General features: G+C 41.4%; 1 protein-coding gene and 1 long non-coding RNA gene across 3 annotated transcripts; one reads left to right on the top strand and one right to left on the bottom strand.

The window, feature by feature from the left end:
* The first annotated feature begins 39,627 nt into the window (after positions 1-39,627).
* On the top strand, positions 39,628-125,482 carry Glra1 (glycine receptor alpha 1). Of its 2 annotated transcripts, none has more exons than XM_047555275.1 (9): positions 39,628-40,528; positions 75,463-75,590; positions 80,880-80,947; positions 110,908-111,131; positions 113,618-113,700; positions 114,965-115,102; positions 116,712-116,926; positions 118,477-118,623; positions 125,195-125,482. In XM_047555275.1, the coding sequence occupies exons 1-9, from the start codon at positions 40,473-40,475 to the stop codon at positions 125,480-125,482; spliced, it is 1,347 nt and encodes a 448-aa protein (XP_047411231.1). In that variant the 5' UTR covers positions 39,628-40,472. The 2 variants fall into 2 exon arrangements, with proteins under 2 accessions (XP_047411231.1, XP_047411230.1); XM_047555274.1 differs by having other exon boundaries at positions 125,171-125,482.
* Positions 59,898-131,615, bottom strand: LOC124986689 (uncharacterized). Its single transcript, XR_007109061.1, has 6 exons — positions 131,545-131,615; positions 94,165-94,292; positions 66,858-67,010; positions 63,606-63,692; positions 63,094-63,236; positions 59,898-61,837 (listed from the first exon to the last, which is right to left on the bottom strand). It is a non-coding gene; the product is annotated as an uncharacterized LOC124986689 (long non-coding RNA).
* Positions 131,616-144,179: the final 12,564 nt, after the last annotated feature.

The raw sequence follows: 144,179 nt of genomic DNA, 5'->3' as shown, positions 1-144,179 counted from the left end.
ATACATTGCATACAGACTGCCTACATATGAATCTTGGGTCTCAATGACACTGTCTTTTTCTAAAAGGCCACACACAGGTCATACCGGCAAGTGTCGATGCCCTTCATTGCCCGCAACAGGAGCATAACTCAAGACGAACTTGGGTGATACAAACACTCAGTGAAGACCAGCCCTGAGGATCAGCACTCACTCTAGAGCCAGGATGGGGATAAAACTGGTTGAAAAAACACTTCATGAATCAGGATGACACTCTGTGAAAGTTTACCCACTAGTTTAGATCCGGATCACTGTTCTGTCCAACTTGAAACACAATTTCCTCAGCCTAAAAATAAGGTCAGTTCTACACGCCTTACCTGCTTAAGCATTGTATGTAATTTGAATTTAGAAAATATGGGAAATACACGGTGAGACTATTAAGTCCCCAGTGATGACAATGATGAGGATGATAGCTGACTGCATGCTGGCCACTGCTCTGAGGTCTTTAGATATATTAGTTTAATCCTTGTGGCAATCCAATGAAGTAAAAACTACTATAAACTAAGGCACAGAAAGGTTAGGTAATTGCCCAATGTTGCACAGCTAAAAAGCGCAGCACGGGGAGTCAATTGATTGCAACCTTCTTTCCTGAGACTGAATCTCTTTTAATGGATCCATTCAAGAAGCTCCACCAAGTGATTAACCTATCATGTAGGTTAAAATCCAGTTTCCCAGCCATAGCCCAATACAAGGACTGGTACAAAAGAGGTCCTGCTGCCCTTATTAAATATTAGCTCCCACCAGCGTGGTGGAGCACACCTGTGATCCCAGCAGCTGGGGAGGCTGAGGCAGGAGGATGGGGAGTTCAAAGCCAGCCTCAGCAATTTAAGGAGGCACTAAGCAACTCAGTGAGACCCTCTCTATATATAAAATATAAAAAAGAACTGGGGACGAGGCTCAGTGGTTGAGGGCCCCTGGAACAATCCCCAGTACCCGCCCCCCAAAATTAGGGCCATTCCTCCTACTTTGTTCTTCATTGTAAAGATCAAGCCACAGGATAGGCTAGGTCAGTGTCTCACCCTCACTTTGGGTCAGATGGTTCTTCGTAGTGGGGACTGTCCTGTGCTTCTCAAGTGTTTATCAGCACCCCTGGTCTCTACCCACTAGACGCCAGCAGCAAGACTCATCCACCCCTCCTCCCCAAGCTGTGACAACAAAAAACATGCCTTCAGACATTGTCAAGTGTCCCCTGGGGTACAACACTGTTCCCGACTGAGAACCCCTGGCGCACGGTGGGCTTAGTCAGATTCCTCCTCCTGTACTCAGTGACTCACCCGCCATCCTTGCAGCTGCCAAGCTCCGCCTTACAGGGCGAGGCGTCTCCACCCCCGACTGAGGCCTTAGACACATCTCCCCAGGAACTAACTCTCTGCTGCTCTGAAACACAGTCCCGGGAATTTTCCATTTTAAGGGTTTCGGTGTTCATTCCTGGAGAGAATGGACGACGTTTGGGAAGCAACAGATAAGACAGGAATGGGGAAATAAAGTTACATATTATACTACTTAGGTATAGTTGGTAATAGGGCTCAGCCCAGGCCTGGCATGGGGAAGCTCAGGAAGTTCAGTAACTGTTAGGGGCTGGGGGCGTGGCTCAGGGATGGAGCGCTTGCACCTGTTGGCCCTGCATTCCGTTGCCAGTATGACAAACAACAACAACAATAATGATAGTGATAGCAGCTATCGATAGTTAGGTAGTCTCACATTATTATCTCCTCATTCAAGGAGTAACAACCAGGGGACAACAATTTTGTAATGGCTTTATAGACATTAGTCTCCCCTAACACTTTTTTTTTTTCCCCCCTGCAGTGCTGGGGATTGAACTCAGGGCTTTGTGCTTATGAGGCAAGCACTCTACCAGCTGAGCTATCTCCCCAGCCCCCGCTAACACTTTCAAGGAGGGAACTATTCTTACCACAGGGGCAACATCCAGACCACAAAACTGAACTTCATTGAAGTTAAAAAGAAAACAATTTGCCAAACTCAGGCTAGACAGAGGCAGACCAGGAGCAAGCTGCTGCGACCGCAGTTTACAAAAGGTAGCTTGGTACAGCAGGAAGAGATTCACATCCTGGCAGCTCTGCCATTTACTTCTTAATGGCCTGGAGCCCATAACTCAACCTCCCCCGGACCCAAGTTCCTCATCTGTAGAACCAGACACCACAGAAGAGTCTGGCTCTAAAATCCCCATACCCTCCTCTATTAGCCCTTCTCTTCTCAAACCTTCTCCAACACAAGTGATGGTGATTTGTCATTAAATTAGGAATTTAAAAAAAAAATGTTTAACAAGAAAAAAAAAAAAAAGATTAACTCTCAAACTGAGTGCTTCCCATTATGAAACTCCATTCTCTCACTAAATACCGGATTAATGTTGTTTAAATTGTGTTGCTGGAATGGCTGGGGGAGGGGAGAATTAATGAACTTCCACGAAGCAAAAATGTTCATCAGCTGGGGAGGAAGAGCTAAATTAATGAAGAAGAAACACTAAAAAAACAATCACACCGAGCCAGCTTTCTTTAGAATTATATTAGCAAAATGCAGTGAGACAGCAATTGGTTCAAAGCGGAGAACAAAGGAGAACAATGAAGGAGAAAAGCAGTGGCCTATTTATTCTCAGCATCCCTGAGATACAGTGGGAAGAAGACGCTGGTGAACACATCCTGGAATATGGAGCGGGCAAGGGTGGGGAGTCCAAAGTGACCAAATGATGGCAACCTCAGCTTGGAAGGGTTTCACATGCATTACCCTCCTCAGTGCTCACTAGCAGGTAGTGTCTCCTTCTCCATTTTATTGCTAAGCAAACCGCCTCTAGGGAGACCCACTTCCTGACCACAGGCCTGGTGGACAGCAGGGTCGGGATCTGAACCCGAACCTAACACCAAATCTTGTCCTCATCGCCTCCACCCTCTACCACGACACCGTGGCTGGTCTCTGAATGCCTGTGATCTGGGGTACTCACTACATCATGAGGCGGTCCAATCCCCTGGTAGAGAGCGCTTTGCTAAGAGGCATGATCTTAAGTTGAGCTGAGGATGTGTCCTTGTGACCTTATCCAAAGACCCAGGCTCTCACTCTGCCTCCCCCCCACCACGCGAGGGTCCTGGACCAAACATCTCCCTTTTCCCCATGGAGTCCATCAGAGAGTTAACGCCACTGATCTCGCTGGCATCCTCCTATCATTCCTCACCTTGCATTCTCTTCCTTGGTCCCCATTTGACAAGGACTCCAGAAACTTTGAATATGGATCGCTTTCTTCAGGACGCACCTAGGATTGACAACGAGACTCTTGGAGAACTGAACCCAGACTTCTCAGGTATCACAGCCAGAAGAAAACAAAGATGGACTCCCCACCCTTGCCCCCGCCATATTCCAGGCTTGCTGCCTCTGTTACTGTGCTCACATCCTGTTGACGCCCAGTGTCTACCCAGTGTTGGCAGACTGGTCACATACTGGTTCAAGATGGGCTTGCTCCCAAACAGACCTTTTACACACATGGCCTTCTCAGCCAGTGTGACTCAACTCTACTTCTCATTAATTAGTTGACTCTCAGCAGAATGCAGTTAACCCATCTCACCAGACAAAACCACCAGGAAAAGCATTCTGCTCCACTCTGTGCCCTTCCTATTTGTGAACCAATTAAATGATGTCAGTTGGTCCAACAGGAAAATATCACCCAGTTAACCAATAAAATCATCACTGCCCCTTGTAAGCCTTTAGCCTTCGTTTTACAAAACATGTTCACATCAATAACAAAGGTTACCTTGCTGATCCCCGGCTAGAAGATAGACACACAGGCAAGTTGATTATCCTGATACTTAGGATAATACTGCAAGTTTGACAGTGACATAATTATTTGCCCTTTTCCAGATGAGGAAAATAAGGCACCGAAGAGTTTAGTGACCTGTCCAAGGTTGCACAACTACCTTAAAGCTTTTTCTCCTGTAAGTACCAGGACTGAGCTCTGCAAGATCCAAAGCTCACATTTTTTTCCCCACCACAACACAATGTCTGCCAAGTTTAAAGTATTCTTCCATGACCCATCAGGCACCTGAGTTTCTCTCTACTTACCCAACTTCTCATTTGATGGTCACAAACATCCTAAGATGCTGGGACAGGAGAGACCACGTCCCAAAGACTGGTCCCTGTTTGAGTTCGTATCAATTATTCTCTCCTCCAGACAGAGCCCCCTGCATCCTGCATTATTAATCCATGTTCTTGTTTCTGACGGAGACTCTCAGAGCTCAAAGGGCCTCTACAGGTCAGAGGGTTGGGGAGGGCCAAGTCACATCCCCTGCAGAGAAAACCGATCAATCTCATGTCAACATACCTGCTCTCAAAAAAAGAGCAGCTGATCAGCCACAGCTGATAAGAGGGAGGTAATTTAAAGGTCAGATGCGGGCTGGCTGCCTATCTGCCCTTCTTTCATGGACAGATGTGTCTGGGATGCGAGTGCAGGAGATGGTGATATTTTAAGATGGTGACTTTCTGGGCACACTGAATCCTCCCAGCCTGTGGCAACCCCTTTTGATAAAGTGCCTGTCCAGGAGTTACAAAAAGCAGGACCACAGAGAGGAGGGAGTACTGAGGTGGGAGGCAGGGAAGCAGGAACGCATGCTGAACATCAGCACCAACTCCAGCTTCTGGTCTTTGGACCCATTGCTTGAGCCCTTGTTCATCTTCCAAAAAAGGATGGGATAAGCCACCAGCACCACTATACTCTGACACAGAATTGCCCCGTAGGGTCCTGATCCCATCTACCACAGTGCCAGAGTTGTAAGAACTCTAAGAAGGCAACCTGCCAGGCAAGTTACAGTCCGTGTGAGTCTATTCATACCCCCAGTTCCCAGCAATCACCAGCACTTTCTGAAACCCGAGTGCACTAGGGAACCGTCTCAAGACCAGCCATCTATGGGACCGTTTTTCAAATTGGGAAACTGAGGCCCAGACTCATAAAGCAACTTAAGAGGCTCAAAGTGAGTTAGGGCAGAGTCCATTCTTAAATGCAGGACTCAGGGGTCCCAGCTGAGTGCCCTTTCTACCATGACATGCTGAGAGACTCTTTATTTTCCCTTTTAAACAAAACACAATGTTCTACAAACTGACTTTCAAATTATGTTCCTTAGAACCATCACACCTGGACAAAGTGGCAGAATTGGGACTCGTCTCTGCTTCACTCAAGGACACTCTGTGTTTATCTTGAATACCTGGTAATAGCATTAACTGATATTTATTGAGCACTTACTGTCAGGTACTGTGGAAGAGTTTTTGTGTGCATTATCTTGTTTAATTCTCCCATGCAGCCTGTGAGGGAACTGTTGATTTTACTACCATTTTAGGGATGAGGGAACTGAGGTGAGGATTAGAAAGATTAAATAACATGTTCAAAGTCACACAGCCAGCAAGAAACAGAGCAGGGGTCAGATCCAGGCCATCTGATTCCAGGGACCTCCAATGGACCCCATGGTGTACTACCAAAGAACAATTTCCTTGGAAAAAAAGAGATCCACCAACCTGAAACTATATGATTATTACAAGAAAACAAGAGAAAACACTTCAAGTCATTGGTGTAGGTCAAGAGACTTTTTGGACAGGACTCCAGAAACAAAGGCAACCAAAGTAAAAGTAGACAAACAGGTTTATATCAAACTGAGAAGCTTCTGCACAGCAAAGGAAACAACTAGCAGAGTTAAAAGATAGCCTACAAAATGGGAGAAAATATTTGCAAACTAGTCACCTGACAAAAAATTGAAGTCCAGAATGTATAAGAAGCAAACAAACAAAAAAAGACACAAAACACCTGTAATCCCAGCTCCTCGGGAGGCTGAGGTAGGAGGATCACAGATTTGAAGCAGCCTTCACAATTTAGTGAGGCTGTAGGCAACCTAGTGAGACCCTATCTCAAAATAAAAACTAAAAAAAATGCTGGGGATGTGGTTCAGTGATTAAGCACCCTTGGGTTCAATCCCTGAACAAAAAAAAAAATTAATTAAAATTAATATAAGAAATAATCCAACTATAAAACAGGCTATAAATCTGAACAGATATTTCTCAGAAAAAGACATATAAATAGCCAACAAGTATTTGAAAAATGCTCCATCTCACTGATCATTAGGAATATGCAAATCAAAATCATGATGAGTTATCATCTCACATCAGTTAGAAAAGCTATAGCCAAAAAGACAAAAAATAACAAATGTGTGCAAGGCTGCAGAGAAAGGGCAATTCTCCTACAGTCTTGGTGGAAATGTAAATTAGTATCACCACTATGGTAAACAACATGGAGAGTCCTTAAAAATAGAGCTACCATATAATCTAACAATCCCACTACTAGATATAGAAAATGAAATTGTATTAAAGATATACCTGCCCCTGTTTATAGCATCACTTTTCACAATAACCAAAATAGAGAATTAACCAAGGTGTCCATCAAGGGATAAATGGATAAGAAAAATGTAGCATTGTGTACAAAGGAATATTCAGTCATAAAGAAGAACGAAATCCTATCATTAGCAACATCGTGGACAGAGCTGGAGGTCATTACGTTAAGTGAAATAAGCCAGACCCAAAAAGACAGATACATGACCTCACTAATTTGTAAAAACTTAAAGTTGATTTCATTGAAGAATGGAATGGAATGGAATCGGGGTCATTAGAGGATAAGGAGGACAAGGAAAATTGGGGAATAGAAAGAAGTTGGATAAGAGAGATCGTAACACAAAGAGGAGGAAATATTTCCAATTTCTAATGTGTGGTGGGGTAACCATTGGTTAAAATAATCTACATTTCAAAATAACTAGATGAATAAGAAAGTTCCCAACCAATAGAAATGATTAACGTCTGAGGAGACGGCTATTAGCCTAATTTGATCATTACACATTGTAGATAGCACTGAACTCCATGCAGATATACAATTATGTCTCAACTAGCATTTTTTCTTCCTCTGTTTATTTTTTCCTGTTTGACAGGGACCGCTCAGAGCTGGAGGAGAGCACCCGGCTTCTTTCCTAAGTCCGTCACTTTGTGTCCTAGGTGGGGCAGTTAGCTCACCAGCCAGTCTTCTTCAGGAAGTGCAGTGGGCGCAGAGAGAGCACTGGAACTGTGGCCTCCCATGGCCTGCACAGTGCCTGAGAGGTCTTGAGCTAGAGCCACAGCACCATGAGCGAGGACACTGCGGAGTCCAGTCAGGCTCTTCAGAACCCAAAGCAAAGGCTACTCTGTTCCTTCCCCTGGTCTGTTGCATCTGCAGTTGTTTCAACCATGACACTTTTGTAAGGTAACGAGACAACTGCAACCTTAGCATGCAGGCAACTGCTCTGGAGTCACAATAAGCTTTTGACAAGCCCAAATCCAAACCTCAGTTTCAGAACAACCTACTTTCCACCAACCAATTCCTGCAACTTTACTTGTCCCTGATCTTTCCTGCTTTGAGCCAAAAATTGCCAGCTATGCACAAGGCTGCTGAGGCAAAGGCCTCAAATGCCTGGGCCTTGACGTATCTATTTCAGGAGGTTTCGATTCACTCCTTAAAGGTCCCACTCAACTTCCCCAGCTTGTCTGGAACCTGAGTGGCTGCAGGCCTTTGGATAGAGCCCAAAAAGTAGATGCTAGACAGACATCCTCTGACCTAAGAAAGAAGTAAATGAGACCTCGGGGACAGTAGTTCCCAATGCCTGCCCTGACAGTATTGCACAGTTGTCCTAAATAAGTTCAGACATCAGCTGAATCATTCCACAACCCTACAACACAACACAATTCTGGGAAGGGGTGGTAAAGGATGATATTTAATGACAGGAAATGAGGTTCATGACTAATCAAGAGAAAATACAATAGTGCATTTCACTTTTATATTTTCGTTGTACTTATATTAATGCATATGCAAATAGAGTATGTGTTTTATAAATTTTAAATAGGATCTTATTTATGAACTGTGTTATGTCTCCTTTTTTCACATAAAGTATCATGAACTTTCTGCCCTTACACACAGGTGTGTGGGTGTACCTCCTTAGTACCAGATGACCAGTGATTTTGTTCTTTACTTCTCCCATATTTTGGGTGGAAAGCTGTTGATTTTGCAAGCCTGCAAACTGCTTCTCCTCTGAGGACTAACCCATCCACCCACCAGTTGTGCAGGGCCATCATATTGTTCTCATTCCTTAAAATACTGCACCATGACTCAGGCTAGCAGAGTCGAGTCCTCCCTCCCTTGTGCACAGTGAGTAGCTTGAAGGAGAGTTCATGGTCCAGTCTGACCTGAGTCTCCTCTCAGACCGAGTATCTGAGCATTGCACAAGAGAGGGCTTCACCCTTCCTCAGAGATTTCAAGCTGAAAAGATCATACTAGCTAAGAATTATTGAGAGACATTATGCTGCTTCCACTATGTATATAGAAACCATGCCTTAGGATAAAGGCAAGACAGCAGAAAGTAGATCGAGGAAGTGGAAAGAGAGCCTATTGACATTCTGGATCTGGCTATGCCTGATCTCTAAAATTTCCAGGATGTGACCTAGTAGATACCTCTATGAAACTGGATTCCTATAATGAGCCCAAAACATGTTACATGTTTTCTTAAAAAAAAAAAAAAAATACCCTGTGTGTATATATGTTCCCTTTATAAATAATAATAAGTAAACCAAATCCATTCTTCACATTTTGTCAGCGGAGTCCTCAAAACTCTCTTCTCTGCTTATAGCACCAATTTTGTACGCCATCCTGCCAGATACACTTATCCCTCGGTATTCGGAGAGGATTTGTTGCCAGGACTCCTCGGGGATGCCAAAAATTCATGGATGCTCAAGTCCTTTATATAAAATAACATGGTACTTTCATATAACCTAGGCAAATCCTTCTATATACATTAGATCACTTCTAGATTTCTTCTAATACCTAACATAATACAAATACTATATAGATAGTATACTATAGTATTTAGGGAATAAGGACAAGGGAAAAGTCTGTATACATGGAATTTTTTCCTAATTTTGCCCCTTTGGAATTCAGAATGCCCCGCCCAACATTACCCACTCACCCCTAGCAGGCAGGCATTGAGGTGGTATTCCTCCCAGAGGTGGGGTAGTAAGTTGCCCTCCAGCATTCTCTCACTGAGTTCATTAGAAGAACTGCCTAAAATTTGAGTCTGTATTCATGTACAGAAGGATCAAGCCCAGAATCACTGCATGTTAGAGTGGGAAGACATGTCAGTCCAACTGGTTCTACAAGAGTCTGGGGCTGCATGTTGAAGCTAGGGCAGGAGTCCCAAAGTCTGTTGAGAATCCAGCGGGTATGCTGAAGGGACTAACTCTATGCCTGGTTCCACCAGAGCAGTCCCCATTTAATTCCTTTAAATACAGAGATTGCAAAAGCAACCCAATGCTCTAAAAAAATTAAATTCCAGTTCCCTGGTTTTACATAAGGAGATACTTTTGATACTTTTGGAAGGGCCATTACAGTAATCTCTAAAGATGGTCATGTACTTTAGACATCAAAATCAAGAAGCTTGTTTAAAATGCTAACTTCTGGGTTCTACCCCAGTTGCACTGAAATCTGTCATCAGCTATTGGGAGCCTCGGATTTGCTTTTCAACAAGCTGGAGCCTAAGTTTAGGCAGTTCAACTAGAGAGTCCTCAAGATCTAAAGAAACCAAGCCCCTTGCCATCCTTATCTAGAATTGCCATCCATCCTACCAACTTCCTGCCTGGCTAACCCCTGCCCTCCTGGGGAGCAGTAATTGAATGTTGCATGTTGAGCATAATCCTAGAAAATCCTCCTTCATCATGCTCAAGCCCCAACAGCTCACAGTAATTAGATCCTGACTGGGGAGAGGCACAAAGGAATCATACAGTCACAGGATTTGAAGCTTCTTGGTTGTGTGCAACGAAGGAGACCAGGATCAGCAAAGAACACTGCAGCCACAAATTCCAAGTGAAGGGCAGCATGGGGAGCCACAATACCCATGGAGCATTCCCAGTTCATTTCAGTTTCTCTTACCCCTTTCGTCCCCAATCTGACATCCCATTCAGAAAGGACACACACGTGCAACCCTGGTGAGGTAAGTGGTGATGGATCAAAGGCCTCTTTTTGTTTGACGACTGCATGATTAAAGCAACTTAATTTAAAAACAAAGAGCCTTTCCTGATCTATCTCCAGATCTCAAGTCAGAATCCATAGGAGTGGAACCTGAGACCTATATTTTTCTAAAGAGCCCCATTGATTTTTATGTAGCCAGTTCAGCTCCAATCTATAAACAAAATTTGGGAAACCCCAGATCTATACATATTTGAAGGTTCCTGAATGCCATTGAAGAAAAAGAGGAGAAAGAGGATTAGAAGAGGAATTCAAAAAAAGAGTCTAAAAAATATAAAGAAGACGTAGAAGGAATAAAATAATTAGAAAATTGCAACTTTGCAACATCTAATGAAAAGATGGATCTAGACTAGATGATTAGTAAATGCCAAACTCACTAGGTGAACTGTTGATGGCGAACTTGGTCATGGTGGGACAAGACTATGTCATGGAAATGAGGAAACCTGACATTATATGTCCAGTATGTGATAGAAATAGCAATACAATACTCACCAAACCTACAGTTACCCAGCTAAACACATTGAAGCAGAATATAATATACTCTAGACTTCCTACCACTTTACAGGAATAGTGGGAATAAAAGAACAACTTAGTACTGGAAGAAGTAATCAACTAAATCAATACCCATAATAATGAGTAATTAATTAATTTAGACCCAATTTATCTAACAATCAATGCAATTAAAAGGTGGGTGGAAGGGGATACTATTAGAAAATGATGGAGACTTAAGAGATAATTATGAAATGCTATGTGTAACCTGATTTCAATCAGTCACCTATTAAAAGTTTTTGAGTCAATGTGGGAAATTCAAATAGTTGTAGATAATATTAAGGATTATTGTAAATATTACTAGACACCATAATTTTTAAGTCCCTATCAACTACAGATAGATATGAAGTGTTTACAAAAACAGTGATATGATTTGGGCATTTACTTATAAGATTTCTCTTTAAAAAAAAAAAAAAAAGAGGGACAATAAAAACAAATTAGAACAATGTTGGTACTTGCCAAGACTGGATGATGAGGTCTCTATTTTCTGGTACTTCTAAACATCTCCATTATAATTGTTTAAATTTCTATTTTATTGCATCTCTCTAGGAGGAAATGAATCCATTATTGGTGAGTGGGTCCTAAGAGTGAAAGATGAACAAATTAAAAACATATATGATTAAAAAATGGGAGGCTAATGGTTAACTGAGCTCCAGTTCAGCACTTTCATAAGTAAACTTCAAAACATTTCCTTAGACCTTTGATTTCATTGTACTTCAGGCCTTATATTAAGTTCTATGAGGTGAAAAAAATACCTTGGGGAGACTAAAGTCTAGGAAGAGGGTCAAAATAAAAGCAAAATATAATGTACACCATAAATATTAAGAAAACATAAAAATTCAATGGTTATATATAAAAGCTTTTGCACAGCAAAGGAAATAAGAGAGTGTGAAGAGAGAGCCTAAAAGAATGGGAGAAAATCTTTGCCAGCTGCTCCTCCAACAGGGGATTAATATCCAGAATATATATAGAACTCAAAAAACTTAGCACCAAAAAAATGAATAATCCATTCAGTATATGGGCAAATGAACTAAACAGACATTTCTCAAAAACATAAATACAAATAGCCAACAAATATATGAAAAAATGTTCAAAATCCCTAACAATCAGAGAAATGCAAATCAAAACTATACTGAGATTTTGTCTCACTCCAGTTAGAATGGCAATCATCAAGAATACAGATAATAAATGCTGGTGAGGATGTGTGGAGAAAGTATACTCACACATTGTTGTGAGACTGCAGATTAGTACAAAGATTTTGAAGAGCAGAATGGAGATTCCTAAAAGGACTGGGAATGGAACCACCATGATCCAGCTATCCCACTCCTGGCTACTCATCCTAAAGAACTAAAATCAGCATACTTTAGTGATAAGGCACAATAGGGTTTATAGCAGTGCAGTTCACAATAACCAAGTTATAGAAGCAGCCTAGTTATATCTCTCAACAGATGAAAGCATACACACACACACACACACACACACACACACACACACACACACACTGGAGAAACTCATGCTAAGTGAAATACGCCAGAGTCGGGAAGTCAAGGATCGAGTGTTTTCCCTCATATGCAAAATCTAGACAGAAATAAGGAATTCCTATAAAAGAAGATGGCATGAAATTTGGAAGAACAGTGGAGCAGAGGAAAGGGATCAAGGGAGAGGCAGAAGGAATGGGAAGGGGAGGGACCGTGGACCGAAATTGACCCAACTGTGCTATGTGCATACACGGATATATCCAAATGAATTCCACTTTTATGCACAACTGTAATGCACCTGTTAAAAAATAAAAAGAAACAAGAAGTTGAGGGAAGGGATCTTTAGGAGGTAGGAGGGGGAAAAAAAGAGGTAATACTGAGTATTGAAATGAAGCAAATTGTTATATGCATTTATGAATGTCAAAATACATATAACTATAATGTTCTAATAAAGTAAATAAACATGGTTATATGATATATTCAAATAAAATGTGCATTGAACATACAAAGAAGAACTGGTTTATCCAATACTTAACTCCATTCTAGGAACCAAGCACTTAGTATATTATCTTATGTGATCCTCACTGCACCCTCCCAGGTAGCTGCTGTTAGCATCTCCATGTACAAAGAAATCAAGTCTCAACAGAGTAAAGGAACTTACCTAAAGTGAGACAGTTTCTACCTGGGGGAGCCAGGCAGCCTAAGTCATAACATGACAGATGGAGAATAAGCACTAGGGAGGATGGAATCATTTCTTGCTGATTCCTCTGCAGGAATAAGTTTAATGACAGAGAAAGTGGCTTTCTTGCTTTGAACAACTGGAAAATCTGGAAGGCCCAGCAAGGGTAGCTCAACATTCACAAATCAGTAAGTGTAATCCACCACATAAACTGAATCAAGGATAAAAAAAAAATCACATAATCATTCAACAGATGCAGAAAAAGCCTTCAGCAAAATTCAACACCATAAAAGCTCTGAAGAAATGAGGGCTAGCAAGAACTTACCTCAGCATCATAAAGCCAACGTCATACTGAGTGGGGAAAAACTGAAATCATTTCCTCTAAAATCAGAAGACAAGGAGTTCCCCTCTCACCATTCCTTGAAATTTTAATCAGAGCAATCAGGCAAGAGAAAGAAATAAAAGGGATACATACAAGAGAGGAAGAAGTAATCCCTATTTGCAGATGATATGATCCTATATTCAGGAGAACATAAAAGTCCCACAAGAATAATTCTGGAGCTGATAAACAAATTTGGCCATGTAGAAGGATGCAAAATTGATTTTTTATATAAAAATTGATACTTTTTATATACACCAATAATGAATGCACTGAGAAAGAAATTATGAAAACAATCTCACTCATGATAGCATCAAAAAATAAAATACCTAGGAATAAACCTAATTAAGGAAATGAAAGTCTACAATGAAAATTAAAGAACACTGAAAAAACAAATTGAAGAAGATACTAGAAGATAGAAAGAGCCACCTCAATGTCCATGGATAGTCAGAATAACTAAATAGAACAAACAATTAAAAAATACTGTTTAAATGACAGAGTACCAAGAGCAACACAGAGTTCATGTGATCTCTATCAAAATGCCAACAATATTATTCACAGAACTAAAACACATCCTAAAACTCATATGGAAGAACAAAAAATCTAGAATAGACAAGCAATTCTGAGCAAAAAGAGCAATGTTGGAGGCATCAAATACCAATTTCAAATTATACTACAGAGCCATAATAACAAAAACGGCATGATACAGTCACAAAAATGGGCACATAGAACAATGGGATAGCACAGAAAACAGACACAAACCTCACAGATATCATCTGATTCTTGACAAAGGTGCCAAACACATACACTGAAGGAAAGAGTCTCTTTAATGAGTGATGCTGGGGAAACTGGATATTCACATGCAGAAGAATGAAACTAGATCCCTAGGTCTCACTCTGTACAAAGTCAACTCAAAGTGGATGGACAACCTAAATATAAGACCAGAAACCTTGCAGTTGTTAGAAAAAGAAAAAAAAAAAAAAAAAAGCAGGGTAAACACTTCAACATATGTGTACAGGTCAAGAGATTTAGGGCACATTTATGATACGTCGGTACCAGTTTTCATTTATCTTTAAAATAGGAGGGAATCTTAAAACATGTAGGAAAGGCCAAGCATCTGATGTTCAACCACACGACTCCTCCCTTATTGGCATTGCCTGTTCTTCAAATTCCAGCTCAACTTCACCAGAATAGCCAAACCTTTCACGGTTGAGACCTTGGAGTCAAACAGGCATGAGGTTCCATCTCAGCCCTGCCACTTACCAGTTAGTGGCTTTGGGGGAGTCCTGGGAGTCTCTGTGCCTCAGGCCCATCTGCAAAGTAGGATGAGGACATTCCCTCCTTCACAGAGGAATCCTGGTTTCTATCTAATATAGGTGATGAATAAATATTAGTTACTCTTAGGATAAGATTTCCTCCTTCCTCCAGATCTCTTGAGTTCAATGACCAGTGAATGCAACCATTATAAAGCAATGCCTGGCATGCAGAAGGCAATCAATAAACATTCAATGTATGAATTAATATAGTTTCTAGTGATGTCCATCCATAGGCTTACGAATCCTCAGCTAGAACACCAGCATGGAAGACAGGAATTTGTCTTTCAATTCTGCATCCCACATAGCATGCTGCATGAGATTGGCAACTCATTCAAAGAATGCTTGCTGAAGTATCTAAATGAATAGCCAAGTGTTGGCTGTGTCTATAGGACAGAATGACTACAGCCCCAGGCACGTCTGTACCACAGCATAGACTGAGCGCAGAGAAACTGCAAAACCTCATGGGTCCAGTGGATGTAATTCAAGCCCCGGGTGACCAAAAGCAATTTTCCCTGGCTTTCTGCAACACCCACCTCTGCTCTCCACGCCGCCAGGCCAGGGAGTGGACACGTCCTCAGCATGATTTGTGATGTCCCTGTTGGGACAGAGGAAATGCAGCAGTAGTGACAGTGTCTATGCAGGGACGCATGCAGCAGGCTGGACTGCCTGCCGGAGAGATGCAGACTGGCCAAGGAACCCAGAGCCTGGCTCCCCTGGGCACGGCACGCTGCCGCGGCTGACCACAATAATTCATCATGTTTAAAACTCACCCGCGGGAGGATCCCTAAAAGAGGCAAGGAGTCAGTTCCATGGGTTCTCAGGAAAATTCAGGGTTGGAATTTTTGAGGGTTTTGTTTTGTTTTGTTTTGTTTTTTGGTTTTTTCATCTTTTACATCAATCTTAAAAGGATAGTGAGAAACATCCCATCGGCAGGATGTTGTAAACATGAACATGATCCAACAAGGAGCTCCCATTCTGGAGTAAACAGTAAAAACAATCTAAGAAAAATCGACCTCTCCTATTAAAAAGAAAATAAAAATCTGTTTTTCCTATGCAGCATCATCTCCTCACATCCAAAAATCTACCCTACTATTTTACACACTACTCTCTGTGGGAGAACGAGACCCAGGTAGCCTAATCTAGCCACTAATCCAGTAACCTTGGATAAGTTACTTCTGCTCCCTTGACCTCAGCTTCCTCATTTCTAAGAAGGCTGAGCAAGATCAGGGTGCACACATTGAAATGATATGGGGGTGAGAGGAGGAAGCAGTTTACCTAGTACACATAATGGGTGGGCAGAGGGCCATGGAGCTAAGCTGTCATGTCACCTGACTTAAAACAAGCTCTCATAAATCTACCTGCCAGTGACCCATACCAAAGCACTATGCAGGACTTTTCCAGTTCTGTGAAATTCATGTTTCAATGACACCAAGAATTTTCTCCCATGGTGCCATCTCTTTGGCTCTCTGCCAGAGTTGGCAACCTGATCAATTCACAGGCGGCAGAGCTGCCTAAGAGATTTCCTTCTCTCAGAGAGAAGTGAGAATAACAAAGGAGATGGGGAAGAAGCATAAAGAAATCTCTTCATTTCAATGATTTTTTTTAACATCCCTGCGAGTGAGGAAACTGCAATTCAAGAAGGCTAAGTAATTAGCTCAAAGTCCTTCGCCAGTGAGGAGGAAAGCCAGGATTCAAATCCCAGTTTGTCTGAACACAAAGCTCTGGATCTCTTCCTCCTCCACATTTCCCCCCCAAATGTGATCAAGGAAAGCCCTGCCTCAACTGAGAAAAACAAAAAGGAACCTGTCCGTCATTTTGAACTGCTATAACTAAATTACACAAACTAGGTCATTTACAAATAACAAAAATATATTGCTTATAGTTCTGGAGGCTGGGAAGTTTAAGTTCAAGGCAACAGCACATTCCACATGGGGTGAGGGCCCCTTCTCTCTTCAAAAATGGCACCCTTGCACTGTGCCCTTGCATGGGGAACAGGCTCACGGACTCTCTTCAACCTTTTTTGTAAAGACACTAATTCCATATCCCAAAGCATTCCCACCAAAAGGGTACATTGGGGCTTAAGTTTCAACATAAGAATTTTGGGAGGGCACATTCAGACCACAGCAGTACCCCCTTCATGTGTGTGGGCTCCAAAAAAAGTGATGCACTTGATAGCTCAGCATTTCAGAGTTAGATTTTTCTCTAGGGCATCCTACTCACTGTCCAACATCAGTCTTTCCATGTGGCGCATCTGTTTGCATGCTTCTCTTTGCCTAGGATTTCCCTCTAGGCAGGCTCCGAAAAAAGTAAAGCCCCCTTCCTTCAGGAAGTCTTGCCCTCTCTCCCCACGTGACATTCCTCCCTGCATTGTCTGCAGCCCACACCAACAGTAATGGCAATATGAGGACAGCGACAGAATTGTTCTAGCTCCGTGTCAGGCCCTGTTCCCAATGCTTAATTTGCATACAATCTAGTCCTCACAAGGACTGTAAGGTGAATACCATCACCCTCCCACTCTGACAGTAAGGTTAGATAGCCTGTCCCCAGTCGCAAGCTCAGAGCCAACAGGGACATGATCCAGACACAGGAAGTCTGTCCCAGTAACATTCTTCTTCCCTAACCACCCCATTGGTCCTTCACAAATAGTTTCAATTTTCATCTCAGGTGCAGACTCCTAACAACTCTCAAATGCAAAAAGAAAGATAATCTTCTAAGAGAGCAGTGAACTTGTGAGTCAGGAAACTTACCAAAGCAATGCACACAGGAAATAATCACTCCAGGATTCCGGCTAGTCAACCACCACCAGAATGTTTCTCAGAGATGGTACAGTCACTACCAAAGAACTGTGATTATGGTTCCCTCCCAGGGATTAAGGATTGTCCAAGAGTAGCTAGGAAATAGACACCAATAATGGTGATCCAGGAAACAGGTGTTGGCAAATCCCAGCGGAGCAAACGCCAACAACTCCTTCACTCCCTGGTAGGCAGGCTTAGCCCAGGGCTGTACCTGTACATGTCCAATAAAGGGTAGAGATTCAGTGTGTGCTTCTCTTTTCAGGGACTGGAAGATCTAAAGGGTTACTGCCATCATCCCTTTTTGGGGAATGATGAAATGAAGACCCACAGAAAATAAGTCTTGGCCAAGATAAGTCAATGAGCACAAAGGACCAAACCCAGGTATTCTCTTCCAGCTCTCTTCACCAGAAATGTCTTCTACAGCACCTGGCAACCACCAACAGGGAAGATTGCTCCCTGGACAGGCAGCCTGGGAAACCCAGTCATCTGGCTCTGCCCCAACTTGTCCCCAGCTTGTCCCTAGCCCCTGCAGACAAATATACCACATGCAGGAAGCGTGGGTGCCACCATTTGCAGAGTCTTAATGAGAGGACTGTAATTTCTGGGTGTCATGGCCAAGCTGTTTGTCTATCCCAGAGAGTGAGCATCTTTGGCCTGCCCTAACATAGGCCTTTGGCCCTGTATGGCCTAAATAAATCACCTTAGAATCCTCTCATCTGCTCTTTAATGAATAGCTTCCTTGGTCAGGGAAATACTTTTTAAATCACAGAGTCAAGAAGAGAATGGAGTAAATCCTATAGGGTTTGTAGATATGAAAGAAAAGCAATCATGTCTTGCTCTGTCTTTATACAAAATAAGACAAATGCCTCATCCCTTGGGGTCCCTTCCTATGAAAGCTAAAAATGATAATGTCACTCCAAGGGTCTTGGGTGAGATGTCCATGGAGGGTAAAGAGGTCCCCAGGGAAAGGAGAGAAAGGGGTGATTTCTGCTTCAGTGAAAGCCCATTAATAATTAATGTCCTTCCTCAGTGGACTTGTTTTTTCTCCACAAGACAATGAATCAAATGGAAGTTCAATCTGTTGGGGACCCTGTAGCAGATTATATGTGGATAGAACATTAAATAACAGCCTAAGAGTTCCTTCCAAATCTCCAGTTCTATTCCCATAATTCTTGGAATGCAGCAACATAAATAGCATAGGTTTTAGAATCAGTATAGGTCAGTTCAGTCCTGGCTTGGCTACTTTAAGACTCTATGACCTTGGAGGAGGTGTTTCTGGTCTGCAAACAGGGCTGACCTCCCTCACAACCTCCTTAGGTTATTTTGGGGATCAGATACCAATGAGGGGAGGGATGCCCTATACCCTGTAAGTGCTTGCTGAATATTATTAGTTCCCTCCCTTCCAATAAGGGAACATCCAGAACGCAAAGTTCAGTCCCCGAGACTCAAAACTGAAAAGACGTTTTTGATTACAACAGAAACAGGGCAAAGATGACGCTGATGTGCAAACCCAGACTGCCTCTCAAAAATACTGAGGCCATCCTCTCCCCAGCCTTTGCCATTACACCCAAGTTTTTATTTCTAAACTTGCAAATTAGCAACCCACTGTAGGCTCCCCCGCCCCCGTCTTTTTCTTCAAGCGACTTAAGCTGAGCTGTTGCTTGAGCCAAAAAAAAAAAAAAAAAAAAACTATCTGGAGTCTGCACCCTTCCCTCCAAAAGATAAATTATGTTGGTTTTTGCAGTGAGTGAATTGGGGCAGGAGAGAGTTTTCACTAGAATAAAATGTTCTGGGCTGAAGAGGTGACTTCAAGCAGATTTGCTTTGTTTGCAGAGAGAGGTTCCCAGGCCCCTTAATATACCTGCTCCATCTTGGGACTGCCGCTCACCTCCAGGATCTCCAGTTGGCCTGCAGGAGCCTCCTAAGACTTGGAGAGAGGTGTCCCCAGACAGAAGGGCAGTGACCATTGGCAACTTGACTCTGATCTCTTCCCTCCCTTGGAAACAGGGCTGTTAGCAGAGACAGGAAGAAATAAACCATCCTATTTCTTTTCAGGAGTAAGACAACTTTTAGCAGAATTGTCTTAAGATACCATGCTCAAGAGAGGCAGCTATGTCCACAGATTTGGAATTTTCCCATTCAGGTAACACTGACTTTATGTGGGACAGGAGATGATTTCAGGCAAGTCTCAGACACAATATTAAAGCACATGGAGTCATTTAGTGAGGAAGTTATTTCTTCAAATTCTTCTCATTATGAAAAAGAAAGAAGTCTGAACTTGGTACTACTGTGTATTTAGCACTGTTCCACCACTTCCTAATCATGCTTCTTAGCTTAAAAAAAAAAAAACAACAAAAACTGGCTCAGACTCGGGTCCTTCAGCAGGCAACAGTACCTGCTAGAATGTAATTACTTTTTCCATTATTGTTATACCTGTTTTCACATCATCTGCTACTTTTTAAAGCAAGCAATAACGGCTTCACATTTATCATAGTGTTGTGAAGATTTCTTTTACAATAAATATATGCATGTTTTGAAATGTGGACTGATATTAAGAAAAATATTAAGTAAATCATGCTATAGTTGGTTCACAGATATGGCAACAATGATAAAGATAAAATAGGAGAGACCAAAATTGGAGAAACACTGGATTAATTGGAAAGAAATACATGGCATGTACATTTTTCCTCCGTCTTTCTCAAACTAAATAATATATCTTGTTGCCTTGTTTTTCCAATTAAAATGAATGCTCTGTCTCTCCCACTTCCCTCTTCCTTCCTCTTCCAAGGCTTCCTTAGCAGCAGAGGAATTTGTGTCTGGTGAGAATTAGCTCATGTTCTTTCCCCTGAGATCCTAGGGAAATGCCTTGAGCTCTACCTAGGCTCATTATACTCATTAATTCATTTAATTGATATTTATTAAATGAATATTTAATGAATATTAAATCTATCTATATCATAGCACCTGTTCTGGGTGCTATGATAGAGCAGTGAACAGGTAAGATAAGTTCTCTGCCTTCCTCAGGCTGGAGCTTGTTGGGGAGAAAGAGGACTAGACAGGCAATGGCACTGTAGTATCACAAGTACTGTACCAGGGGGACCACGTGACACGGGAAATAATCATGAGGTCCCCAACCAAGAGTAGCGATATAATGCACCAGCCCTAGTACAGCCACACACAGGGACCAATCTCAACACCGTTGCTCTCTTGCTGGGAGATCTTGGCCAAGTGACTACAACCCTTGCCTCAGTTTCCCAATTAAATGGAGATAACTTGATCTCTCTCTTACTATTACTGAAAGGAGTAAATGAGACAATGAGCATAAAGTATGTTAGCTGGCAAAACACCCAGTACATAGTAAGTACCCAATAAATGCCAAATAACTTCCTCCATCACCCTTCATCCCAAGACTATTTCTTATATTCTTGAAATTTCATGCAAACATCCCTGCCTGACCCGAGCCAATTCTACTTGAAAAAGGCAAAGAGAACCTAAGCATGTTCCTATAACATGCAGCAGATCTACAACAAAACAGAATGGAAATATTTCATGACTTCTGACCTTATCGCATTTCCTGAAGTACAATTTGGTCTTGAAGAAGAAACCTCGTGTTGGGTTAATTGATTACAGTGGTGAAGATGAGGCAGTTCAAAAGAAAAAGGGGACAAGGAAAAAGGAGGAATTATTCTTTTTCACCAGTGAAGAAAAAGTAAAAAAGAAATTAGTGGGGAAATAGTGGGGTAGTATCAGAAGCAGAGAAAATGGAGATATTAATCACTCCTTAGTTTAAATATAAAGAGACCTCCAAATTCCAGGAAAAAAACATGAAGAGCTAGACTCTGTATGTACATGTACATGTTTTTCACCAAAACAAGTCGGTACTATTAAGAGAAACAAAAATCTTATTTTGATAATGCTTTGACATTTATGAAATAGATTTCATGTGTATCGAATTCTTTCTATGGCCCTGTGAGATAAATACTATTAGTTCCATTTTATAGATAAAGGCTTGAAAGAGAGGACTGATTTGCCCAAGGATTTCATTAGATATCGAATTCAGGAAGGACATTCCAGACTATCTGAATAAAGGGGAGAATGGGAAATAATACTAAAAAAGAGATGTGTCCTCCAAATTGTGAATGATCTGGAATACCATGCCATGGGTTCTGGATTCAACCCTTCTTGTTTTCTCAAGTGTTTTCCAGGCTCATGGATGTTTGAGGTTATATTTTTAGTCTCTCCTACCTGAGGGAACTAGGAGATGTGATGCAGGGTCTCTAGAAAATGTCCATAGGAATAGAGAAAATAATTAGGATCAGCAATTCTTGACTTTGCCATTGAGGACCCTCCTGAATTCTGGCTTTAAAATATTTCAGTCCACTAAACTTCATGATTTAAATCTTGACGATTGGCCTCTTTTACTATACACATTCTTCCCAATCATCAGGAAAGACTGGGGTTGACCACACTGAGTTGCTCTAATTCCAGTCAAAAGTCAACAGACAGCTCAAGAAGCTGAGGCAGGAGGATTGCAAGTTTAAAGTCAGCCTCAGCAATTTGGCAAGACCTTGAGCAACTCAGTGAGGATCTGTCTCAAAATTTAAAATTCGAAGAAAAATGGGCTGGGGATGGGGCTCAGTGGTTAAGTGCCCTTGGGTTCTATCCCCATTACCAAAAAAAAAAAAAAAAAGTCAAGAGAGGCCTTGGAGAGGGGAACTGTTGTGGGGGCTCTCATGTGGGCAACTATATCATCAGGAACCCAGTCTGATTTCAATACTGTCAGTGCTGGGAACCACTGCCCTGCTCTGACACCTCATGCCAAATATAAATTCACAGTCAGTTTCCCAACACCACAGGCTAATGCATCATGAAAAACTGATATGGGAATGGGAACAGAACAGCCTTGGTGATCATTCCCACAAAGAAACAAAGAAGAGTATCACATGCTCACCTGTAAGGTTTCACCTTTGTTTGGAAGCCCATACATGAATATGGGTACTGTTCTCTCATCGACTACAACGTGATCACAAAGAGGCAAATGCAGTTTGCAGGAGCTGCCTCCCCCCCAGGAGTGCTCCCAGAGCATTTGATAACTTGATAACCTCACTATCGGCTGGTGGAATAACAGTGAAACAGAGCAGCTGCGGAAAATACCAGGCAGAGCCTCTTCTAGGAGTTCCTGTGGACACAACAGGACTGGCCCTTGGCAGAATCAGAGACGCAAGGTCCATTCTTGTACCTCTGTAGTGATGGTCATCTCCTAATACACATAGGACTTAGAGCTTGCAAAGGACTCACCTTACCTATTCCAGTCTCCCACTCTCCTGCAAGAGAAGAGGGACGAGACCTGTGAGTTCCAGTATACTATGTGAGGCAACTCTAAAACTCCTGCATCTTCAAATGACCTCTTCCGACTCAGACCCTGCCTACCACTCCCCTGAAGTTTATAGATTCTTGCTCCAGTCTGGAAAATTCTTTCTGTCTTTCTCCCTGTCTCGCTCTTGTGTGTGTGTGTGTGTGTGTGTGTGTGTGTGTGTGTGTGTGTTTTCTCTCTCTCTCTCTCTCTCCCTCTCTCTCTCTCTCATACACACACATACACCTAAAAACTCAGCATGTCCTTCTGGTGTTATAGCAAATTCTTTCTGAGTCTGGGACTCCCACATAACCAAGCCTGTGTCACCTGTGTCAACTACATTTTAAACATTATTCATATATATATATATATATATATATATATATATATATATATTTTAGTTGCTGATGGACCTTTATTTTATTCATTTATTCATTAGCAGTGCTGAGAATCAAACCCAGTGCCTCACACATGCTAGGCAAGTGTTCTACCACTGAGCCACAACCCCAGCCAGCCTTCAACTATTTTTTAATTGGTGCTTTATAATTCGACGTAATAGTGGGATTCGTTATGACACATTTGTACATGCACATCAACGTTGGTCAACCCCATTATCCAGTTTCCTTCCCCTCTGTGTAGGTTTCTAGCTCTGCTTTGCCTACCTTGCCTGTTCAGTCTGCTCTTCAGCACTTTCTGAAGTTCGGTGCTCACTTCTCTGACTCACCCCTGCTGCTCTCTTCCACACCCTCTGCTGGGATTCAAAAGCTTTCTGTCTCTCAAGGAGCTCCACCCCTACTCCTCTGCCCCCACCAAGCTTGATCTCTGGGATGCCCTCCTGTCCATGAGCCACATCCAGCCCATCTCCAATCCCCGAGTCTGAATTCCAGAGTGTGTCCAGATCATGGTGACTATCCTCCTCTCTCCAGCCCTCCTTAGAAACACAGAGAAGGCACGAGTCTCTTTGGAGTGTGCCTTTTCCCCTGCCTATGACTCCTTTTAATGTGCTCACCCCTTCCTCTCCTCCATTATAGGAGTTCATTTCCTTGATAATGAATCCTTATGAGCAGGCACTATGCCATCTCTCCCACTGCATATCCAGAACTTGACACAATACCTCTTCCCCCAGTGGAGATACTCAAAGAATGTTGCCTGGATGAATAAAACACTAACTGAATGAGTGGACGCGGACCTGGAAATCAGATATAACTGTTTTCAAACCCTGACTCTACTACTCCATAGCCTGTGGCCTTGCTAAATCACTAAACTCTTCAAGCTTCAGCTTCACATCTGCAACATCTGCAAGAAAGCCAGATTACCCTCCTCAGTGGCTGTTGGTAGGATTAAATGACACAATGCATACCAAACTCTTAGCACTTACCTGAAGCAAGAAAAACATTCCATCAATGGTATCCTTAGTTGTAGATCTAGAACCTCAACTGTATGCCAGTCACTGAGCTAGGCACAGGGGATCCTGCACTTATTAAAGTGTAGGATCTGCTTCATATTTTAATTTTGTTTATATAAATCTTATCTTTCCAGTTAATAGTAAAAGAGTACATACAGTTTGCTGAACAGTTGGTATTAATTATCTCCTGTGATATTCACAATAACCCTATTTAACTGATAAAGAAACCAAGGTCAAAATGAGTTAATTAACCTGCCTAAGGTCAGATGACTAACAAGAGACCAGACAGACACTCGAACACACACAATCTGACTCAAAAGAACTCTTAATGCTGAGCTCTCTTCTGGTCTCTAACAACCTTCCATTGACCTTGTCCCACCGTGGGTAACACTTTAGGTTGCCATCAACATGCATAAGACAAACTTTGCTATAAGGGATGAGGTCACTGAGGAATAAGATAGGCATCTATGTGGTGGGAGTACAGACATAGAGGGGACACAGGATGCCTGGTTTTCAGATACATTTTTCCCTCTGCAACTACTACAGTGCCTGGCATACAATGCATTGACTGAATAAGTGACCTGGAAGGGGACACACAAGAAAACCCTGGACTGGAGGACCTGAGCAGTCACATACAACTTTAGACCTCTAGGAACTGGACAGGTAAGACAAAACAAAAAGTGAAATGGAGAACCAAAGCCAAGTTTCACATGAGAAAAGCTGCTTCTATCTGACTTACATGTCTCACCTTTGACATTAGGTAAATCTCCTAGCCTTAGGTCTCTTGTTTCTAAACAGGGTACCAAAAGCCTGACCTTCCAAACTTGTGGGATCACTGACAGACCCCCAATAAATCTTCATCTGAAAAAGTTAAAGAAGGTACATTTTGAGGCTGACTTTTTAAAATAATTCTATTATTTTTGTTTTATAGGTGCATTAAAAGTATACATAATAGTGGGATTCATTATGCCCTAATTCATGCATGCACTTGACATACTTTGAGCAATCTTTTCCCCAGTACCTTCCCCTTCCCTCCCAATCTTCCTTTTTCTGCTGCTCTTCCATTATTATTATTTTAATTAATACATTATAATTATATAAAAGAAGGATTCATTGTGTATATTTGTTTTAGTCAACTTTTTTGCCACTGTGACTAAAGGACCCAACCAGCACAATTGTAAAATAGGAAAAGTTTTTGAGGGCTCATGGTTTCAGAGGTCTTAGTCCATAGAAGAATGACTCCATTCCTCGGGGCTCCAGGTGAGGCAGAACATCATGGCAGGAGAGTGTGGCAGAGACAGGCAGCTCACATCATGACCAGGAAGCAGAAAGTGGAACTCCACTCTCCAGATACAAATAAATACCCCAAAGCCACGCCCCAATTCCCACCTCCTCCAGCCACACCCTACCACTTCAGTTACCACTCAGTTTATCCCATCAGGGATTAATTCACTTATTGGGTTAAGACTCTTACAACCCAATCACTGCTCCTCTGAACCTTCTCGCATTGTCTCACACGTGAGCTTTTGGGGGACACCTCACATCCAAATGATAACAATATTCATACATGGTCATAATTTGGATTGTATTTCCTGTAGAATTTCTCCTGCCATGTGGTACAAAGTGCCTCCCTTGAATTGTTCAAGAAACAGGGTTTGCATCCTAGCTTGGGTACCTTGGGCAAACTCAACCTCCTGGAGTCTGTTTCCCTATCGCTACATCAGGAACATGAATATCAATTTCTCACAGTTGGCCTGAATGCTGCATGGATACATCAGTTCATTATAAGTGCTATGTCTGAGACCATCTACCACTGTGTTTTATTAATTTGTTAAACTACATAAACAATAAATACCTTTCCCTAGCATAGCCCACCTAACAGAAGACATCATAACTTCCCATCAATGGTCCACGCATTAGGGTCAGACAGATCTGCCTTGGAATCTTAAATCCCTTACTAGTAGGGTGAGCAAGGTATTCCACCTGTTTATTTCTGATGCAGAAATAACATCATTTCTCTTCATTAAAATGGTGTTCATATTAAGTAGACAAAACATAATTATTAAATGCCTATGTATAATATCATATCACGGTGCTCATATAAAAGAACAATTCACATAAGAGAAGTTTTGAGTCACTTTTGTTCTATCCTCATTCAATCTCAAAACTTGTAGGACAGAGAACTGTTCTGGGAGCGACTTTACTCTCAACCCAGGGGTGGGCTGAGAACTGGAGATCTTTCCTTGCTGTTCTCAAAATGACCAAAGGAAAAGAACGGATTTTTCTATTCCTGGGGTACATGTTTTGTTGATGCACTAATGACCCAGCCACTAGAAATTCAGGTCAGGGATTTGGGGGGAAACTGAAGAAACTGCTGTCAGCCTTTTGGGAATGCCATGTTAGACTCTGAGCTTTTAAAACAGTTCCTGAAATCCAGGAGAGACTGCCTTTAATGAGTGCCAGCAGTCAGGATCCCAGAAGAGATTGGAGAAATGATATTATGTTTTTATCTTTTATGTTGACTCTGGAAAGTGGCCGTAGGCCTCAGAGGTTCAGATCTCCAGTCTCACAGTCAGCTGTCAGCTCTCTGTACAGAGGGACAAGCACTGGGGTCTCTGAGGGACCTGCCCTGACCTCTTCTGCCTGAAGTCTGAGATACTACCAGGAGAGGACTGAGACAGCCCCCAGGAAGTGCAGGACAAGCAGGTGCCTGACCACAGTGGAACAGGGGACAGACAGTGATGGCATTAACAAAAGTAACTGGGCATTCCTCTGTGTCATGCTGTGTTCTTTGTGCATGACTTCATGCTCTGATGATGCAGGTATCATGATCACCACCATTTAACAGATGAAGAAACTGAATCTCAAAGATATGAAATAACTTTGCCAAGGTCACCCATTCCTGAAGAGGGGAAGCAGAATTGGAACTCAAAAGCCCACGTACTTAGTCACTGCCTATGTTTATATTAAATGAATGAGGATTCACCCAGTAAGCACAAGATTTGCTTCCAAGAGCATTCAAAAACCAATTCCACTGAAGATCTTTTAAATACTACTGTGAGAGCAGAAGGGGTCCTGGAAGCCCAAAGCCTCCTAACAGGCTGGAATCTCCTGGGCAGTCTCTGTGCCAAGTGATTACCAAGAACCTCCTCTCATGCCTTCAGTGACACGCACCTCTGTTATCTTAGAAGACACCCCCACCCTCGCCTACCAACAGCTTTGGCTGCAGGAAATCCTATATTGAGCTGAATTATGTCTCCCTGAAATGGCTACCCACTGATCTTATTTCTGCCCTTTGGGATAACACAGAACAAATTCAACTCTTCTTCCACATAACATTCCGCTAGGTATCCCAGAAACAGTAATTCTGGCCCCTTTAAAATTTATCACCCCATAACCCTACACCCCCTCCAAAAAAAGAAAAAATATGAAAACATTTATTTACTTGTTCATACTCTCAATAAACATTGCCAGAATACCTACCACAGATCAAACGCTCTATGTGCCAAGGGGACTGTGGAGTGTAAGTTTTAGGAGAGAAGATAAAAATACACCCAGATGATCACATAACAAGGTAGGAAATTAAAAAACTGTAAGGATACCTGATGGAGTGCTGTGCAAGTTCAGAGGAGAATTCTTCTCCAGCTGGGTGATATGTGGAGATGACACAGTGGAGCTACTAGTCAGGCCTCATCTTGAAGAACGAGAAGTATTACTGACCATCTGGGGCTGGAAAAAGACTGGGTGGCTGGAGGGTTGTGAGGTGTGTCAGAGAACCCCAGCCTCTGCAGTCCTACTGCACCTCTCTGCTCTTCCTTTTCCTCATCTGTAAAATGGAACTTAATACACCTGCCCCGGTGATCCCTGAGTTGCCATAAGGATCAGGTGCAAGGGTTCTGAAGTCAGAAGACAATGAGAGGGAAGTACTCCCAGGTGTGCAAGAGAATGTTCAAGACTATTTTCCTGTATTTGAAGATTATCCTAACATAATTTCCATATTTCTGGGGAATGAGGAGAAATTTGGCAAGAGCCTCACTGAGAGGCTTCCACCCAGCACAAGCAGAGGAAAGAGGGGAACAAACGTCAGAGCCAAGCAACGTGGCTGAAGTGTGAGCCCAGACAACCAAATGACAGCCCCGACTCCCCAGCACCATCTCATTACAGAATAATCCTATAAGACGTGATCAAAGAAAGGATCAACAGCTCAAACATATTATCAGCCACCTAAGCCTTTAGAGGAGAGGCCCACTGAGAGATTAAGACACTGAGGACATGTCTGAGAGGTTTCCCTGCAGTTAGAACTTTGCTAATTGATATCCAAGCATCAGCAACCACTCCATCTGGCTCATGATTACCACCACCTGAGAAACAAGAGACCGCCCAAGTGCAGAATCAAGGGCCCAAAGCAGAGAACTGAAGGAGATGCATGGTGAGGTTTCCTTACAGGTCATAGAAGACCCCCTTCTGCCTCTTGTCAGGCTGCCCTCTTGGGTTAGGTACCAGTTGTGTATCCACATGATCAACCATCAGTAGGCTTTGATGAAGCATGTGAGTCAGGGCTATTTTTTTTTTTTTTTTTGATGTAAGGAAGAAAGAAATCCAATCAAAACTGGCTTAAGCACAATATAAATTCATCAGTCCATTTAAATAAAAAGGCTAGAGGACATCATGGACTGAGACTGACTGGAATAAATGCTCAAACAATATCCTCAGAAATCTGACTCTCTCCAACTCTTCTTAATTTTTATTTCCTCTGTATTGACTTCATTCTTTTTTCTTCTTTTTTGCTTTGGTTTTGGGAAGGGAATATTAGGATCTCTTGTTTATATCTTTAAAGATTTAAGAGTTAAGGAAAAGAAAAAACAAAGCGAGCCTCTTTCTAATAAAGACCCAACTATGCTTGGATAGTCTTGGGTTATGTGCTTATTCCTGAATAAATACCTACTCAGAGACTTGAATTATAGTGGTTAGGTGGTCCTGTGTCAGGCCCTACCACCCCTGTACCTTGGGATAATTTCAAACAAACCACCTGGAGTAACACTGGGATAGAGAAGGATATTCCTAAGGAAAGTCCAGGTGCTATTAAAAGAACAATAGAATTTTAGGGGAGCAAAAACAATAGATATCAATTCTCAAAACTCTTCTGGCAAAAACCTATAAAGGAACCTGGTGTAGTGGTGTATGCCTGTAATCCTGGCAACTTGGGAAACTGAGGCAAGATGACTGCAAGTTCAAAGACAGCCTCAGCATCTTAGCGAGGCCTACACAACTAAGCAAGAATCTGTCTCTAAATAAAATACTGAAGGACAGGGGCGGCTGGGGTTGTAGCTCAGTGATTAAGTACCCTTGGATTCAATACCCAGTACCAAAAAAAAAAAGAAAGAAAGAAAGAAAGAAAAACAACCAATGAAGGAAATTCACAATAAACCTCTCCTTTTGTTATCAAAGAAACCATTCTTTAAAAAAATAAAAGAAACCATTCTTAAATTGAAAGAAGTTGTCCTATGGGAAAAAACCTAATTGATTATAGCAAATAACAGAACATGCACAATACAGACCATAAGTCTAAAAAAATTACATTCAGGGTTGAAAGTATAGGTTTGGGGTTAAATCCCAGTTCCACCTGATACCTGCTATAACTGAACAAGATGCTTGATCTTTCTGCACCTTAATACTACTCCTCTGTAAATAAGACTCTGCTCCACAGGGTTGTTGTGATAATTTAATGAGAGTGTATCAGAAGCATGAAACACAGTGCGTGTCACATAGCAAATCTAGTAGGATTTCATTGATTCATTTCATGCTTAGTATGTGCAAGAACTACTACAGACACCAGCAATACATTGGGAGGAAGCCCTATTTGTATTCTAAAATAAAAAGTAGATATATAAATTAACAAAAACTTAGGTAAGTATAATTTCTATGAAGAAAAATAAGACTGAAAGAATGGTAGTGTTAGGGAAAAGAACTTCTGGAAGAATGGTCAGGGAAGGTTTCTGAGTAGTAAAATTTTAACTGAGACCCATATGATCAAAAGAATCAAAATTGCAAATGTCTGAACTCAAAAAGAGTGAATCAACATCTGTAGCATGGTGAGAGAAGGGGAGAAGGGCAACCGTGCAGTCAGAGAGGACAGTGAGGACTGACAGTGAGTGGTGAGTAGTTGTATTTCATTCCAAATGCAAAAAGAATTCAGCACACATGCTAAAATTTGCTTTTTTAAAGTTTACTCTGGGTGCTGTGTAAAGAACAGAATATGGCTGGGTTAAAAAGTAGAAGTGACAGCTAAAGAAGGAAAAACATGCTTGATGGAAGAAAAGTGGAAAACTAACAACTGATCTATGAGGAAAGCATTGATGAGATAGAAAGATGGGTCCAAAGTAAACCAGTTAAACGGAGTCACGGACAGTGTGCAGCTCACTGGTTTAAAAAAAAAAAAAAAAAAAAGCCATAGATGTAGTGCAGAGTAGAGGTGGGAATATTCAGGGGCTTCCCATTGCCTCCTGGAGAGGGAAGAGTAGTCTGTAACTGACCAACCCAGGGGGAGTTTGAGAACAGTGATAAAAACGAGATCGAAAATAAAATGGGGTGTTTGAAAGCAATGGGGAGCAGCCACAATATCCATGACTTGAAGGACATTGAGGTAAACACAAAATTGGTGCTTTGTCCACTCGGGACATCTTCTGATTTCATTGCAGAGCCAAAAAAAAAAAAGGTAAGGCAGAAAGCAGTAACCAAGAGCTTTACAAAAGTTTCACTGGACTAGAAAGACCAAAAATTTAGTTAAGAACAACCAGAAATTAAGGAGCCTAGATTCCAGAGAGAAAAGAACCACAGAGAAGTGAGCCCGACATTGTGCATGCATTTTCTCACCAACATATTTGCCAAATTCTCAGATGCGCATATACACAGTCAGAGGCTGACAAGTCCCGCAAGAGTAGCTGAGAACTTCGTCCAGGGGGTGGAGCTAATTTCCCTCTCCAAGAATATGAGCTGGACTTAATGACTCACTTCCAAAGATTAGAGTATGGGGATGCAAAAATAATAACTCGACCACAGAGAAGGTAGATACTACCTAACCAAATAATCAATGTTAACATCAACAGTTTTAAGTTGCGTTGATAACATGCATCCCCTGACATCATGGGACAAAGGCACTTCACTTCTGTGATATTCTTCCAAATACTCCTAACTTTGATCTAATAATAAGGAAAACATCAAACAAACACAAATGGAGTTACAATATGCAAAATGCTTGACCAACACTCTTCCAAATTGCTAACTTCATGAAAAACAAGGAAAGACTGAGAATCTGTCCCAGTTAATAGGAAACTGAAAAGGATGACTAAACATAACTCTGTACCTGAGACTGGAACTTGGAGCAGTAAAGGACAATTTTTTTTAAGACTAGAAAAATTCCAAATTGATCAAAAGCTTAGTCCATAGTAATGTGCCATATTAATTTCTTAGTTTTGACAAATATACTATGTTATGTAAAATGTTGATATTAGGAGAAACTAGGTAAAGGGTATCTGGAAATTTTTCTATAAATCTAAAAATAAAGCAAAATAAATGATAGTGCTTCAAAGAGGAAAGCTTAATTACAAACTAAAACAAAACTACTAGTTTCAAAAGCTAGCTGCCAGGGTTGAAAAACTAAACAATAATTTTGGCAGTTTCCCTCAGGGAAACAAAAATTGGAGTCCAGGGCCCAGCAAAGAAAGGGTGATAGCTTTCAACAGAGACCCTGATGAATGAGCCATGCTCATCCGTGAAACACAACTCCAAAACATTCCATGACTGGATCCAGGTAATCTGTCCATACTCTATCTGCCAACCAAAGGCAATTTAATCCTCTCCAGAAAAAAATGGAATCCAGAGCCACTGTAATTTTTCATATTCAATTTATGTACTCACTCCCAAAGTACCAAGCATGCTAGTAAACAGATACAAACGAAAAAAGTCAAATAATAGAAACATACCAAAAGATGACCCAGATTTTACTTTTAAGTAATCATGATTAATATGTTCCAGAAAATAGATAAAATGATGATGACTCTGAACAGAGAACTGGAATCTATTTTAGGGAAAAAATTAAAAGGCAAGTGCTAATGCACTTTCAGCTAGAACTGAAATTTAAAGCAATTAAAATTAATTCAATAGATAAATGTAAAACCAGATTAAACACACCAGAAGAGATTAGTAAAAGAGTAGAAATGATCTAGATTGATAGAGAAGGACAATGAGAACAAAATATAGACAAATCCATTAGCAAAAGACAGATCATTATGAAAAGATCTAACTTATGTATAATTGAAGACTTAGATGGAAAAGAGTGAGAAAAAAGCAATAAAGAAGACAGATGGGAGTGAAGGGAGGGGAAGGGGTCTGGGGGCAGGAAGGACAGTAGAATGAAACAGACATCATCGCCTCATGTACATATATGACGGCATGACCAATGTGATCCTATGATATGTACAGAAAAGTGAGAAATTACAGTCCATTTATGTATGATCTATCAAAATGTATAATGTTCTACTGTCATGTACGACTGATTCAAACAAACCAAAAAATTTTTAAAAAGAAGTTCCTGGGGGAATGATATTAACCAAATGATACTGTTATGTCATGTCATATATGAATATGTCACAACAAATCCCACTATTAATAAAGTATAATTATAATACAATTATAATATGAAAAATATGGAAAAAAGAAGTACTATTGATGAAATACTTCAGGACACAAATTCAAAAAAGCTCCATGAGCCCCAAGTAGGATGTTTATTAAAAAAAAATAATAATAAAGCTCTAGATACATCATGTAAAACTAATAAAGAGCAAAGAATCTTAAAAACCATCAGGAAAAGATAAAAAGGATAGTTACCCTTAAAGGACCAAAAATCAGTTACTACTGACTTTTCACATATATTACATAAGGCAGAAAACAATGAAATGACATCATTAAACAGTACATTTCTAAATGCCAAAGAATAAAACAGAGTGGAAGCCAGAAAATATTCTGAACTAAATAGTATTGATAAATAGAATAAATGTTGATAAACAGCTCGTGGAATGTGAGCAAAACTCGGGGAAAATACAAAATATTTAGCACAATTAGAAAATAAGAAAGATTGAAAATCAATTCCCTAAGTATTCATCTTAAGTCAGAAAAAAGACATTTTAAACTCCTGAAAAATACACAAATTGAGAGCCAAATAATATAATAGAAAAGAAATTTACAATACAGAAAAATCTAAAGTTAGTTATTTGAAATGACAAATAAAATGTCTACTCTCCTAGAAAGAATAATCAAGAAAAGAAAGAAAAAGTAAACATTACAATATGACAAAGAAAAAGAACACATTACTACAGGGTCTATAGACTAGCATGATAAGAGGATTACAACATCTTATGCAAATAAATGTGAAAATTTAAGTAAAATGGGCAAACACCTAGAAAAACAGCACTTACTAAATCTGCTTTAAGAGGAAATACAATCCAAAGAGTTCTTTATCTAGTAAATAAATTGAATCTGTAAATAAAACCTCTCACTAAGAAACCTGCAGTCCCATGTAGCTTCACCAATAAACACTTCTAAATATTTAAAGATGAAATTGAAAAAAAAAAGATGAAATTGCACCAATTTTGCTAGATGTTTCTAAAGAATAGAAGATTTTAAAAAATTACAACTTAATGACATCTCCACAATCTTTTATAACAAAACATGAAAAAAGATATTCATAAAATGCAAGTTACAAGTCAATCCCTCTCCTCATGAACAAAGATATTTTCTTTCAGTCAAAAGCAAGCAAAATAAAAGTAGTAGAAATCAGAATAGTAGAGATCTCGGGTAGATAGTAAAGAGGGGGAGATTTGAGGCAGGCTACCTGAGTGATGCTCTAGATGGATTTGAGTAGTTGACCATTTTATGAATAATTCATCAAAATGCATGTACTTGTACATGTGTATTTCAATTGCAAGTGGTTTTTAAATATGCAGTACAAGAATTTCTTTTCATCACCTCCTCCTTTCAAGTGACACCGATATTATGCTCTCACTGGGTTACCATTTTCTGTAGTTCCAAGCACATACAAAGCACTTAATAAATATTTGTTACAAACTGAATGGACAAATCTTTTGTTAGACATGTAAAACCTCAGTGCAGTGTCAGACACACAGTGGATGCTCAATACATATGTATTTTTTAAATAAATAAATAATGAACCCCTGGATGAAGGAACAAACTCAGGAAAATGGTACCCTTTGCCAAGACTTCTTAATAACAAAAGTCCTTGTGGAGGCACTTAGAGACCCAATAAGAGGAAATGACTGAATAAACATGAAATACTAGTTAAGGCCACCTAGAAAAAAGTAGGAAAAAAGGAAAAGAGGTTTGAGGGAAAGATGGAAATGAAGTATAAGACAATGAAAATTCTCACATGAATGTCAAGCTGCTAGGGCCCAGAATACAAGTATACACTTGACTGCAAAAGAAAATTGGGGAATCTCTGGGAAGAAAGCCAGGGTCTGATCCGCACTGATATGAGGCCTTTCTTTCTCACTGATCCTACCTTCTCTTCTATTTTAGGCCTTGGAGTTAAGGGATTAGAAGCCATCACCTGAGAATCCTGAGACCTAGATCCAGCCAACCATCCCACTCCCTTGGTGGCTGGGTGACTAACAAGTAAATTGGAGGAAAGGTCTCTTCATATACTCATCTATCCCGGATGGCTAAACATTCTTCTGGTGCACTGAGATTTCCCAAGTAGTTCTAAGCTGCCTTCTTTAAAATCAAAGAACAGATTCTTGCTTTGCAGTTGAAAAGGTAGCAAGGGCATTCTCTAACTTGTGTTAGGAAACCCTGGCAGAAAGCCCTCAGCTCCTTGGAAGAAAGGCTCTTCCGTGGTCCCATTTTCAGTCTCAAATTCATCATAATACTTCAGCACAATTAGGCAAGCTACTCAGTTGCTCCAAATATCCATCTCTCTTTACAAACTATCATTGAAGCCTGTCAAAGCAATGTTGAAGCACCCAGCATTCTCCTCTGTGAATGTCATTATGGACAGAGGCTTGCGTGATGTTAATTACATAAGCTGGACAATGCAATCTCACCTGATTATCACTATTCCTTTTTGTTGTCCTTCTCCTCTCTGCAGGCCCTCAGCCTCAAACTTTTGCTTTTCTTTCATTAATCCATTCATTCATCCCTGCAAGAAACATTTCCTGAATACCCACTATGTGTCAGATACTTTATATACACAAGTGGTCCCCAACTTACTACAGTCTGACTTTCATTATATTTTATTTATTTATTTATTTATTTATTTATTTATTTTACTTTATGATGGTTGGAAAGTGATACACGTTTGGTAGAAACTAAACCAGACTTTGAATTTTGAATGTTGGTCTTTTCCTGGGCTTACAATATGTAATACCATACTCTTTCATGATGTTGGGTAGCAGCAGCAAGCCACAGCTCCTAGTCATTCCTGCAGTCACAAGAGTAAACAGCCAATACTCCACAGTGTACTGTATTCAATGAATCACACAAGATAGTCAGCTTTTTACTATAAATAGGCTTTATGTTAGATGGTTTTGCCCAACTGTAGGTTAATGTAAGTATCCTGAGCATATTTAAGATATACTAAGCTAAGCTATGAGGTTTTTGTTAAGTGTACCAAATGCATTTTCTACTCGTTATATTGTAACGTACTATGAGTTCATCAGGATGTTACCCCATCATAAGCGTGTGTATTCATGTATATAATTTATATGTGTATGTATGTACTATGAATATATGTCTAATAAGCCAGGTAAGTTTCCTTCCCTTGTAGATTTCCTCGATCTTCTTTCACATGCCCTTCATTTTCGTTGGAGCAGAAATATAGTAGGGAGACAATTTAATTATAATTAGGGTACCTGTGTTCTTCTACCAGTCATTCTACTAGTCTTTAACAGGTAAGTACATTCACCTCTCTGGATATAATTTTTCCCTTTTTTGAATAAAATTGTTGAACAAGACCACTGAGGATTTCTCACATGGGATTTTTCAGTGGTTCCTAACTAGGCCCTGCTTTCCTTTTGTCCCTCCCCAGCGCCCCCGACACCTACCTCCTTCCCACACCCACATTTTATTCTGGACATAGTAACCAGAAGAATTTTCTTTAAATGTTACGTCACATCTTGTTTTTCCTCTACTTAAAACCTTCCAATGGCTTCTTGCCTCACTCAAAATAAAAGACCCTAGTCCATCCTGTATCTTGAAGGTAGTACCAGCCCTCAGTGACTAGAAGTGGTCTAGCTGTCTATGAGGTCTCTAACCTCGCTCCCTACCACTATTGCTTTCAGTCACTCAGTCCAGGCACACTGGCCTCCATGCTAGTTCTTGTACACTCCAAGCACGGTCCCTTCTGAGAACTTTTACATTGCTTTTTCACCTTTCAGGAAAACTCTCCTCCCCTCTCCCAGGTTCACATGGCTCAGTTCCTTCCTTGAATTATTTGCTCAGTTACCTCCTTTTCAGAAGGCATTCCCTGATCTTATCACCCCACATAAAGTAGCATCTCCACGTCACTCTTTGCCCTTACCCTGATGTTTTCTTTTTACTTCTCCTGATTGCTTAACACACCACTTATTTCCTTGTTTAGCTTCTGTCTCCCTCCACTGGAACATATACTCAATTAGAACAGAGATCTTTGCCTATTATATCCCTGGCACCTAAAGTGGTGCCTGACACATAATATATGTTCAATAAATACTTGTTGAATGAATAGAACAATGATTTTTTTCTACTAATAAGTTTCACTGTGTTAAAATTTATTCATACTTAGTAGGGTTCAAATCTGGCTACTGGAATCTAAAGGAACATTTCAAGTATTGAAATTAAACGCTGTATAGTGGGCTATACAGAATACTTACCAATAAAAACAAACCACTAGATGAAGTCAATCTATTCCATTCCATGAAAATTTATGCTTACTAGCATGGTGCATTACAATAAGCTAAGACCTCAATGCCATTTTTTCTATGCAGTTCCTTTTGATGAGAAGAGCGGGCCTTACTACCCTCATTTGACTTAAGCCTAAAATTCAGTCATTTATCCAATGCATACAGCCTTTCTGAGGCAGAGGTAAAATAAGAGCATAAATACCCTACCAACCCCGTAGTTGTTTTCAACAATGATCCACACAAGAACAGGAAGATCTGGGTATAGTGTTTAAGGGCATAAGAAATACATGATACAGAGTAAAAAGTGTAGATTAACAGCCATGAGATACTTTTCTCACTGAAGAAACTGCATATTCCGGGGGTTCAAAGTACAGTTCATCTTGGGCTGGGGTTGTGACTCAGTAGTAGGGGACTCGCCTAGCATGTGTGAGACACTGGGTTTGATTCTCAGCACCATATAAAAAATAAATAAATAAAGGTATTGTGTCCATCTAAAACTAAAGAAAAATATTTTTAAAAAGTGATGCTTGTCTTATGTATTTTTATTCCTCCAATGCTTGGCACATGTTCAATTCAGATGTGCTGATTAAATGAACATATCAGCCTCATAGTTAACAGAGCCTATTAGAGAAAAGGAACCCCTCCCTCCAGGTGATACCCTCATCTCCTGCAGACCACAGCCTTGGAGTCATGCTCATTCACAAGCACTGACAGAGAGAGAGAGAGAGAGAGAGAGAGAGAGAGAGAGAGAGAGAGAGAGCAAGCGCTTCTCTTGAAGGAGAAGAGAATGAAACATCCACACAGTATATCCACATCTCATTGCACTGGTACTTCCTAGCCAGTTGAGGGCAAGGACAAACTTGCCAGTTCACAGCTTGTTTTGGTGCCTCAGAGGTACCACAACAACACACATAGAGGGGCTGGGGGGTCTTACATGTATGTAAGGCATATAGAGATGGGGAGACCCATTTACAAATACAAATGTACAAATATGTATATGCATTTCAAATCCTCTTCAGAACTGGGCAGAATACAAATCACAAATAAATTTATATACAAAATAATATATGCTGATTTTGTCTATTTATACTTAGAAATGTACCCACATTCGTGTACACAAACATATGCACAGACAGTAATATTTATTGCAAAGTATGACTGTGAAATGTAAATGAGGTTATGTCAAGTGCACAAGAGTGCTAGTCACATAAAAGATTCGCTTTTGACTATATATGACATATTTTTAATAGTACATGCTACCTATTGACTTACAAATTTGAATGAGATTCATGTGAACACTCATCATCAAAGTAAAAATGTCCTTTTCAGTCACTATGCAGAACATCATGGAAATTCTGGTATGCGGTAGCCAATAAAGGAAGCAGTAGTACAGAGTAAGTTGTTACAGTACAAAGGGAGGGGAAGGGAAATCCTGCTGGTAGAAAGCTGGTAAACAAAGCTTTCCAGACGCCCATGCTTGAAAGAAGACCTGGGTGTAGAGAGATGAGTAGCTGAGAACTACTCTAGGAAAAGCCAGTCTCCAACCCAAAGAAGGCATCCCCAAAGTTACTGGGTAAGGGAGAGGGGTTGCTCTCCCTCAGTAGCCCAGAGTCCCAGGGAGTTTAAATCGGCCAGAAAATCCTGCAGAGGCTATTAATCCACCAAAGTCACATAGCTTGGAGAAAATCTGATTAACTCCACCTCTCCAGATGGGCTCCAAAGTGAAATATATATCTGGTTTCTGAGACTCAAATAAGGTGGAGAAACAGAGAGGTGGGATGAAGAAAAAATAGGAGGAGGAAACAAGTGTTGGATACTCGCGTGTATAAATTGACTCTCACATTGATTTGGAGCAAGTTACAAGCTCTAGAGACTCAGCTTAGAAATTGTGAATTAAACTGTCTCCTGTCCACTTGGAAGAAGGTTATCTTTCTTCTCTCCCAAAGGGTGCCAGGGAGGGCAGCTCCCTCTTGACCCTGGAAAATTTAAGAATTCTTTCCTGTGTTTTCCTGCTGCAGTGACACTGGAGGGGGACTTCCTTTATCCACCAGACTCCTTTTAGAAAAATCTCTCCTTTCCTTCCAGGACCATATATTCTAACCTCGAAGTTCTGAAGAAATTCAGTGATCTGGTTCAACTCTTTCCTTTTAAAATGATAAACTGAGACCAGAAACACATCCGAACTGGGATCCGTGGTGTTTTACACACTTAGAACTATGTTCTTTTAAAAAGTTGGATTTAAAAAAAAAAAAGTTGGATTTTGAGAGACTTCGAGAAATTAACTCCATAACCTCCCTCACCCCCACTGAACGCACGCACAGACGCTGGGGACCCAGGAGATTTAGGGAAGCGGAACTCGCCCAGCACTGGAAGCGTTAAACTCAACCCAGGGTCTAACACGCGATTGGCCCAATACCGGGAGAAGATCTGGTTTTCGCAGCCGCGGGCCAATGAGCACCTCGAGTGGGAGGGTTTGAAGATACTAAGGAGTTTTTTCCCCCCTTTTCTTTCCCCTCTCCACCCCCTCCTATCGGCCATCGCCCCCCGCCCGCCCCTCCATCCCCTACGCCGTCAGTTTATTAAATTAATGCAGTAAGAAAGTCTGAAGATCTGGAGTTGTCCTAGCCAAAGGAAGATGGGCGAGTCCAGAAAACCGAGATGCATCTGAAACCCTGGGCTCCTGAGCCCCTCGGGGTAGCCATGGACCCTAGCAGCCCCTGAAACTTGCCCTGGGCTCTCTCACGCCTGCAGCGCCAAGCAATGGGACACCTTTCCTGCAGCGACCATAACTTACTCGGCGGGGACCAGAGAACAGGGATTGCACGGCGACAACAGACCGGAACGGAGGCAGGGGAGCAAAATTCCGGGACTCGGTCGCGATGCGCCAGCCTGGCACACTCTCCGAGATTTAACTGAAGGCTGCGCGGTCAACCGCTTTCCCCTCGCCCCTGACCCCCTCAGGCCAGCCCAGAGCCATAAAGCTTTGCTCTGTCTACCCAAGATGCTCGCCCAATCTAAAGGTCCGAGGCCAGCGCTCTGATCTCCACAGAAGAATTTTTCCCTTGCACGGAGCTGGCCGTTTAAACAGAAAAACAGGGGTAAAAAAAAAAAAAAAAAAAAGGAAAATATACCCACCCCCAAACGTGCCTCCCCAGCGCCGCAGGGAGCCAACAGACACGCTGGAGTTTAACAAACAGCAATACTCTTCGCGCTCCTGAAAAGCGGGACTGGACGCTCTCCGTGGTGCTGAAACGCTACGCGGCCGCCGCTCTCCGTGGTACCTACAGCCTCCTCGCTCCAATTTCCCCTGAGGCTCTCTCTCCGCACCCCTATTCCTCACCTTCCCTTAACATCTGGATTATTTTTCCAATAGCTTTCGCTGGTTTTGTAAGTGCCAATTTGAAACATTTTTGCCCCCATAACTCGTGGACTACAAAGCACAAGGACCTGAAAAATGTACAGCTTCAATACTCTTCGACTCTACCTTTGGGAGACCATTGTATTCTTCAGGTATGAAATTTTCTACTGACCATATCGCTCTGACGGAAATGGGGGGAAGGAGTACCGAGGCTTGACTCTGTCCGTGGTCCCATCATTTGGGGGAGGGGGTTGTCGTATACCGCTGCAATCGGGTCCTTCCATCCCCCGCCCCCTTCTCCCCTCCCACCCCCCGCCCGCAGGGTGTCTGGCTTGTGCGTGGAGGTCTGAGACAGTCGCTGCTCTGGCAGCTGTTTGCCTGTTTCTTGCGGTTTGTTTGTCCTTCTGCCTGCTACACCCCCAAAACATTGGTTCCCGGCCCCCTGTGCATATTAGCTCTCACTCGGTTGAGGACTTTAAGGGGAAGCTTTAGGAGTTACTCAGTTTAATTAGGACTGCATTCTCTGTAACCGCAGTGCCGAAAATCTCAGCTCTCCCGTCTGGGAGCCAAGTGACAACTAGCGGTGATGAGGAAGGTTGCACTCCAACTCGCTGGACACAAAACATACCATTTTCTATCCTTTTTTTGTTGTTGTTTTCTTTTTCTGCGGGGGAGAGGGAGGGGTTTGCTGAGGCTTAGGGCTAGGAAACAAGAGTGTTATGACCTCAGTTTGTAAGGCCCTGAACTTGGGTTCAGAATGAATTTAAAAACAGATACTGTGAAACGTTCCCCCTGTAAAACTTTGACACCCTCCTTTCCCCTACCCACCTTTACAAACTACTCTGTTAGCAGCAGATCTTGAACTACAGATAGTTCCTCTTTGTTTTGTTTCTTAATTTATCCCTATCCTTGACTCTATAACTGAGTTCCCCTATCCATTGTCCCCTACATTAAAATTTTTCTGCCTACAGACTTGGCATTCTTGTCTTAGTACAAGTGAAAAGTGAAAAATCATCTCTTTAGGAAGTATTGAAATAGATAGGCCTTTTGTAAGTGGGTGAATCATGCCATCTTCAGAGATGGTTATGATAAATTCCATTTATATGAATTGAAAAAAATTATTCTTCTTCCTTGACTTGCAGGGATCATTAATCTTCCTCATTTTAGATGCCTGCCTCTCATGTTTTACCATGGCATTGGATTAAAAGACATTTGAAATAACCCACTCCAGTTTTTTAAATAACTAAGTGACCACCAAATATTATCCTCTTCCATCATAAAACAGTAAATAATTCCTGTTTAATACATTGCATATAAATTGTTTGTTTGATTACTCCATTGATTTGTTTATTAAATGAATGACACCTCTCCCCAAAATTATAAATTTCTATGTGTAAATCTCTCTTCATGTCTTTCTGTCCAGATGAAGAAAAAATCCCTATTCCATGAGATACCCAAGGCTCCAATGCTACAGTTTCTAATCTCCAGTTTGAATAATTAGTTGATAGGCCACTATTCCGACCACAGCTCAGAATGTAAACAGTCGAGTTGTCAGGTAGAGTGAAAAAAGTGCAGTAGTTCAAGGCCTACTGTAAATTTTACCTACTTTAAAGCAGGAAATGTCCTATTCATACTATTAGATGTGTCCACCCTTTATACCTGGTAGAACTGTGAAATGCTGTAAGATGGGGTACTTGGTAACATTTGTATGCAAATTGATTCTCTGTTTGTCTTACCCTAGACAGAACTGAACCAGAGAGATTAAAGAGCAATTAATAGAACCAAGCACATCATTCTACCCGCTTCGCACTCCTTTTTTCCTTGATGAATAGTATGTGATACTTAATTTTCCATTCCCAGACATTGTCTTTCACAAAAAAGAGACTCAGTCTAAAAGGTCTGCATTATAATCATTTTGATAAGGTTAGGAATCTACTGCTGCATTAATTCTTCAAGTAAACTGGTAGTGGCCTATCAGGAAGCATCAATTTACATCTCTATCCCCTACGTGTGTGAAGGCACACATGAGCTACAATAGACGTGAGACACGATTCCATGTGTTTATAAGGAAAAAAGAGTCATAACGGTAGCAAGCTGGAAAGGCAGTGGTGCCATTGCACTTGCAAAATATAGGAATAGATACTTCATTTAAGGAGTAACTCTTCATTTCTGAACCATAAATAAGAAGGATTAACTAGGGAAGTACCCTTAGCAATTTTTTCAGACAGATGAAAGGATATAAAAGGTCACAAGGAGACAAAATGGGTAGGTTGTCTTTCTTCAGCTGGTATTTTCATTTCTCATTCTTTCATTCTTCAGATTTCAGGTGAAAATACAGATGTTTTAAAATCTGGGGACTTATTAGAATGGGTATGGGGATAAATGAATGCTGGCAGCTCCCTAGCAGGTTCCATGTGAATACCCCCTTTCTCCCCTAAGGGAGAGGCACTGTGTTGGGATGAACCAATCCAATCATCCCAGGCACCAGGTACTCCTCAGATTAAGATATGCCAGCTGCTCACCTTGCCGAGAAAACACGGGGACTCCGAGAGTGCTCAATAACAGAGGGGCTGCTGCGGCAATTCGTAAGCAATGAAATGGCAAAAACAACAGCAAAACAAACGGGACAACAACTGAAATGAGTAAGGATAGAATCTCATGTGATGCCAACATAGAGAACAAATCAAAGCCTTAGAAAGGGTGACTTGGGGTCCTGGGAGACCAACGGCACTGCAGTGCTCATCAACTGTGTCCCCCTAAAAAAAAAGGAGGTGATTTGGCAGAAGTTCCTGCTCTGATTTTTGTAAAACCTGAGGTTCTAAAATACTGCAGGTGGCATTCTAGAATTTAATAACCTAAATTTTTGTCTCATTTGGGGGATGGAGTCATATCCAGACAAACAAAAAAATGACAGATTTTTTTTTAATGATGGAAATGCATTCCTTTCAAACCACCTTTCAAGCCAAAGGGTACTTGGCTTTAATCCCCAGAGCCCTTACAGAGGCTTTTGACCAGGATAGGTCTGGTAGGATCCCAAAATTCTTTTGCCTCATCAACAAGTCAAACAGACCCACAATATATAACTATATTCTCCACCTCTGCACTATTGGTATTTTGAGCTGGATAATTCTTTGCTCTAAAAGCTGTCCTGTGCATTGTAGGATGTTTAGTAGCCTCCCTGGTGCCAATAGCACCCTTCCCCTCCTACTTCCAGTCATGACAATTAAGAAATGTCTCCAGACATTGCTAAATAACCATGGTGGGGGGGGTGCAGGAAAAGAAGACGAAATTGCCCAACTTTTGAACTGCCATTTGAAATGATCAAATTTTTAATGCTTTGCTCTAACATCCTAGTTACAATAAGGAATAAAGTCTAACTTCCTTTAGAAAATGTCCCTCAGGAAATATACCAACAATCCCAGTGAAACAAAAAAGGCACCTAGTTTGTGCTTCAAAAGAAAATAAAGATAGGAAGATAGATGTAGTCTAACCCATGGGTAGCTTTCCCAAATAAGGATCAGGTTTTCTTTATGTGTCTCTTCCATCTCCCATTCCAGAAAGATGGTTTTTCGCACAGGTTTTGTATTAAATATGGCACTCGCTTACAAAGAAAAGTCATCAAAGCTTGAAGGGGAGATGTTTCAACCACACTAAGGTCAAAAGAACCTGATAAATACATTGCATAGTATTTCAGTCCTTAAAAAAAAAAAAAAAAAAAAAAAACTATCCAACTGAAAAGTAAATGAACCTCCCCTCGAGGTGGTCTTTCTGGCGGCTGGGTCTCCAAGCTTGTCAAAAGGGGTAGATGACCACCATTACATTTCATCTTAGTAGCATAGTTATACCTGCCTCAAGTCTTACCTGCTGCATTTTGGTTACTGCAGAAAGTGTCTAAGAGCTTCTGAAATAGGCCAAGGACTTTTCGTAAGGAAAGGGGAGGTTGCTGGGCAAGTTTGCAGCAGGACCAATAAAAATGTCAATCAGTCCACCCCCTTATTTGGGCTTAGGAACCTTAACAGAGAGAAAAAAGGAGTCATGTTTTTCTTCCCAAGTGTCAGCCTAGACTGGGATCCAAGTCCAGTAAATGGAGTTATGAATCAGCATAGAACATCTGCATATTTGCCAAACTGGTAATGACCTATCAGGGGACATTTAGGGAATTTGTGTTTGAGACCATCTTATGAAAGTGGTTGTAACTATGTGGAGCAGTGCAGCTATGATCTGAGAGCCCCTGCTTCTAGAGTCAGCTGTTTCCATCCCACAGCATGGCTGTAACAAGCTTCTTCCATGGTGAGGACTCAGTTTGCAATTCAAATGACTGACTCCAACCCTTGTAAGTTCCCTTCAGCCTCTAACATGCTCTTTATCAAAGACAGGGCCCCAGACCCACAAAGGCTCAGGATGACCCACCTTCATTTCTTCACCAGACACTTCCTTAGCTTGTGTGTATATGTCCAGTTCAAAGCTAGGCACTCTGCAGAGCAGATGTCACAGTCCCTATCCTTGCAGAAAGGGAGACACTTCTTCCCTCTTCAGAAGGCCCACAGAGCTCCCCTCCAGGCAGCCTGTGTGCGTCCTGCAACAGCGTCACATTTATGTGGGCGTTGTTAACTTTATTTCCTTAATCAGCTGGCAGAAGCCAGAATGATTTTTAAGATGGATGGCACTGTCTCCCCGCATGGCGATCTTGATTCTATTCGCAGGTTTTAAAATATGCTTTAGGCAAAGTCACGTTGGCCCAAAGGGCAGCAGACCCAGGATCCAGAATTTATCTAGTACATGACCTTGAGAGGGTTCTATGACCTTTCCAGCACTCACTTTCTCCACCTGTAAAATGAAAGATTTGACCAATCACTCTCTCAAATTATTTTTAGCTGTGCCGTTCAGGATTATCTTCTCCCAATCTCTTCCAGAATACACAGTTTGGGTCACAGCTATTGCAGAAAATTTGAATTACTACCAAAAAATATAGCCATACCGAGGTATATCCCAGCTCAAGACCTGAAAGAACTGAAAACCTCACAAAGCAACTTTACTCTTTGGAGGAATATCCTAACCTGCCATGATTATTGACAGACACTATAACTGTGTCAATTTCCCCCAAAAAGGCTTAGAACAGTGAGAAAACATGATGCCTGATCACTGTCTTCAGTCTGAAAAAATGATGCGAGAAAGACGGTTTCATATTTCCTATCAATGATTCTCCTTAGCATGACTACTCCATAAAGCATCTGTTTTAAAAAATTTGTGTACTAAACCCCATTCATCGTAAACTTATTTCCTCCATCTTTATTAATCAAAGGTATATATATAACTGCCAGAAGTACCAAACATCACAGCACAATGCCACCACCTAAGAAGAAACAAAACTAAAAATATGTGATGCTTTTGAATTAGTCCATAAAGCTTTGTCAGATGTAAACATGCAATTTGTTAGTTTTTTAATTGTTTAAGATGGATTCAGAGTCCTCATTTACTATTTCATGAACCTCCTGGGTGCCCAGGGACCCCATATTGGGACATTTTAGGTTAGATTTGTTCTATATAACTCCAAGAGAATAATTGGTGGATTTTTTTTCTTAATGCGTACACAAACTCTGGTTCAATGTAATTCAGAACTTTCTGGTAGCTCTGTCAAATGATGCAATGGGCTTCCTCAGTGGTAGTGATGGTTCCTGTCAGTGGAGGTGTGCAAGCAGAAACTAGAAATCTACCTCCCAGGAGAGGGGTAGAAGAAATTCTTCTTTTTAATTTGAGGTTTATCATTTGCTGCAGAAGAGTAAATGAAATGCAGGTCAGTGACAAACCTTCACAGTGCTAATGTTCCCCATTCCTGATTCTCAAATTACCATCCAATCTCTGTAAGCTCACTAAAGCATACCATGAACACGTCCTCACTGGTATTTTTTAATTTTTTTTAAATAAATAAACTGGGCAATGAACATATACAATGTGACAAAGAATTATTAAAAGGAAATCACCATGGTTATGGAAAAGCCTGGTTTTAAGAAATGAGAAGCACCTCAGAATAAGCCAGAAGGATCCACAGGAAAATGCAGAGGTCCAGGGAGAGCCCTCACAACCGGTCAGTCCACAGGACTCTTTATACTGAACTCCAGCTGTCTCCCCTGAACCAACCCCTGGTTAAGCCTAACACACAACCGAAAACATAGGGCCAGCCAGCAAATCCATTCAGAAAGCACATTAGAAGGAAACAATGCCCAGGCTTTGTCATGCAGGCCCTTATGAGGGGCGCTCAGACCCCAAAGCTTTTCAAAGTCTGTATAAAGGAGCCCTTTGTGGTTTTCTAAAGTTAGATTGTCCGAGTCTCCCGAGGCTAATTCAGTGCAATTAGATTACCACTCTCTGCCTTTGAATTCCGCTGTTTTTCAGTGTCCGTTGCTAAATGAGTTTACCATCTTAACAGGGAACTGCCGACAATCATTAATCCCAGCCGTGAAATGGGCAGTAGCTCCTGGGCAGCATTCTGTCTTGCCTCATAGACCAGGAAACCCACAGGCTTGGAGAGAATAAGCTTCAACTCTTGTCTGGGCACATCCTCTGTCACCCACCTGTCCAGCCCCAGAGAATCACACTGTCCTTTGGAGTCTTGGGGCAGCAAAAGCTCTGAGAAGTTCTAGAATTCAGCAGTCCTTAACTGTGAGGGGTTTGTGAAAAAGACAGATTTCCCCAAGTTTTTTTAGGAGGGTAAATTTTAAATAGTCTTATTACAAAAAAGAAACAATAATAATAATGATAAATGAGAGGACAGGAGCAAACTGTTGGAGTGATGGATAGGTTTATGGCATAGATTGTGAAGATGATTTCACAGATGTATATTTAACTCCACACTCAATCAAGTTCTATACATTAAATATGTACAGCTTTTTATATGTCAAGCACATCTCAATAAGTGATTTTAAAAATTAACTGAAGTTAGAACTGGGGGTGTAGCTCAGTGGTAGAGCATTTACCTAACATGGGCAAGGTACTGGATATGATCTCCAAAACCATGAAAATATTTTAAAATTAATATTAAATAAAGTAAAATACAGCTTTGTAAATCACTGAAACAGAATTTCCCAGGATGGGGATAGAGAAAGCTGCAATGTTAAGAAGTCAGTGCTTTTCAAACTTCTGGGGGCATGGGACTCATAGAGGGTGTCACAAAGACGCAGTTGCCATCTGAAGAGACCTGGGGAGCCTGAGAATCTGCATTTCTGACGGCTCCCAAGTGATGCTGATGTTTCCATGGACAGAAGGCTTGAGCAGAAAGACTAAATCATCCTGACCAAAAACCCCTGACCTAAATCGACCCTTTAATTTTTTAGAGAAAGAGAGGATAAATGAATCCCTCGAGCTGATGGAATAACAGGACGCCCAAAGTCACACACAGCCTTGCACATTCCCCAGACATTCCACATATCATCTACATCCTGGTCCCTAGGCCCTGGCTCCACCACTGCACTTCCCTTCCTTCAGTCCTCTCAGTCACTGTCCCCCCTCATAAATATCGACACTTGCATGTCAAGAGGGCTACCCAGGAAGCTAGCCCCATCCCTGAACTGGTTCTGGTCCCTGAAGTCCTAGTGCACCAAAAGCTCTCATTTACATAGTTAGGAACTCTGTGTAAAAGAGGGACTACACGAGGAATGAACTTCCAAGCTAGGCCCCCTCGGGCCTCAGGTCATAGGAATGAGAGTCTGTCTGGATCAATGGAGGAGGTGAACCAAGATGCTGAGGAGGACGTCTGGTTTTTCTCCAAGGAGCTCACTTAGCAGCCTTCCTGTGCCATCAACCTTGTGTAACAGGAGGATTGCTTAGGACTCCCAGATGTCCAGAGGCCACTGCCCCATTCTACCCTTTATCTAATCTCAGGCTCATGTCCTTCCTTCTTTACCCCTTTTTCTGCCTTTCCACAAAGCATGCTAGTATCTTATTCACCAAATAAATTAGCTGCTATGGTCTTCAGCTTTTTGATAGCTGCGTATTTATTGCTATGTACTGCAAAATGCAACACTCCCCAACTCCAGAGAACTGCTGCAAGGCCATTGAAATGCTGACTGCCAGGCAGATTTGCTGTACACTTACCAAAGCTCTTTATGGGTTACCGTATCCCATAGCTCCAAGTCCATGTGAGCTTCCCATCACCTTGAAAAATAGGTAGCAGATAGTGGTTACTATGCCCATTTTAGAACTGAGACAACTGAGGCTTGGAAAGGAAAAATGATTTGCCCTTTTGTAGTCACAAGTAAGCAGGCTGTTAATCTGTAAAGCCAGAATTCAGAATCAGATTTCCTTGCTCCTATCCACCACACTGAAATATGCATGTGTGTATCTATACAATATATCTATATAGATAGATATACACTGATAGACCTAGCAATATAGAAAGAGATTATATAAATAGATATACACTGATACACACACACACACACACACACACACACACATACATGTGCTACAGCTCCTGTGAGCTCGAACAGACATAAAGAAAATAGTCCTCCCTGCCCATGGGGCACAGAGGCAGAAGGAAGACTAGGAGAAGAGATTGGGGATTTCCCATGAGGACTTTGGTTTGAGAGAGCCATGGTCTTCCTGTTCTTAACTAGACAGGCATTTCTTCCTGTGTTCTTGATCATTCTCAATGATAAAATATATGCATACTTTTTTAAAGAAATTCTAATACTGTACTTAAGCCTGACATTCCCTTTGATAATGACTTCCAGGACCCTTCACCTGTCATCCCTTTCGATTATTTTCATTCATATGTATCATATACATACATACAAATTCACATATGTGTATAGCTACACACACACACACACACACACACACACACAATCATTTCTTGGACTCATATAGCTAACATAATTCCACAATTTGTTCTACTCGTGTTTCTGTGGGTCCTGGCAAGCCTTACCTGTTGAGGTATCTCATTCCTTCAACCACTGCAGAGAATTTTATGTTATGGAGTTCTAATTGTATTCTCTCATCTCCCTATTGGTGGGCTTTATACATTTTTTTTCTAATTTTTCCTCTGCAATCAGTACTATAATAGTCACAGTGCACATACATCTTTGTGAGCCCATGTGGCATTTCTCCAGGCAGATAACAGAAACAAGAAATGGAGTTGCTGAGGCTCAGAGCGTGTGCATCTTTTATGTTAATAGATAGCATAGGCAGGCAGAGATTCCTTTCTTCCTGAGCTTCTCTTCTGTCCTCCGCATGTTGACCCGTCTCAGCCCAGACTGCAACAACTCACCAGTAATAATCCTTAACATTTATTGAATATTTATAGAATGCTAGGCACTGTACTAACAATATCATGTGCCTTATCTCATAATTCTCACAAAAAATCTAGGCTGTAAATACCATTATATCCCCATTTTATAGGCAATGAAGTTGAGACACCAAGAGGTCATGTAACTTGCTCAAGGTAAGACAATGAATAAGAATCAGAGCCAGGTCCGACTCTAGAAAGCACTCTTTTAATTGCTCCACTGTCACCACAACTCCACAAACGAAGCACAGTGGAGGTGGGAGGAGACTGAGGTGGATGAGGAAGGTGGTAGAGATGAGTTTGCTTCTCCAGATAATCAAGAGCTCATCTCTTGCAGGTTGTTCCAGGTAATAACAAACTTAAGAGGCATCTATTATAGACGTGTGTTTCTGATCTCCATCCTTCACATAGGAGGGAAATTGCGCTAACTTCCATGCCTATCAAGAAGGCATATATGCAGAGCTCTGTCAAAGGGTGGAGATGGTTTACTACGCAGCATCTTTTCTTCTGTGTCCCACTTGTCTTGCAGCCAAAATCATTCTGTTGAAAGAGCTCTTTAGGATTCTGGGAGAAAATTTCTGAGTTGGGAAGTCAGGAAGAAGGGCACAATTACCTCTGGCCCAGGAAGACAATGTTTCACATTTTTTATTGGTGCATTAGAGTTGTATATAATGGTGGGGTTTGTTGTTACATATTCATTCATGCACACAACGTGACAATATAATTTGGCTAATATTACTCTCCAGTACAGCCCCCTTTCTCTGCTCCTCCTTCCCCTGGTTCCTCTCCTCTATTTTACTGATCACTCTTTGATTTTCATGACCAGGAACAGAATTTTTTTAACTATTGGTCCCTTGTACTCAGATCAAGGACCTATCAGTCTCACCATCTAACCCTCCAACACCCAGGACTGAGTAACCCGCCTCCCTTTGTCTTCTGTATGAGAGATCAGAGAGGCAGTCCCAGCGCCAGCACTGGGCCAAGATGGCCACTCCCAGAGCAGACCCAATGGGCACCTCAGAACTTCTCTAGACCAGGAAGCCACACCCAGTCCAGCTGTGTCAGGGTAAGGACAAAGGGGAAAGGATCAAGGACTGAGCCAGTCTTCCTTTATAACCACGAGCATAACTCCAGATGTGGGAACCTGGACGATGCTGTCTCAGACACCTGTTTTCGGTCGCTTCCCAATTGATACCAGAGACATCTCCCAACATGTCTCTAGCAGACCTGTTGCTAATAGAAGAAAATATACAGTAGAAATAAAGTCTTCTAAAATCAACTTTTGAAATAGACATGCTGGCTTTTTATTTTGTTTTCCTGTCCTTTGTTACATTATAAATATTACACTTGTTTCCTGTAAAATATTAAACAACATAGGGAGAAATGTTTTAAAACAAAAATACACTGAAATTTTATTCCCTAGGATAAATCACTTAACAGTTGGATATTTCATGCTCCCAGATGATTTCAATAACATAATAACAACCCAAATATACGTGCTTATGTGCCTGATGCCATTCTAGAAGTTGAATGTCTATTAACCCACATTAATCCTCAGAACAATCCCATAAAGCACATAGTGTTTTCATCCCATTGTAAGGAGGAAGTTAAAGAACTTTCCAAGGATCACCCAGCCTGGAAGTGGCAGGGGGGCCAGGTTGGAATTCAGGCAGTCTGGCTCCAGAAAGCCTTTATACTTGTGTGCTGCAGTAATAAGCTATTCATGCTATATAAAAAAATGGAATTAGGCCGGGTGTGGTGGGGTACACCTATAATCCCAGTGGCAGGAGGCAGGAGGATCGTGAGTTCAAAGCCAGCCTCAGCAATTTAATGAGGCCCTAAGCAACTCAGCGAGACCCTGTCTCTAAATAAGATATAAAAAGGACTGGGGATGTGACTCAGTGGTTAAGCACCCCTGGGTTTAATCCTCAGTACCAAAAAAAAAAAAAAAAAAAAAAAAGGAAGCATTCTAAATACCATGTTCTGCAACTTCCTCTTATCACTCAGCAATACCTTTCCACAGTTCCTACAGATGCATCTCATGTCTCTTGCAAGCCATGCTGCCTTTCTCTTGAGAATACCGGGTTCAAGAATAAACTCAACTTGCCACCCGTGCAGCTCCACCTCTATTTCCAGCTACTTTACTTCATACAAACCAAATCCCAACCAAGAGCGGATTTCTCATTGTTTATAAGTCTCACTTCTGCACATGCAATGTTTCCTGTCCCCCTCCATAAATCTGGAAACTCCCCTCCCCTCAATTCTGCCCAGAAAAGGCATCTGAGCCAGCTCTGGTTTCAAGTTAATCTAATTTGAATCCACTTGCTTGCCATAGGATCTTGGCCGTGGACTCAGTCTTTCTGAGCCTCAATTTCCTCATCTTAAAGACTAGGGATAAGAACTTCACTGATAGATAATGAAGTTCCATTCCAGATGTGTTTTCTTAGCAGCATTCAAGTCTTTAACAAATAGTAATTCCCTCTCCATGTTTCTGATATCCTGTGGATGCCTTGAGACCCGTCTCTAACAACACTTCCTCCTTGGTATCCCCCGGATGGCCATTGTTCCTATCCCCAACTGTGCATGGACTCTCCTTTCTAAATCTCCTTGGAAATACAGGTATTACTGTTGCTACTCAGTTTGCTCAAAGTGACTTTCCATACATTTTGGTGGGGGAGGCTTCCAACTCTCCTGATGGATTGTAAGCCCCTCAAAGGTCAAGAACTTAATGAATTCTTTGGTGCATGTGAAAAGTACACAAGATAAGGGACACATCCCTGGTGCTTCCTACAGTTTTCAACTGGCTCCATTTCCTCTCACAAACCGTCATCCCAGTGGTTCTTGTATATTAAACGCAGTGTTTCTGAACAGAATAGCTTTGTCACCATATGCCTGTTCCCCTCCTCCTCTTATTGGCTCTGCAGAAACCCAGGACCTGAAGGAATCCAACCATCCAACCCCGAAACGCTGCTGTGTCTCACTATGACCCTTTTGTGCTCCAAGCAATGAGTCACAGTGAGTGTGAGCTAGCAATGACAGCTGAGTCCTGGCTCTCTAGCTGTTACAGTGGGCTGTTCAATCTCATCCTTGCTGCCTGGCAGGCCAGGTCTGAACTTTAGGCCTTTCAAAGTATCTGAGCCACTGCAGATAAGGTTGCTTCCCACCATAACCCAGACCTGCAGAGAGGTCTCTTCCATAGAACAAGACCAACTTTCTAAAATGGCTTTATTTGTGCAGAAAGCATGAATTTCATTGGAGGTAGTTTTCTCACTGTGACCTAAAACATCTGGTAGAAAAGAAGAAATTCTCCACAGGAACCAAGAAAAAGATTGCATCATGCTCAGAGAGAGTGGGCTTGAAGGAACTCATAGAATGTGTCTTGGAATGTAAAAATCTACACCTCCTGAAAAATAGGCTGCAGAGACCCAGGGGAAGATGTGATGCTCCATGCAGGCTCTGCTCTGACTTTGTGAGTCTTATTGTTCCCATGCCTAAAATGAGATTGTACTAGGTAAAGCCTGTGGGTCCTTCCAGCTGTCATTGCATAATCCTTAAGTTGAGAAGGGTCACAGAAGACCCAGCAGTTGAAAGCTTATCTTGGGAATCAGATATAACCTGAAATTCTGGTTAGACCACTTGCTGGGTGTATACCTTGGACTAAGAATGTTTTTAAGATTGATTTTGAAGCCTCAGTTTTCCTCATCTGTGGAATGGGAGCAACAATTATCTTAAGTGTTAAATGAAAGAAGGCACATGGTGTGTTGGTGTATAACTGTACAAAGCAGAAAAGTCATTATTACTATAATTAAAATGGTCTCAGTGCAAAGTGCGGTTGGAGGTTTAAAAAGAATCTGACTATTCTGTCTGGAGGTGGGAATACAGTATGAAATTGAAGACAATTTCATAGGATCAGCACAATAGAGAATGATTAATTCACCAGGTGGCAAAGAGTACTGACAGAACAATATCTGCAAAGGAACAAGTCTTGCAAAAGAGGCCAGCAGGATGATACTGAGCTCCAGGACATAGGTGGGCTGCTGTCTACCTGTTACCCAGGCCCAGCCCATTCTTGCTCTGCCCTGTTCTCTCCCAGTGGACCATCTATCAACTAGAAGCCCAACTGGGAGTCGATAATTTGCTCATTATTGGAAAAAATATATATTTCTTCTTTCCTACTCTAAGGCAGGGAACTCTAAGTTCTGAGGCATCGATGACAGAAGGAACGTGGTCCCTGCTCTCATGCAGCTTAAATTCTAGAAGGAGGTTCAAACAACTAAACAAATTGGGAAGCTAAAATTTCAGGGCCTGGAACGTGCTCTACAACCAATACCACAGGAGAATGGGACAGAAAATTGCCCACCAGGGTCTACCCCTCCTTCAGGTACCTACACCTTCTTTCTCTTTCTTCAGGCTTCTATCACAGGGAGTTAGAGGCGGCTGCTCCCTTTACAGGTGAGGAAACTGAACCCCTGAGCAAAGTGACACACGCATCCAATATCACATGGTCAGTCAGAGCCATGCCAGGTGACCTCATTCCTTGCAGAAAAGTCAAAAATATCCTGGATGAATGATTAAATTGGGTGAGTGTGGGGAGAAGCAAGGAGCAAAACAGTATTATGGTAGGATCCCATTTTTACTTTTTTTTATATGGATTAATGTTCTCATACGAAGACAAAGGCCTAGAGAAATGGACCCAGGACTGTTTATAGTTGTTATTATCTCTTAAGAATGAGACTATGGGGGACTTTTATTTCCTGCATTAAATATTTCTGTAATGCTTGAATGTCTTATAACAACATATATTACTTTTAAAAGATGAAAAATATTTTTTGTAAAAACAAAAAAAGAGGATGTCAGAGAGTACAAGTTGGAGACATACAAATTTGGAGCCCTCCTTAATAAAATACAACTTGCAGGTAGGGGAAAATGACAAATCCAAAAACGTCAACTTGCCAAGTTGTGGTTTCTTCAACACAGATGAGCCTAGAGGCTAAGACCATTTGGTGTTTGCTGGAGTTTTCTGAGCAACTAGAAGTTGTTTTTCCCACTGACATCATCCTGCTGGAAGTCAAATGTCCCTACAAAACAAAAGGCCAGAGTTAGGTGTTTTTAGAACAAAGTGACGGATGGGACACGGTCTCACCAAAGTGACGAGTCTGATCAATTCCATATGCAATTTCATTAAATCCTCCTAGGTCACAAAAAAAAGAGAGAGTTAGAGATGGAAAGAATTATCTGGCCCAATTCCTTAAATTCACAGTGGATTAACACCCAGCCCAGAAAAGAACCGAGGACTCCAAATCTCTTACACCCATGACAACTTTCCCTAAAATCTAGTAAGTGTTCTGATGGTAGGGTGCAAGGTAAAGAACAATGAATGCTATTTTAGTAGGTAGCAGATTTATCAGTTCGACTATAATATTGATAATGCTTAAGATGTTTAAGATAAAAATCAAATTAAAAAACAAATAATAGGTCAAGTCACAAACATTGACCAACCAGAATAGCAAATGAGAACAGTTCAGATTAATGAATGAAACAAAGAACAGGAATTTGGAAGTCTGTGTCTGGCCTTGTCATAGGTTACAAGGACATCATCTGGGGGTTTTATCTAAGTCACAAGGAAGAATGGTTCTTTGCATTAAGCCATTTCCCAGAACACAAAAAGATGTGTGTTGTACTGTAAGAAAGTGATAATTCTCCAAGCATGAATGGGCTGGACTAAGGCACCGAAAACACATCAGATAAGATGGCCTTTAAAACAAAAATAGTGCTGAGAAAACTGAATATCCGTATATAGAAGAATGAAAACAGATTCCTCTTATCTAACCCTGCATAAAAGTTAACTCAGAATGGATCAAAAACCAAGGAATTAGACCAAACACTTTGCCAACATAGGGTCAACACTGCAACATATTGGTGTAGGTGCCAACTTCCTTAACAAGATCCCTACACCTCGAGAAATAAAACCAAGAATCAGTAAATGGGAAGGCAGCAAGTTGAAAAGCACAGCAAAAAAAAAATGAGAGAATAAAGAGACAATCTACAGAATGGGAGAAAATATTTTCCAGCTACTCTTCCAACAGAGGATTAATATCCAGACTATATAAAGAATTCAAGGGGTTGTGGCTCAGTGGTGGAGCACTTGCCTCGCATGTGTGAGGCACTGGGTTTGATTCTTAGCACTGTATATAAATAAATAAAAATAAAGGTCCATCAACAACTAAAATTTTTTTTAAAAAACTCAAAAAACTTACCATAAAAAAACAACAAAACAACCCAGTCAATAAATAAGCAAATGAACTAAACAGATACTTCTCAAAAGAAAAAATGCAAATGACCAACAAATATATGAAAAAATGTGCAACCCCTTTAGCTATCAGGGAACTGCTCAGCAAAACTACACTGAGATCTCATCTCATTCCAGTTGGAATGGCAATCATAATGAATATAAATAATAATAAATACTGGAGAGGACGTGGAGAAAAAGGAACACTTTACACTGTTGGTGGGATTGCAAATTAGTACAGTGACTATGGAAATGAGTATGAAGGTTCCTCAAAAGACAAGGACTATAACCACCATATGACCCAGCTATACCCTCATTGATACTTACCCCAGAGAATTAAAGTCAGCATATTGTAAGCAATACATGCATACCCATATTTATAGCAGCACAATTTAAAATAGCCAAGCTATAGAACCAGCCTAGTTGTCTGTAATAGATGAATAAATGAAGAAAATTTGATATATATAAAAAATAAATAAATAACAGTACATGAATGAAGCAAAACTTGGGGCATCCTATGCAAGTGGTTCAGGTTTAGAAAAGACTGCCCTCTACCATTCTGACACTATCATTGGAGAAAATGGAAAATATTATAAGGATTGTGAAACTGGGTGAGTTCTGAGCAAGGCCTAAATTTAACTTTAGACCCAAATTGCTTATCTGGGTGGGACATGGACATGGGCTGCAATTTGAATTCAAATCGTTGGAGAAAAGATGGCACATTTGGGTAAGATGAGTGCAGCCCATTCAGCAGTCAGAGCACACTGGTATCCCTTTTTCTAATTTACCAGCAAGTACCTATTTGAGCTATATTCACAGTCTTCTATTCCCTCCTTATGTTAGAATGACATCTGTGACTCCCAACATATTCCCTTATGGACAATAATTCCTCTAAATAATAATATTTATAATTAGTAATATTAGCAAATAACATGTAGTTGGAGCTTATGCCAAGAACTTGTATAAAATCTCTGTAGGTATTTACTATTTAATCTTTAAATCAACCCTCAGAAGTAAGTACTATTATCATCCCCATTTGGGGATATACTAAGGCAGTGATTTTATCTAGGACCCCTTTAAGGCTACCTTGCCAATCCAAGTTCAAATCACAGCCTTTTCCAGTGGGGAAACAAGTGGAGAGAACCTTTCAACACACTTCCCCCTCAGTTCTGCTGCCCAGAATCCTGATTTCCTTTCCATCAATCACCATGGGATTTATGAGGAAATGTAATAGATTAATAAAGATATTGCAGTTGGGTGCAGTTTGATGCACATCTGTAGACCCAGCTATTCATGTGGCTGAGGCAGAAGAATTGAGAGTTCAAGACCAGCCAGGGCAACATAGGCAACATGGTGAACACTGTCTCAAAAAAAAAAAAAAAAAAAAAATTGGGCAAGAAATAAAATGAAAAATTTAAAAAAGGAACAGGAAAGACAAGAAAGGATAGGGAAAGTGAGAAATAAACAAAGCAATAAAGAGGGAAGAGGAGACAAAGGAAAAGATAAGCCTAGTAATAATTAGTAAAGGACACTAAATGCAGGTCAGCCAAGAACTCACTTTGTGAATCTCCTATGGACCCCAGTCTTCTCATCTGTAAAGTACATGAGTAGATGGCACTAGATGACTTTGAAGATATCTCTCTCTCAGGTCCTTCATTCTATGATTCAGAAACAAATGAAGGCAGTGGAAAGTCAAAAAAAAAAAAAAAAAAACAGAAAAGAAGAAGTAAATGCTAAGGAGGAATGATGGAAAGAGAAGGAAACCAGGAAAGAGAAAAGAAGGCGTCTTTCAAAGCAACTAGAATCTGCTTATCTTGCTGCAAAAAGGAGGAGGAACAAAGCAAGGAGAACCTCAACAATTAAAGCTTTCCGCCTCCAGCAGCCAACTCCACGTCTCCCTCTGGTGGGGCCCATCACTGAGAGCGATAAAAGCCTGAAGTGAGGTCTGCAGAACAGGGGCCTGAACGGAACCCTGAGAGGAGAGAGGATGCATGTCCTGTTCCCTCTGAGAATGGAAGATCGCCTGGAGGGTCTTCCTCCTCCAACCCCAACAATGGATAACGATGACTAGCATATTCCCAGTGAAATGACTGGAAATGTGTCCCATGAGCCCAAAACATTGTCACATTGTGCCTGCTAAAACAAACTCTGGGGATTACCAAAAGGAGTAAGTCCCAGGAAAGAGACCTTCCAAGGTCATCTTCTCCAACCCCCTGCCTCTCAGCATCCCTTCCCTAACTGTCAATGGGGCTATAATCCAAACCAAAAGATTTAGCATAGACCATTACTCAGTCCTATTAGTTAATCTTTTTGTAATTGTTTGAGCCATCCCAGGACTTGAGACTTTTGAAGACAAAGACTGCCTTCACTGACTGAACATTCCTTGATCCACACAGCATAGTGAAATCCATCTGATATTTGATCAATGGGTGAAGTAATTCCAATCTCTGTTCCAATAATATTTCTTCTGTTGCCTAAGAGTTCAGTCTAACATCCTTTTATTTATTCTTCTGCCCATATGTTCAAGTCCAACCTGTCACTGCCAGAGGAGACAGAAACTAGTAGGCACCTGCCTCAGAAAACTCATGCTGGAGATGTCTTCAGCTCGGATATTAACCCTCATGATGAAATGTGTAGATAGTGTCAACATACGACTGAGAGATGCAGATGAAAATAGGCAGATCATAGATAATGATTCATTTAATATATAATGTATACCAGGTTCTTAGCTAAGCATTTGGTCTTTGTTTTTTAATTCTCTTCAATAATTCTAAAATTAGCTTGGATTCCCAGTTTACAGATGAAGAAACTGAGGCTCAGAGAGGTTAGGAAACTTTCAAGAATGCACAAGCAATCAGTAGATTCACAGTCCTATCACACTCCTCAGCTGTCATCCTAACAGCTTCTACTTGAACATTTCTGATGGCCAGAAATCCAGCATCTACCTAGGCAGCCTCCCCGACTACCGGAGGACTGTAAGGGGTCAAAATATTCTTTCCTTACAAGTATCAGACAGCTGTATCCTTTGAAAGTCACTCTTGCTTTCTCTGATCATTTGGAACAGTCAATGGGCTGTAGAAGGTACCCAAACCATGGAATTTAGGAAAACCTGGTTCCATTCCTGCCCTGCCACCTATTAGCCAGGTAACTTTCAACCAAGTCACTTTCACCCTCCATGCTTCAGTGGCTTCATTTGTACAACAGGAATACAAACATGTGTGTCCTCTATGTACAGTGTCTTGGAGAAGAAAAAAATCATATTTGCAGAGGGTTTTTAGCTCAGTGCCTGGAAAATAGAAAAATACTTGAGATCATTGTTTTATTAAGTTGGGTCCCTCTTCCCCACAACAGCCCAACAGACTGATCCCTTCTGCCTGAGTCTTTTCTGAGCCAAACACCCACAGAGTCTTTAATTATTCCTTATAGGTCAATTTCAAGTTTGTTTACCAGCCCAGTTGTTCCTTTCTGGACCTGTTCCAGCTGTTAATGTCCCTCTTAAAATGCAGGACCTACAACTGAATACTATAAATTAGCCAAGATTTAAAGTACAGCCCACATCCAGTATTTTCTGCTACCCCTGTTTTCTTCAGAATTATTAGGTTTAACTTAGACTGAACTAAAATTTTAGTGGAGAATGTCTACACCTCTGAATAGATACTTTAATTTTTTTATTTGTAAAACAGCTATCATACTCCATGGTTTGTATGTGCCTGGCACTGTGGTTAGCACTTATGACATATTTTCACATGTAGCTCCAACAGTGCTCGGAAGTGGGTCTCTTATTCCCCTTCTTTTTCTGATAAGGAAACAGTTGAAGGAGTTAAGTGACTTGCCCAAGGTCACACAGCTAGTAAGTGGCAGAATCAACATTGGGTCTACCATGCTATCCCGCCTCCCCTTTCATAGAAGATAAAAGGGCTTTCAGGGATGACGTGTGACACAAGCAGAAGACAACGGCAAAGCCATTTAATACCCAGAGAAGTACAGGGCAAGCAACACTGGGTTTCTGAACAACCTGTCACAAAAACAGCCCCATCTGCCCCTAGCATGTCCCAAGGTCTATGGCTCCAAGGGCAATATGAGTCAGTGGGGGGAAATGGGAAATGTAGAAGCAGTCACCTTCCTTCTTTTAACTTTCACTACTCACCACTACCTTTGGCCCTTGCCTATAACAATCTCGGCACTATGAAGAATTTATTTTCAATTTTCAGCCAAGTTGCTGGTCCTGGGGGATGGGAGGGGCTCTTTTACACTGGTAGAGCCCTTCTGCTTCAGAAATATTTCTACCCTTTGACTCAGCACTTTTGCTTCTAGGACATGAACAGAGGCTTGTCACCAAGGGGGTTCTTCACAGCATAATTTATAACAGCTAAAAAATTGAAAATAGTATAAATGGCCATCCATAGGGGGATAGCTAAATGAATGCTAAAGCAGCCACACACAGCATATGTAGCAATTTAAAACCGTGTTTCTAAAGGTTTAATAATGAGAAGAAATGCTCACTCAGAACCTTTGGTTTTGAAAATGAAGGAAGCAAAACTGATTATGATCTACAGAGGGAAAAAATAAACCTAAAAAAAAATCTACCAGTATGTTAACAGTAGGTATCTGGATAATGGAATTTCCAAGTGGGTTTTATTTTTTAATTGAACTTCATTGTGTTTTTTCAATGTGCTTTTATTGCTTTAGTCATCAGAGGAAAATGTTGTTTTCTTAAAGGGTGGAAAGAATCTTGTCTGAGGGCAGCCAGCCAGCTCATGAAGAGCAGGTTTTCCACTGGACAACATCCATCTGTGTAGCAGCAATTACTACTCTGTTAACCATCAGATCATCTTAATCCTATTGATTAAAATGCCAAAGTAATGCTATTAATTTACTACTTAACCAGTAAATTACTAAGAGCACAGCGTTAGAATTACCTGAGAGTGCTGTGCCACTCTCGTGGGTGTGTGAGTGGGTGGACTCCAATCTCCTCATAGACTCCAGTGTAGGGCACAGAGAAACCTCTAGAAGTTCATATAGTTATCCCCTATCCCCTAGATGAACCAACTGTCTTTGAATTGATAAAAGTCATACTGAACAGTGCACCAAGTACCAAAGTACGCACTATAAGAAATACTTGTTCTTTTCAACAGTCCTGTGAGAGGCAACTATTACTCTCGCCATTTTAGAAACATAACAGCAAAGACTTAGGATAAGTACCTTGTCCAAAGCCACATAGCTAGTAAATGGTAGAGCTTGGATTTGATGCCAGAGTCCATGTGCTTAACACTGGAACAGGCACTTCAGCCTTCCACGCAAAAATTAGTTCCTGTTTGGATAGTATCTTCCACTTTCATCCATGTGGTGGGTTGGTTTGTTTCAGTTCAAACCCAGGGCCTCACACATGCTAGGCAACAGTTCTACCACTGAGCTACACCCCCAGTCCTCAACATGATTTCAACTAGTATTTTGCAAGTTAAAGCCAAGCTATAAAGAGATGACCCTAGAGAATACTGAAGGCAGGAAGTGGAAAGGAAAGAAACCCCAAGAAGAAAAGACTTGAGATCCTTTCATCTGAAATCAGGAAGGGGCCCTGGCCATGGCATCTTGTCCTTCCAACATGACCCATCAATCTTCTTTCCATCTCATTTAATCCTACTAGCTCTCCCTAACACCTCTCCTGAATTCTCCTAAGTAAATACTCCTATATAGAAGCTTATACTAAACCACAGAGGAGCAGAAATTTAAAACAATGCATATTTGCGTTGAGTGAGCTGTTTTAGCAGATTTGAACAGCTGCTCCAAAGCCTCTGCCAAAATTCCACCTCAGCTGGATTCATGTATCAACTCTGCCTCCATGTCACCTTGATTCAGTCAGTCAACCTCTCTGAATGTCAATTTCCTTATCTGAAAATAGAGAAGAAAATGGTTCATGCTCCTTAAGGTTGTTAGGAGGATTAGAAAGCTCATATGAAAAGGTTCTTAACTCTGTGCACGGCATCTAGAAAATGTTTGACCTTTGACAGCTATCACTATTCTCAGTTCATCTCTGAGTCATCTTTTGCATTTATTATATAGAAATGACAGTCCCTACTGACCTTGCAAGGTTATCACACACAGTCATTAATTTATAGCAGGTGGTCAACAGGTGTCTTTTTTTTTTTTCTATTAATGCACATGGTGACCAGGTCCCTTAATTCTGACTCTTCTACCCATCTCTTTCCCCAAGACTTTGAACCTAATGCATGAGACAAATTAAATTCCACCCCACTGAGAATAGCTGTAGCTTTGATTCTGCCTTGGAGATTCAGGGGAATCACCAAGGGCTATTTGGAGAACATTACTAGAGACCTGAAGCTTCCCTGCCATTCCATGTTTACATCCAAATACCTGCTTCAGCTAAACCCTCCAAACTCACTGAAAAGTGCTCACTTTCTGAATATCTGTCCCTGTGTTTATTCAAGGCAGCTTTGGGCTTTACTGGAAATTGTTGTTTCTACAATTTAAGATCCTTTCTTCCTCAGGGCCTAGCAAGGAGTGTTTATTTTCTGAACATCATCCTTTGCATCACAGGCTTCTGAATGCTTGAAGACCACACACTAACTCCACTCCAATGAAAACCATTTTCTCAGGGATCAATGGCACCGTTTTTGCTGATGCATTTCTTATGAGTTTATTGTAACTTGGCTTTTTTTATACTACAGGTTTGAAATAGCATAGACTCTGGAGGGGAATGTGATGTGCTTTTTTCTAATAGACCCAGAGAGGCAAGCAGTATTTGTTTTCACATAGATTTCTCCCTGCTAGTTGGAAAGTCCCTGGGAAGCAACAGTTATCACATGTTCATCATTGAAAAAGGTGAAAGAGAAGGTTGTGAGGGCAGGTGAACCTGTATAAACTATTTAATCTTATCAATCTCATCTGTAAAATGGGACTAGGATGCCCAACTCATAGAGTTATCAGTGAGATTAAATATTATTACACATAAAGCTATTAGTATAATACATAGCACTTCAGATCCACTCAATAAGGACTAGCAGTTGTTATTTTTATTTATATCCTGATCTAACACCTAGTACTTGAATACATAATAGGCATTCTGTAATTATTTTGAAAATATAAGTAAATACATGAAGTAATAAGCTAGATGAGACAATCATTACCTCAGAGTACCTTTTAAATGAAAAAGTTAACAAATTTGAGAAATTCAGTTTTTTCCACAGCATTTGTAAAAGCACCATGATGTTCTGCTGTTCAAACAAGCCTGCCTTTGGTAAAGACAGGGAGTATTTTAAGGATGAGAGACCTGAAACAGAAAAGGGGTAAAACAAAAGGCAAGTTGAATTCAGGGAAATATTAATAGAGTTAATTTAATAAATAGTCAAGAAGGTTTGCCTAATTCCATACTGCGTTTTGGGAGTGGCCAGGTGGTTCAGCAGTTGTCTCAGACCAGATTTGGAAATGCCCCCCTTATGTTATGGCTCTACCATCTGAGACTCCAAGCAAGTCACTCATCCTCCAATGAATTTTTTTTTTTTTTTTTTTTTTTTTTTTTTTTTTTTTTTGGTACCGGGAATTGAATTCAGGGGCACTCAACAACTAAGTCACATCCCCTAAAATAAAATTTTGTATTTTATTTAGAGACAGGATCTTACTGAGTTGCTTAGCAACTTACTTTTTCTGAGGCTGGCTTTGAACTCACAATCCTCCTGCCTCAGCCTCCCAAGCCGCTGGGACTCCAATGGAGCCTCAATGCCATCATCTGCAAGTGGAGATGCTGTCATGAGGATACTGTGGGGATTGAAGTCAGCGTGGATTTGGAAGTGCCATAAAAACTGAGAGTGTTATATATGTGCAAGTGATTATCACATTGTTCTCAACCCATACTTTCCAATTCTCTGTCCTCCAAAGTCTCTCTTGTAATTCCAAAAAGTCAAGGAAACATTTATATCAGGAACTGGAGCAGCCCCTCAGAGGGACTTTGCAAATCACTATCACTTGAAAGAGTCAATAGACCATAGTGGTTAATAGTGTGGGCTTTAGAGACCAGTTGACTCATGGACTTGCCATTTACCAATTGCAAGATCTTGGTTAAATATCTGAAAACTAATGTGTCAGCCTCCTCATCTATAAAATGGGGATAATGATGCCATCATTGGGATTACTAGGAAGATTATATATGGTAATGAATATAAGGTATCCAGCTTATCGTAAATTTTCAGTGGTAGCTACTATTACTCTCATTAGCTGATCCCCTGTCTTCATCTATTTTGATGCTATTACTATTTCTCCCCAATATTTATACACTCCCTGCAGCTTCAAGTGACCAATCCCTCCTGATCGATGTCATCTTTTTTTCTGAAACTTTTTGTCCAGAAGCTCCGAGCTCCATCCTCTATAAAGATGCATTTCTGTAGTGTGATTTATCTGATTAAAAAGAAAGCTGCATTGAAGGTAATGAGAGCCATTTGCTCTCCTGTCCAGCTCGTGGAAGGCATGCTAATTAGGCAGGCCTGTTAAGAGCTTTTACTCAGGCACAGTAAGCCCCACAGGCCCAGCCTCTGTCACCTACACCTCTGGAAGACCCCCAGGACCCCTCGGGGTTACCACGTGGGGGTGTACAATGCCTGTAGACTGATACTGAGAGTCGTTTCACCAAATGATCAGACTGCAGAATGGCAGTGAAGGTCAGAGGCACAGGGAAATTCCCCAAGTGAGACATGTAGGTGCCATCAGGGCCAAGTAAGTTGGTCATTTAGGATTATAGTGAGTGATGTTGGGGACAGGAATATGGGGTTTATACATAGACATAGGTTTGGCTTAGGCCAGTTGCCCAAGTCATTGCATGAAAAGGTTTTATAAGTTCTTCTGGAAGAAAAAGAGGTGACTTCTTCCCCTACTTTCCTACCTTAGATTTCCCCGGAGGACATCAAGTATCTTCCTGAGGGGTTTAAGAGTACCAGGGACAAAGTTCAGGGATTTTTTTTTTTAACTCGAATCAAACACATCACTGATGCCAAATGGCTATGCAGCTAAATCTGGAGTTACAGGTATACAGCATACATTCAACAAATATTTATGAAGCCCTGATCATGCGCCAGGCTCTGTTTCATGAAAACCATGTCTACAAAGAGCCCAGAAAGAAGCATGTGGGAATGGTGTTTTCAGAGTCTTGTCTACACAAGACCTTGATGCCCTGATTCTGAGGGAAAGGAAGGTTACTGAACCGAAGGTTGCCCTTGAGCCAGAAAAGACTGAAGGCTTCCATGCATCTAGGCTTGGCGCATGCACGTGGAGTAAGGGGAAAGGAGATGAGAGAAAAGAAAACCTCGATGCAGTGTGGAAGGCCAGAGCTGGGCAGGTCAAGTCACTACTCAACCAAGCCTCGATTTTCCTACCTGTAAAATGGGAACAGACAGCTCTACTCTCAGGCTGTTTGGAGGGTGAAATGAGATAAAATATGTAGCATGTCTGTCAGAGTTCATAACAGGAATAGTAGGTGCTTGATAAATGTTATTGCTTGTCACTAAAGAAGAAAAACAAAACGAAGCTTTTGGGAAATGAAATGGGTTATGAGAGATAGAGTCTCCTTTTCAGACAATCTACAAGAAATCCTACCCTGACGAGATGGAGCTTGAGGATCTAAAAGGCAGTAGCAAGGCCAGGACTAGGGGAAGGCAAGAGAGGCACAAAGTTTAAGGAGACACTCACTCTGAGGTCCCTACCAGGGCAGGGCTGAGAGTTTTCCTTGAGTTTGTTAGGCTCCTCATTCTGTTGCTGGCCCTGCTCTGTGGGAAACATAAAATAAGTCAGGAGATTTATTTATCTAGAGGAACAGACTAGAATTGATGATAGTATAAGGGATCCTTAGAGAATCAGGGGCAGAACCAGATAGAATCTCAAGGTTTCTGCCAGCTCCAAGAATCCAGGATTTTATTTTGCTATCGGAAGAGAATTATGTTAAAATGCACATGCTCCTTACCCAGAGAAGGCTCCTTATGGGAGGAGATATAACTGTGGAAGGTGGATCACAAAGGGGAGAAGAATGTCTTGTTCCATAAGACCCCGGGCTCAGGACATGCCAACTATGACATTCTATTCCCAGGGGTACTTAGCAGATCAAGAAGTGAGAGTAATAAAATGTCAGGCACTCCCCTGCCAGCCTAAGCCCCTTACTAAAATCAAATAAATCAGAATTGCACAGCTGGCTGGGAGAAGCCAGATGTTGATCTGATGATGAAACTCAGGCGAGGCCTAGGGTGACCGCCTGCCCATGCTGTGCGGCAAGCACCAACCAGGGACGTGAAATGGATCCAAAACCAGGGACAGGAAACCGATTCAGTCCAAAAGGCCAAGAGAGCCACCCTGGCTTAGCTCCACTTGTTCCCAGGGGCCTAGAACACCTGACCCTCTATCGCCCATTCCTTTCCCAAAGACAGAGCCCCTGCAATGGAGGAGGAGAAACCTTTCTCCCTCAAATGCCCAACTGGAACAATGGCAAATGTTGGGTCTTTTTAAAATTACACAGGAACTAATATAAACAAAGCTCAAAATTTCCCTGGTGAATTCCTTCCTCCTCCAAAACACCAAAGTGGTCTAGTAACCACCACCTAAACCAGATGGCAACCTTTTATAACAATTGCTAAAGTACCTGATCTATTCTGTCCACTGAATAAGAAATAAAGAGAGGGCAAATGTTATTCAACACATGATTACAGAATGCTACTACATGCCAGGTGCCAAAGAAGACAGACGAGTTCCATCCATGTGGGGTACTTTTTCTGGTGGAAAGTAATAGATTTAATCTGCACCTGCCCTCATATTCCTTATGCATACAATTGGTGCTTAACAAATCAAAAGGATCATAGGATTTTAGAGCAAGAGAGTTCATGGAAACCAGAAAAGTCACCACTCCCTGGCACTGTACCTTGGCAGAGACTGATGATCCATCCTTCCATTCCTTCCTCTGGTTCGTCCCCAGAGCCAGTCTCTGAGTGGTCTTGATCAACGTGCCAGGTAAATTTCCCATGCCGGATCTAATCCAAAACTGCCATCCACAGATGGAGAAACTGAGGCCCATCTGAGAAAAAGAGTGAGACTAAGATGGCAGAGAAAGTTAGATATCCATCCAAAGCTACCCAGGGTCCCTGGTTCCTGCCTCATTGCTCTGGACTCAATTTCACAGCCACCTTGATAGGTGTGTAGCAAGCAAATGCCCAGGGAGACCTAGGGCAGCCCTTCCAACAATCTTGGACTAGTTGACCAGACATCCTCGGCACAGAATAAATATCCGTTCGTTGGGTACCTCCCTGCAGGCAAAGAGGGTATTCCGGTCCAAGTCAGAGGACAAGTTGCCTGGAAACCAAAGACAATTACCATTTGATGGTGTCTTTGGAGGACCCATTTCCCAAGCTTGGCCAGGCCACAGTTCAACTTAACCAGATGACAGATGAGATATCAGATTGATTATTGTTACCCTAAATGGGTTGAGAAGGGACAACCCTACCTTAACTTTCAGACACACCATAAGGACACAGACCAGAGGGTCCCATCCTTGCAATTCCCCTGGACACTAGTGTTCCAGCTTCATCAACTACCATTTTCCCCACCTCCCCACCCCTTGTATATACATTAAACTTCTTTCTCTTTTCCAAGTTCTCTTGCCTCTAGACTTTACACAATTAGTTCCTTTTACCTAAAACAATCTTCCTCCCCTGTTTCTCCAAGCCAAGTCCAACAACCTTCAAATGTTACCACCAAAGTCATCCCACCTCCAAACCCTCTTGGAACCCCCACCGCCAACAGCAATTGAGTGTGCAACCCCAGTGATAGCAGGGCACATGCCTTAAACATCGCCACTGTTACACTTTCCTCTTCCTTTTCCCTTCCTCAACCTTGCTTTCCTTCCTCCTTTGCTCATCAATCTCTGGCCCCACAAGTCCCAACATTGGTAATCCTCAACCTCTTAGTCCCTCTTCTGCCCCTCACCTATCTTTCCTCCACTTTTCCTACCTGACCTCCAGGACTTCCTGCCCAAAGTGAACTAGGCCCAGGAATCTGGGAACACACCTGCTAAGCTGGAGTGGTTCTTGGAGGTGTGCTGCCCTATAAGGTAGAATTGAAATTGTTCCTCCCCACTTGTTTTGCAAACCCCAGCTCATTTGAATTCAGATTGACAGTTTCACATTGACTCTGTTTCCAATTGATGTTGTAACTGGGAGAATGAGAATTTGAGCATTAATCTGGCCTTTCTTCCAACAAATTCTTGAGAAACCAGTTGTTTTACTGGAGAGATATCTTAAGACTGGATAGGGAAGAAACAAGATAAACATTTCCCCACAGGAGTCCAGACAAAGTCAGATCCTAAGACCAGATGCATGAACAGTAAGAGAGAATATTACAGACTCATAAAATGCTGGCTTACAGCTGGAAGACTCTTGGGAGATATCCTACCCCCTCACTGTATATCTTGGGAAGCTGGAAGCCAAGAGGGGAATTGGCTCACCCAAGCTCACCATGTCATGAGAGCACATTGCCTCTAACCCCTCTGTCGATCTCTGCTCCTGAATCTTTCCATGGTCCCTGTCACTGGGAGTCATAGCTGAGTTTCTTTAAATACCACACTCTTGTTGTGACAAATCCCTACTAGAGGTGATAGCCATCTAATGGTACACCCAATGCATCTATCACCATAAGCCTTCAGTGTGGAACAGAAAACTTGATCCCAGAAGACCTCACTGTCCTTCAAAGATTACTGTTAATCAAAGCTGTCTAAACCAAGCCTGACCCACCCATTACATTCAGTAATCCCTGAAACAATTTGCATCATTTCCAAATACTTTTATAAGGTCAGAAAATCCTAGCGATTGTTTCATTCCTCAGATTCATTCCCAGTTTCTCTGTCCAGCAGCTCAGAGTCCAGAAGTAAATGCTTAAGTCCAACAGAGGTGGCAGGTCCAAATGTGCATCAATGTCCCCTGATGCGTGTTTACTCTGCACAGAGGCACAGAGCACAGATGCACTATAGGTGGAGGAAGGCTTAAAATAATCCTGTGCAAATTGTACTGTCTAAATATAGGCAGATATGGACAGGGATTACCAAGTGAGGGAAGTGGCTATTTTGGCATTAAAGCAGAACCTTTGTATTTGGAGGGGAAAAACATTGGGGAATTTCTGGACAAGAACCTTGAGGAATGGGGTGGGGTGATTTATTGTTATTGCATACACACAAATAACAATGAATTATTATTGAACCAAATCTCTCAGCCATCAGTGCATCCAAGAAAGTCTCAGTGAGGTGTTAATATGTCGCTAACACCTTTAACACTGCAGACCTTCCTTCGTAACCTAGAGCAGCCCTCAGATTCAGGACACTGACAAGAGGCAGCAGCAGTCTAGCACCTTAAAGCCTACTCTTTTTACCTCATTTTCATTACGCTTGCTATTACTGTTATCTTCTATTACAGGAAGTGATACCGGTTTTCCACTTGTGAATAGTGAAATGTAGTTTCCTTTAAAAGAAGTGAGACAATTTAATTTTTTAAATTAAGTCAATAGTAGAGGTAATACACAAATAGGAAAAAAGTTATGAAATGACCATTTACCACTGATAAATGATACATGGGAAAGACTGAACCAGAGAATCTCAAAATTTCAAAGAATTCTGCTGTGACTCTCTTAACAGGATCCTTTGGTAACTTGTGATTATATCTTCTCCATTTTTAAGTGTTGTAAAATCAAAGCTGTGCCTGTTGGGATCACCAGAAGTCAGACGCGAGTTTTGATGTTCTTTGATACAACAGGATCTAATAACCTTCAAAAACAAATAACAGGGGCTAGGGAGATAGCTCAGTTGGTAAAGTGCTTGCCTTGCAAGCACAGGGCCCCGGGTTCAATCCCCAGCACCCAAAAAAAAAAAAAAAAAAAAAAAAAAAAAAAAAAAAACAACAACAACAACAACAAAAAAAACCAAATAACAGATAAAATCATCTGATCTTTGACAAAGATACCAAAATATACAAGACAGCCTTTTTAACAAATGGTGGTAGGAAAACTGGTTATCCATAAGGAGAAGAATGAAACTAGATTCTTATCTCTCACCCTGCATAAAAGTCAATTCAAAATGGATCAAAACCTAGGACTTAGATCAGAAACTATACAACTCCTAGGAAAAAACATAGGATCGACACTCCAATATATAGGTGTAGACAATGACTTTCTCCATAGGCCCCCTAAAGCTCAGGAAATAACGCTAAGAGTTAATAAATGGAATGGCATCAAATTGAAAGTTTCTGAATAGCAAAGGAAACAATTAGGAATGTGAAGAGAGAACTTACAGAATGGGAGAAAACCTTTGCTGGTTACTCTTCTGACAGAGGATTAATATCCAGAAAATATAAAGAACTCAAAAAAACTCACAAATAACCTAATTAATAAATAGGCAAATGAACTAAACAGACTCTTTTGAAAAGAAAAAATGCAAATGACCAACAAATATATGAGAACATGTCAACATCTTTAGCAATTAGGGAAATGCAAACTAAATTGAGATTTCATCTCACACCAATTAGAAAGGCAGCCATCAGGAACACAAACAATAATAAATGCTGGAACACTTCACAAAAGAAGAAATATGATTGGTCAACAAATCTATGAAAAAATGTTCAACATCACTAACAATTAGAGAAATGGAAATTAAAACTACACTGAGATTTCATCTCATTCCAGTCAGAATGGCATTTATCAAGAATATAAGCAACAATAAATGTTGACAAGGATGTGGGGGAAATGGTACTGATACATTGGTGGTGGGAATGCAAATTGGTGCAACCACTATGGAAAGCAGGATGGAGATTCCTCAGAAAACTTGGAATGGAACCACCATTTGACCCAGTTATCCCAGTTGTCTGTATATACCCAAAGGACTTAAAATTAGCATACCATAGTGACGCAGTCACATCAATGTTTATAGTAGCTCAATTCACAATAGCTAAGCTATGGAACCAACCTAGGTGCCCTTCAACAGATGATTGAATAAAGAAAATGTGGTACATATACACAATGGAATATTACTGAGTCCAAAAGAAAAATAAAATTATGGTATTTGCCAATAAATAAATGGAACTGGAGACTATCATGCTAAGTGAAGTAAGCCAATCCCAAAAACACAAAGGTCAAATGTCCTCTCTGATATGCAACTGCTGACCCACAATAGATGGGGGCAGTGGGGAGGGGGGTTTCACCAGATTGGACAGGGCATTGTGGGGGGAGGGGGGATTGGAATTGAAAAGACAGCAGAATGAATTGGATATAACTTTCCTATGTTCATATATGAATACACAACCAGTGAAACCCCACATCATGTACAACCACAAGAATGGGAAGTCATACTCCAAGTATATATGATATGACAAAATACACTCTACTATCATGTATACTAAAAAGAATAAATTAAAAACATTAAAAACAATAATAATAAATGCTGGAGAGAATGTGGAGGAAAAGGTACACTTCTACACTGTTGGTGAAATTGTAAATTAGTAAAACCACTATGGAAATCAGTATATAATTTCCTCAAAAGGCTATGCATAGAACCACCCATATGACCCAACTATATCATTCCTTGGTGTTTATCCTGAAGAATTAAAGTCAACGTACTACAGTGATACATGCATACCCCTCTTTATAGCAGCACAATTCACAATAGCCAAACTATGGCACCAGTCGGCTGATCTGTGGAGGAAGGGATAAAGAGAGTGTGGTATATATACACATTGGAGTTTTAGTCAGTCATTAAAAAAAGAATGAAATTATGTCATTTGAAGGTAAACGGATGGAACTTGAGACCATTATGTTAAGCAAAATAAGTTAAACTCAGAAGGTCAAGGGTCACATGTTTTCTCTCTTGTGTGGAAGCTAGAAAAGAAAAAGGTAAAGAAAGGTTTTGGGGGAGTCTCATGAAAATTGAAGGGAGATCAATAGGGTAGAGGAAAGGGACCAGGAAGAAGGGGGAGGAAAGAGAAAGGGGAAATACTGGGGAATGATATTGGCCAAATTATATTGCCTTATTGAGGCATATATGAATAAGTAACAACAAACCCCACCATTATTTACAACTATAATGCACCAATAAAAATATGAAAAAAAAAATAACAATCATAACAGCTATCCTGATTTACAGTCTTCACCATTTATAAAAGGACTTCCTTTATGTCATAGCATTTCTACAATCAGCTCTTGAAACTCTGAGTGCTTAACCCTTCTCTCATTAAAGTGCCATGTGACCAGGCACAGCATGCACACCTGTAATCCCAGCTGCTCGGGAGGCTGAGGCAGGAGGATGGCAAGTTCAAAGCTAACCTCAGCAACATAGTGAGGCCCTAAACAACCCAGCAAGACCCTGTCTCTAAATAAAACATAAGAAAGGACTGGGGATATGGCTCAGTGGCTAAGCGTCCCAGAGTTCAATTCCCAGTATAATCAATCAATCGATCAATCAATAAAGTGCTGTGTGGCCTGAGCCAGTCATTTAGCCTCTCACAGTGTGTCCACTCCAGTTCACCTCAGTGTCAGGATTTTCAGCGAGCCAATGGTCAGATGACCAGCCTGCAAACACTTTGCTGCAGACATACAAGCTAGAATAACCAGAGGCCTCACCGGCTGCGGAGGAGAATTCCAGTATTAAATGGCACGTTATGCTAATAGCAAATGGTATGGGATAATTGGGGACGAATTCATTCTCCCACTGAACTGCCTAATAGGATTCAGGCTTAGGAAAGAGGCCTAAGAGCCAAGAGATGGCTTGTGCTCTCGTAGCTGCCGGGAGGAGTGCTATGTCCCCAAATCTGATTATCAGAGATGAGGGGCCGCAGAGCGAACAGGAGCTTGCAGACACTTCATGAATGCCACTCTGAGAGAGGTTCTCGAAGAGAATCAGAGCAGCAGAGGAGTCTCAAATCACCCACTGTGTGCCTGGACCCCTGTGCTCCTCAGAGCTGCAGAGCATGCCTGGGGGAAAGGCTGGGATTGTGACTGCAGGACCCGGATAGAGGGTTTAGCCATGCAGGGTCCATGGTGCAGCCGAGAGCAGTGAGGGAAGCCCTCAGGCTGACTGAACTATTACACACACACACAGGGCATGGGGAAGACAATGTATGGAGGGCCTCCTGTGTTCCAATAACTGTCCTGGATATTGTTTACCAGTGCTATCTGGTTACTCCTTGTGTGAAACTAATGTGATAGATGAGAAAACTAAAGTTCAGGGAGTTTATGTAACTTTCCTCAGGTAACACAGCTAATGAATAACTGAGGTAGAATTGATTTTAAATCATCTATTCTTTTCCTCTTCTGCACTATCTTATATCTCATAGTACATATCAAAAACAAACCCATGTAATATGCACACCACAGACATACATCTACAAAGGCATTTTATACATTCATACCCTGTACCCCATGTATACATACACCCACATGAACTCACAAAAACGCCCATACCAAATGCCACCCTTGTCACAAACACAGGTGTTCATCGTTTTGCACATACAGATTTACATGACCTCTAATCCTGCAGAGACACTCCTGTGCGACTCTAAACCCAGCACACATACTACACATCTGTCCACTTGTAATACATAACACACATCATATCCATGATGCCTAGAAATCTACCCACACCTCAGAAATTCACCTGCATCCATAGTTACACACAGAAAAATGCACCTTTCCCTCATCCTGTTCATCAAAACTAGCTCTTCAGGGTATGAATAAGGTATCTTCAGATTACCAGCAAGAGTGTCTAATCCTGGAATAACTTCTGAATCTTCAAAAGAATACCAGATGGTGTCAGTATTTTTATGACTGTGAAAAATAGTGTAATTATTTTTAAATTGTTAATCCATATATAAATATTTATGAACACTTCCTATTAGCCAGGATATTTGATTAAAGTGGCATCTTATTCATTCATTCATTCACTGTGCAATTACTGAGCACCAATTAAGTGTGAGGCATCACAGCAGACACAGTGGGGGATTAAGAGAACAAATAATAAATAAAACCATCATGATTCCTGCTTTTGAAAAGACAAGCACACATAACTAGGCTACAAGTTGCCTGGCTTGTGCCTTGATGGACCTGGGAGGTGAGGGAGGAGGGAGGAGATGGGGACAAGGAAACAAGATGGCCCTGAGGCTTCTAGTCCTAGTCCAATATATTCCCTGGGAGAACAGGGATATGTTGGCATCATCTGGGGAAAACAGGATCTGGAAGGGCAAGTTTGGGAAGGAAACTGTGGCAGTCACATGTAGACTTGAGGCACAGGCAGGACAGTGAGGTGGAATGCCCTGCAGGTGTTTGCAAATGAGGAAAGGGCTTTCAAGGGAGAGGCCAGAGTGGAGACGGAGATTTGTAAGTCATCCTTGAGAGCAGATCGCTTAAACACTTACAACTGATAAGATCAGAAGAGGAGCTGAGGCGAAGAACAAGAGACGCTGAGAAGGAATCCTTGGGGAACACCATGTCCTACTTAACTGCGAGACAGAAGCTTCCATCTCACACACACACTCAAGCGCCTCTATCCCTGCGCCTCCTTCAATGTCAGCCCCACCAGCACATGGCAGGGGGTCCTTTCAGGATTAGGAAAGCTCAGTGGCCCAAGCAATCCAAGGATTGTTCTTCAACCTTGAGCCTCTGATCTTGACTCTTACTGAAATCTGTGCACCTTCAAGAGTTTGTCAGGATCACTGTTCCTAGACATGAGTGATTCATACTTGAGGATCTGAAACTGCTTTGTTGAGGGAGTGGGGGACAGAAATGATGTGAGGCATTCCCAGGAGTTTGATTTCAAATTACCCAACTCTTGAGACAAGAACCACTGATTTATTCTAGAATCTGTTAGTCCCTTCTATTAGCTGGGTATTAACTTTTCCAATTAAGCATTTTTTAAAAATGTATGTTGCATGAGATAGTAACTCCAGAAGCAGAAGCATATAAATTTGTTAAAAGCTCTGTGTAGACCTGAGGTAAAGATGCCTGGTTAGATTTGTACTCCCAAATGCATTTGACTTTGGGAACTTTTTTTTTAATCAGTAACTGATTCCAAAGAGAAACCTGGATTATTCTCTGTTCAGGGTCCTTTCAGTTATGCTGCTCCATGAACGTATGAGAAAGCAGATACCCAAAACCCGGGCTGAGGTTACCAAAGGGTTAACCCTTCAATCTCATCTAGGGAAACACAGTAGCCAAGTGTGATTTCCTCCAAATCCCAGAGATGACACCTTACAGGAGTCCGTGGTTTCTCAGCCGTGGTTTCTCAGCATCAGTCAGACACCTGGCTGCCTGCCAGAAGAACCATGGTTTATGTTTGGGTTGGGTAAACAACTTAGCCTGGGCCTTACCTCATTAGAGACCCATATGACCTGTTCCTCACGCTAGAGCACTGCAGCGGTTCCCTGGGGCTGGACAAGGCTGCGATCTGATCCCCACGTGAGAAAGGGTCACCATTAACCTTTACCTTTCTCTCCCCTTCTTAGCCTTGCTGCCTCTAAGGAGGCTGAAGCTGCCCGCTCTGCGCCCAAGCCTATGTCACCCTCGGATTTCCTGGATAAGCTGATGGGCAGAACTTCTGGATATGATGCCAGGATCAGACCCAATTTTAAAGGTAGAGGGAAAAAAAACTTCCTTTCAGATCTACAAGAAAATGCTTTCCTGGATTACAGAAGCAAGCAACATGGTATTTATGCAAATGATAAATAAACATGATAAAATCCCATGACTTTCTCTACTCAGGACAGACATTGCTAATCAATTCAGTCTCCTCTCCCACCAACCCCAGACAAAACCTCAGAGAATCTGACTCAACAGTACCTCTGGCTACTAGAAGTCAATAAGCAAATGAAGATCTATTTGCTACCTCTGGTGTAGACAGAGGATAAACACAGAATGCGGAGAAATAAGTTCTAGTTTTAGCTCGCGCACAAATTTACTCTGGAATAAGCCTCACCCTCTCTGGGAGATGTGGTTGCGACACCTGCAGTTTTTAAAACATATACTTCATGGAGCTTTTGGGCTTCCACCAGGTGCCCCAAAACAGAGAAGCAGAGGGAATAATGAGCAAGTCCACCTCAGCTTTTTTCCAAGCAGCTCCACTTTTGTTTGTTTTAGATAAAGGTCTTCCAACTCGAATTCATCTGCTGAAAGGTTCCCATGAGAAAAGTCAGATAATAGGAGATATCAAGACTATAGACAAAATGGGGCGCAGCCTTCTCTGCATAGAGAGGCCTCCCCTAAGTCCCAACCTTTAGGTGTCCTGTAGGATTGTTGGCTCTGTGTTGCTAGATAATCCAGGAGTCTGAGAAGAGCCAAAAATCAAGATCTACTTAAGACTTCCTAACTCCTAAAACATGTCAATTCAAATGAAGCAAGTTTGTGACCTAGATACGCCCTGTGGTTTGTCAAATTGCAAACCCTAGTCCAGGTGATCTGAGAAGGTTCACTGAGGCATTTGAAGGTGTAATCACCTTAAACTGCCTAATTTAAGTTTGGGGTCTTAATGATCTTCCTCCCAGCACCCTAGCAAAATCTTATACCAAGGACCTGCAGTCAACCTCCAAACCAATTCCTGATTCCAGATGCCCTTCCTCACTGCTCCTTTGGGCTCAAGTCCAAGAGCAAACAAGGGATGTGACAGCTGTAACGGCTTTCTAATGTTTGCTGAGGATCCCCCTGTTCTCTTAGTCCCCATCCCAGAGTGCTCTATCCACAAGGCTCTGCAAATAGAAAACAATCCATGAGATGCACTCAGGTTTGTGTTTGGACCCACTTCCCACTCCTGTTTACCCCAAGACTCCTTCCCTTCCTCTGCCCCTGCCCCTTGCTTCTGAGGCCACAGCTTCCATCATCATTAGCAAGACCTTGGCTCCCCAAGGACAGGTGAGTCAGGACTGAGGTTGCCGGCACAGCACAATTGACCCAATCCCTTCACCAGGGTCACACTCTCAAATACCCTGACGGGCCAGGCAAGAATTTTTCATGAATGAAGCAGGATGGGAATGAGAAAAACAGAAGATGCAAGTTAATCTAAGGTTGGTCACTTTTTAGCTCCTGCCTCTGGTGGCAGCTGCCAGGAAGGAGCGCAGGCCCTGGGATGCCAGGCCTTGAGATAGGACTTAAATCTAGGGTTTTATGTGATATTCTCTAAATTGACAGTTAATTCACTGCCTTTAAAAACATCATTGACCCAACCAAACGGATCGAGATTGGGCTATAACCCTCCTTCACTAGGTCCCATCCTCCACTACTAACGGTCTTTTAGGAATTCCAATCCGCCACGCCCCCTGGTGGACTCTCTCAGAACTCCATCCTGAGTACAGGGGTCATAGACTTGCTCTCCTGAGAAAGACTCCTTCATTTGTTCATTGTGGGTGTGCCCAGGGTGTGTCAGTTATCTGGGCACATGGAAGTCCCCAATGAATCTTCCATAGATGAATGAGGGACCCAATGAGCCAGCAAATATGCTAGGTGAAGGCTTAAAGCAGACGACTTTCCCAAACTATACTGTCAAGACCAGGGACTTTAATCCAGTTACTATGACTCGGTTCTTTATCTAATGCTTGTTTGTTCAATTATTCATTTACTTACTACCTAGCAGGAATATTTTTAAGAAATAAAATTTTATTTCATCAACACCACCGAACCAGGGCCCTTCCCCTTCCTACTCTGAGAATCTTACTCTGAATACTTGAACCCAAATCAACAGACCTAAATAAATCTCCTAGTCCCCTTCTAATCCTGCATGGGCTCTCATCCCTTCACCCTCCTCCTCACTCAAGGTGAGGTGCAGCTTCCTGGAGCCTCACCCCAGTCTCTTGTGAGGACTGAAAGTCTGGTAAGAAGAGATATCCTGCTCCTGAGCCCCACAATCCCCTTTGCATTTCCACCTAGGCACAAAAAAAAAAAAAAAAAAAAAAAATTTCCCAAAGCCCTAGACAAGCCACAGGGCTCCTGAAAAGTCATGCAGATCAGGCCCCCAATGACCTCTATATACAGGGAGAAGCCAGCATCTTTTGGAAACTCCACAGAATGATTAATCATTCAGCAGCTTCCTTAAGGCATCATAAATTTCCCAGCTCTTGACCCTCCTAAAGCTAGGGGTGTCCAGGAACCACAGGCATGGTCCACAGAGCCCAATGGTTATGCAAATCATACTACAGATCTAAAGCACTAAACCTGAACTCTAATTTTCCCCCTATGAATGTGATGTGTATAACCCTGAATAAATCATTTACTGTATCTGAGCCTCTGTTTTTCAGCATCTGTAAAATTATCCAGTAGGACTAGGCCTTTCCAGCTCTGATGTTCTACGTCTAAGAATTTGTGGATTACAATGGCTCCCAGGATCAGGGACACAGCCTGATGCAAACACACACACAAAAGCAAAATTAAACTTTAATATTTAATGAAATATATATATTATCCTGCTGCCAAAGGCAGCCTGATTGTAATTTTCTCGAGATAATTTAATTTCAGATTTATATCAATGAACCACACCTCCCCATGGGTTCTTTTTGGAAGGAGCCCCCTTACACACATAAATCAGGATCTAATTTATATGGGAGTCACAGTGCGAGACAATTGCAGGACCTGGGTGGGAACTCTGCATGTCATTTCAAGCCAGGGGCAGTAACTCTTTGGGGCATCTTAATGGTATTAAGCTAAATGAAAAGAAAAATCTAAGACTGAGACTAAACAAGGGAGGAGGATAAAAAGACCTTTGTTTAGGTGGAAGTAACAATGAAGCACATTTCCACTCAACATAATGGGGGAAAAATAACACAGAGAGCTATCCAGCTCGGGGGAGAGTTCAACGACAGGGTGAGCATCCCGCTGCTGCAGGTGTGTAGGCACTCAGTCTTGAGAGGGGAGCTGCTCTATTGCAGTGGCCCCCAAACCTGGCTGCCCATGAGCATCACCCAGATAGTTCATTGAACAATAACCTCTGGGCTAATCTCCAGAGCTTTGGGTTCACCAAAGGTGGGGCTGGACCAGGAATTCTGCAATTTAACAAGTTTCCCGGGTAATTCTACTGCCGACAGTCTGTTCTGCACATCAGTTTGAGAAGCAATGGATGAAGTAACCTGTAAGAAATCTTCAGCCCTGAAACTTCCTAACTCTGAAATTCAAAGGGTTTTTGAATGGAGAGCTATTTTGAGTGGATAACTTCCATAAGAGAATTCCAACCCTCTAGGACTAAGAATGGCTACCTACTTCAAGCACTATTCTCCCCCAGAATGATAGGGAAACTGAGACCTGTCAAATGGAAGGGACATTCCTGAAATCAAAGGGTCAATGAGTAGTGGAGTTACATCTAAATCCCAGAGGCCCTAACACTCCTGTAGAGGAAAAACCCAGATTCTAACCCAAGCCTAAGTCTCCTCCTATGCACAAAGATCTCAGAAAAGAAGGAGATCTTGGCTGAGTCTGGGTACAATGATTGGGCACCTTTTAAAGAAGGACAGAATGGATTAGATCCCAGAATACAAAGAGATATTTACTTCCTTCTTTCCACCATCAGAAAACTGTGGTTCAAGTCCAAAGTTTCACCCCACTACTTTTCAGCTAAATGAGCCCGAGGCAGTTAATAAAAGTCTGTGTTCACATATGAAGTAAGGGCAGTGATTCTTCTCTGCCTACCTCAGTCCCTCATAGGAATCAACAAGAAACTGGAGCTGAAAAAACTTTTGCAACCTGCAAATTACAATCATCATGTGAAGGATTATGACCTATTGTAGAAGCTCTAACCCACCATCAAGGTCAGATCAAGGTCATCACTTTTACAAAGTACTTTCTGTTTTACTTTTCAAAACCCTTTTCACCTAGACTCCTGCTGTTTTTATCGCCCTTACCCATGGACTTGCATTCCTCTTTTATTCTTTTACAATGGTGCTCTTATCAGCATATCTGGAAGTCCAATGATTAAAATTCTGGATTCTATCATTGTCTGAGTAACTTGAGCATGCCTCCTCCTTCCTCTGAACCTCTCCTAGAGTGCAGCCTTTAAGATGACCACCTTGGAGGTAGGCAAATATGAACTCAAATCCTGACTCAACCATTGACTAGCAATGGTGGCCATGGACAAATAATTTAATCTCTCAGAGCCTCTGTTTCCTCATCTGCAAGAGAGGTAACATAACCACTCCTTCTCGTGGAGTTGTTGAAAGAATGTAATGAGATGGTGTTAGTAACACTTAGCACAGCAGCAAATGCTATAATGCTTGGTAAATGGTAGCTACTATAATAAATATGATAGAAGGAAGAAAGTGGGCTCCAGCTACACAGACGCCCTCCAGCCAGGAAATACCAATGCAGTGAATATTCCTGCACTTCTTTCCTGTCCTTTGTAGGAAGATTCAAAAAACAAAAACAAAAACAAAAACCTCGCCTGGAAAGTGTTTAACAAAGATGTGGACTTTCCTAGAGATTCCCTCTGGATTCCTTCACTGGTAATTCCCATCATCGCCCTTTCAGGCAATCATTCTTGGTTCATAAGTTCAAGGCAAGGAACTCGCTGTTCCTTGCGATTCCCAAGATGGTCTCCAAATGTTGGAGCCATAAATACATTTCAGACATAAATTAGGAGGCAGCCAGTGGGGTTTGGGGAAGGGATTTCAACCATATGGCAGCATGATGAATCATCCTGTGTTAATGAAAGCACATCTCAGCTTAGCCTCTGGTGTTCTGTACCTGCTGCTCACCTGGGGACAAGGAAGTCTGGCATAGAGATGTTAAATAGAGGCTGGGCCCCCAAGGTGCTTGGGGGTGGGGTTGCAGGCAAGTAAGGGGGGTCTTCCACCAAGGGGGTCCATCCCTGAAAAGAGCATTCTGGAATAGGTCCTATATTGTAGATTTCTCCACGGCCCGAGGCTAAGCAGGAATCTCTCTTGATTGGCAGGTCCTCCCGTGAACGTGAGCTGCAACATTTTCATCAACAGCTTCGGTTCCATTGCTGAGACTACCATGGTGAGTGAGTCAAAATACAAGCTGCTACTTCCTGCTGGGGATATGTCTCTCCCAGAAATAGTTATTCTCTATATTGGTCTTCCCCAAGGAGGTGGAGACTCAGTGTTTTATTGTCAGGTCTCAGTGGTATACCACACGGCTCCAGTGTTTTTACTGTCCTATTCAAAGCTGTGGGTAAAAACATAACATCTAAAATGGATAAAAAGATAACATGGCTAACACATGCCAAATACCCAGGATTATGAAAGCAAAATTATTCAACAAGCTAAATTTTTAGATTAAAAGAAAATGTGAAAACCTGGTCATCTGTTTAAAATTTGACTGCAGAACAGCAGATGACTGTTGATTATAGAAGCTGAAATGATATTTTGGGTTAACTGTACAATTTGCTCCATTTGTTAATGTATTTAAAATTTTCTGCAATAAAAGCTTAAAATAGATCAATTCCACCAGAGAAAAGGCCATAAGGCAAAAATTGGTAAATGTTAATGGTAATTATCTCTGAATCACTGACTTACAGGTAATTTTTATTTTATTCTTTCAATATTGCTTTATTTTTCAAATTTCTCCAAGGAGTGAATGTTACATTAATAATCATATACATTCAAATGATACTTTGAACTTTTTTTCAACCATTGAAAACAAAAATAAAAAATCAATTGTACACATGTGAAGAACATGATCTAGATTTTAAAAACATGATCACAGCAACCTAAAATCAACCCTCTGAGCAGAGAGAGAAGCAGCCAGTGAATCACCAAGTGCCATGTATACTGCTGCCTCGAACCCTCTGAAGCATGCATTTCTCAACATCCTCCTGCCCCTTCTCCAGTTCAAGTGTCCGTCATGGCTTGCTCACATTCCTGCAAGGGGTTCTTGTTGCTTCCAGCTTGCCCTGCTCCAGTCCCCCGTTCACACACAGCGGCTATCTCAGACACAGATCTAGCCATACCACGTCCTTCCTTAAGCCCTCCCTGTGGCTGCCCACCCTCTTCAGCTCTAAACCCAAATTCCTTGCAAAGCTTTTAAGGCCCTTCGTGATCCTGCTCTGCTTCATCTCTTCTCTCTCCCGCTGCATACTAGTTATACCCATTGCTTAGCATTCTCCACACAGATGGCTTCTCTCAGGTTCATGGGCATCGGTCAATATTGTGAGGCCTCTGCCCAAAGCACCTGCTCCAGCCTCTTTCCCTTAGCAACTCCTATTCTCCTTCAAGACTCTGCCTAGACTTCCCTCTATAGGACGCCTTTCCACTCCAACGTATGTCTGTGTAAGCTTAGGTATGACATGGGTCTCTGCTATGTCATGACACACTTTACTGTTCCCTCAACTGCACTTAGCAACGTCCAATCTGTATTATCCCCTGCATGCCCATGACTATAAGTTCTTTGCAGGCTGGAATCATCTCCATTTCTTGTAGCCATCCCACAGCATCTAGCTCAGGGATTCAATAATAGGCACTTAATAATATTTAAGTAAATAAAGCAAATCAGATATATTGTTTTTGAGTTCAAGTCATTATTTGCTTTTAAATGTTATGAAGTTTAAATTCAAACTTTCAGTCATAGATTGGCAAAACTCACGAGGCTCTGTAGGTCATGGAGCAAATATCCCAAAGTTTGTTCTTTTGCAAAGATACTTGTCTTGATCTGGTCAAGAAGACCCTGTACACAAAGGACAATGTTAACTAGGAATAACCATGGCTGCTTTTCACCAGGTGTCCAGGTCAAAGAGCCAAGTTTCTCTACTCCTTGAAAGACTATCTTACAAAAACTGTTAAGGAGCCCTTCTGCTTTCCTTCCTCTCCTCCCAAATCTGAAACACGTTTGTACCTGCATTGTGTATAACCTTTGCACTCTTCTTCCTAAATGATAGATGGTTAGCAAACCACATCAGGTTCTGGACCACCTGGTTAGGTAAAGGACCTGGCTCTCTGAGGACAGGGCAGGTATCTGCACTCCATCCCCCTCACCCCTACTCACACTGGTTTCCTTTTACGACCCAACAGATTTATCTCCTTAATACCAATTACTGAAAGAATAAGAGCATAATCTTATTCTGTGTGGGTGGAGGTTAAAAACCCAGCTCTGGAGTCACATAGACCTGGGCTCACAATCTGCAAGGAGTTTATATGCTTCATGTACTTTTTTTTATTGTAAACAAATGGGATACATGATGTTTCTCTATTTGTACATGGCGTAAAGGCATATCATTTGTGTAATCATAAATTTACATAGGGTAATGTTCTTTGATTCATTCTGTTATTTTTTTCCCTTCCCCCCCACCCCTCCAACCCCTCTTTTCCTTCTATACAGTCCTTCCTTCCTCCATTCTTGCCCCCCTCCCTAACCCTAACTCTAACCCTGACACTAACCCCTCCCACCCCCCATTATGTGTCATCATCCACTTATTAGCGATATCATTCATCCTTTGGTTTTTTGAGATTGGCTTATCTCACTTAGCATGATATTCTCCAATTTCATCCATTTGCCTGCAAATGCCATAATTTTATCATTCTTTATGGCTGAGTAATATTCCATTGTATATATATACCACATTTTCTTTATCCATTCATCAATTGAAGGACATCTAGGTTGGTTCCACAATCTGGCTATTGTGAACTGAGCAGCTATGAACATTGATGTGGCTGTATCTCTGTAATATGCTGATTTAAGTCCTTTGGGTATAGGCCAAGGAGTGGGATAGCTGGGTCAAATGGTGGTTCCATTCCAAGTTTTCTAAGGAGTCTCCACACTGCTTTCCAGAGTGGCTGCACTAATTTTCAGCCCCACCAGCAATGTATGAGTGTACCTTTCTCCCCACATCCTCACCAACACCTGTTGTTGCTTGTACTCTTAATAATCGCCATTCTAATTGGGGTGAGATGGAATCTTAGGGTGGTTTTGATTTGCATTTCTCTTATTACTAGAGATGTTGAACATTTTTCCATATGTTTGTTGATTGCTTGTAGATCTTCTTCTGTGAAGTGTCTGTTCATTTCCTTAGCCCATTTGTCGATTGGATTATTTGCATTCCTGGTGTAGAGTTTTTTGAGTTCTTTATAGATTCTGGAGATCAGTGCTCTATCTGAAGTATGATTGGCAAAGATTTTCTCCCACTCTGTAGGCTCTTTCTTCGCATTGCTGATAGTTTCCTTTGCTGAGAGAAACTTTTTAGTTTGAATCTATCCCAGTTATTAATTCTTGCTTTTATTTCTTGTGCTATGGGAGTCCTGTTGATGAAGTCTGGTCCTAAGCCGACATGTTGAAGCTCTGGACCTACTTTTTCTTCTATAAGATGCAAGGTCTCTGGTCTGATTCTGAGATCCTTAATCCATTTTGAGTTTAGTTTCGTGCATGGTGAGAGATATGGGTTTAGTTTCATTCTGTTGCATATGGATTTCCAATTCTCCCAGCACCATTTGTTGAAGAGGCTATCTTTTCTCCATTGCATATGTTTGGCCCCTTTGTCTAGTATGAGAAAATTGTATTTATTTGGGTTTGTGTCCGTGTCCTCTATTCTGTACCATTGATCCACCTTTCTATTTTGGTACCAATACCATGCCGTTTTTGTTACTATTGTTTTGTAGTAGAATTGAAGATCTGGTATTGCGATACCCCCTGCTTCACTCTTTCTGCCAAGGATTGCTTTAGCTATTCTGGGTTTTTTATTCTTCCAGATGAATTTCATAATTGCTTTCTCTATTTCTGTAAGGTACATCATTGGGATTTTAATTGGAATTGCACTGAATCTGTATAGCACTTTTGGTAGTATGGCCATTTTGACCATATTAATTCTTCCTATCCAAGAACATGGGAGATCTTTCCATCTTCTAAGGTTTTCTTTAATTTCTTTCTTTAGTGTTCTGTAGTTCTCATTGTAGAGGTCTTTCACCTCTTTTGTGAGATTGATTCCCAAGTATTTTATTTTTTTCGAAGCTATTGTGAATGGGGTAGTTTTCCTGATTTCTCTTTCTGAAGATTCATCGCTTATGTATAAAAATGTCTTAGATTTATGTGCATTGATCTTATATCCCACTACTTTAATGAATTCACTTATAAGATCTAAAAGTTTTCTGGTGGAATTTCCTGGTTCCTCTAAGTATACAATCATATCATCAGCAAATAGGGATAGTTTGAGTTCTTCTTTTCCTATTCGTATCCCTTTAATTTCTTTGGTCTGTCTAATTGCTCTGGCTAGAGTTTCAAGGACAATATTGAATAGAAGTGGTGAAAGAGGGCATCCCTGCCTTGTTCCAGTTTTTACAGGGAATGCTTTCAGTTTTTCACCATTTAGAATGATATTAGCCATGGGCTTAGCGTAGATGGCCTTTACACTGTTAAGGAATGTTCCCACTATCCCTATTTTTCTAGTGTTTTGAGCATGAAGGGGTGCTGTATTTTATCAAATGCTTTTTCTGCATCTATCGAAATAATCATGTGATTCTTGACTTTAAGTCTATTGATAAGGTGAATGACATTTATTGATTTCCTGATGTTGAACCAACCTTGCATCCCTGGGATAAAACCCACTTGATCATGGTGCACTATCTTTTTAATATGTTTTTGTATGCGATTTGCTAAAATTTTGTTGAGAATTTTTGCGTCGATGTTCATTAAGGATATTGGTCTGAAATTTTCCTTCCTCGATGTGTCTCTGTCTGGTTTAGGTATCAGGGTAATACTGGCTTCATAGAATGAGTTTGGGAGGGTTCCCTCCTCTTCTATTTTATGGAATACTTTGAGAAGGATTGGAATGAGCTCTTCTTTAAAGGATTTGTAGAACTCGGCTGAGAACCCATCTGGTCCTGGACTTTTCTTTGTTGGTAGGCTATTGATGACTTCTTCTATTTCATTACTTGAAATTGGTCTATTTAAATTGTGTATGTCCTCCTCATTCAGTTTAGGCAATTCATATGTCTCTAGAAACCTGTTGATGTCTTCAAAATTTTCTATTTTGTTGGAGTATAGATTTTCAAAATAGCTTCTAATTATGTTTTGTATTTCAGTCGTGTCTTTTGTAATATTTTCTTGTTCATTCCGAATTTTAGTGATTTGGGTTTTCTCTCGTCTTCTCTGTTAGTGTGGCTAAAGGTTTATCAATTTTGTTTATTTTTTCGAAGAACCAACTATTTATTTTGTCAATTTTTTGTATTGTTTCTTTTGTTTCAATTTCGTTGATTTCAGCTCTGAGTTTAACTATTTCCTGTCTTCTACTACCTTTGGTGTTGGTCTGTTCTTCTTTTTCTAGGGCTCTGAGCTGTAGTGTTAGGTCGTTTATTTTTTGAGTTTTACTTCTTTTATTAAATGCGCTCCATGAAATAAATCTTCCTCTAAGTACTGCTTTCATACTGTCCCAGAGATTTTGATATGATGCTTCTTTGTTCTCGTTTACCTCTAAGAATTTTTTAATTTCGTTCCTAATATCTTCTGTATCCATTCATCATATAATAGCATATTGTTTAATCTCCAGGTGTTGGAGTAGTTTCTGTTTTTTACTCTTTCATTTATTTCTAACTTCAACCCATTATGATCTGATAGAATACAAGGTAGTGTCTCTATCTTCTTGTATTTGCTGACATTAGCTTTGTGGCATAATATATGGTCTATTTTAGAGAAGGATCCATGTGCTGCTGAGAAGAAAGTGTATTCGCTCTTGGTTGGATGGTATATTCTATAAATGTCTGTTAAGTCTAAATTATTGATTGTGTTATTGAGATCTATGGTTTCTTTGTTCAATTTTTGTTTGGAAGATCTGTCTAGTGGTGAGAGAGGCATGTTAAAATCACCTAGTATTATTGTGTTATGGTCTATTTGGTTTCTAAAATTGAGAAGGATTTGTTTAACATACATGGATGAGCCACTGTTTGGGGCATAGATGTTTATGATTGTTATATCTTGCTGATTTATGCTTCCCTTAAGCATTATGAAATGTCCTTCTTTATCCCTTCTGACTAACATTGGCTTGAAGTCCACATTATCTGAAATGAGGATGGAACTCCAGCTTTTTTGCTGTGTCCATGTGCATGGTATGTTTTTTCCCCATCCTTTCACCTTTAGTCTATGGGTATCTCTTTCTATGAGGTGAGTCTCTTGCAGGCAACATATTGTTGGACCTTTCTTTTAATCCAATCTGCCAGTCTATGTCTTTTGATTGATGAATTCAGGCCATTAACATTCAGGGTTATTATTGAGATATGATTTGTATTCCCGGTCATTTGGTTCATATTTAAAATTTTATTTATTTATTTATTTATTTTTGACACATCTTGGTTCCTCCTTTATTTGACAGTTCCTTTAGGATAATTCCTCCCTTTGCTGATATGCTTCTTTGTTTTTATCTCTTCCTCATGAAATATTTTGCTGAGAATGTTCTGTAATGCTGGCTTTCTTTTTGTAAATTCTTTTAGCTTTTGTTTATCATGGAATGATTTTATTTCATCGTCAAATTTGAAGGTAAGTTTTGCTGGGTATAAGATTCTTGGTGGGCATCCATTTTCTTTCAGAGCTTGAAAAATGTTGTTCCAGGCCCTTCTAGCTTTTAGGGTCTGGATTGAAAAATCTGCTGAAATCCGTATTGGTTTCCCCCTGAATGTAATTTGGTTCTTTTCTCTCACAGCCTTTAAAATTCTGTCTTCATTTTGTATGTTAGGTATTTTCATTATAATGTGCCTTGGTGTGGGTCTGTTGTAATTTTGTGTATTTGGAGTCCTATAAGCCTCTTGGACTTGATTTTCCATTTCATTCTTCAGATTTAGGAAATTTTCTGATATTATTTCATTGAATAGATTGTTCATTCCTTTGGTTTGTTTCTCTAAGCCTTCCTCAATCCCAATAATTCTCAAATTTGGCCTTTTCATGATATCCCATAGTTCTTGGAGATTCTGTTCATGATTTCTTACCATCTTCTCTGTTTGTTCAACTTTGCTTTCGAGGTTAAATATTTTGTCTTCAATATCTGAAGTTCTGTCTTCCAGGTGTTCTATCCTATTGGTTATGCTTTCTATGGAGTTCTTAATTTGGTCTATTGTTTCCTTCATTTCAAGGATTTCTGTTTGGTTTTTTTTCAATATCTCTAACTCTTTATTGAAATTATCTTTTGCTTCCTGAATTTGCTCCGTTAACTGTCGATTGGTGCAATCATTCAATGCCTGCATTTGCTCTTTCATCTCATCGTTTGCTTCCCTAATCATTTTAATTATGTACATTCTGAACTCCCTTTCTGTCATTTCTTCTGCCATGCTGTCGTTGGATTTTATTGATGTAACATCTAGATTTGTTTGGGGCATTTTCTCCCCTTGTTTTCTCATATTGTTCAGGAATCGTGGGTCATTAAGATATTGCAGATTTCCTCTATCGACTTATAATGTCCCTGAAGATTGCTTGTATATCCCCTGTTATCCTTCAGTAGCCTGAAGTCTTAGAGGAAGTTGATAATGCGGTGCTCCATGAAGAAGTTGCCTCTCTAGGGGTGGTGACCCTCAGGTGGCGTACATTCCCTGCTAGTGGGCAGAGGTGCCTCCACTTGTTGACCAATGGTCATCCAACAGGAAACTAGGCTGCGGGCTGAGGCAAGTCCTGTTTGTGCCTGTGTCTCTGGTTTTACCTTCCCTGTGGGAAAACCTCACCCGGCAGGGAAGACTCACTCGGTGGGGACGTCTTGCTGATCAGTTCCCCTCCTAGAGGTTCCCCTCAATCTACAACTACCACCTGGGCTGGGCTGTCTTCCTCTGCAACGTTCCCAGGGGCCCGGACCTACCTCCTGGGCCTGGGAGCCTCACCCTTCGCAGGCGAGTCTCCTTAGGCTGCCTCTCCCAGAGAATCTGCCCACAGTCCTGGAAACTTCGCTCCGCCCCTAGGCATGTCTAGGTGCGGCTCTTCCAGTAAGAAGCCACCTAGCTCCTGGGACCCTGCTCTACACCTAATCACCTGGCTATGTGGCCCCTCCTCTGAGCCGCCACCTGGAGCCCCGTACAATAGCTCCAATACCCAGAGACCCGCCACACACCTCCTCCTCTGGATAGCGGCCGGGTTTCCAACGCAGTCACTAGGAGCCCAAGCAATTCACTTTGTGTCTCCTCCTCCCGCCAACCGCCCGTAGCCCTAGGCAGTCACTCCAAGTCCAAGTGACCCGCCCTGTTCCTCCTCCTCCTCCTCGGGGTAGCCTCCCGGGTGTTCATGGGCGGTGGCTCCGAGACCAAGTGACCCACCACGCTCCTCCTCCAGGCAGGCCACCAGTGTTCAGGAGTGGTCGTTTTTAGTCCAATCAACTCACCACTCGCCTCCTCCTCTGGCAACCGCCTGTGGCTCTGATGCAGTCACTCCTAGACCAAGCGACCCGCCGCACTTCTCCTCTTCCTCTGGGCAACCCCCCGGTGTTCAGGAGCCGTCGTTCTGAGTTCAAACAGCTCACCACGCAGCTCCTCCTCTGGCAACCGCCTGTAGCTCTGATGCAGTCACTCCCAGACCAAGCGACCCACCGTGCTCCTCCTCCAGGCAGGCCACCAGTGTTCGGAAGCGGTCGTTCTGAGTTCAAACAGCTCGCCACACAGCTCCTCCTCTGGCAACCGCCTGTGGCTCTGATGCAGTCACTCCCAGACCAAGCGACCCGCCGCGCTTCTCCTCTTCCTCCAGGCAACCCCCCGGTGTTTAGAAGCGGTCGTTCTGGGTCTAAACAGCTTGCTGCGCAGCTCCTCCTCAGGCAGCCACCCGGAGCCCCAGTGGTTGCTCCGAGTCCAAGCGCTGTGCTGAGCTGCCTCCTCTACGATGATCCCAGTTGTCCGTGTTTACTGCTCCAGTGGGGGGAGGGGTGTCTCGCCAAGCAACTCTACTTCACAAAGTTCCCTGTGTTCCGGGGCTACCGCCCCATCTGGGATGCCTCCCCAAGGGGAGAGACTCACCCAGCGGCTTTGAGTTGGTCCCAAGTCTCTCACTATCTCCTGTTTTGAATCTTGCGTCCTGGAGCAACGTGAAATGCAGCCGCCCCCTAGTCCGCCATCTTGAAACTCCTCATTCCAATTTATTTTCTAGAAATCTGCTTCATGTCTTTAAGCCTCAGTTTTCTCATCTGTGAAACCCCAGTGGTGATTATCACACTGACCTCGTCAGGCTATCGTGTGTAGTGTATGCAGGAAAGTATTCATCTCAGTAAATGCTTTATGAATGTTCACTAAATGTTTTGGCTGGGGATGATGATGACGATGACAACGATGATGATGATGATAATGGAGACTTTGGACACTGAAGCCCCAACAGTAACACTAAGTAGCTGTGTGATCTTGAACAATCCCTAGACTTCTCTGAGCCTTGGTTTCTCCCTTCCCCATCCCTGTGTCTCCTGTCTACCTCTTACTCCTGCCACATTTTGCCTTCTACAAAGACAGTGTAGCACAGTAATCAGGACACTATCTTCCAGACTCAGACAAAATCTGACCTCAGCACTGTGACCTTGGGCAGGCCATCTAAGTCTGCTTCTTCATCTATAAAATGGAAATATGGATGGCCTTATCTCAGGACATATTGTAAGAGGAGACAGTGTAGAAAGTGCTAAGTACAGGGCCTAACACGGAGCACACATGAAATGAAAGTCAGCTGTTGCTACTAAATGTCACCTTCCCCATCAGCATGTTTTCACATTCACCTGCTCACTGGATTCCTTCACCAAATGGACCCAGCTTATGCTGTTTCCCATTTTATAGCTGAGGAAGCCTAGATGGAGAAATTACATCACAGAGGCAGTTAGGAACCACCCAATGTTCAGAACCCATAGATGAGTGTTCTTTACCACACTGCCACCACAGCAGAGGGCACAGGCTTCAGAAACCAGAAATCACACATAGCAACAACCAAAGTGTTCTCGAAAGTGGAAATCCATGGTGAGTGCAGTGACACACACCTGTAAGCCCAGCTACTCAGGAGGCTGAGGAAGGAGGATGACAAGGTGGAGACCAGCCTCAGCAACTTAGCAAGGTTCTGTTTCAAAATAAAAAACGAAGGGCTGGGGAGAGTAGCTCAGTGGTAGAGTACCTTGTGTTCCATCCCCAGTACAGTGCAGGCTCACACACCTAAAGATAATGGAGGTAATCAACAAAAGAAGCCCAGAGGAAATGGCCCCTTCTGGCGAAGATTAATCATCTTTAGAGAGGAAATGAAGGATGGGTAACGAGCGCTTCCTTAGGAGAGGTTCCCAGGTCACGTTGCTCACTCGTATTGATTAGGGTGATCAATACGAGTAGGTAGGGCAGGGGTGCCATGTTTCAGCTTGTGCCTTTGGTGATATTGTGAATTTTTCCACTAGCTTCTTAATTATCTGTAGTATTTAATTTACTTTGCAAATAATTTAGGAAAAAAACTAGACTCTCAGACCGGGAGTGGGGGGTGTTTTAGAAACTGTCTAATCCAGTCCTTTGTTTTACAGACAGAATGTGATACAGTCCCTTGAGCAAGTTCACATGGCATGAAATGGAGGACAGAAAGCCAGGTTCCAAGCTCTCAGCAGTAGCAGAGGGTTCCCCTCCCTTCATCTTTCTCCCTGAGACTCTACCAAACAAACCCTTTAGACCACTCTCCCAAACAGGCCTCGTACCTGTCTCTCAAAGTGTGCTTGGGGAGCAATGTTGCATTTGGATTAATTTAACAACAGCTTGTTCTTGAAGAACATTTTAGATGCTACCATGCATCATGCAGTGTTTGAAGCACTTCTGTGTATATCATCTGTTTTAGGTCTCACAATAACCCCCATAACGTTATGGGGAAGGTTATACCCAGTTTATAAGCAAGGGAACAAGATCAGAAAGGTTAGGTTATTTATCCAAAGATACACAGCTAATGAATAAGAGAGGTAGAATTTGAAATCAGATCTCTCTGACTCCCGAGAACATAGTTTCCTAAGCCAAACATAAATATCTAATTCCTGGATGTTTATTACTACCCAGTCATTGCTTATCTCCTTTGATTATAGGGAATTAGAGTTGAAAGAGAGCTTCATTGAACAGACACAGAAACAGGAGGCTAGAGAGAGGATTGAACCTGCCTGTGGACACAGAGCTAATAAGTGGCACAGTCAGTCTTGGGTTATGACTGTCCAACCACACAGAGCTGGCTGTGCACATGGACAAAGTCCCAGTGTCAGAAACTTTCCAGACTCTGTTTGCTTCCCAGGAACAGCAGGATGTAGAACAGTTCCAGAGACAGCTGGAGTCCCCAGGCCTAACTTTCTGCCTCCTGGGGCTTGGCTTATTCACTGAAGCTAGCAGACCTGAGAGCAGAGAGGCAGCCAGCAAAGCCACAGGGGCCTCTGTCCATTCCCATCCTAGGGAAGGCTGAGTTAGCCTGTCCTTCACCTGACCTTTCCAGGGGCTCTTTCTGAGTATGCCCAATAATAAGAAGATAAAAGTCCATGCAGGAATAAGTCCACGGAGGATTATAAGAGAGCGGAGGAAGGGGGTCCTGATCTAGAGCTAGAACCCTGAAGTCAGCTTGTCTGAACACGTGTGCTTATGACGGTGCAGTAGTGTGTGTCTGTGTAGGTTGTGTGTATATGTGCACAGGGTGAGATTGTGGCATCCTGCCCACTCACACAAAGACATGTGTACCTGTGTGCTAGTCAGAATGTATTAAGGCATACGACCTCAAAGAGAAAAATGTATGACCATGTGAAAGGATAGGCTTAAGCATGTGAATTTCTGCATGTCTGTATGTATATATGGATATGGCTGTTGCAGGTATATGTGGGTAGGTTCAGATGTAGGATATGTGAAAGAACTTAATGAGTTTCTTATTTTCATGCATGTATTTGGTGCGGATATTTGTGAATTTATAAAGACATTTATGTATCAGCACCTAAATCATATTTATGTGTGCATATGCAGGTGCATATAAATATGTGTGCATGTGAATCAGTGAAAAAGAATTGCTATATATATTAGCATGTGAGTATCAGTACATCTATACATGTATGTAGGAACACAAGTGAGTTTGCACATGTAGGCCATATATATATACCTGGAATTCATGTGGAACTATATGTAAATACATGTAAGAAACAGAATGTGGGCGTGTGTGTGTGTGTATGTGTGTGTGTGTGTATCGATGTTCTTTAGGCTTAAATCCAAGAATCTCATTAACAGGACATGGGCCACAGCCTCTTTTGCTGAAGGTTAGGTGAGTATAGAACAAAGACAGGTACACCATGGCCAGGACCCCTGGTGATTGATGACAGCCTATGCAATGACAGCTCACAAATTTGACCCTATTTGTAGATATTAAGAGATAATGGATAGTCATAAACCAGAAGCCAAGAAACCCAGATGGATCAGTCATCTTCATATTACTAAAATGAAATACCTGAGGCAAACAACATATAAAGGAAAAAAGGTTTATTTAGCTCACAATTTTGAAGTTCAAAGGCAAGGTGCCTACACTGGCTCAGTTCGGGAGAGAATGGCAGATGGTGGTGCATCTAGTGGGGGCATGCATAAGAACAAAACAGGCACATCAACAACCAGAGCAGAGAGAGAGAGAGACTAGGATTCCACAATCCCCTTCAAGGGTACACCCTCAATGACCAAAGGACCTCCCACTAGACCTCACCTGCAAAATGTTCTATCACCCCCGACAGATCCCCTGGGGAGCTGTGGGAGACAGGGATCCAAACCACAGCACCAGCTTTTGAGTTTTAGCCCTGCCACTGTGCCACATCTCTGAGGCGCAGGCCCCAGGCACCCTGCTCCACCAATGGTGAAGATTACACAGAGCAATAGGTATGGAGGCCTTCTACGAATGCTCCAGAAATGTAAAACATTATCATCCACTGAACTAGTCACCCAGGGGCCCCAACAGATACACACAGGAAACGCTTTTCGGGTTAGTTCATTGCTTGCTATTCTCTCTTCATCCTGTATTCTTTTCACCCCACTTACGAAGGTCCTATATATGTCGAATGTGGTTGAGGCTCTAGGGATAGAGTTCCATTTTCATCTTTAAGCTAGACTTTTTCACAATAAACCCCCAATCTCAGTGTCTTAAAACAACAAAGATTCACTTCCTCCAAAGCCCGCTGCAGAACCAGAGGACCCTCCAGGGCTCCTGTCTCCAGGCAGTGGCTCAGCACATCAACTCACAATTTCACATTTTCCATTAAAGGCAGAATGCACCGAAGGGCTGAGCACTGGTCAGCTTGGGCCACCATAACAAAACGACAAACAATAGACACTTACTTTGTCACCATTCTGGAGGCTACGAGTCCCAGATCCAGGTGGAATCAAGGTTGGTTTCTGGTGAGACCCCCTCTTCCTGGCTTGTAGACAGCTGTCTTATCACTGTGTCCTCACAGGCCTGCTTCTTTCTGCATGCAGAGAGAGAAATCTTCATCTCCTTCTAAAGACATCAATCCTATCAGATTAGGGCCTCACCATTCTGACCTTGCTTGACCTCCTTAAAGACTCTATCTTTAATACATTCACACTGGGTGTCGGAGGATCACCTTATAAATTTTGGAGGGACACAAACATTCGATCCATAACAACAGGCAAGTAAGTGCTTTTTACCTACAAGTGACATAGACCACATCTACTCACATTTTACCATTCAAAGGAAGATGCGTGAAGAGTGTAATTCTCCCAAGTTTTTAGAAATAAGCAGGAACAAGACATCAAGGAATAGTAGGTATCTATTTTCAAGGAATCTATTGGGCAAGGAAACCCAAGAGAGTCTGATGAGTGAGATTACAGAGGTATGCACAGGATGTTATGGAATGCAGAATACTAAGAACCAACAGTACCACTAGCTAATACTTATTGAATGCATATCATTGCCAAGCACTGTGGAAGTGTGCCTTTGTGATCTAGAGTAATTTTACTACAGGAGCAATCTGTTCATGCTACTCTGCATGTTAAAATCTTCCAGGAGAGAACAGTTTCATTGGATGATCCAAAGGACAAGGGACTTTGAAAAAACTGGTCCGTGCTCAGTAGTGCCAAAAGAGGAGGAAGGACAAGTAAGAAGAGAGAATAACAGCTGGGGATGCAGCTCAGTGTAGAGCACTTGCCTAGCATGTGTGAGGCCCTCGGTTTGATCCCCAGCACTAAATGAATGAATAAAATAGAGGAAAAGAGAATAGCATCCGTAGGTTTGGCAGAGGGGCATACGTGGGGGGGAACATGTCTGAAATTAGGGGAAGTAATTTCAGAGGCATAAATAAAGCAAAAGGCAAATGAATACAAAGACAGCATACAGATAATGTCTTTCCAAAAGCTCTGCTGTGAATGGAGTGTGAGGTTTTATATTGGTGTTTGTCGTTTATTGAATAGTTTCCTGAAAGCCAGATAATTATGGTTAATGAATTATGGTAATTAGGTCATATAATACAGCAGTCTCATTTTATAGATGAGGAAAATGAGGCTCAGAGCATCTTGATACACACCAATTTTTCCAGCTGATAAAAACATGAAAAGGATAAAAACATGGTGGGAAAACCATGGAGGATTATAAAAGGCAGTGATGATCCCCAGGCCCCCTGACTCCTGGAAGCCTGTTCTTGGCCTAGTCCATTGCTAAGTGTGAAGCAAGAGGGACTGGCGGCTGGGGGGGTAACTCCATGTGAGAGGCCCTGGGTTCCGCCTCAGTAGTGCAAAAAGTAAAGAGGGGAGATGGAGAAGGCAGAGCCACATAAAGGCATAACCCCATCCTGGTCTTCCATCCCAGCATTTATCCAATAAATGCTGCATGGTATTTATTCAATTCTATCAGAACATTTATCACAAGAAGACCCATTCATCCTTTGGGGCATTTGCAAACGAGACCCAAGCTATAGGAAAACAGCTCCCACACAAGGAGATTAAACTCCTTATGCCCGACAACAAATATTAACACATTGGCCAGGAAACAGTTACTTCACATTGCCAGCCTACTTGGGAACCAGTTGGATGAATGAAAGAGATATTTTGAATCACAGAAATCTATCTACTGTTTTCCATCTTTGCTGCTGTCAATTCTAGTTAAAATTGACATCATCTTTCTCTTGCTTAACAAAAACAGTCACCAACTGACCTCTCTCCCTCTGTTCCTCCTGTCCCCTTCCACTTTCTACTTTTGCTCAGGGGTTCATTTTAAACCCGAGGTCATATCATAGAATTCTCCTGCCTCCTACTGCTCTTACTAAATTCTGCTCCCTCTGCCCAGAAAGATCTTTGTAGGAATGACTCCTTCTCATCCTTTAGCTCTCAGCTCAGGTATCCCAACCCTCTGCCTAAAAAATGCCCCCCTTCCCAGCTACTATCATACTACCATGTGCTATGATCCTCAGAGCAGTACCTAAAATCTCAAAGCTCCTTCTTTGTTCACTTGTTTGCTTTTTTATGAAGAGTAGGGACCATGTCTCTCTCAATCAGCTCTACATTTCCAGTGCCCAACACCTTGCTTCAATCATAGGAGCTAATCAGTGTTTGTGAACAGAATTAACCTTGGACGTTCTCTAGTCCAACCCTCATCTGTTGTTAGAATCCCTGCCACAAACATCGTGGCCAAGCAGTTCCTACTTGCAAACCTCCAGTGATAGAGACCCTACCACCTCACACAGTAGCCCTTTCATCTTTGGATAACTCTCAAATCTCCATTTACCAATGGTTTTAGTCCTGACCCCAGTGCTACACAGAACCAATCTATTTACCTGACAACTCTTTAAATAAATGAGGTTGACTCTCTGGGCACTTCCCAAGCCTGGTTTCTTCAACCATTCTCTCTGGTGGTCAATCCCTTCACCATATGGGGCCCTCTCCTTAGATTGCATCCATGAGATTTCTATCTTGAAGTGAAAAGCCAGGAAGTAAATCCAGGAGTAGTCAGAACAGAGCAAAGGGAAGGCATCATCTTCCTTATCCTGGAATACTGAATTTCAAAGCATTACTTCTTCTATTAGAGCTTCATAGTTGTACATAGTAGTTGAGTTCATCCCAACAAGCTCATACATGCATGAAAACTGATTTCAGTTCATGATCCCCCCTTTTTCTCTCCCATCCTCTCTCCCCATTCTCATTTTCCTTCTATTACTCTACTAGACTTCCTTTTGCTACTAATTTGTATTTGATTAGTTCTTTATATTCTATCCCTCCCGCCCCTTTCAGTTTATTCTAGCTTCCACGTATGAGAGAAAATATTTGACCTTTGAATTTCTGAGTTTGACTTTTTTCACTTTACATGGTATTTTCCATTTCCATCCATTTTCCAGCAAGTGTCATGATTTCATTTTTTTCTAGAACTTCATTTACATATATGTGTGTGTGTGTGTGTGTGTGTATATATATATATATATATATGCATATATGTATGCATGTATGTATAATCACAATTTCTTAATCCATTCATCTCCTGATGGGCATCTGGGTAGATATCATAATTTAGGCATTGAGAATTATGCTGCTATAAACATTGAGGTGACTGCATGACTGTAATATTCCAATAGATCTTTTGGGAAAATATCAAGGAGTGGGATAGCTGGGTCATATAGTGGTTCCATTCCTAATTTTGAGGAATCTCCATAGTGTTCCAGAGTGGTTATACTAGTCTGAAGTCCCACCAACAATGTATAAGTGTACCTTTTTCCTCACAACCTTGACAGCATTTATTGTTGTACATATTCTTTTATTTAGAAACACGGCCTTACTAAGTTGCTGAGGCTGGTTTTGAACTTGTGATCCTCCTGCCTCAGCCTCCCGAGTCAGTGGGATTACAGGCATGCGCCACCATGCCCAGTTGTTGTTCATATTCTTTGTCATTGCCATTCTGACTGGAGTGAGATGAAATCTTAGTGTAGTTTTGATTTGTATTTCCCTGATTGCTAGAGATGTTAAACATTTTTTCATTTATTTGTTGGACATTTGTGTTTCTTCTTTTGAGAAGTTTCTGTTTAGTTTTTTTTTTTCTCATTTATTGACTGGGTTATTTGTTTCTTTTGGTGTTAAGTTTTTTTGAGTTCTTTATATATTCTGGATATTAATCCCCAATCGAAGAAGTAACTAGCCAAGAATCTCTCCCTTTTTGTAGGCTCTCTCTTCAGGTTCTTAATCATTTCCTTTGCTGTGCAGAAGTCAAAGCATTACTTTTAACAGCTTCCCTACCTCTTCAGTTCATGTTTAAGCTAAATCTTAGGTACCACTTTAATAAACAGATTTTTAAAATGGGCTGTTCTGCTGAAGTAGAGCAGGACCAGGAATCTCTTTCCTTTGGCCTCTTTCTCAGTCTCTGCATTCCCCAGGAAGTCCTTGGGAAACCTCTGCAGAACCCCAAAATATATTTCTATGCATTTCACCTCAAAGATCTTTCAAGTCTGGTAGCTATGTCACAATATTGACTCATGTTTATGAACAGTGACACTTTGAAACATTTTTAAGTACCTGAGTAACAACTGAAAACAATCATTTGCAATTAATCCAAGAGAAAATGGAGTAAGGGACTGGGGTTGTGGCTTAGTGTTGGTGCGCTCTCCTAGCATGTGTGAGGCACTGGGTTGGATTCTCAGCACTGCATATACGTGAATTAAATAAATGTCCAGCAACAACTAAAAAAATATTAAAAGAAAATAGATTAAGAACCGGGAGTGGTGGCACACACCTATAATCCCAGTGACTCAAGAGGCTGAGGTAGGAGGATCCCAAGTTCAAAGCCAGCCTCAGCAACTTAGTGAGGCCCTAAGCAACTTAGCAAGACTCTGTCTCAAAATAAAAATATAAAAAAGGGTCAGGGATAAAGCTCAGTGGTTAAGTGCACCTGGGTTCAATGCCTGGGACAAAAGAAAAAAGAAAAAAGAAAAATGAAAATAGAGCAAGGGAGAAAGAAAAACGCTCCTGCTTTGCCCTCCCCTCAATTCCCATCATCCTACCCTGAGTTAACCACTACAAATAAAATGTAGTCTACACCCTACTAGTCACCTTTCCTGACCATACATACATGTAAGTACACACACACGCCTCTGAATAAACAGCACTGGACAACACAATTTGCTTTTCTTACTTCCATCTTGGCTGTGCATCTCTGTTAAAATCACTCTGCCTAGGTTACCTCATTCTTTAACTCTCTTCAGGTCCAAAATTTGGAAATGTTGGTGAGGACAAAAGAAATAACTTATTAATACTACATTAAATACATGATAAAATGATACCATTTATGCTTCCAGACTTTGCCCTATAACATTCCATGGTGTGGATACACCACTATGTCATGGTTTTTAACCACTTTCTTCATGATGCACCTTTAGGTCTATCTAGCTTTTCATTCTTACGAACAATACCACAATAAACACTCTTCTGCATAGTTCTATGTGCATTTCCTATATGCATTGACAGATATTGTTGCACAGTTCCTTTCCGGAAATACAATAATTTATATTCCCTTCGATACTGTTCATTTCTCCTCATCCTTGCCAATCCAAGATATCATCCCAAGTTTTATTTTCTTCATCAAATGTGATTTTCAAAATGGTACTTGATTGTCATTTTTAACTTATGCTCCAAATTTCTAGTGAATTTGGATATCTTTGCATAAGCCTAGTGGGCATTTTGAATAATATACAGGATTTTTGTGTATACCTCCTTCATCTATTTGGAATCTAATTTTCTATGGAGTATTTGTTGGTTTTCTAACTCTATTTTTCTCTGATTAGATATCGATTATTCCATTACCATTTGTTAAATAGCTACTATTTCTCCAACAATTTGAAATTTTACCTTTCTCATAAGCTAAATCTCCATATATATATTCTAGTTTCTGGTTCTAGTTTATTTCCTATTCTAGTCAGCTTTTTCACTGCTATGACTAAAAGCCCCAACAAGAACAATTTTAGGGGAAGAAAAGTTTATTTAGGGGCTCATGGTTTCAGAGTTCTCAGTCCATAAAAGGCTGGCTCCATTCTTCCAGGCTCAAGGTGAGGCAGAATATCATGGTGGAAGAGTGTGGCAGAGGGAAGCATCTCACATGATGATCAGAAAGCAGAGAGACTCCAATGGCAAAAATACAAATATATGCTCCAAAGGCTCATCCCCAAGGCCCCACCTCATTCAGCCACACCACACCTGCCTTTAGTTACCACTCAGTTAATCTCATCCGAGGAGATTAATTCCTGATTGGGTTAAGGCTCTCATAACCCAATCATTTCTCCTCCAAAACTTCATGCATTGTCTCACACATGAGCTTTTGGGAGACATCTCACATCCAAACCATAACATTGCCCCATTGGTCTGACTGTTCCTAGACTAGCACCAATAATTTAATCACTCTGACTTAAACTTCTATGTCCTCTATTGTTCTTTTACAAGGTTTTCTTGATCTTTCCAAACCATTTTCTCTTTTGTATTAACTGTAGAATCAGCTTTTTGAGGTCTATAAAAATCCCCCCAGATTTTGATTGAGATTACACTGAGTTTATGGGTTAATTGGGAAGAAATAATACCTTTGCATTATTTTATAAACATGGTATACCTCTCCATTTATATAGGTTTTCCTTTATGCCTTTCCATAAAGTTTCATAGTTGTTGGGTCTCTCAATGTATACAACTCACACATTTCTTGTGTAGGTTTATTTCTAGAAATTTTGTGAGGTTGGTTGCTATTGTCAACAAGATCTTTTTTGTTGTTGCTTTTTCCACCACACTTTCCATCTGTCTACACAGCTTGTACTAGCTTACTTCTATACTCTTGGATTTAGGAGATCCAAGAGAAAGTCTTTTACAAAGCATTCAGTCATATATGGCTCAACTCTACAAAGCCTTAGTAAACTTAAGTCTAAGAGAGGGCAGAGGAGTGAGCCCTCAAAAAGATTCTGTTACAGGCAGAAAATGGGATTAAGAGGAGTCTTGGCATCCCCTGCTGGATGACTCTATCCCAATACCCCACCAAAGGATGCATCACAATCATGACTTTATGACAGGACAGAGTCTAGCTTTCCATCAGATTAAATTCAGGAAAGTAGACTCTTGACATCAAATCCAAAGACTGAGGTAATGAAATCAGAATGCAGAGTTATTTTAATTTACAGTAGGGCTTTCCGTTCTAACAATAGGAATACTCATGTCCTCCGTGAATGTGCCCCCTTGCTTTGATGCAGTACCAGGAAAGTCAAGCAAAAGTTGCTTTGGCATACTCACAAGTGGAGGAAAGGGAAGTAAGCAGCCTTGAGGGAAATTTTATTCAAGCCAGAGGGAGATCTAAGAAATCATGCTTGCCTCACCACACAGATAACCTCTTTGGTAACAAGGAAGTTGGTTTCTCTAGACAAGGCAATGCTATCCTCCAGATAATGCTAGATTAGGCAACTACAAATTTCTGCTTCTTGAACTGCCCTTTCTTGCACTATACTATGAATTCACACGTTTATAAAACAGTTCTCTAAATGAGATGCAGTATAAAACATTAGGGTTGCACTTACTAAATTAAAATGAGTGTCTGTACTAACATATTGAGGTCACACATGGATCATTTTGATTGATGCTGGGCCTCTCCAAATTCCTCTGTGGCATATCTGTATCTGTTATCAGTTTAGCTCTCAGAAAGTGACCTTATTTCCTATAGTTTCAAATTTGTTTTGGCACTTTGAATTTAGCAACCCATTCTCTCCTAACTTGGTGAGAAATCTTGTTAGTCTAACAAATTCCCTCATATATGACCTGAACATTTTTTGTCTTTTTTTTTTTTATAGAATTTTCTCTTGTCTTTGACTTTTGACAGTTTGATTATAATGTGACTCAAAAAGAACCACTTTGGATTGAGTCTATTTGGGGGGTTTTGAGCCTTCTGGATGTGGATATCCATATCTCTTCCACAAATTGGGCAGTTCTCAGTTATTATTTCACTAAATAGCTTTTCTACACTTTTTCCCATCTCTTCTCCTTCTGGAATGCCCATAATGCAAATATACATTCAAATTTTGTCCTATAAGTTCTCTTTATTTGCTGTTTTCTTTAAGTTCAGAAATTTGTTCTTCTGCTTAATCTAGTCTGCTGTTGAAGCCCTCAATTACATTTTTATTTCACTGAGTTTCTATCATGATATCCAAGATTTCTGTTTAGTTCTTTTTTCATGATGACTATCTCTGTTGAATTTCTTATTTCATTTCTCATATTATAAATTATTTCATGATTTTATTGAAATACCCTCATTATCTTACTGGGTTTCCTTAAAATCATTATTTTTGAATTCCCTTTCAGGCAATCTGTTGATTTCTGTTTCTTTGGGGCTGTTACTAGAGAATTATTGCGTTCAGAAGTATCATGTTTACTTGCCTTTTCATGTTGTGTGTGTGTGTGTGTGTGTGTGTGTGTGTGTGTGTGTGAGTGTTTATATTGATATTTGAGTATATGGTGGAACAGTGATCTCTTTCAATTTTATGGAGTAGCTTTAGTGGGGATTTTTTCCTGTAGATGGGTTCTAAGGTATTGACTGGGTAGGGTGCTGTGTGGTTCTGGGTGACCATGGTAACAAAGTCTTCATGTGACTTATTCAGCATGATCAATGCTATGTTCTCAATATGGTGCTATGTGGCAGCAGTTTGAGTCCCAGTGAGCAAGCGAGATGCTATGTGAGCTTCTGTTCTGAAGCAGTACAACTATATGAACTCTAGGTAGTTCCCTAAACTGAACTTGGGGCCAATGATGCCTGTGGAACAAATAGGTGATTGCAGTAGAAATGGGGGACACTGGAAATCTCCTTCTTGCATTTTCCCTACAATGAGAAGTCTCACCTTACCTCTGAGAAACAAGTTGTTATGTTTAGATATTAGGTGCCCCAAAATCTTATGTGTAAGAAAATGCAGGGGGCTGGGGAGATAGCTCAGTTGGTAGAGTGCTTGACTTGTAAGCACAAGGCCCTGGGTTCGATCCCCAGCATCACTCCCCCCCAAAAAATGCAAGAATTTTCAGAGGTGAAATGATTACATTATGAGAGATGTAACCTAATCAGTGGATTCATCCACTGATATGGACTAACTAGCAGTAACTATAGGCAGGTAGGGTGTGGCTAGAAGAAGTAAGTCACTGGTTTCATGCCTTTGGGGTTTATATTTTATCCTTGGTGAGAAGAGTTCTCTCTGCTTCCTGGTTTAGGTGTCCTGAAGTGCTCTCCTCCACCACACCCTTCCGCCATGATGTTCTACTTCACCTCAGGTTTAGAATTGACTGACCATGGGCTGAACCTCTGAAACCATGAGCCAGAATTAACTTTTTCTCCTTTAAGTTGTTCTTGTCTGGTGTTTTTGTACATAGTAATCCAAAATCTAACTAAAACACCAGTGTCACAGAGGCAGAGTGCTTTGCTCCCCTATGTATTTCCATGTCTTACAGTCCATCTGTCCCTTGCTGAATTCCAATGTTTTTCCTTAGACCACTTCCTCGAAGTGTAGTCATTTATTTATTTTGGTTCTTTGGAGGAGACAAGTATTGGGCGCCTCTGTTCTGACTTCTTGATGATTTTTTTTCCATGTTTGCTGGTTTCATGTCTTGTGACTGTGGCCTGCACTGCTACACTGTCATTCTTCCTCTTCCTGAGTTAATAGCCATGCTTCAATTTGCACCCTTTGGCAACCAATTATAAATCCACTTCATTATTCAATATCCAAATCCAAAGTTCTCAGTCTGATACTGACTGTAAGATATTTATGAGCAAACCTGTCACATGAGCTCAGTGGGGACCTAGTATGATCTGTCTACTATATATCCTTCATTTTCCTAACAGACTTTTAAATTTTATATCTAATATTGAATAAGATTTTTAATGAGATGTTTTAAATATTTAATAAAATGTTTACTATTTAAATAGTAAATATTTAATTTTAAAATGTTTAGTTCAAATATTTCAATATAATAATTATAAATATTTCAAATAGATAATTTAGAATAGAGTAGATAGAGCCTGGCTTAGATTTTTATTAACAAAAAGGAAACAGAAAGACAGAATAAAATTATTTTTTAAAAAAGTGTGAACTTGGAAACCAGAAGTCCTGGATCCATGTACATGTTCTAGTACCTACTAACTACATGACCTTAAGTTAGACCCTTAACCTTTGCCTTAACCTCACTGTTGCCTCATAAATAAAATGAGTATGATAATACCCAGTATGCAAGGTTGATGAGAAGTTTATAAATACATTTACAGTTCTAGCAAATGTTAGCCATCCAATGAAAGTAGTTGCTATTAGCATTTTTATGTAATTATTAAACTCATACTGGGCTTTAGTGATTCCCTACAGACAAAGAACAGTGCTCAGCTCCACTGGTCCAAACCATCTACAGTTCTTTAGAACAAATGTAGCCCTGATTGTGTGATTATCAAATGAGAATGCACCAGGCAGCTTGGTGACTTAGAGAGGTTTAAGCACAAATTAGGAATCTGGAGCCAAGGTGACAAGAGGCAGGGATCTGGGGAGTCTGCCAGCCCTGGACTTGAGTGTAAGCAGGCAATGAGTCACATCTGTGGGCCAAATAATTAAAAAGGCATTGTCAGACCCAGGGCAAAGCTTTCTGTCCTTCGCCTTTTGTAACACTTCCTGCTACTTGTGGATGACTACAAACCCACATGTAGGTAACTGCAGCCACAGGCCATAACTGATAGCATTGTGGTGTCTTAAAACTGTCACTCAAGGGAATTCTGGAGATGCTGGATGCTCTACAGGTTAAATGCCTGGACTCTGGCATTAACATCCTGGGTTCAATTTCCAGAATTGCCACTGACTAGTTGTGTGATGCCAGGAATGGTATTTTAATTTCCAAACACTTTGATTTCCCTACTTGTAAAATGGGAATAATATTACCTACATTACAGGATTATTGTGAAAATAAAATTACACGCATAAAAGTTCTTAACATAGTTTCTTGCACATGGTAAACTCTCCATGTATTAGTCTTATTTACTTTGTTATTATCAATCCTGAATCTACTGGTAACTGGTGGTGGGAACTTGAGCTTTGTTTCCATGTATGTCCAATGGGAATAAGAATCTTCTCTTCCAAACCACACTTCACAGAACAAAATCTAAAATAAGGGGGCCCTTGAAAAGCAAAAAACAGCAAATAAAAATAAAACATTATTAATAATAAAAACCAATACAGTATATTACTTAAAAGTATAGGACTTTAAAGTCAAACTGTCCTGGAGTTGAATCTCAGCTCTGTCACTCAGTTTAGACAAAGCACTTATTCCCCACATCTCAGTTTATTTGCAAAACAGTGACACTGTGAGAATTTGGTGAAAAAGTTTCCTATAAAGTGCTTCACACCACACCTGTCATTCTGCTATGTTTTAGTAATCCCTAGTGCCAACTCAGTCAGGTTCACATGCTCAAAGGATCTTGCAGAGAATGAGGTTTTTGCCATATTTTCAGAAAAAAACACGTGTGACTTATGTCATGATGCTTCTCAGAGGTCCAGGAAAGTGATAAAAAGGGCAACGTGTGAGAAAGGAAGCAATGAGCCTGAACATACCCACTTGGAATGGACCCTCATGGCTCCTGATCTTTGGCAGACTGATCCAGCTCTCACACATCTTAATCCCAAACTGTGTCAGAGTCAAGCCCATGCTAGAACTTCTCCAGGAAAGCTGAGCCAGCCTGATGGCAGATTCACCTGGGTTCTCCTCCTACTGGACCTAGGGCTACCTCCAAAGGTACACAATATAGAAAGGGAAAGAAGTAGTATAAAAGTCAAATAATACTGCACATAAATCCCATCTTAGTCACTTAGTTGCTGTGGGGCCTAGGAAAGGCACTTTTCTTCTCTGGGCCATGTGTAAATTGAAGGAGTTGAGACAAAAGTCTCCAAGGTTCTTTCTAGCTGTAATATTTGATGATGCAAAGGATGATGATGATGATGATCAAGAACTATGATTCTCTTGCCCATGCCCAGTTCCCTTTCCTATTATCCTAGTTTAGATTCTTCTTACCTTTCAGTGGGACTGTCAAACAGCCTCTCTGTGTCTGATTCCTCTCATTTCCAATATCGCACAATCGCTCCTGCCCTGCTGATCTTGAAGTTGAACCCTGATACTAGTCCACCTTTTAAGTCTTCAGTGGTACCAAATGGGCTACAAAATAAAAGACAAATGCCCTGGTTTGACAGTCAAGCATGTCTAGGGGCTCAAATCCATTCATTTCACCACCTTATGACTGCACAGTTGTGGAGAGCATGAACTTTATATAATGAGATAAATCATGTTCAAACTCCAGCCTTGCCCCACCTATTTACCAACTGTGGGATTTGAACAAAATAGTAACCTCCCCGAGCCTTCCTGAACTATAAAATCAGGGTGAATAGGAATATTTTGAGGATAAAGTAAGCTAACAGGTGGCATGCTTAGACACAACGCTTGGTAAATATTAGGTCCTCAGTGAGGGAACACTGTTAGTACTCCTACTGCTAATGGCTGAGCTGAGTGAGCCACTTGAATGGCCCTGCCTACACGCCTTTGCTTGTTCCATTTTTAAAAATTAGATTCCTTTTATCCTGCTCCATGTCCTAATCCTAAATGCTCTGAGGCTGTGGTCCTAATCCCTCTGTCTGATCCTGCTCTAAGCCTCTAATGTCACCTCTGACATTCTCCTCTCACACACTGGGCTCCTTTCCCAGTGAAAGCAGAGATTGTTCATAGCTCAGAACAATACCAGATCTAGAGATGCTAGCTTCAAGAGGACGGAACAAACTGAAAGGGGGCACTTCAAATATCACCTTCTCTCCAAGAGCTTTTCCAGATTCACCCCTCCTAGCTGGAATGAATCTCTGTGACTTGAGAGAACACCTAATAGCAGCAGTTTGTTAGAACTTCTTATGACCCTCATCTCTTGCAGTCTTGTATGGAAGGTATTTGTGAACACATTTTCTCTCTCCTGCTAGACAATTTGAGCTCTGTGAGTGTAGAAACCAAGACTTTCTACTTTGACCACCCGCCCCCTCCCGGCCCTTCAACTCAATCTAACAGAGGCTTTTTATATTTGGTAGCATAGGGAAGAGACATCCCTTTGGGAGCTGGAAGTTGAGATTTGAAAAGGCAGATGAATCTGGTTCTTTAGTCCATCTTTTTGTACCATGTCTCTTGGTTCTAAGGATAATGGGCAGGCCTCTTGCCTTCCATAACTGCCAACCAACTCACTTTCACACCTCTTAGTTCTTTCTTATTAAAGTACTTCATTCTTTCTATTTCAGTGCAATACTAAATTAAGAGTTTACTAGAAGTTAGAATCTGAAATTAGACCCAGTAAGGGTAGGGATGGGGACAGATTCAACTGCAGGTGACACATAGCAAGCTCTATATGTTTGTAGAATGAACAAATGATACATCTGTACTCTATAAGTCAGACAGCTAGTTGCCCAGTTACCAGAAATCAGAGCATCAAGGAATCTCAAGGCAAGATGGATGAGTTGATGCTAAAGACCATTGGACTGGAACTATAAAAATCTCCCTGGTTCAGGGTAACAGGCTACCCTGGGAGGCCTAGAAACCAGCTGAGGTGGAGAATTCAAATGTTGCTCCTCTGGCCCCTGAACTTGAACATGGATCCCCAGCATGTCTAACATCAACCAACAAAAGTACAAGGCGCAGTCAGCAATATAGCATTTAGCTTTCAGCCTATTACACCAATTACATTGATCTCTTCTGAACTGCATTTCCCACTGCTGTTTACCAACTTGGGAGGAGAAAATCAATGGTGGCAACTCGTTTGGGTAGCAGCTGTAGAGGAAGGAGCCGGCTGCTGCCACAGAAGGAGTCAAGCTGCCTGGGGACAGACACTGAGCCTTGTTCTCCAGGTCTCTTGCTTTAAATTTTCATTAGTCATCTTATAATGAGACTCTATGGGTTCTATTTTCTTCTTTTCAATAATGAATATTTTAATTTTTTACAGTCAGTATGTATTACTTCTGCAATAAGAAAAAATAAAGTATTTTTAAATACCAGTAATAAAATGCAAGTGGAATAATGTCCATTTCTACTTAAAACTCTTCAAAAGATTCACATTACTGCCACAATAAAATTTGAATTTCTCAGTATGGCTTGCAAGACCCTATCTGCTTCCTCCAACTCCTCTCCTTAATCATTTACCTGTTAATCTTTCCAGAATGCCACCTTCTTGCTCTGCATCAAGACCTTCACAACTGTACTTCTGAGTGACTGAGATGCTTTTCCTCTTTGGTTCAACTATATTTGGTCTCACTTTAACTATTGCTTCTTCTTGGGCACTTCTTTGACCTCAGCCCTGAGTCTAGATGCAGAACACCTGTTTTCTGTAGTCTGCATCACCTGATACATAGCCCCCACCAGCATGATCCTTACCTCAGCATGATACCAACATTACCTTGGAGGCTCTTTGACTAAATAAATATACCTTTCTTCTTCGCAGAAGATTCCCCCAGGATCTAGAACAGGGCCTGGCACTTAGTAGATACTCAATTAAGTGTTCTTGAGTAAGATAAAACTAATTACACTCAGCTATTAGATTTGGGTGGGTTCTTAGAGACAATCTCATCTAACTTCTAACAATGAGGTTAAAAGAAACAGCCAGGTTCTTATACCAGGTCCTTTATTGACTTGCTACATGACCTTAGATAATGCCTTCCCCCTCAGGGTCTCAGTGTCTTATAAAATGATGAAAGCCCATTCTGCTCCAACCTGTTCTGACTTTTTCTCCTCTCCCTTCTCCTGAGTCAGGCCTGCTCATAGGTGGGATGGTGCAGGAGAAACAAAATCTACTACATCCCTTCAAATTGCTGCCAATCAAGTTGAGGAAATAAGATACACACACAGAGCAAGTCCTCAGCTAAATGCTGAGGTGATTCCCTCCTTCTAGAAGATCAGAAAGGAAAAAAGTCAATGGGTGCCTGAGCATCCAGTTTCATGCAGGAGATAAGGCTCAATCTGAGCAGGCAGAATTTGCCTTGACAATAAGGACAAGACAGTGTGGCCCCAGCACAGAATCAACTCCCCACACCCATGTGATGTCACTAAAAGGTTCCACCCACACCAATTCTGATCCCACCTGCGACTCACTGGCCTCCACACTTGGACACTTCCTCCACCTTTCAACACCTGCTTCCTCACCCTCACTGTGGGAATCTGAATGTTTGCTTGCAAAGGTTTTGTGAGAATTAAATGTGTGTGACAGTATCTAGAACAGCGCCTGGTGCCTAACAGACCATCTTAAGAAATGTCACTTTCTTTTCTTCCTTCCAGCTACATAAACAGTCTTGACATGTCACTGGCAGGAACATCAAAAGTACAGCAGGGGTTTGGGGACTGAAGACGTTTTTTTGCCAAACCATTTATATTCTGTTCACTCTAATGGGACTTTTCCCATTCCTCATCACTCCTCATCATAAAACACACACACACACACACACACACACACACACACACACACAAACACACCATGTAAATCCAAGGGGAACAGAGAGGCTATTTCCAACCCCCTGATCAGGTGGGGCCAGATTCAAAGGTGTCCATTACCATCAGCAAGAAAAACAAAGAACTGACATCTAGTTCTGGCCTCAAGTTCTCCCTCCACCACGGGACTTATAAGACACAAGATTACGAGACCAAATGTCACTTTCTATGGGACTGGAGGGAGAGCCTTCAATTAAATTAGAGAAAAATCCTATAAAATATCTTGGAACATTTTATAAAGCTATTGATATTTCTGCAGGCAAACAATGAGGCATGGGCTGTGGGAGGAATCAGGCAGGGGGGAGGGCCAGAGTGGGAAGGTTGTTTTTAGCCCTTCCCCTTGATGACACTGAAATTAATGAGGATTTAGAAGCAGCACCCCAAAAGAACATATAGTATGACCTCATGCATACATTACCCTCAGAGAAGGAGAAAGAGTGGGCCCTCACATGTAGACATATTTTTTTTTTTTTTTTGCAGTGCTAAAGATTGAACCCACAGCCTTGCACATTAGGCAAGCTCTCTAACACTGAGCCACATCCCCAGTCCAGGATATTATTTCTTGAAGGAAAGAATTCAAAGTTGAACTTAAATGAGATTATTAATCTTTGGGGTAGGAGCATGATGGTGCACATCTATAATCCCAATGACTTAGGAGGCTGAGGCAGGAGGATCACAAGTTCAAAGCCAGTCTCATAGCAACATAGTGAGGTCCTAAGCAACTTAGTGAGACCCTGTCTCTAAATTAAAAAAAAAAAAAAAAAAAGAAGAAGTGCTGGGATGTGGCTTAGTGTTTAAGTGCCCCTGGGTTCAATCCCTGGTATCAAAAAAAAAAAAAAAAAAAAAAATCACTGGGGGAACTACAGAACCTTTTGGGAATCCAACATAGAGTCTCTGCCCTTCTTCCCTGGGAAACCCCAAATTCTACTTGTAGTGCCACAAGATTCAAGGTCTATGACTTGCTAACAAACCACAAAAGTTTTCCTAATGAAATCTTTCATTGCATTACCCAGTTTCCTGCCAGAGACTTACGCATACCATTTGTTGCCTCTCTAATTGTGAATGGAAACTAAATGGACTCTTCCAGCCCCACCAGGATCGGCAGGAACACTTAAGCTCTCAACAGAGAGTTGGGTCACTTGGAGTCCGGAGAGGTTACAGTGCTTGAATGATACAACTTTATCTGTAATATATCATTTCTCTTATCCAAAAAAATGAAGCAAACATGACAAAAGACGATGATGAAAACAGGTGTATATCACATTGGTCTTTATACCTTTTTAAAAATTTAAGAGAAAGAATAGCATTTAAATAACCTCAGTTCAGAGGTGAGTATACTTAACCAGGTATTTAGAGAATTGTCTGGAGTCACTATGACTCCCAAGCTCTCTGAGGCACAGAGTTTATGTCTTACCACACACTCCAATAACACCACACTCCAATAATGTGCCCCCTTAGGAGTTTTGGGGAACCCTGGATGAAAGGGGCCAATCCTCTGAAAGTTGGCATCCCAGGTCCTGATCCTGCCTCCACCTCCTTATCTCCTGGCTATAGGACTATAGGGTCAACATCTTTCTGCGGCAGCAATGGAATGACCCCCGTCTGGCCTATAATGAATACCCTGATGACTCTCTGGACCTGGACCCATCCATGCTGGATTCCATCTGGAAACCCGATCTGTTCTTTGCCAATGAGAAGGGGGCCCACTTCCATGAGATCACCACAGACAACAAACTACTGAGAATCTCCCGGAATGGGAATGTCCTCTACAGCATCAGGTGAGTTCCCTACAGGTCGGTCCACTTCCTCTTGAGAATGTGTCTTTCCCCACTGCCCTCTGGAAGCAGACACCAAGTGGGGGGTCAGACAGAAATGAACAGGCCCTGCAAATCAACATCTTTGCAGAATAGGCAATAGCCAGCTTGTAACTTAAGCTTAATGAGTAGGAATAAGATACCACAGGGAGTCTCAGGAGCAAGTGGTTCATTATAACCAAGGAGATCAGGGAAGGGATCCTAGAAACAGTGGAGTTAAAGTAACCCAGCATTTCAACAAAACAAGAAAGAGGACTCAAACATGATGATCAATGGCAGGAGCAATGGCCCAAAGCCTGGAAAATCATAGCAACATGGAAGTCAGTGGGCCTGCCAGGTAGACGGTGCTGCATAGGTAGGGCTGCTCTGTCCTCTGTAAACCCCTGTCTCACTGAACCCAAGAGGCAGGACGCCCTTTCCCAATTGTGAGGTATTCTGAAGACACTGGTTAGGGGCAAAGTTTTCCAAGAATCCCGCCCCTCCCCACTTAGTCCCTAATCTCCCTCAAGGCATGGGGCCAATGGCCAATGGCCAAGAGGTGAAGACATGGCCTTACACATGCAACAATAACAGCTACCATTCATTGAGAATTTACTCACTGTGCTGGGTACTTTTTATATATCTAATTCTTTCAACAACTCTATGTAATTCGTTTTATTGTGCCCATTTTGCAGATTAGGCGAGTAACTTGCCTAAGTTTCCACAGTTAGTTCATCACAGAGCCCAGATTCCCATCTGGGCTAATCTCAAAGCCTACAACAGGGAATGGTATTCAATAGGCACTTAAATATTTAACAAATGAATATGTATTTATTTCAAAGTGTTTTAAGGGTACTGGTCATAAATGACTCACCATCCCCCTTCAGTTCTTCAGGGGAATGAACCTTATTTCTATTGGGAGATGAGCCTTCAAGGTCTAGTCCTGTGGGAGGCTACAGGACTCAGTTTCTCAGGAGAGAGGTGGGGAGGGGGTGCATAAGAACCTCACCCCCCAAGAGACAGACCCACCTCCCTCAGCCCCATATGCACACAGAATGGGAGAGCCATGGGTTTAGGAAATGGTGGGAGGCCCTGGCTGGCTAGGGGAGGAGAGGGCCACCCTGCTTGGGTTTTACTGCTGCCAGGCTAGTTTCATATCTCCAGGAAGCTAAGTCCCAGTGCTGCATGACAGGACAAATCAGCAGAAAGTGATGTTCCCAAGGTCATTCAACTTCAGGAAATTAACCCAGTATGACAGCTGTCCCACTTTGAGCTTTTATCTTCAGAAATCCACTGCATTCACTTTCCCTTCGCTTTTCCCCTCCTTTCCCTACTTCCGCCTTCCCGCTCTTCTTCCCCTCCCTTTTCCTTCCCCCTTTCCCTTTCTTGTTTCTCCTTTGTACTTAAAGGGGCCCACACCAAGACCCGTGGGTGTGAGCTAGAGGGAGAAGGTTCACAAGGGGTCATTTTTTCCATGCACAGTTGATATGCCAACAGCTAAATCCCACTAGAACACATCAGTTAGGCTTCTTGGGGTGTTAGGGGTGGTATTTCAGGACAGCAGTGCAGGAAAGTCAGCCAGGAAACACACAAGCCAGCCCCACTGGTAGTCTGAGTCCAAAGGCTTGGAGACATGGTTTTGCACTCTGGCTGAGCCATCAGTTTGCTTGGCAACCTTAGATAAGTCCCAATCTATTCTTTCCTGCACCCGTGTCCTCACTTGTCAGAGGAAGGAGTTGGCCTGATGATCTGAGAGCCTTTCTTCCTTGCCACCTGCAGTGGGCATTTTGATATTGGCAAAGCCTTTCCAACTAAAGCTTCACATCCCAGCCTGAGCCACAGGCCTCTATTCCCCTGGAGGGGGAAAAGTCTGCAGCCCTGGCAAAGGTTGAACAACCGAAAATAAACAGCTAGCCCAGAATCCTGGGGAGCCTGCCGCCTGCCACCTGATCCTAGCCCACAGATGTGTCAGCTGGGTGTGAACCTCCAGCAGACAGGGCCCCTCTTTGAAATAACTTCTGATGAGCCCAGCATGTGAGGGGTGGCAGCCAGTATCCACTTGCAGCACCTGCTGCAGGTGTACCTGGGAGGATGTCTGAACCTGGTACAGCTCAATTTATAACTTGGACTCTGTCTCCACCTGAGGACCCTTCAGAAGAGTCAGAATCAAGGTGGGGCAGCCCCTGACTCTAGGCAACCTGTTAAAGATAGGCGTCCAGAAGTCAGACAAACTCCAAAGAAACCCTTAAGTTCCTCTGACTCTAAGTGACTTTAGACAAGCTGCTTGGCCTCTCTGAACCTCTCCTTCCATATAAGCAACTTGGAAATACACACACATTTACTCAACAAACACTAGTTCCCCAATCTTCTTTCCCTGTCCTGGAAAATTTTTTTTCTGCTAGTAACTAGAATGGAGACACAGTCTCTTTGAATTTGTATTTCAACATCGCTCAACTCCCTTCTCTTCCTAGAATCACTCTGACACTGGCCTGCCCCATGGATTTGAAGAATTTCCCCATGGACGTCCAGACCTGTATCATGCAACTGGAAAGCTGTGAGTCCCTTGCCTGAGTCCTCTCTAGAGAACCGGCTCCCATTTACCAATGGGACCAGCAAAAATTGCTGGTCCCAAGAGGTTACTGTAAAAACTCAAAATACTACATGAGGGCTTTGCGTTTAGAAAACACACTAGAAATATAACTGCCCTTACCTTGTTTGACTGAGGCCCAAGCTTTGGAGTCAGCAGCATTCTCCAAAGAAGCATTATTCCATGTCTTTATGACTGTGCTCACCAGGAAGTGAGGAGAAAGAGTCCCAGTGGGCCAAGGTCCATGAACTCCCAGCAATGCTCACTCCAGCAGGGGAGAGACGGGATTGACTGCACGAGTCACTCTAACTTGACTAGTGCTAAGAATGCTCTTAAACGTGTAAATGCTGCCGTCTCTGGGCAGAGGAGTGCTTTCTTCTAGTTGGAAAGAGAGGGTATTGGAGAAGGTTTTGGGAAGGAGCAGGATTTTACAGATGGGAAGCTGGGTATGGTGGTTCATGTCTGTAAGCCAGTAACTCGGAAACTGCAGCAGAAGATCACAAGTTCAGGGTCAGTCTGGGAAACTTATGGAGAATCTTTGAAATAAAAAAAATAAAAAGGTCTGGGATGTAGCTCAGTGGTAGGGTACCCCTAGGTTCAATTCCCAGTACTACTAAAAAACAAAACAAAACAAAAAAAAACCTGACTTCTTACATTGCAAACATAGAAACTAACTTAAAAGCACAAGAACCAGAGCACAGCATTAAGTGGTGAGAACTAATGGACCATTTGCTTAGAGCAGCGCCTCTGAGGGGAATCAGTACGAGCCAACTCAGAACCTTCTTTACCTCTCTCAAGAGTCAGAAGTCCTGGGGCAGAGTCCAATTAGTCTAGCTTGTGTCACCATTTCACACCTTGTCCCCTCCCAGCAGTTAGTCCCACCAAGAGAGCAAATGGTAGTTGTTCCCCAGAAGAAAATCTGCTGCAAGAAAAAGTGAAGGCTGGCCAGGAGGGTGTGCAGGAGAAACAGCGGGTGTCAGCTGCCCTGCAGCATGGAGGGAGGAAGGGACCAGGACAAGCTAAGGCAGGATGTGGAGGAAGGGGAGGGGGAGGGGCTGTGGAGCAGACATAAACAATTAAAGTTTTACCCTCCTTGATGAGAAAGAGAAGGCAGTATGGTCTCATGAAGTGACTGATGACTCCCCCAGCCTCTAAACCTAACCCCAACCCCAACATGCTTCAAATAATTGCTCCTGGGTGATGACTGCTGCTTCTTCTCATCCCATCCCAGTTGGATACACCATGAATGACCTCATCTTTGAGTGGCAGGAGCAGGGAGCCGTGCAGGTGGCAGATGGACTGACCCTGCCCCAGTTTATCCTGAAGGAAGAGAAGGACTTGAGATACTGCACCAAGCATTACAACACGGGTAGGTACAAGGGGTCACCGTCCTCAGACCTACCCCCAACCAGGACCAGAGGCTGTTTGAAACACTCATGTTCTGTCACTGGTTCTACAGTGCTTGTAAAGTGCCCGTGATGGGCACAGCTCTGTAATTATTACCTAGTGGTTAAGAGAATAGGTTTTGAAATCAAAAAGTGGTTCTGAAATTTTCTCCCTGCGAGTCCTGGGGTGAGTAACTTAAGCTTAGGCCATACCTAATTACAAAGGAAGCTGGTAAATACAGTCTTTCATTTCAGGTAGCAGAATGGATCCTGTTCCTAAGGTTGAAGGGAAGAACTCATATTGGGAGGACAGTACCATTCACACAGGAATTGGCATTTCTGATAGGGCAAAAGTATAGAGAATGCCCATGCAAGATCTCAGCAAGAGGGAGCTACGAGGATGTAGTTCAGATTAGTAACTAGTTAGGAGGAGTCCACTAACCTGGAAGCCACAAGAAGACAGAAAAATCATAACCGCTTAACTCAGCATCCTATCTCCCATGACTAGCACAGACTTTGCTGGGAGATCCAGTATGTGAATGAACCGGGGTCGGATCAAGACTGACTTTGCATGCCCTGTCACAGACTGGGGGAGAGCTCATGCAAGCACTGTGGGGGACAGTCAGTGAGCTGGCATGCCAGCTGGCAGGCTGGTAGGGAGCTGCTGTCTGAACCCAGCTGAGAGGAAAGGCATTGACTAGTGACAGGTCACAGAGAGAAAGGGGTGAAGGGGAGGGACTGAGAGAAGCCATTGCAGGCTCTGGTGTATGTAGAAATCCCAGTTGAAGGGACAGAAAGCCTGGGTTCTGGTCCATCTGGGACGCTCTTCTGGTTCACCTCAGAAAAGTTGCAAAGCCTCCAAAGATACTCTTTATCCCTGAGCAAGTGAAAGTGCAGGACATGTTCAAAACAAGGGAGGGAGTGGGACTAAGGTAAAGGACGGTGAGAAGGATGGTGATGATAATGGTGACAAGTAACAATCCTGAGCTTTTATGATGTGTGAGGAGTATGCTGAGTTCTTCAAAAGCATTGTCTCATTTTATTCTCACAATAACCATGAGTAACCACATGAAGTAGATATGACTACTACTACTGTTGTTGTTGTTGTTAATACTGTCACCCCTTGGTATCATCAAGGGATTGGTTTCAGGACCCCCATTGGACACCAAAATCCAAGGATGCTCAAGTCCCTTATATAAAATGGTAGTATTTGCATATAACCTATGCCATCCTCCTGTATACTTACGATGCCTAGTACAATGTAAATGCTATGTAAATTCATGTTATACTGTACTATTTAGGGAAAAATAACAAGAAAAAAAGTTTGTACATGCTCGATAGAGATGCATTTTTTTTCTGAATATTTTCTATCTGCATTTGGTTGAATCCATGAATGCAGAACCTGTGGATATAGAGGACCGGTTGCATTGTCCCCAGTTTATCATAGGAAACAGATACAGAGCAATTCATTCTCTTGCCAAAGCATACAGCAAGTGCACGGCTGAACCAGAACTCCACTCAAGGTTTTTTGACCCTAAAACCTTTGCTCCCACCCACCCGCCTATATTGTGTTCTCACTATAATTCCTTGCAGGTAAGTTCACCTGTATTGAAGCCCGGTTCCACCTAGAACGTCAGATGGGCTACTACCTGATCCAGATGTATATTCCCAGCCTGCTCATCGTTATCCTCTCTTGGATATCCTTTTGGATAAACATGGATGCAGCACCAGCCCGTGTGGGCCTGGGCATCACCACTGTGCTGACCATGACCACTCAGAGCTCTGGCTCCAGAGCATCCCTGCCCAAGGTGAGTGATACTGCCCAGGGGTACAGAACACCTGGACGGAAAAAGACAGCACTCATCTCCCTAGCCTGTGCCTGTGAGAGACGTTGGGATCGCAAGGGATTCATCAGTAGCTGTCTACCTACTACACATTCAGGGTCCAGCATTCTGATCCACCAAACCTTCCACCAAATTCAACACTGCATTCCATACAAGTTGCCAGACACCACCTTCTGCTCCACTCTCTACTACCACTAGAAACACACTGTGTTTCATTTACTGTTAAAATTCAACTTTGCAAACAAAACAAAACCAAGGAAAAGTAAAAACTGCCAAGTGGAGTGGCACATAGCTACTCCAGAGGCTAAGGCAGAAGGATCTCTTGAGCCCAGGGGTTCATTCAAAACCAGCATGGGCAACATAGCAAGACCCTGTCTCCAGAAACCTCAACTCCTTAACTTCACATCTCCTCCATTCACAGTTAGAGCTAATAGCCACATTCTTCTTCTTTCACCATTAATAGTAAACACTTTGTTTCAGGGATCTCCAAGACCATTGCCACATTCATAGAGCTGATAGGACTCAGCATACAGTTGCACTCCCAGCTAAGATTTATTATAGAAACAAACTAAGGTACACTGTTAGATTATAGTAACACAAGCAGAGGCAGGAATCCACGTGTGGGCTTCTTATGCTATCCCTCCAATGAGGAGTCACAAAGAGCTCACTTACTGAAGCAACAAAATTGCAGACATGTGTGATACATCTATCCAGAGAAACAGAGACTGTCCTTTTTTTTTTTGTGTGGTGCTGGGGATTGAACCCAGGGCCTTGTGCATGTGAGGCAAGCACTCTTCCAACTGAGCTATATCCCCAGTCCCCCAGAGACTGTCTTGATACTATGCACCCAAAGTTTTAACTGGAGGCTAGTACTTCCTGCCTAGCATGTACCAAAATTTCAGACTCCTTGGTGGAAATCAAATGTTCAGCATAAAGCATGTTGTTTGTATAAACAGTTACAGCACAGTGAGCCACACTTCTCAGTTAGAGAAAGTAGGAACCGTTCCCAAATACAAGTTTCCAGATACCAGCCAAGGGCCAACTTTGCAAGCAAATCCTTAAAATGGCAGCCTCATGTGTGCTATGCTGACAGATATCCAAATCGGCATATGCAAATTACCTCTGCCACTACTCTTGTGCCTTGGGGCAGTGATTAAGTAAAATAAGGGTTACTTGAACACAAGACTGCAATATCTTGACTTTCAATCTGATAACCAGGAAGGCTACTAAGTGACCTGTGGGTAGGTAGCACAGATGGTATGGATATGCTGGACAAAGGAATGCTTCATGTTCTAGGTAAGATGGAGTGGGATAATGCCAGACTTTATTGCACTATTTGGAACAGTGTGCAATTTAAAACTATAAATTGTTTATTTCTGGAACTTTCCATTTAATATTTTAGAACTATGGTTCCAGTTGAAACTGTGGAAAATAAAACAGCAGATAAAGGGGGACTGCTGTCCCCCTCTGCTCTGCTCTCACCTCCCTGTATTCCCCCCACACTCTCACTTCAGGTATCTTATGTGAAAGCCATTGACATTTGGATGGCAGTTTGCCTGCTCTTCGTGTTCTCAGCCCTGCTAGAGTATGCTGCTGTCAACTTTGTGTCTCGGCAACACAAAGAGCTGCTCCGATTCAGGAGGAAGCGGAGACATCACAAGGTAGGCCTTGGGTCACTGCCTAAGGAGGGACAGCTGGCAGTGGGTGGAAAGTTCCAAGCAGTCTTGTCTTGTGATACCTTGCTTCCCTGGACCATCCTTCTCATTGGGCCAGGCAAGCAAGAAATAGGGATTAAAGTTCTAGAGATCTTAGCTTCACCCCCCAAGCCCCAAGTAATGACCTACTTGGGTCCATAGACAGTCACTCCTACAACCATGATGGCAATCATGCAGAAATTACCAGGTTACACCTAGAGGCAGAACTAATGGAGCAAATGCTGAAGGGTCAAGGTAATAACTAGCTGTATGCCCAAAGACGGGAGGGTGGGAGATGTGTATTTGTTTTTTTCTGCAAGGCTACATTACTTCATTGGGCTTGGTTCCAGAGAGAAATTGTGCCATGGAAGGCAGGATCTTAAAATAGAATGTTCAAGTTCCAGGTCTTATTGACTGTCCCCAGGGAGGGGCCACAAGCAAATCCTCCCCCAGCATGGGTACTCTTATTTTATGAGGGATTGAATAAAGGAATATTTGGCAGGCTGTCTCTGAAAAGTCACCAACATCTGTTAACTCAGAGGTTATCAAATGCCATGGGGGGGAGGGCAGCCTGTTGGAGCAAACCACCCTCTGCCCTGGTCCATAACTACCTCCCCAGAAGACCTTTCTCCTGGGGGTCAGAAACTCTGCTTCCCTCTCCAGCCTCGTCCCTTTGCTGTCTGATCACCAACCACAGGACTTCACACGTCTCATTCTCTCTTCCCTACTTGCTTTTCCAATGCCCGTACACCACGCACGGACTAACCCACCCCTTTGCAGTTCTCAGCTGATGCTTCTTTCCCTGTCACCCTAGTGAAGGCCACATCCTTTGTTAAGGCTTTCATGTAAGGAGATCAAGTGTGGTCGTGCGGTTCCTTTCCTACAAGGGTCATAGCCAAGGAGGGACTCTTCCTAAGTCATGACCTGGTTTGGGACTCTACCAGAAGGGACTCCAATTCACATGCCCAGAGAAGGGGATCCCTTTTTTCTAATGGGCACAAAGGTGCTGCGTGTGCTAGCAAAAGCCATGTTCCAAATGAACTCGATTTCTCTCCTTCTAAACATTGTGCTGGTTAATAGTTACATGTTCTACGATGTGATTGTTTAATGTCCTTCTCTTAGTCACTGAGTTATAAGCCCCATAAGGAAAGAGACCATGTCTGCTTTTGCTTAGTGCTACATCCCTGGTGCCTAACACAGAGCCTGACATATTATGAACATACAATAGGGCTTGTTAAACAGATGAACAAAGGGATAAACAAACTAATGGATAAAGAGGAAGCCTTCCAGTCAGATAGCCTGCCCTGAAATCTTTCCAGTGGCAGATTGGGGCACTCAAGGACCCCAGACACTATGATCACCTGTGATATGCCAAGGTCCGGTAAGCTTCAGACTGACCTATTTAAAATAACTACCGAGTGCTGTCACAAAAGACTCTGTCTCCTGGCCTTTCTTTAGTATGTGACTTCAAGTTAGCCTCTTTCTGGGTTCAGTTTCACCACCTATAAAATGGACTCAATGTGTCTAAAAAGATCAAATCAGAGGATACCAGAGAAGCTTTAGATTTTGTTCCTGACACATATGTGCCAAAAATTAAAATGAATACTACACACACATTTTCATCAATGTGTTCCTTAAACATCAGTGACTTGATTTAGTTTCTTAAATATCAGTGACTTGATTCAGTTCACTTTGGCAGTGTGCCAAAGGAAGAAGCCGCCCATGGAGTTAATTCCCTGCATTGGGAAAGGGAATCATGGGTTCTGCAAGCTAAACCCATCTTAAAAGATCCCTAACCCTAGACCTTTCATACTGCCCACTGGATTCATAGCTGCTCCCTTTTTTTGCCCTCTGACTCTTAAAAAAAAAAAAAATAACCTAGGTGCCAGGCACGATGGCATACACCAACAATCCCAGAGGCTCAGGAGGCTGAGGCAGGACGATCCCAAGTTCAAAACCAGCAACTTAGCGAGGCCCTAAGCAACTCAATGAGACCCTGTCTAAAAATAAAATATAAAAAGAGGGGAGGGGCTTGGGATATAGCCTAGTTGGCAGAGCCTTTGCCCAGCATGCACAAGGCCCTGGGTTCAATCCCCAGCACCACAAAAAAAAAAAAAAAAAAAAAAAAGTGACAGTGGGGATGTGGCTCAGTGGTTAAGTGCCCCTGGGTTCAATCCCTGGTATCAAATAATATAATAATAATGATGATGATGATGATGTAAGAAAGAAACTGACCAAATACAACTGTCTCTGGGATTTATTTTTATTTTCCTTTTTTTTTTTTTTGCCCATAGTTTAGCTGCTTTTTGCATTTTCCTTTGCTGAAGACATTTGTTGGAAACACTTATTTGGAAAGACTATGTCCAAAAATGTGACTGTACCAAGCCTTTTCATTGGGCACCACCACTACACAACTCCAGGAGGTGCTATTTGCATAGACTACAGTGTAAACGCAGTCCCCTGCAAGAAGGCACCAGGTGGGCTAGAGTACTTCCAAAGGCTGCCTCCAAGTTCCCCTGATATTCAATTTCTTCCTAGAGGAAAGCAAAAACTTTCTTGTCAGCCAGGTACAGTGTGAATAAAGTGACTATCCAGAATTGATCAGATTCTCCTGCTCAACTCCCTCCTGTAGGAGATCTCAGAAATCATCTTTCTCTCCTCTCATGCAAATGAAGAGAGAATGACCATAGTGAGACAGAGCAAGTCCCCAGGATCCCACTGCAAGGGTGGATGGCACAGGCAGGGGAGGTGTTCAAAGTGTTCTTTCCAAAACATTAACCATACACCATGAGCTCCTATCTGTTAAGCGGTGGAGCAGAAAAAAATAATCCTGAATTTATGAGATCATAAACAAGAACTAAGACCTAACCCAAGACACAGGTCAAACACTGGTACTCAGAAGGCCAAATCTGGAATCCAAATATCTTGAATTTAGCCAATGGTCTTTAAAAATCTGTAATAAGGTACCCATATCTTTTTAAAACCACATTTTCAATGTCACTCAACAAATCACAGCATCTGATCACACTGGATACACAATCCCACATGAAATTCATGTGCCAGAACTATCTTTGGGTACAGAACACATTCTCCAGTTTACCACCATCTCTTCCAACAGAATATTCAGCCCAGCTTACTTGAGCACTTGTAGTTCTCCCCAGTGTCCTGTTAGGCACATTTGAGTTCATGTGACCACATTCATAAGGGCTCTGAACTTGGCCCAAATCTCAGGAACTACAAGGATGCAGAATTGGCCTCACCATAACAAAGAACCGCCTTTGAAGTAAGCCACTCCATCTAAGGCTTATCCATTAGAGGTGTCCAAGTTTGGGTCACAGAAATCTCCTTTGATGCAGAAGGGATTTAGGCACCAGATGGTGAGTGGAGAGGAACTAGACACAGGCCTGAACTTCTGGAAGACTGTGATCTTGGCCAGACTCCCCAACTCCCACCATTCTCCCATGTTACCTCATTTGCTGGGCAGAAAATGTCTGGTCTTCCAATCCGGGCCTGCCTCATTAGGCAGATTATAAGAAAATGACTGTAAGCCCCAAACTCAGCAGGTACAAGAGCAACCTCTCTGGGTTCCAGGGTACACTACCAGATTTCCCAGCTCCATCCCCCAACAGCAGATGGGCAGATGTTTCCTGCCACCTGCTGGTTATAATAGAAATAGCAAGCTTTTTCCAGTCATTCCTAGGGAATTTCCTTTCTCCCAGATACAATGTGAAATTGATAATCTTTTGGCTCAGTGGGACCTTCAGTCCAAACCTCAACTCCTTCCATTCCAGTATTTAACAAATGATAAAGGCAAAGAATAATTCATTCCTAAGATGCATAGAAAGTTAATGTGGTACCACCTTCATATATAGAGGTTATTATATATATATATGTTCATATGTATAATAAATAAAAGAGTATAATAGAGCCCCTCCCCCACAAAATGCATTTTTAAGTACTTCAACACTCAAAAAGGGCAGATTTATATTTAAATGTCATACAGTCAGACCTAGACCCCTTTCAGGTACCAGGTCTGGTAATCCAGCCAGCTCCTACTCTTCTTGGCCTGGAAGAAGAGGTTATTCTACTATTGCCCTACTTATACATGAATATTTGTTAAGAACCTATGTAGGCACTATGTGGAGCATATTATTCCTATTTTCCTCCACTTCTGTGGTGAGGGTGTTGGACTAGACTCATTCATTCAACAAACATTTCCTCGCATTTATCATGAGTCTCAAACCCTCCTAGTGCCAGGAATACAACCCCATTTAAACAAATGAACAAAACCAGGAAACTAGGACTGGTGAAGATGAAGAAATATGAGTAAGTGTTTATTTATTCAATAAAACACTGACTGAGTTTTGAGCTGATGTGCCAGGAACTGTTCCGTGTTCAGGATTGAGGTTGGAGTGACTGTAACAGGCTTTGTTTCTGCTTTCAAGGAGCTGATGGTCTAATGAGAGAGACAGACTTTGATCAAGGAAGTATAGTCAATGGAATAAGAGCTTTTTTTTTGCAGTTCTGGGGATGGAACCCAGGGCCTCTTGCGTTCTAGGCAAGTGTTCCCTACCACTGAGCCACATCCCAGCCCCCCAGAATAAGAGTTTTAAAAAGGTGGGGTTTACAGACCACATAGCTAACCTATTCTTGGGAGCTCAGGGAAGACTTTTTTTTTTAATGATCTTTTTTTTTTAGTTATACAACAAAAGTAGAATGGAATGTATTTTGATACATTATACATACATGAACTACAACTTCCCATTCTTGTGGTTATATATGATGTGGAATTACACTGGTTGTGCATTCATATATGAAAGTAGGACAGTTATGTCCAATTCATTCTACTGTCGTTCCTCATCTCACCCCCAACTCCCTTCATTCCCCTTTGTCTGATTCAATGAACTTCTGAGTAAGAATTAGATGAAATAAAGAGTGAGACAGGGAATGCAGCTCAGTAGTAGAACTCTTGCCTAGAGTGCATGAGACCCTGGGTTTGATCCCCAGTGCTGAAAGTTGTGGGGGAGGGAGGGAGGAAAAGAAAAGAAAATGAAAGAAAGAAAAAAAGAGGAGTCAGAGGCAATGGTTAGGGCTAAGGTTGTATTCCAGGTAAAAAGAACAACTTGAACAGAGATCCAAAGAGAAAAAAGCAGATACTCTCTAATACATGGAAATATTTCAGAACTGGAACACAGGATGCTATATAGAGAATGCCATAGGATGAGGCTAGAAGCAGACAGGAGCCAGGTTATCTGAGGCCTTGTTCGTCGTGTTAAGGATTTTAGTTTTTCTGAAGTCAATGACAGTCTATTAAGAAGTTTCAAGCAAAAGATAAAAATAAGATCTGTTTTATAGTAACACAAGTAGGTAGGGGGCAGGCAGACTGGAAGCCTCCAGACTAAACTGGAGGTTGTCGCAACAAATCGAGATGGTAGCCCATCCCAGAGTAGCACAAGTAGAGATAGAGAGGCACTGGTGGGTTCTATATTGAATTTCTTATTCTCTGTTGGCTCTGTCTGCTCAGAAACAAGCAAGACAGAATTCCTATCCTAGAAGTGCTCAATATCTGAGAAGGCCATGTGAGCTGATAAAACTTTCCCAGAACCACACACTGAATCAACAAACAGTTCAGCTGAAATGAAAATACTGGACTTTCAATGCCATTGCAGAATTTACATGGAGAGATAAGACTAGACATGTTAGGAGCAAATAATGCCTCCATGACTCAGACCAGAGCAAGATCACACTGACCTGGAGAAGGAATAAGCTTGTAGGATGAGGATAGCAGGCATTTGGCACAAGGAAAAAAAAAAAAGTCCAAGAAAGCTGGCAGGGGTGCACAGCACATGGGGGAGGGGCACCCTGGAAAGGTAAGTTGCAGCCAAATAATTAAAACAATAGCTTGATAAAAACACAGACGTCTGTCTGAGGCTACAACTTCCAGGGATGTGGAAACATGTACCTGGAAGAAGCTTTGGCTTCCCTGGCTTGTGAAACAGGAAGGTCAAGAGCTCTTGTTCTCTCCTGGGTTACAAAGGGGTGGGGACCAGGGCAAGGAAACAACAGAGGCAAAACAGGGGATCTGTCCAAATTGTCCTCTGAATTTCAAATCAAAATCCATTATAGCACTGAATATTGACTCAATGAAAAATTCTGATGGTCAAGAGCCTTGAAATGCAGTGGGGTAAATCTTATACCCTTTTACAGGAAAAAAATGAAAGAACTTTGAGACTCATGGAAAGAAGGAACTTTAAGGTCATATAGCCAGCCAGTGATGGGGTGAGATCTAGCATAGATCTCCAGAATTTGAACCACATTCCCATCCCCTGCTTTGCATCTGTTTCAGCATGCAAGTGGCGCCCCTCTATAAGGCAGAACTCCCCAGTCAGTCGAAAAGTTTCAGAAACCTGGGAGAGTGTAGCCTGGGGGTCAGAGAGAGCCCGATGGGCATGGCCTGGCCCCCGGGGGAGTGCCTTGCAGGGAGGGTGCCCAGCCCCTGTCTTATTTTAAGTAGAGCCCCATGTTGAATCTGTTCCAGGAGGATGAGGCAGGAGAGGGCCGCTTCAACTTTGCCTATGGCATGGGCCCAGCTTGTCTGCAGGGGAAGGATGGCATCTCAGTTAAAGGTGCCAACAACAACAACACCACCAACCCACCTCCTGCACCATCCAAGTCCCCGGAGGAGATGCGAAAACTCTTCATCCAGAGGGCGAAGAAGATCGACAAAATATCCCGCATTGGCTTCCCTATGGCCTTCCTCATCTTCAACATGTTCTACTGGATCATCTACAAAATTGTCCGTAGAGAGGATGTCCACAACCAGTGAAGGGCTGGGATGTGGGGGGAGGCTGGGAGAAGGCAGAGGGGGAAGCGCACAGGAATCTGGGAGCCTAAGGAAGAGAAGGGGAAGAGGGAGGGGCACATACACAACTCTATCTTTCTCTCTCTGCAATAAGTGCAATGGCAAAATGCACTACTGCATGAATTTTAGAATGTGGCACTATCTATTTAACCTGGGGTGGGCTGGTGGGGGTGGGGTGGGAGGGACTTTTTGAATATAGGAATCAACCAAGGACCAGGGAGGCACAGGGTGGGGAGTGGAGGAATAACAACTTGCAAATTTCAAGTCCACAGGCTGTGCAGTTTTCCTGTTTGGAAGGAGAGTGCAGTCTGCCCCAGAGCAGAAGGAAAGCAATGTAATATATGATATATATTCATGCTTAATATTAATGCAAAACCACAAGAACAAAAGATTTATTTCTTAACCTATCAGCCTAGTAATTGCTTAAATTTTTAAAGTCACAGAAGTGATGAACAATTTTTCCCAGAGTGGAAACAGTCACAAATAAGCTTGCTCTGGCATGTGTCCCACATCGTACCCCTCCAATTGCCATACCTATCTTCAAACTGGCCCATGTGGACACATGCCAAAAAGCCATTCCACCTCTGCTTTGAGAGCATTGTGCACATGGGCATGGGTAGTGGAGAGGGGAAGAGGTGGAGAGAGAAGAGAGTGATGAAAGAGATGGGACAGGCCTGAGGATTGGAAATCAAGTGACCGCACCTCAGTCCCCATGTCTCAAGGGCAGGGATCCCGCTCATTCCCCAGTAAGCCCTCTTGCTTCTATGCTTCAACACTTACCCCACTAACCCTTCACCACTACCCAGAAATGGCTGCCATGGTTTTCTCATTATATTGCCAATATGCAATCTTTTTTATGGTTAAAAAAAGTAATAATCTCAAGAAATAATATGCAGATAGATGAGTGTAAACAGATGTACTTTTTCAAATGTCTATTTTTTTGGAGAGTCTATTTGGGATTGCAAATGGGTGCATGTTGGGGAAGGTGGGGGCCAGTTGGATGAAAAAGATTTATTATCTAGTGGTTCCACAGAGTAAAGTTTTAAGAGGTGAAAGGGAAGTACTGAGGCTACTGTGGATTAGGTAGGTATACATGGGTGGGAAGAGATGGTAATATTTAGAAAGTTCATTATATTTTGACATTTCATGTATCATAGATAATGTGGGGAGTTTGGGGGGATGGCCCCATTATATTTTTGTAAGTCTTTTTTTTCTTTTAGGTGCTTCGTTTAGCTTTAACACTTGAGAAAGTTAGACAAATATTTATTTCTCTTTCCTCCTAACTCTGAAGTGCCAGAATTGTCCCAGGATAGCTAGGGCACTCCAGAGAAAACAGAGGGAATAGGAGATGCGTTGAGGGAGCCAGGCCGGAGGGTGCTGTTGCAGAACAAGAATATTCACAAATGGGAGGTGTCCAAAGCAGAGACAGCAGGACTCTGCCTACTCTGTCATCACCACTCTGCCTGAAATGATGGTGCCAATGTCCACAGTAATTTCCCTGCTTTGGCCCAAGGCCAAATACTAGGGTTCCATTTCTTACTTTGCACCTTGGTGTACTGGCTTCTGATCAAAGTTGTAGGCAGAATGGCAAGAGACCACTGACAATCTATGTGTCCTGAAGTTTAGGGTTTTGCTTGTGTCTGTAGAGCATCCCCAAGTTGGGACAAGATGGAGGAGGTATGGTGCCTACCTGCTCCCTGAAGCACCTTCTCCTAGAGAATTTCCTCTCATTTTCTTTGGCACAATTGTTCATGCCTACATAGGCCTAAAATGAAGGCCAAGATGAAGAACTTAAGTGATTTAGATAAAGAAAATGCATTGTGTGGCTCAAAAAAGAACTGGGCTTTGAGGCTTCAGTGATAAAGGTGTTTGCATCCAAGTCCAAGGTCAATTGATTGTTGCCTTCCCTTCTCTTGGCCTGTGTAGACCAAGAGGTTAAATATAACCCAGCTGTGGATAATGTGGGATAGAACCTGGAGTCCTATTTTTTTTCTAAGAAATCTTGAGTGGTGGCTGCCAAGTATGTGAGAATCTCTCATATAAGACCATCTTTTCCCCACCACAAATTAGTATCCAAAATAGGACGAGTTAAAGAGGACTTGAGCAACTACTACCAGTTCAGTCTCTGAACTGCTATGAGCACTTTTCATGAGCACTATATTCACTTTACTTAGGTAAAAATTATTTTTAATAAAAAAATAAAATAGTTGAAGCTTTTCTCCCCACTTTACTCATTACTGGACTAAATTCAGGATATCTCCAGTAGAGGTGAATGAGGTAACAAAGGCACTAGGCCTCTGTCAGAGATTAAAGACAATATCAATCCTAAGAAATTCTTCCTATACACACAATCTGCTAACTCCACCATCTGAGCATAGAAGATTGGAGAAGTGCAAGAAAATAAATTTCAATTGTTTAAGGAAAAAAAAAAAAAAAACCTGCAGATTCCAAACTGACCTTCTTAAAGGCAACATCTGGAATTCCCAATGACACATAGAAATACCTTGGTCATTTGTCAAACCTCTACTGGGTTGGCATGCCATATTTAACATGTGGGTCCTTTGGGAGCTGCCAAGACTGGGGGACATTATCCAACAATGAAATCATCTCTCTGAGAAACAGGGGGGTAATGTTCTTAAAATCTTCTCTCAAATTATTTCGAACTTACAATCTCTTGTAGAAATTTGATGTGAAAGGAGATACTATAAGCAGTGAAAAGAACTTGATTTTAGTCCTGCCATTAATACGCTGAGTGACCTTGGGTAAATGACTAAGCTTTAGTTTCTCTGAATACACAAAGGGGAGAGAGTAATATAGTATCTAACTCCTCCTAGGTCTAACTGTTCTATAAAGCTGTGTATAGGAAATTCACACAACTAAAAATTCAATGTCACTTTGATTTTTCAACCCTTTTTGTGGATGTGTGGATACCAGTACAGGGACCCTCACAGTTCTTGTTGGCTTTCTTCTCTGGAAAATCTGCAAATTTGTTTTTCTCTTTGTACCACTCTATCAAAGGTGAACAGTGGTGAAGAAAGGACATCAATCATCATAAAATCAGTGAATTAGGAAAGGAATGTAGTAAGGATTTAGCAATAAATTATGTGAATTTCATCACTACAGAAAATCAAATCAGATAATTTAGGCCCAATATTTTTTAGGTGGTTCCAAGGAACAGGGCAATGCTTTCTGAATTTCTTCTTCGGTTTGAGCACGAGTATAGATGTCAAGTGGTATGGTGAGTGAAAAACTGATTTAGGTGCAATGACTGGTTAACTGGTTTCCAAACCCTTTCCATAGATAGACTGGTATTTATACATAGTGGGAGTCTTGGATAGTGGCAGAGAGGTGTTGATAACTTCAATTACCTCCAAAACTGAAGCTAATCCCAGGAGCCAGATGGTAATATTTCACCTATTAGTTTACAATGTATTTCACTTGTTTCAAGAGCAGCCAAAATGAATTGCTGAGCTCTGTTATCCTCTAGTCCTTTCAAATACCCAAGGGTCCATTTTTGGCAAAGTGTATGGAAAAAGAAGAACAGATGTGAACAGAAAGAATAATGTCTATTTGTGTGTATGTGTAATTGATATCTGGGTTTTAACTCTATTTTTTGAGTCTAGGAAGACAAAGGTCATTTGACCCATATTTCTTCTTCCAAGCTGTCAATAAACAGGAAATGAATCACTTTCAGAAGTTCACCAATATTTTTCATAGGCATATTTTTTCATACTTGGAAGAGAAACTAATGAGAGATGCTTCCTTTCTTTCAATAAATGCATCTTTATGAGTATCATAAAAGAGATGGTGTTTTGTGTGGCTCCAGGATATTAGATTGCAAAGAGGAGGTTAGCACTCTAGCCAAACTGGTACCATTCCTGATAATAGTCTTTTGTGAAAATTAGATCCTTAATTGAGACACACTGAAACTGAAGAGGGTTATCATTATGCCTACAGCAACTGCCTTCTTAGGAAAAGAATCTGGCAAGCAGAATTACTTGGTGGTGATACCGTCTGTATCAGTTTTAGGACTGGGGTCAGGATCTGAGATTTGCAGCTATTTCCCATCCTGCCAGAAGCCCAGACCAGGGATGATGAACAGCACTCTGGAAGCTTTCATACTTGCTCAGCCAGCATCTTCTGCACCTTCTATCCACCCTGCACCCTAGCACCAAAGAGCTGTCAAGGTTGAGTTTTCTCTGTGGGCTGTGTTTCCTGGGTGACTTACTAGATAGGTGATTTGTATTCTGAAGAGCAGCTAAGGTCTGTTGAGAAAGGGTGAGTGGACCTCTACCCCATGATGTATGGCATCTTTACTTCATGAACCAACCATACCAAAATTTCTCTAACCAGGCATGCAGTAAGTATATTCTTAAAATAGAATTTGGCTTCTTTTCCTTTACTAAGCCCCTCCCCTTAGAAACCAACTCCAGAAATATTAATCAAGAAGCTTCCAATGTTCCTTCACTTCTATGAAGCCATGAGGAAGAGCTTATGTTCAAAGGGAGGAATAAAGAAATATCCCTTGTTTTAATTGTTTGTCCTTAAGAATCAGTTGTATCAGTGTAAGGAAAATCATAAATATTGGCAAAGTTTTGGCCTCCTGGTATCCTAAAGTCCCAATGAGTAGAGAGAACATCTTTGGATAGGTTGAAATCTCTGCAAAAGTTAAAAAGAAAAAAAAAAACCTGAAATGACACCTTACCCTCCCCAATCCAAAGTAAAAGAAGGGAAGCAGTGACTTTCATCTGACTGTCTCAGCTGAGGATTTCAGAATTTCAAGATGGACAAGGGCACCCTGCCAACACCTCCCAAGCCTGAGAAACCTCCACTCTTGAGGGCCGAGACTAGATGATGCCTCTACCCAACTGTTATCTTGTTGCTTCCTGAATATTTCTCAAGTTATAGAGACCACTTTGCAAGAAATAGGTTTGCTCCTACTTGGGTGCTAGTCTGTGCTGCTTAGATGGAGCTGTGTGGTTACTGAAAGCAATAATTAAGGTGCTTTATCATTTTTTGGAATAGCAAAATGAGTTTTCAAAGTAGAAATTATTGCCCAATCATTTTTAGGATCATTAAGGCTTCCCCAGTTATCATCCCAAATATTACTTCTCCCTTTTTTTCTCTCTCCCTACTCTTCCCTCTGCTTCCTTCTCTATTGGCATTTCCTGTTTCATCAGTTCATGCATCTTATTTTATGAAACCAAGTAATGCCCAAAGATGCTGATTTATTTCTGAGGGAGATGAGGGAAGACTAGAATGGACAGAGTCGCTCTTTCCTCATTTGGTTTAAGGCTGAGGTTTCTACTTCTTCTCTTGACCATGCATTTTGAAATTTCATTGCTCTGGAAAATTTCCATTGGAACACTGGGTCGAAAAGTCATAGCACAGGATGGCAAGCCAAAAATATGTCCTTCAGTGACCTAGTGATAAAACTTATATTCTACATAAGATCATTAACCAGCTACAGAGCAGTAACAGCTAACTAATCAGGGAATGAAAGACATCTGCTGGCTTCATGTAGCTTCCAGGCTGATGGGCCTCCCTTTCCTACTTCTGGTCCCTTCTGCTATTACCCATATTACCTTGTTGTGACCCTGCAGTTCTTCAGGTTCAATTGTTTTCTTACACAACTACAGAAACTCAGTAGCCTGCCTTGTGAAGAAGACCGAGGTCAATAAGAGGTGGCTCCTTGTTCTAGCATCACCTCAGGCTCACCATGGAAGTGAGCTACTTATTGGTCTGTTTACTCTCCTGGAAAGATGGGAGTTGAAGGAGATTTTCTAAAGCCAAATTTTGGATATTTTGATGGGTTTTTAAAACTGTGTTGTAAAGGATTTTGTCATTTCTCTATTTTAGTGCTAGGTTTGGAACCCCCTCCCAGGCCTTCTGGTAGACAAGCAGGGGTCAATTTTTAAAAGAGGAATCAGTTTTGGTCTTCAAGATCACCACAGTCTTAATCTTTTCCCATGAGAGTCAGGTATTTCACAATACTGATGGACTTGTCTCTAAGATCAGCTTCTCACCTGAGTATTCCACTCTGGTATTTTAGCACATACATCCAAGTGAAGACTGGAACCCATTCCCCAAGGTTGTTGTTTGAATTCTTTCCGCCAAAGCCTCTGCAAGAATCAAAAAATACATCATGAGATATCCCTAGGGAAATAACTCTAGTGATTCCAAGTCTGCTCCCTGCCTCTCACCCCCAAACCCCCACCCACAATTTAGTCATAACAAGAAACTTCCCATGAGATTAAAGAATATTGCCCCCTGTGTGTCCCTGTTATTTTGGCTGCAGAAGCAGAAAATGTGGGGCCACCTCAGACCATGGGAGGGGGGCATCTAAATTCATACTATTAGTTAAGCTACAGTAATACAAAGAGAAATTACAGCAGGTGTGGCTGGTGCTGGGCCAACTTCTCCCACCCTGCCCAACAAAACCTCACCCTGGTAGTGTTTCTGAAATTGCTTCTGGACTCCCGTAGCTCCAACAAACATTCCTTATAATCAGAAAACACCGTTCTTATCCTTTCCACAGGGATTTATGTATGCTTTTTATCAATGGAACCTCTTTCAAATGTTTATATGATTGACAATTTGACAAATGGTTCCTATCTCCCTTCATCTGGTCCTGGCATTAAAATATTGCAGACTTAAACTTTTTCTAATTCCCTTGTATAAAAAGGAAGATAAACTTTTTAACTTTTTAAATTTTTCATTAGACAATTAAATGGAAACCTTATTTGAAACCAGTTTTTCCTTCCCCTATTCCCCATCCTCATATAGCTACTTCTTTCTTTGACCCTGAATGATTTGAATAACTAACATTAAAGACAGCTAGGATGGATAGATGTGTGATAAATCACAATGAAATGGTAATTGTACAATTATGACGAATACGAGGCAGTCACAGTAAAACTTCCTGTTTTTCCTCCTTACAGAGTCTAGTTTTCCCATCTCTATAATAGTACTGAATTACTTGATCTCAAAAGACTTTTCTAGTCCATTTCTCCATTTATCACTTTATTGCACTCACACAAAAAAAACTTCCCCCAGACTCTAAGGGATCCTCTTCTTCTCTGCTTTCCTCTCTCTAAATCCACTTGTGGTTTCCCTAATGCAGTAGAAAAGGCATAGCTTTCCACTCTAAGTGTGCCTGAGGTGCATCTACTGCAGGCACATGACCTTGAGCAAGACCTCTCTGGTGCTTGGTTTCTTTGGGGATAACAGTCACAACATAGATCTGTTATCTAAACAAAATGAGAGTGAATGTTAGCCCTACCCTCTTAAACTGTGAAACATTCTCATTATCATGACTCTCTTTGAAATTCTTATCACACCTTCCTCCATCAGAAGTTATCCAAGAGCTCTCTTTCAGAATGGAGGCCTCCTCCCCAATCTACCTTCCCTGCAGTGTGTTTAGTGACATTCCCTGACTTGTCCCAAAGATTTCCTCATTGGTGAATTACTTCATGCTTGGCTGAGAGCTCAGTACTGAGACCTAAATTCTAGCTCTGATTCCATTCATGAAGCACCAACATCCCTTTTCCCTATAGCTATCATATAACTATCAACTGAGTAGAAGGCACCATAGAGTAAGCTCTGCAGATTAGAATGGTTGTCATCCTATGTAGACTAGGAACAGATTGAATAAATCCTGAATGCCACAATATTTTACTGAGCACCTGTTGTATGTCAATCTCTATATAATTCCCATAATGGCCTTGATCTTACTTTCCATTCATAGATGAAAATGTATGGTAATTAGTTCAAGTCAAAACCTTGCCAAAAAAGTTTGGGCATAATTCTAGACCATAGAAAGCTAAGTTTTGAAAACTGTATGGCCTAAGCTTACCTATTCCATGTATCTGTTTTTAACATTGAACTAATCATTTTCCCCTGTTGTCCTGTATTATGAACCTGTGAAAGCCCTGTCTTCCCAAACTGTCACAAGTATAAAATCAAGGAAACAAAATCACAATTGATTTTGTCATGTAGAGGAAACATTCATTAATTTAACTGAATCTTATAACTGCTGATAAAAGAAATATGGATTCTTTTGACCAGGGACAGCTTAATATACAAAAATTTAATCTAGTAATCAAATGAATATCATCTTGATAAATATCTTGATCAGGAACCAAACAAACCAATCTTTGGTCATGTTCTTCTCCAGACATGATCAGAGACAAATTTATCAGCCCACCTTAAAAAGTTAAAGACCTACTAATCTGGTCTTTGATGCACAAAAGATTTGGAGTTAATATGGAGGCATTCTCTAGTTTTTCCAATTGTGGAACAAAGAATAAAAAGAATAAGCAACAGGACAGGAAAGAATAGGTGGCACTTGGAGGATATTAAGAAAATCCATTATTTGTAGTCCTGTATGAAAAAGCATGTGCCCAGGATGGCTTGGATTTGAATGAAGTCAAGGGTAAGGACTGGGCCTTCTCTGAAAGTCTTTCCTCAGTCTAGAATCCCCTTAAACATTCACTCAAGATAAAGAACCTGCTATAAACAATGACAAGCACAGGATGTAGTGTGGGTATGAATAACGAACTTGGGGGGGTATGTGTTAACAAAAGGGAGAGACAGTTCAGAGAAAAGAAGTCATCTCTCACATGGACAATCCAAGGTTTCTTGGAGTATGGGATATTTGATCTCAAATTCTAAATTTTCCACAGCAAGAGTTTACTGCATGAATTAATGGTGGTCTCACAGACCTTTTAAATAGTATAATTCCTGGTGGGCAGTTACCTAGTCACTTCCCCCAAGAATATATTCAGGTAAAAAGGGAGTACTATTGAGACAGAAGTATTCAAAGTGACAGTCTGACCAGTATTTCTGAAAAAGGAGGAGTATCTAAAAGCTCTTTACTCCCATTCAAGCTCTAGGAACAAGCTGGGAAAATGGAGTTAGAAGGAAAATGTGTGAAGAGACCCCACCCTGCTCACCATATACACACAAAATTAAGTAGATGGCTGCTTCTTGTCTCCAGGTCCTTCTGTTCCTAACTTAAATCCCCTGGGTAACTTGCTGTGCACAAACTAGCCAGTCCAGTTCATGGGACAAGGCCTCTACCACTGTATCCTAGGACCCACTTGCCTTCACCTATGTCTCTTCAGCTGCATCCATTAAGTTGGATCTTTGGCAAGACAGGACCAGGAGTTACAATGGTGACATCAGGAATGTCTTAGCCACTGTTCTGAAAGCCAGATTAGAACCCATATGCCAGCTCTAAATGTTGGTGAGGCAAGTGGCACTCTGGATTCTGTCTAGGGGTAGGGGTCTCAAGGACTGGCTCAGTGGGTTTCCAGACAACTTTTACATACTTACTTTGGGATAATTTTTCACAATGTCTCAGCCTGTGGAAAACAACTCAGGCTTTCAAGTTGAAAAGTACACAGGGAATTCTCCAAAGTTAGTGTCCTATCCTGCACTAGAACATATTTAATCATATGAAATACTGTCCAGTTTTAATTTTTTTAGCCTCCCTACACCTGCCTCTTCCACCTTTTATCAAATTTGTCATAAAAACATGACATCAGAACAAAATAGCCTGTTTTACATAAAAGTAAAAGTAACTACAAACAAGGAATGCATGATGTATATAACACAGAAAGCAGAATGTCAAGAAAATAAATCAGCATGTTGTATGACCATCTGAGCAGTAACAAAATGTCATAGTCACACATGTCTGTAATATTACCCAGTGACTCAAGTTGGAAGACAGACTCAGCAACTCAGGTAGACTGTCTCCAAATAAAAAAAAAAAAAAAAAAAAGGGTTAGGGGTGCAGCACAGAGGTAAAGCAAGTGCCTCTGGGTTCAATCCTAGTACCACTCTACCCCGCCAAAAAGAACAGAATAGAACTGGAACAGGGACACACACCTGTAATACTAGTTTCTTGGGAGGCCAAGCAAGTAGATTGCAAAATTCGAGGCCAACCCAGACTACTTGGGGAGACTCCATCTCAAAATAAAAAAAGGGCGGCTGATGTAGCTCAGTGGCAAAGCACCCCTGGATTCAATCCCCATTAAGGAAGAGAGGGATTTTGACATTTGGAGACAGTGTATTTCCAGGCAGAGAGAATATAGCATGAGAAAAACTATGGCAATAAAAAATAAGGGGCACATAGAAGACAGTGATTATACACTTGGCTGGAGTGTGATGAATGGGAGACATGTAGGGAAAGATACATTTGGAGTACATGGAAACATGCTTCAATTAAGAATTGTGTCAGGACTCATTGTGGCAGTTCTAAATGGCAGAGTATTCCTTCACAAGCAGAGAAGCTCATTCTGTCCCTCACACTTCTACCCAGTTGATTTTCTTGTAGTTCTCTTGGGGGAACCTACCTTTTCCTTTCTCTCAGAAGTATGTATAGTACCCACAAGAAATTTACATCTTCAAGGGCAGTTCGCTAAACCCAATGGACTTGACAGGGTGTGAGGGGCAGGGGGATTGTAAATCATGGTTTTATACTCAGGTCCCACTTCTACATTAATTCTAAGTTGTTCTCAAAGTTACTTACCACTCAGTACAATGAAGGAATTTCTCAAGGGGACCTTGTGGTTCAAATATTACCTTTTGTTGATCTAACTGCAATGTGTTCACAGAGAAGACCTTGAGAAAAAGTGTAGCCTAGAATATCTCTTTACCCTCAGTTGCATCTGAAATTCCTCCCCTCAACCCAAAGAGCATCTCTATTCAAAGCACGTAATTAGTCCATAAAGAAAAAAAGAGAAAAATATATATTAATAGAATAGACATTAAGTGTAACTGACTTATCAAGTCATTGCTAGTACAAATAGGTAGAAGGAATAGTTTCTTTTACAGTGAGTTACCTTTCTTAAGCAAATCTAGAAAGAATATTTTGGGGAAAGCTTAGTATTTATCCTAGTAAATAAAAGATTGACCCCTAATTTTTTTTTGAAAAGTGGTGCTTACATATCAAACAAGCAGTTAAGGAATCTCAACCTTTTCCATGTTAGATATGTTTCTACCTCATTTAAAAGTGTATACCATGCTCAACATGCCAATTTAGCCTGAATATTAAAGCAGCAAAAAAAGGACGTTCCCATAGGGCATTTCAGAGCATTTAAAATTCATACTTCATATTTTAATGGTTCGATCTTCCAATACCTAAGCCATTATAATATTTTCAGCACTAACAAGTTAAAATGAAATGAGTGAATCCTAAAGGGACCCATCCTGCTACTTCTTATATTGGACAGAGATGAAATGCCTACTCCGTGGGATTCTTGTGCATATTAGCAAGTTCTCCAAAACAGTCTCTTTAACATCCCAAGTTCTACTTTCAAAAAACAAAGCAGGGGCCTACCTCAATGGCCTCCAAGTTTGAAAAACTGGAAAAAAATACATGTCTTCAACAACTACAGATTTGAAATAGGCAAAGTGAACCACAAAGTGACAAAAACTCTTTAATAAACTTAAGCCCTCTTGTACTCCCAAGGATATTCTAGTCTCAACGTCTCAACATTACAATAGACCTGTTGGCTAAATCGCCATATTCAGAACAGATGCAAACTGCAGCAGGGTACATAAGTAGAGTCATCTGAAAGAGTGGTTCGTGACTGGAATGCAATGACTGCTAGTTTTGCATGTTCAAACTACAGTACATTCAAATCAAAAATTAAATCAGATTGATTCAAAACATTCCAAATTGAGTTATAACATTATAAAGTAAGTGCTCCAAGTCAGCCATTGGGGAAAAGGGTTATTTTATTTACATAATTTATCTTAGATTTAGAAATTTTTCACTTTTCATTTTGACTCAGGATGCATTCAACTAATCTAAGATGGGCCGGTTTCTGCCAACAGAACCAAAGCGTGCAATCTGAGTCCCACCCAAACCTTGCCAAAGCAAGTGACTTCTGCATAGCTGAAGTCCCCATTTTACCTGTTCAGGTATTTGCACAAAACTACCCTTTGTCTTAAGAGTTCCCTGGTTTGATGTTTAAGCAGTAGTGCAAATTCCAGGTGATTCTTCTCTGAGAAGCTTCCTTTTTTTCTTTCCCCCCCAAAAAAGGTAACTGCTGATTTAAACAAGTCATGAGACGCAAAGCATGAACATCAGAAATTAACTTTTCAACATGAGATGTTTCCCGAAACCTAACCCTGGTTTATTTGTCCATTATTCAAGTGAAGTTATTTTAACCCCAAAGAACAGAAGGGCATTGTGTAATTCTTTAGGACACAGTGAGTACATGGCTATGAAGTCTGTTACAGGCAAGATGCTGACAAGTTACTATACTGTGATTCCATAGTTCTGGGAAAAGCAAGAAATATGCTTGGCTAGACACTGTGAGTTCACCTTAAAGTACTTGATCACCCATAACAGAACAGAGATTCAAGACAATTTATACTTCCAACATGAGACCAGAAAAATCACAAGCCCACATAGCAGCAACTCTAACAGGTAGCCAAAGTAAAAAAGTAGCAGCCTGGGGGCATCTTAACTGGTCTGGAAAATTGGGTCAGAATTATTCATTAAGTTCCTCAACCTTTCCCAGAAGAAAATGTGATAGTATGTCTTTTATATGGAAATTTCTCTGTACATATGTATAAACTTGGTATGGCCTTAATGCTGCATTTAAGGATTTGTTTGGCTACCACCTTAAGCAGCGTGTTAAGCAATCGCTTCCTTAATGTAACATTTTAACTTCTTACCGGACATTCAACCTTGAACAACCAATTCCCTTTGGTCCCTTACTCTTCCTTTTTTGCATGAAGTCATAAGTTATGGCAGTTATTTTTTGGCTTGTAAAAAAAAATCTATTTCTGCAGTTTGAAGATGGAATGTAAAATTTCTGTGATACATGTATATAAAAGTATATTTATTGAACCATCCATACACATATCCATGCTGATTCCAATGGAAAAAAATTAAAGTTTTCTGAAATTTTCTGTGGTTAAGTCATAATTGTTACTATCACACCAACTTTGAATGAGAGAACTTTTGAAGTCTTGCAATTACCCCAGAGAGAAACCTGTGCATAACCTAGAAAACATTTCACTTCAGACAAGCTTTATGCTGAGAAATGAGAATTCATTTGTTCATTCAAGAAATATTTATTGTAGGTGCTAGGGGAGATAACAAAGATGACTCAGACACAGATCCTGCCCGTTAGGAGCTTACAGTCTAGTTGGGGAGAGAGAACACACAAGTGGATGGGATACATGGTCAGAGCTAGGCTTTGGTAAGATAAATCTAATATTGTGTATAAAATAAGCTGGAGTAAGAAGAGATAATGTGAAGCTAGAGACTACTGAAAATTACCTAGGTGAGAAATGTGGAAGATACTGAGGTAGAATGATAGGACTTAGCTGGTGAGTGGATGTGAGGAGTTAACAAAAAGGGAAGCAGATGACTCACGTATAGCACAGGTGATGTTATGAATGAAGAGCAATGAAGGAACAAAATCATTTTGTGTGGAAACCAGGCACCTGGGATAGACCTAGGACAATCTGATAGATTGGCTAATTACCAAGACCAGGAAAGAACCTCAAACAGCCAGTGATTTCCTCCCCAATCCCCAAATCTCCAACATTTTCCCCCACTGAAATGTCACGGTGTTTAAAATTTAGTGAATTCAAGACTATCTCCAGTCATGTTTCACTTTTAAGAATGAAATAGAAAATTATATTGTTGTTCAATGCAGTTATCACTTAACGGCCTCTAGAATAAGTCACTATACCTTCTGGTGAAATACAGGGATTAATCCCCCAGTCCTTGTCCTCTGAGCTTAGTCAGTCTAACAAGGTAGTAAAACAGATATAATTCTAACTCTTACTTAAGGTGCAAGTTATGAACCATAAGAAAGGTATCAAGTGTTCTAGGAACATATAACTTCAAAAATGAAGGTCAGGACAGAACCTCAAACAGAAGAAACAAAATGGAAGAGAAACATGAGAACAAATCTGTTCCTCATTTTGAACTCTGAATACATCAGTCCCCAAAAGCGAGGCCCTATTTCTGATACAAATCTTTTCTTAGGGAGAAAAAACAAGCTCTTGAAATGACCTCTGATAAAAATGACTTTGATGTCATAGACTGGGGGTCAGGGTGCAGATGCAAATATGTATTCAAGGAAGAGAAGGCACTACAGCCATGGAATTAGGAATGCCAGGCTAATTAGAGGAACCACAAGTAATTCAGCATACTGAATTTCCATAAAGAATGAAAGAAATAACTGGAAAGGAGTATTAGGACCCTGATACACACATGGCACTGCCAGGCACTAAACAGGGTACATGCCTAAGGCCAAATTTCTGCCCCCTAGGAGCTTACAGTTGTTGTAACAAGGTGGAAAAGCACCACAATGTACAGAATACAAAATGCTGAAGGATTTTGAAAGAGAAAATTACAGCTGAGTTTCAGCTATTAAAATATTAGGATACCCAATAGCTTTCTGAGAGAGCTAGTAGTAAACCCATCCCTGAGGGAAGCAAAAGTTTTTAATGTCCTTAGACTACAGACCCTGGTAGAGCTGGACACGAAGCCAGTTCTGAAAGGAAAAAAACAAAAAAACAACCACACAGAGAGAAAACCTGGTATGAAAACTGGACTGAAGAGTGAATGGTTAAGCAAATAAAATGTGGTACCTTCCCTTCTCTCCCCACATTCTGAACTTTAGCAGCTCTGGCCTTCCTACAGAGAACCTGGACTGGTGATCCCTGAAGATTCTCCATAATTCTTCTACAAGCAGATTAGGAACTGTACTGACCAATCCTCTGAGCCATCTGTATCTTCTGTAAAATGGAGGAGTTGGATAAATCACATATTAGTCCTTTCCAGCACTAATAATCTATGACTGAAAAACTCCAGGAGTCTTAAGTCTTTCCTGTAGGAGATAATCAGAATAACGAGAAGAAAAACTTAAAGGTAATATTCTGATTTTTCCTCACTTAAAAACATAACATTTTCCACATAAATCACAAATAATTCCTATTCCATCAGCTAAATGCTACTTCCATTCAACCCTCCTTCAATATCTAACATCTTCTTATACGTGAATTTATTTTTAGAACATGTCCTATTCTAGTTAAATATGCATCAAGTGGGGAGGGAAGGGGGGGGAAGAGGAGGGAGGGAGAGGGAGAGGGAGAGGGAGAGAGGGAGAGAGGGAGAGAGGGAGAGAGAGAGAGAGGGAGGAACGCGCCCACCCTGCTCTTCCTTATACCAGCTTCTTGGTATATTTTCATTTAAAAGAACCAAATCAGTGCATACACAATCTTCACAACAAAATTTTAAAATATGAACAAATCCAAAGTAGAACAGATGATATCAAAGCATGGGGAGTACCAGCAAACAAAATGGCTTTAATTGCAGCAAGAGCTGAAACTGTTTCTGCCCAGATTGATATAATCTTCCCTCTAATTACTACTGAAAATATAGGCAAACATCCCTTAAGTAGACTCTTAAAAAACAAATACTTGCTAAAATATTTTAAAAATAATTTTTTGTTAAATTCTTTTAACTTACTTAAAAAGAAAAATCCTAACACATGCTGTATGCCCACCCCTTGCAAACCTGGGACTGGTCATATTTCCAAGTATTAAACATTTCTGGATTTCTATAATTGATCACATCACAAGAATTTAAAAAAAAAAAAAAAAAAAAAAAAAAAAAACTACCAGGTTCAAGTTAGAAGCCAGGAAGTGGAAAGACTGTTCACAAAGTTTTCAATGAATATAAACATAAAATTGAACAATCTTGATTTTAAGCCAATACATAAATATAATCAAAACCAAAAATTGGTTAAAGGTGACTTCTAATTAACTTTTTACTCATTCAGGTCATGTTTTGAGACTGACATGAAAGCATGAGCAAGGCAGTCTAATTTATTATTCTCAGCTAGATACATCCACTAAGAATGTAAATAGAATTAAAAAGTTTTATCTCAAGTGTCTTCCTTACTATAGAGTTCACAAGCCTACCTGTGGTTCCCTAGAACCTCAACATCAAGTGAACAAACATAAACCCTATATGGCATTACTTTCTTAAGACCAGAAATTATTTCACTGCCCTCTAGTGCCATATGGCTATCATTGAACCAGCACCCTTCCATCCACCCCCTCATTCCACACAGGACACTGCCAAGTTTTTAAAGAACTGTAGAAGCCTGTCTCTTAACTGCCTACTGCCTACATGGTACATCAGGCAGTTAGCTAAAACTCCCACATTCCTTCTTTTACAAGGTTAAAAATTGCTGAACTAAAGTCAACAATTATCTCCATCTGTATGCAGTTCTGCAGCTTCTTTTAAATAGCACAAAAATAAAACAAATATATGACATCTTAGATCAGTAGATTTGATAAAAGCAACCATTTACTTAAAATGAGTCACTCAGCATAAACCACTGCCTACAAATCTCAACTTCATAGAAAGATTATTTCCATATTGGGAGTCTGCTTTCTATAAAGTGCAACATTTTCCAACACATCACTAAACTCTACAAGGGATTCCAAATAAAAGGATGAAGAAAAGTGTCAAGAATGGCAGTTTTAAGTATGAAACAGAAACTCACCTGAATTACGTTATAATAAAAATATTGTGATCATTCACATCCAGATTTCAAATTTAGACCAAATTAATTATCCAACCAGATTAAAAAAATTTAGGAACAGCTGGGCATGATGACACATGACTATAATCCCAGCGACTCAGGAGGCTGAGGCAAAAAGACTGCAAATTTGAGGCCAGCCTCAGCAACTTAGTAAAACCCTGTCTCCAAAAAAAAAAAAAAAGTAGCTCAGTGGTAAAGTGCCCCAGGTTCAATTCCCAGTTTAAAAAATTTAAGAACAAGTTTACTATTATTATGTTATCCATAGAATCTGCAAATATCAAAAGAAGTCCTAAGAATTCAAGTTCAATGATATGATTTGCCCTAAAGGAAATGAAGAACGATAAATTTGTTCTGAATGTATTTCACACTTAGATCTCTATATCCTAGTAATTTTAATATAGAAATAACCTACTCACTAAAAATGTCATTCAAATATAAAGTAGACATGATTCTACAGTAAAAAAAATTTTTGAAAGTCATTCTGCTCCTTATTGCACAGATGACTTCGAAGGCCTCATAATTTACCTGCACTGATGCCATTTCTTCCATCTGTTATACTCGGGACAACGCCATGTAATCTACAGAGTAGATATGAGAGTACGTTTTTTAACTTTAGGTTTAAGTGCAATTGAACTAATGCTGTGGTAGTAATCCAGTCATCCAGAATCAGATAATTATTTTTGGATCATCCTTTTTACTACTTCCTTAACAACAGCTCAAAAAACTTAAAAACACAGGAATACAATCTCACTAAGAAAGCAAAAATAATTTTAAAAAGTCAAGATCTATCTATTTTCAACAAGCAGGTCTTAAAAGACTGAAACCCACTAAACCAAATTAATTTTACCCAGTTAAAATACTTATGGGTCAAGAATCTAAAGCTCATTGGCAAAGAATTATGAATTGGGCCATTCCTACAAATAAAAATTTGTACTTTAAAATCTGAAGTTGAATGTGATAAGCTGCTGCTGCCTACAAAAATCTTGCTCTAACTTAATCTGCTTCCACTTTGTAGTTGTGTCAATGTATGCATCTTTAAGTTCTCATGTTTATTCTGTAAGCGATAATGTAAACAACAGTACTGGGATTCTTAACAGTGTAGACCATAATGCTAAATCCTATTTCTCAGATCCAATGCTATTCAAAGTCCCACATCCATCCCAATTCTGATGACTTGAAATTATTTAGGAAACAACTTTTATTTTCTGAGATCATGCAGCAATTCCCTACATTACAAGCAGCATATGGCATATATTGCTATACCTCTCCCCATTTAAATGTTCACTCTCTCTCTCACACACACACACACACACACACACACATGGCAGTACAAAAAAACAGGAATTGATTACTTAGAATACATGCTACTCTAATTCCTCAAAGAGGTTTACATTTCCTAATTATTTATCTGAGGCTGAATTTCACTTCCTTCACTAGTTTCCCTAATCCCACTGTTCCACTTACCCACAGGTGTAGGAACCATTAGTGTTCTCAATTGGGTTGCTTCAGTTTTGTAAAACATTTGGTATTCTTGGTCCCCACCCAATAAATGTATTGCCCCCCATAACCCTTCCAAATCTCACATTTCCAAATGCCCTCCAGGATGTGCTAACACCACCAACTCAAGAAATCACTGTATCAAGTTAGTGCCCTTAAACTTCTGATTAGCCAGAACTTGTTTTTAAATGCACAAGTTTGTATTCAATTATAAAAAATAATTTCTAAGCTATCTATAATTTATGACCTTGAAGTTACTGCCAACTTAACCTTTTTTAAAAAAGTAATTCAGGCTTTTTTTTCCCCCCACCAAAAGCTTAATATAAGCTACAAATGTACAAGTTGATTTCTTTCCAATAATCACTAGTCTGGGCCAAATAAAGTGGATACCAATGAGTTACTTAAAACTGATCCACAAAACAGGTACACAAATTTCAGTTACACAAATTTCTTTATGTGAAGGAGATGATGTCAGTTTTCAAATATCTGAGGTATGGGGACCAAATCGATAACTTCACTTCATTTTGGTCTTAACTAACCTATTCACAAAAAAACCTACAATTTCTCAGCAA

Source organism: Sciurus carolinensis, chromosome 6 (genome assembly GCF_902686445.1).
Source record: "Sciurus carolinensis chromosome 6, mSciCar1.2, whole genome shotgun sequence".
NCBI classification, from domain to species: domain Eukaryota; kingdom Metazoa; phylum Chordata; class Mammalia; order Rodentia; family Sciuridae; genus Sciurus; species Sciurus carolinensis.
Note: the sequence above shows the minus strand (reverse complement) of the source record. Positions and strands in the feature narration are given on the sequence as shown.

Excerpts from the sequence above, each read along its gene's own strand:
- Glra1 (XM_047555274.1), top strand. The coding sequence starts at position 40,473 with ATGTACAGCTTCAATACTCTTCGACTCTACCTTTGGGAGACCATTGTA. Across the intron at positions 111,132-113,617 it reads AATGTCCTCTACAGCATCAG|AATCACTCTGACACTGGCCT; the intron begins GTGAGTTCCCTA and ends TTCTCTTCCTAG. Across the intron at positions 113,701-114,964 it reads TATCATGCAACTGGAAAGCT|TTGGATACACCATGAATGAC; the intron begins GTGAGTCCCTTG and ends ATCCCATCCCAG.